The sequence below is a fragment of the Varanus komodoensis genome, unplaced genomic scaffold (assembly GCF_004798865.1).
Source record: "Varanus komodoensis strain SLA01 unplaced genomic scaffold, ASM479886v1 scaffold2, whole genome shotgun sequence".
NCBI classification, from domain to species: domain Eukaryota; kingdom Metazoa; phylum Chordata; class Lepidosauria; order Squamata; family Varanidae; genus Varanus; species Varanus komodoensis.
The window spans coordinates 59563041-59706774 of record NW_025335568.1 but is presented as its reverse complement, the minus strand read 5'-3'; the positions used below and the strand labels follow the sequence as shown (position 1 = coordinate 59706774).

At 41.3% G+C, this 143734-nt stretch overlaps 1 protein-coding gene across 3 annotated transcripts; it reads right to left on the bottom strand.

Annotated features, from left to right (window-relative positions):
- Positions 1 to 75959: 75959 nt before the first annotated feature.
- ANAPC1 (anaphase promoting complex subunit 1) lies at positions 75960 to 140041 on the bottom strand. 3 transcript variants are annotated; one of them, XM_044428903.1, is made up of 48 exons: positions 139910 to 140041; positions 137696 to 137932; positions 136056 to 136217; positions 134703 to 134754; positions 134429 to 134532; positions 134085 to 134167; positions 133238 to 133311; positions 131397 to 131542; positions 128106 to 128326; positions 127497 to 127703; positions 125942 to 126037; positions 124496 to 124586; positions 124322 to 124387; positions 123382 to 123519; positions 121986 to 122126; positions 121226 to 121286; positions 119086 to 119273; positions 115918 to 115992; positions 114893 to 115158; positions 113313 to 113404; positions 111811 to 111959; positions 110409 to 110487; positions 110258 to 110294; positions 109186 to 109256; positions 108340 to 108518; positions 107915 to 108141; positions 105672 to 105790; positions 104779 to 105050; positions 102638 to 102872; positions 99896 to 99987; positions 99561 to 99695; positions 99106 to 99188; positions 98076 to 98154; positions 96036 to 96110; positions 95253 to 95329; positions 93382 to 93472; positions 92104 to 92157; positions 89921 to 90114; positions 88911 to 88997; positions 88053 to 88170; positions 84719 to 84796; positions 83793 to 83860; positions 82650 to 82788; positions 81333 to 81419; positions 79837 to 79932; positions 79253 to 79451; positions 76837 to 76971; positions 75960 to 76398 (listed from the first exon to the last, which is right to left on the bottom strand). In XM_044428903.1, the coding sequence occupies exons 2-48, from the start codon at positions 137906 to 137908 to the stop codon at positions 76283 to 76285; spliced, it is 5847 nt and encodes a 1948-aa protein (XP_044284838.1). In that variant the 5' UTR covers positions 137909 to 137932; positions 139910 to 140041; the 3' UTR covers positions 75960 to 76282. The 3 variants fall into 3 exon arrangements, with proteins under 3 accessions (XP_044284838.1, XP_044284839.1, XP_044284840.1); XM_044428904.1 differs by having other exon boundaries at positions 121986 to 122123; XM_044428905.1 differs by lacking the exons at positions 75960 to 76398; positions 76837 to 76971 and having other exon boundaries at positions 79313 to 79451; positions 81337 to 81419.
- Positions 140042 to 143734: the final 3693 nt, after the last annotated feature.

Here is a 143734-nt window from a genome sequence, read left to right as displayed (position 1 = left end):
TGAATTTGGGGGCCTTTTCTAATGAAACATTTCTATGTAGTTTGGCAATGTGACTGCCTCCATTGTGCCTTGCTTTGCCCTAAACTGGGACAGCCAGAGATCTGGAAAGCTACCTTGTACTGATTCAGACCACTGGTCTATCTTGCCTAGTATTATCAACACTGACTGGCAGCAGCTCTCCAGGGATCCAGGAACAAACTCTCCATGCACTATGGGGGAAGCCAGAGATTGAACCTGCAGTCTTCCGCACGCACAGCAGATGCCCTTTCACTGAACCATGGCCCTTGCCCCCTTGGATAGAACTGTGGAACCCTGTTCTGTGATCATCACAAACACTTACTGCATAGTAACTGTGATGACAGCTGAAGGGGGTAGAATCTACATCCCCACTCCTGTTATATTATTTCAGGCAGTGTTTAAAAAAAACTCCCAAATGATTAAAAGTCTCTTTAATTCTGCAAAAGGTAAATGCTTCCCCACTATAGCATTAAAAAATGTTCATAGCAATTATCACCATTACAGTAATGTTTCCCCATTGCTCTGTACCAATTTCAAGACCTTTTTATGAGGTTTTAATCCTTTTCTTCAAACATTTGTACTTTCTTCCTTTCTAGCCACAGAGAGACCACTGGTCCTCCCCCATTACATTTTTAAAAGAGAAAGTTTTCATGTGCACGGAGATCAACTCCATGGGTGTATGAGTGTCTCTCTTTCTCCACCCCACTTTTGCTTGTTTACACACTACTTGCAAGACCACTGCTAGGATGACTTTAGGTGGAAAGCTGATCCCATAGTGCATAAAATAAAATAATAAAATAAATAGATTGTCTCTGCAAGTCCTTAGCTGATAATAATTTTGTTTTTATTCTGTCTTTATTGAACTTGACATAATGTAGGCAGTTCACATGTAACCAAGCCAGATGGATGTAAAGTCTCTCTCTCTTTCTTTTGCAGGTGCTTTAACAAAGTAGTGCCAAGAAAATCTGGATCAGAAAACTCCAGTCCTTTTCCAAACATTCTAAAGGACTGAAGTATATGTGGCCAAGCTTCATATGGCATATTTGACTGCACTACAAAAAATAAATCCCTCAAAACCACAATCAAAAATCAAACTGTAGCAGAGTTTAAGCAATAAAAATATAGCTAGTAAAATATAAAAAGAAGCAAGGTGAAGAAGCCTACTGATTTCTATGACTCCTTGTTGTTTAAAACAAGCTTTTGGGAAAAGAACTCATCCTTTTTTTCATTGAATTGGTATAAATATTCCTATTAACTTATACATTGAAAACACATTTTATGCCCTTCAAACTTCACTACATCCCTATAACATCCCTCAGATGAAAAATAAGTATATACAGTTTCCATGACGTGTCAGAAGAAACAGTATTATAAATGACATCTTATAGTAAATGTATGTGAAACAGCAGCAGATATCAGCTGCAATGCCTCCACTGCACTGTTTTGTAGAGGAGGAACAGGAGTTTACAAGATGCAGTAAAGGCCCTCTCGTAACACTAAAGGATGTCAAATAAATTTTGTAGCAATATAGCACAGCTATAGGAAAAAGCCTGTCTCATTTGCCCAAAGGAAGAGTGGGGAAAAAAACAACAGCAAAAGAATCCCTACTGTGTATCGATAGAATTATTTTCCTTTAGATCCCCGCAACCCAATGCTGAAGGAAAACTAGCATTTTGCAGAGTACTTCTGGAAGAGCACTGGGTATACCATTTTGGAACACATAGCGGGAATGCCAACACAGTGGAGAAGATTCAGAAGACAACAGAGAAAAGGAGTCCAGATTCAAGATATGAACTACTGTGACTTTGAACCAAAAAGGTTGCACAGATAGAAAAACTTGTCACCATATAAGAGATGACATATTCTTAAAATACTTCATGGTGCTTAATGGATAAAGTGCTACCACACTGTAGCAAGCTCAGGGTAGAGTGATCTGTGCAGAACACTCTTCTTTATAAAACACAGGTGCATCCTGCCATACTTCAATACTGCCTTTACTGCAATAAAGAGTATGAAAGATAAAACAGACTTTGTATATGAACACTTAGATTTTTGAAATAATCACACATTCTCATATCCTGTTTGTACACCACAGCTCTATGTATAGGTTTTGTACATGGTAACATTGTGAAGTAAAGCTCACATACCCTTACCCAGTTTGCAGAACTTTCAGTACCCTGGTTAGCACAAAATGGTAATCTACAATTTATTGCCCTAAATAGGTTTTTTGTTGAGTTCTGTTGTCATCATGTGCCGTCTAGTTGTTTATGGCTTACGGTGACCTTATGTATGAGCAGTCTCCAAAATGTCCTGTCCTTGACAGCTCTGCTTACTCTTTGAAACAAAAGACTGGCGCTTCCTTTATGGAAATGATCCATCCCACAGTTGGTCTCTCTCTTCTTCATCTGCCTTTGACTTTCCTTAGCATTATTGTCTCCTCCAGTGAGTAATTCATGATTAATAACCCACAGTTCCTCATTTGAATGTAACAAAAACCATGATTCAACAACCTCATGGTTTTAAATATGAACCAGGTCCTACTGGGTTACTTGTGGTTAACATAGAAACAGAGCGAGTCAGAAGGGGCCATCTAGTCTGACCCCCAGCTCCAGCTGGCTCCGCTCATGACATGTATACCATGTGTGCATGTCTAGCCTATCCTTGAACACCCTCACCAATGGGGCCTCAACCACCTCCCGTGGAAGCCCATTCCATACCCTTGGGATCCTAACTGTCAGGAAGTACTTCCTGGCATCCAAATTGAACCTTGGTTCCTTGAGCTTGGCTCCACTGGAGCGTGTCCTGCCTTCCTCTGCAGGGGATAACAGGGTTAACAAACTATGGTTTATTGACATGGACATGTTCAAAAATCATAACCCAAAAATTCAACCACCGTGTATCCTGGTAGTATCTCAACCTACTTCCCTCTCATTCCAAAGTGCAACAGTTAGATGGCCAAAATTGGTCATTCAGCTGTTTTGCAGAGTGGGAGAACACAGGGATTCTCCCATCCTGCATAAGATACCTGTAATCCTCCCAGTTTGGAGATTTATGGATACCTCCATAGGACTGTGCCCTAAATTAGAAAACTCCTCAACTGCAGTTCCTCACACACAGTCTGCCAAGTGCTTATTACAAATCCTACGGTTCTGCTGAATGGCGCATCTATGAATACCAGCTCAGTCCACATGTTTTGACTAGTCAGAGACCCAGACTTGTAACCCAAGAATAAATCATGTGCTACAATTTCTCCCCCAACAACACACAGTTCTTCATTCAGACATCACAATTTCACATCACTGAGTTGTTTAACTCAATGGGAGTAGGTGACCAGCTGGAAGCCAGCATGCTTGCCTCTTCCACTTGCTTACAGCTACAAACAAATCCTGGGGAGCTGTGACATGTGAACTGATTGATTGCCTTGGATCAAAACATGCCCATTTGCAGCCCAGAAGGCTCCTTCTCTTTGCAGAAGCAACTTTGATACAGCAGCAACTTCCACTGGTGAGAATTATTCCTCCTACACATGCATGTGCACACACACACACACACACCTGTTTCTGAGACACTCCAGATCTTCTGGAGCAGAGAGCCTGCAAAAGATATATTTTTTAAAAAAATCAGGGTCTTATTATCTTAATGATTCTTCTAGAAATACCCTGTCCCAGCTTTAATATAACTTCTGGAATACATGCCTGAAACACACACACAAAGGACTTTCCAAATGTATTTGCAAGTATATAATACAGGAAATTAACTACAAAATAGAGTAATTTTACCACATGCCAAGATTCAGTAAGTGCATGTCTTACTGTGCATGAGAGTTCAATAAGTGCATGTCTTCAAAGTCAACTCTAAATGAAGAAAAAGAACTGGGATGTGTGCTAGAAAGGAGATCAGGGCATCTGCTACGGCAAGCATACATTTGGGCAGCTGTAAGAATGCAAGATAGGAACCAAAACAGAGAAATTCCTTTGATACATAACACTCAGAGAAAATAAACATAAGCGAATTATTATGCAGAGGCAATTTAGGGGTCCTAACAAGGCACACATTTAAAAAGTTGTCAGAGATACCAGGGGGCGATATTAATTCAGAGGGTCCTTTTTAGATTCTGGTAGTATTTATTGCTGTAAGAAGTATAATGGTCTCATACTTCTTCATATCAATGTGAATTTCTGTGACAGTGTATGTCATGCTCCTGGTGGAGAAAACCACTACTTCTAGGAGCTTGTTGTTGTTATGTGCTGTCAAGTTGTTTCCAGCTTATGGGACCCAGTGGAAGCACTGCAAAATGTCCTGTCCATGACAATTCCATTCAGTTCTTCCAAACTGGAGGCTGTCGCTTCCTTTGTAGAGTCAATTCACCGCAACTTTTCTTTTCTGCACCAGGTGAAGACCTTCCTTTAAAAAAATATATATATTCTAATAGTAAATGCCACTTGACCTTGTTTTGTATTTTTGTCTGTATTTTATTGACATTGTATTTTAATATGTTGGTTTTTATTGTGCTTTATCTTGTGACTGTGAGCTGCCCAGAGGGGCTGTGGCACACAAATGTTTTAAATAAATAAATTTTATCTTCCCTTTTGTCTTCTGCCTTTGCCTTTCCCTAACATGATTGTCTTCTCCAGTCATTCTTGGATTCTCATGATGTGTCCAACATTTGGCTGTCTCAGTTTTTCTAGAGATCCTAGAAACAGGAGATGTCAAGGAGCCAACCATGTCAGGGATCTGGGGGAGCTGGAGCTTTCAGAGGAAATAACTGAAAGTCCATTTCCATAGGAGGAGGGGAGTCTTGCCTCTGAGGTAGAGATTGGGTAACTACCTAGTTCCCTAGAGTATTGTCACCTCAAGAAGCAGGCCTGTAACGCTTCTTTGAGAAGATGTTCTCAGTTCTAAAGCAGACTCTGCTCCTGAACTGTGTATTATATCTGACTGCTTAATTGTACTTTGTCCTTTGTTTGTAGTTTGATAACTTCTGACTTAGCTTGATCCCATAGTGTGCTGTACCATTGGCCTGTTGGGGTGCCTTGCCTTTTGGATTATCCCATCATTTGCTCTAGTGCTAAGTCTGATTCTGGACATAGCACAACAGTGTTTGAAACACGACTACCATGAAATACTAGTTTCCGAAATTATTCTGATTACCTTGCAGTGGTATCAGTTTGTGTGGGGCAGTTCTAACAGTTTGGTATCTACACTAGGGCAGGCTGGCAGTAATGATTTTGTAGATGCAGGAGGGTAACAGCTTCCTCCCATCACTGCTTCTACAATCCTTTTACCTCTGCTCTTTGCTGCTTGCTGCTAGATACACAGGAGATATGCTGAAGAAGAGGAATTGTTTTGACACTCTTTGAAGATTACTATTCATACTGGCTGTTTCTCCCTGCCTCTGGCCTTGGTCTCTGCTCCCTACACACTTCCTTCACACTTTTCCAACATAGGTCAGAACAACATTCTTTAACATCTACATGTCATCTCTTAAGCCTATCTTCTTCCATTAAGTTTTTTCATTCTTTTTAAAGCCAACTAAACTAATGGTCATTAGACACTTCAGGCATGTCCTGGAACTATTTCCATAATCACTGCCCAGGCAAGGCAGCATTTCGGTGCGGCGGGGGTGGGGGGTGGGGAGTGTAATCCTACAATAAACTTACAGCAGTCTGTGGGTTTCTGGAGGATTGTTTCCTCCTCCAAAAATCCAAAGTATTTACATTGGGACAACATAATCCACAGAATAGAGGAACTTCATCAGTAAACCCTCAGCTGTACTGAACAGGAAGCCATCAAAATGAGCTGAATCTGAGAAGGGCAGAGCGGTGTAGTGGTTAAGAGCATGGGACTGGGGCTCAGGAGGCCTGGATTCTAATACCTGCTCAGCCATGAAGTCAAGTGGTGACTTTGGGCCAGTCACAAACTCTCAGCTCAACCTCCCTCACAGAACTGTTGTTGTGAGTATAAGACTGAGAGCAAGAGGAGGAGAATGATGTAAGCTGCTTTGAGCTCTTTGTAAAAAAGGGGGGGGGTGAATATAAATTAATTAAATAAATATTGGCCCGATGTTTGGGCTATGGATGACACAGTCAAACCATTCTGTCTTCAGTTCAAGGGTGAGAATAGCAGCCCAGTAAATCATCTTGCAATTTGTGTGATGCACAGAAACCATAAACAAGTAGGACAGGTTGTTTCCTATTAATATCTTTCTTTGAACGATCTTCATGCTTTCAGGTAACCTACCCACCATTCCCACTTTGGTGTTCGTGTTTATTTCAATGATGAGTTCTGTTCAGTATGCCTGTGATGATGTTGGTAGTGAGCTTGTTATTTTGGTTCCAAGGCCACAGCAGGTTGTCTCAGGGGACTGGGGGATTAGGTGGAAGTCCTCTAAGGACATGCATACTGGAACAATGGAAGAAGGTTCCGACCTAAAAATGCCTCACCTACAGAAGTTTCTAGAAATGAGGTGCAGAGACATGTGTGAACCATGAACAAGAATAAAAAGTTTTTGGTGAAAGTCACAGTACCTTTTAAAAGCCTCAATAGTGCTTTCTAGAACACAGGCAGCTTAGCTGTGTTTTATTAAAGTATCTCCACATTTGAACAAATAAAGAAATACAATCATCTGCTGGGTTCCTTTGACACTGAATATGAAGGCTTTCCCACTGTGGACCAGATACACAGAACCCTACTCAGGCCACACAGAGGAACTACATGAACTACACATAATTAAAACTACGCACGACTTACAGTCATAGTTAATATAGGGACTGGACCTGTTTCTTTTATTCAGAATATAGCATTCTAAGTTAGAAAGCTCAGACTCTGAAGGTGAGTTAGACAAAGAAAGCAGGGGTTGGAATGCATTACTGAAATGTCAAGGTTAATGAGTGAGATTAGTCAAGCAGCTGGTGCAAACTAGACAGCCTCTAGTTCAAGGGAAACACTACAGAACAAGGAGGTTTGTGAGTTCATCAACCCAGTGGTTTGTTGACAAGCCAAAGGAGTGAACCAACTAAGTATTGTCCAGCATTTTCACTGTCAGACACAGAAGCAACATGAACCTTCCTGAAGGTGGAGCCAAACCCTTTTGGAGGAAAATGTAGGAGAGGGATTCAGTTTGGTATCAACTAAAGACATGGGCAAGAGCTAACCTGACCAATCACAGGGTTCACTACTTTTATAGATGCTACTTGTTAGCAGCTTTTTTATTGCAAAATCTTTTCATTCTGTATTGCAAAGCTTTATCAGTTGATCATTCTGTAAGCAAGTCTAGCTCAATAAAGGAATGTATTTTAGTAGCCTTTCTCCTTCATCTGCTGATAAGGGGAGAGGCATGCTCATAACAGTTAAGCGCACTGTTCTCTGATACTAAAGGACTTGTCCAGACATGCCCAACAAGACATGAGAGAACTAGTTTCTTGGTAATTTCAACATATTCACTGTTCTTTTTGAGAAAGAGATATAAGATGACTGGTTTAACCAGATCTGTCATTGAGTCTGTAGTTCTTTACCAGCTGTTATAGCATATCACCAATTATGTAGCTGAGAGTGTGATACCTTTATTTCTCAGAACTTATGAAGCAATACCTGCCCTCCCCAGGGCTTCCCAGAACCTAGCTACATTCTTGTGGGCTGGACAGTTTAAATACTGTCAAGACACTGTACAGTGTTTTAAAGCCAAAAGAAAGACAGGCATATCTTTAGGCAATATAAAGCAGAATCGCACAGAAATTAACTTTATGATGTCAGAAATTACCTTATCAATGAGCAAATATGTGCAGCTCTCAGCACTCAAGCCTATAGCAAACCCTAAACCTGGGGTCTAAGAATGCTGAATAGGACTTTGGTATACACACTGCAACCCACTTTGACTGGAGAGGCCAATTCAGGAAATCATGAGGCCTGAAGGAAGCCTCTTAAGCAAAATGGGCCAGAATAGCTCAGGTGATACTCCCTGGCGCTTACCAAAGCTTCTGATAGAAATCCATCTCCCACTGATGCTCATCTTGGCTGCTAGGAAAAGACACACAGCTGTCCAGCCACCAATGTAGGTAGTGCTGGCTGGCTTTGGAATTACTGGGTACTTCTTCCTACAGTGAATTACCAATCCCTGCATCTGCCTGAAACAGCCACAAAGAATGATATGAGGGACAAAGGAGAAGATCTTCTAAAAGCTTATTTTCCGACAAGCAGGTGTGTGCATGCGTGCACAATGACTCGGATCATAACTGTGAAGATGAGCGAGATTTTTAAAAAAAAATCTCTCTGCACCAAATGCTGATTCCAATATAAATTCCCCTCGCTTCCTGAAGGTTCTGTTAAGCATGGAGGGGAAAACAGAGAGATAATTGTACCTGAATGTTTTCTCCACTAAGCTAATAAAATCTTTGAGAGGATGAGGAATGGTTGCTTTGCATGGGGTAACTGATTATGATTATATTATAATTATACCCTGCCTTTTTCCTGTTGCAAGGAACCCAAGGTAACCTACATGATCCTCTTCATTTTCTCCTCATAACAACCCTGTGAGGTAGGTTGGGCTGAGACTCTGTGACTGGCCCAAAGTCAACCTTTAAAAAATGCCTGCCCTAATTTTTGCAAAAAATGTGAAAAAACAGTTTACATTACCTGTGCATGTAAAAACTGGATATTTATATATTTTACCAGGAAACGATACTGGGATATAGACCTGTATAGATTCTATTTATTTATTTACTTATTTTTATAAAATTTGTATGCCATCCAGTTACTAATGTCTCTGGACAGCTAACAGCATAAATAAATTGACGACCCACCCTGGCTGCACTTAACAAAATACAATAATAAAATTCGATATTAAAACTTATTAAAATATTGATTAAATAAAAAGGTCTGAACCTGGCGCCGAAAAACATATAATGACGGTGCCAGACGGACCTCTCTGGAGAGTGCATTCCATAGATGGGGCGCCACCCTGGAGAAGGCCCTCCTCCGGGTACTCTGTCTCCTAACATCTTTCACAGAGGGTTCCCAGAAGAGGGCTTCTGTTACTGATCTCAGGGCGGGAGGGCAAATAGGGAAAAAGGCATTCCTTTAGGTATCCTGGTCCCAAGCCATTTAGGACTATATTACTTTATAGGTAATAACCAGCACCTTGAATTGAGCCAGGACTTCGATGGGAAGCCAATGGAGCTGATAGAGAACTGGAGTTATATAAGAATAATGCCCAGTCCCCGACAGCATCCTGGCAGCTCTATTTTGAACCATCTGAAGTATCCGGACTGTCTTCAAGGGCAGTCCCACATAAAGCACGTTACAGAAATCCAATCGGGAAATAACCAATGTGTGTTGTACTGTTGTTAAGCAATCCTCCTCTAGGTAGGGACGCAGCTGATGGATTAGCCGAAGCTGAAGGAAAGCACTCCTTGCCACTGCTGTCACTTGAGTTTCCAAGGACAGCTCCAGGTCAAGGAGCACTCCCAAACTGTGGACGCTGTCCTTTAGAGGGAGTGCAACCCCGTCCAGAGCAAGGCCCAAGTCACCTACCCAGGAGCTCGAATCACCCACCAACAGAACCTCCATCTTATCTGGATTGAGCTTCAGTTTATTGGCCCTCATCCAGCCCATTACCTCAGCCAGGCACCAGTTCAGTACAGCCACTGCCTCACCTGAGTTAGTTGAAAAAGAGAGGTAGAGCTGGGTGTCATCAGCATACTGATGACTCTGCAGCCCAAACCTCCTGATGACCTCTCCCACTGGTTTCATGTAGATATTAAATAGCAAGGGGGACAAAATGGAACCCTGCGGTACTCCATGGCAAAGTTGCCATGGTGCAGAGCCAAAGTCCTCCAATTCTGTTGACCTGTATAGTTTCCTGGCAAAAACAAATTTTGATACTTTTCAATTCCATTTGAAAAATGAAGCTTTACCTTTGATGGCTGTCAAAGCTAATTACTTTAATAGATTGTGTAGCTTGTACTTCTGCACGTTCCCAAGATGGTAGAATCTTGAGAACAAGTGCAAAGGGGAGGGCAACCTTAGGACACACGAGTCCAAAAACCAAAACATGAAACATGCCCTTGAAACACTGAATGAATAAGCTGTCACTCCCTTTCTGCAGGCTAAGATCACTTTTATTGCATTTCATAGCATAATTTTGATAGCTGTCAGATGGAAGCTAAAGTGAAAAAACAAACTTACCTGCAACCTATAGGTGTATCTTATCAGCAGGCACCCCCACTGAGCCATCCCCATTCCTTCACCAGTGCAACTATGAATGCTCACAGTTACAAGATTGTGGCTAGTAATTTTTTAAAAATATTTGTGAAAGCTAGGGTGGGCAAAAAGGGGGGGTTGGGAACCATGAGCAGTTCCTCCAAGGAACTGCTGGAGTACTCTGAAGAGCTTGTCAGAAGTTGTCAAACCACAGTCTGAGAGATGGGAAAATAAACAGAGGTTAAGCTTCAAACAAGCCTAATGAGCAACAGCTTACAATCACACCAAGGAATGGGATATCTGTGGGAGGATCGGAGGAGTCAACAACCCATAGTAAGTCAGATTGTCTGTCATGTGCACTGTGGGTTGTCTGCATGTCAACCAACTCACTGGGGTTTATTGCCTGGGTTGCACCAGTATGTTGCACTGGGTTGCAACATACACTGGGTTTTATGCTGTCGTAACATACAAATAAGCCCATCAGTTCCATACATTCCACCATTCTGAAAAGAACTTATGAATTGCCTTTGAGCTTGCAGGGGAAACAAACATCTCCAAACTTAGCTTATGGAGAAATGCCGTCTGATGCGCTTTATGTAGAAAACTCAAGGTAATTATACTGACTTTTTTTGCTTTTTAACATGGTAAAGCAACTGTGCTTTGCTATTTTCAGCTAATTATAGCAGCAAATAAATTCTGTGAATGCTCCAAATATTATATGTGACTGATCACTAACTCCTAGCTCAGCATATCTTTGAAAGTTTTCCAGGATGTGGTACCCCATGATCTTGACACATATCACAGTATTAATAAAGAGCAATCATCAGAGACTTCCAGGAAACTATAAATAGTTGAGGTGTCAGTAACCCTGCAATATCTTCTGCAGTGAATGCAAATAGTTAAAATTCTTTGTAATTTACCTGTTTTCTTTCATGCTTTATTGTATGCAGATTATATTTAACATCCAAAGTTTGTGCATTGTTATCTTAATATGGGCAAGACTGTATTTTAAAAGAAATTCCCTTCATTTCCTAGTAAACTTATCCTAGTAGATCTACTCACTATGATATATATTGTATGTATTTTCATGTGGCCCAGTACTCTAAGGACATCCACTGAAATTAAGGGAAATGGGCACAGTGCATGAACAGCATTCAATCTGAAGAGAAACCTGAGTATGGGTAGCACACTAGCTTCTTATTCATGTTGAGGGTGGTCAGGAGCAGGTTCCATGCACTATTGCTTCATCCTTCCTCTCCTCTTCAGCACAAATGCCCTTTGATATTTTAAACATAGCTTAGGATTACATCTAAATTGTTGTTGCTAGTCACGAAGTCGCGTCCAACCCATCGCGACCCCATGGACAACATTCCTCCGGCCTTCCTGTCCTCCACCATCCTCCAGAGTCCACTTAAGCTTCAGTGACTCCATCCAGCCACCTCATCCTCTGCCATCCCCTTCTCCTTTTGCCTTCAATTGTTCCCAGCATTAGGCTCTTCTCCAGGGAGTCCTTCCTTCTCATTAGGTGGCCAAAGTATTTGAGTTTCATCTTCAGGATCTTACCTCTAAATACATGGTAATTAATTATGGTTATGAAACTCACTTCAAACCCCAGTTAAGGTCATGTCAATACAAGATGTAATATTAAATCGCTATGAATCCCAAAAACTGAAGGGACAGGAATGGGAATTTGCATCAGAAAGGAGGTGAAGGACTTCTCTTCTTGCTCTTTTTCATCTCTTAACTACTTGTTATCGGAATTGCAGGGCTATAGATCACGAAAGAGCAAAGTTCAGCTCTGGCACTGAAGCTATAAAGGAAAGCACTCATTTCCAAAAAATTCAGAATTTGTTGATCCAGCTTTTAAAACAACTAATCGAAAACAAAGTTGCAGTCAACTTTGCCATTTGTATACATCTTTGGTACAGGACAAAAATTATATTCCCTCCAAAAAAACCTTTTCACATCTATTTTTTCATGGATGACCTACACTAAGTAAATAATATATGGTCCTACCCATAAATTAAAGAACTTCTTTGGATGACCTTCTCTATGTCCCCTTTCAAAGAGAGGTTAAATTGGTAGATTGATAGTTTACATTTTTGAAGAAAATAACTTTTATATTGTTGATTTGGGGCTCTATTTGAGCCAAAAAGCAACTCATATATCTACAAATATGTGACATCTACATAAATAAAAATGGGATAATGTGCCAGAATCAAATTGAACAAAAGACCATATGTTGCAAAAGCAGCATATGAATTTAAACATAAACAGAAAGTAAATATAAAGGTCTCATATTTATCGTTTTTCTTGTTTGCTTTTTAAAAGCTGGCCAGTTATAAACACTTTGCTCAGGTAATAGCTTTGGAATCCAAAACTGGTTCAGTTGAGTACTTACCCCACTGGCAGGACAAGTTCTACTAGTATTGTCAAAGTTCAAGAAGAAGGCAAAGCTCTTATGTTGGTGCCAGAACAGGAACCACCCACCCATCTGTTAGAAATACTTAATTCAGTGGCCCTGGCATATTTGCTCAGTTCATAACTTGACTCCTTACAAGCTGCTATATGTTGACACTCATTACCCCCGGTCACTCTGTGTCGTGTAATCTTGCCAGCCTTGTTGATTTACTAATTTTTTTATCTGTTTGACCAGTTTTGAATTGGCAAACAGCTCCTAGACAATACTAAAGCTAGATCCTTAAAGGGTGGTTATTCTTGAACTATGAATACTTTATGATCCTAGATGGAAAAAACTGATATGCCATACTTGTTATTTATGGAAATGACAATAAGGGGAAAGATTCATCCTGAAATACATTTTTAAAACACATTTCAGTAGATTTCCTTAATATAATTCAGTTGAGTGTTGCTTCACTGGCAGGATAAATTATGCATGTGTTGCAAAGGTTCAAGAAAAGGACAGAAATAACAAACTATGGTCAAGACAGGTGCCACCCCATCAGTATTACTCAATATGTCAGCCTGTGTAAAGGCAGGAGAAGGGGGAGGATTGTCATGCTGGTAATAAATTCTTATACAAACCGTAGGGATTGTTTTTAAACTAAGTTAAGACGTCATGAGAAAAAAGTGTGGCTTTAATGCTCAGCAAAACAGAAAATGCCAAGTACTTTGTTTACCTCTGAACTATTCTTCCTCAGTGCAAAGCTGATGTGCTTATATTGAAGGTACACACTTTAAGAGTCAGTAAATATGAATCATGAGAATCTCTGGGAGGAAAAGCGGGGGGGGGGTCAGACATCAGACCTTCTTCCCACTGAACTGTATTATCAGCTGGAATTGAGGGCTCTGATTGCTGCACATTCTTCCACAGTGGTGGTGACAGTGGGTGGAGGGCATCATGGATGCACAAAACTTGCATGTGAGGAAGAAGGCTGGGCTGTGTGTCTTCTTGCTAGCTTGCCATCTGATAAGCAGCTTATAGATAAGCTTTCCTCTGCACAGTCCTCAATATTAGTGGCCTGCATTTCCATGCTTGCCAAGGAGTAGAAGCCCTCATCTGCAGCCAGCACAAAAATTCAGGCTAATAGCCTCTCAGCAGGCTAGTAAAAAGAAATTGGAAAGTATGAAAAAACTGGAAAGCATCCAAGAGATTTAAGATGCTGCAAAAATATTTGTATCCTTTGTTGTTCTTAGTCGCGAAGTCGTGTCCAACCCATCGCGACCCCATGGACAACATTCCTCCAGGCCTTCCTGTCCTCCACCATCCTCCAGAGTCCACTTAAGCTTCAGTGACTCCATCCAGCCACCTCATCCTCTGCCGTCCCCTTCTTCTTTTGCCATCTATTGTTCCCAGCATTAGGCTCTTCTCCAGGGAGTCCTTCCTTCTCATTAGGTGGCCAGAGTATTTGAGTTTCACCTTCAGGATCTGGCCTTCTAAAGAGCAGTCAGGGTTGGTCACTTCTAAGACTGACTGGTTTGATCTCCTTGCAGTCCAAGGGACTTGCAGGAGTCTTCTCTATGGAGGAACATTCAGTTATATGGAAGTATTACATGCAGTCTGCAGTGCCACAGCCCAGAGACAGGTTTACATACTTAATATGAACAGGGTCTCTTAATGGTGAAAGAAAATCCATGTTATATGTGAAGGTTTTGATTTTTGTGAATTTCCAAGATTGTTTTGGCTATTCTGTGGTATAGAAATGCAATACATGCAATGTGTAATCCAATTATACAAAACGTTTTAATATAGTTAGGTACTTTAATTATGACACTCCTAAAGCATCCAGTAACCCAAGTTCTTTGTTTTGGGGATTAAGGCACTAACCCTGACAAGAAACCAATAGTTCAAGGAAAGAGTAAGAAGTGCATTTTAAGATGCCAGGAACAAAGTGGACTTCATTAAGATGCTGTTATGAAAGATAACCTCACTGGACATAACCATTCAAGGACAGAGGGCAATGTAATGATAAACGACTGTTCATGAAGCAGTGGCAATTCTGAGGTTTTTCTACACACACAGATCACCCCATTTCATACCTTTATTATTTTTATATTTAAACTATTCCTTGTGACAGAATAAGGACCAAAGGGTATAAATCAGAGATTATAGCAGCATTTTACTTTCAGGGTATCTCTGGCATTTAGTCAGAGGGCTGGGGAGCTCCTAGCTTGCTCCCTGTTATGCTCCTGCTCTGCTGCTGAGATGAGGCAGAAGGTGGGATTGAAGCTATCAAAGCTATCAAAGAGCAGGGATCAGGTGCAAAAGGTGGCCAACAGGGTTCCGTCAGATCCTATAAAGCTGCTTACTGCCCTGACTCCTTCGACTTACCCATCCATCACAAATCAACTCATATCCATGTCACCAGCCGTGCTCTAGCCTAGGGCTGCTCTAGGTTTTTGAGTCATCTTTAGTGGGCCCCTCCCCCCAGAAAGTCTCCTTTTCCACCACCACCAGCTGCTAGGGCTCCTCGTCCTTTTTTTCATCACTGCTACCATTTGTTAGCTGGACAAATATCCCTGTCCTACTGCATCTCCATTTCACCATGATCATTGCCTGGGCCGGAGCAAGAGGCAGGTGAACAAGTGGGTTTTAAGGGTGATTGAGCCTCTATTCAGTGGGGCCCCCTGCATGTGCTCAATCAGGACTATCTTGTTACCAGCCCTGGTATGAGGTATAGCCATATTAAAATGAAACTTTACATTTTTTGCTGGGTTAGAGCCATTGGCTACAATCCTAAGAATAAATACTATGATTTCTTTTTCTTACCCCTACTTCTTTGTCCTTGAGATACAATTATGGGCCCTGAGTTAAGAAGAAAAGTAAAGGAGGAGACTGCATCAGTATTCTGTAAGGTCCAAAGAGGACCCTCCTATAAAACATTGAAGGAGGAAGGAATCAGCCTCCTTGAAGAAAGGAAGCTGGGAAGGGAGACACTGAAAAGGCAGGCAGGAAGGTACACTTCAGCAGTCAGAGCTTTCTTTACAAGTTTGTTATCATTCTATCCAGTGCTTTTTTTGTAAAAAAAAAAAAAAAGGTGCCGGAACTCACTTGACCGCCGGCAGTAAGCACTCAGCTTACTTACCACACACACCAATCCCAAGCTGGGCAGCGCGGACGCAAAAGCAGCCTGCAGGCACTATGTTAATGATGTTTGCTGCTGACCTGCTATGCCGACAGGCGAGTCAAAATCACTTGTAAAATCCATTGGAAAAAAAGGTGCCGGAATGCTGTTCCGGTGCGTTCTGTGACAAAAAAAAAAGCCCTATCTACTTTCAGTTTCACTGAAGAACTGAGCTAAACAGAAGGAGCTTTTCATTTCCTGCTTTTTTTTCCTAGGTGGTGCTTTGCTATAGTAGAATGGTACAACTTTGCACATAAGTAAATACATTTTCTTTTGCTTTCAGAAATAATACCTCATTTTCCCTGCTCTAGCTACTCCTAGCAAGATGCTGTGGGGGGAAAAAAAGCCAAACTCATGGATCACAAAAGCATTCCAAGAATCCATAAAAGGTTGTAAGAGTGCATCACAAGTGGCTCATGTAGAAAAGCTGTCAGTGATGGATGAAGTGGCTGAAGCTGGGATGGCTATTTGCAACATTGCAAAGGCCCACAATGAGCAACATTGTTGGGGAAGGATAGAAAAGAGGGAGCAAGAGTAAAGGCTGCGTGGTTGGTGTTTTGAAAAGCCAAGAGGCTGACAAGAAGTTTTGAGAAAGGAGATGAGGCAGCAGTTGTGGCTCTGAGTCACACTGAGGTTGTGGTTTGGACCTCTTAAGTTTACAGACCTTGGGCCACACCAGGTATTTTATTTCCTACTATCTATTCTTCAGACAAAGTAATCTGTTCTTCAGCATTAATGCTGAAAATGAGCTAACCCAGCATAAATCCACTGACCTTGTGATTCCAGAGGGAATGTACTACTGATGTCATCCAAGAAATAAAATAATTAAGGCATATTCATTGATGCATGGTGAATTGGGGGATGTTATTTTCTTTGGATAACAAATTGATGTATGCTCAGCCATACGGACACTGAAGGTTTTATGCTCAGCTGCAGAGCTCCAATCCCAGTGCACCTGCAGTACTAGTGGTTTTTGTTTTCTGATCATAATTTCCCACAGTGATAGTATGTCAAAAGCAACAGCCTGTAGAATTTGCGATCTGCATTTCACTTTTCTTATGGGCTCTGTGGGTTTTCTAAGTTATCCAGTAGCTGTAAGTTAAAAAGGCATTTCATCTGGAAAGGATAATTCCAAAACTTTCCATTTGCAGTCAACCTCATATTTTCAAATTCAGCTAAAAATCCACAGTAGTTATCACTCATATATTATAGTGTAACTACTGCTCTTAAAGCTGGTTTGTAAACCATATCCTTAGATCTCAAGGAGGTTCCATGGCTCAGTGGTGGAGCACATGATTTGTATGCCCAACAGGGCTGTCCCAGTTTTTGGAAGGCCCTTCACCACCAAAAGTCTCCATCCCTTAATGATACTAACTTCTTACTGCCATTGGCACCTGCTGCTCTTGCACCTCCCCATCTTTTTCATCATTACTACTATTTGCTTGCTAAACAGGAGGATATCCAGTGAACAAGGATGCAATGGCATCTACTATTGATGTTTATCATCAACACCATTTTCTGGGGCAGAGCAAGAGAGAGATGAACAAGTAGGCTGCATTTGTGAGGAGGAAGAAGAGCAAGATCAGAGAGTTCTTGTCAGTGGATCTTTGCTGCACTGTGGGCTCTTGGCATGTGCCCAGTCATGCTAGCCTCTGATGACAGCCCTGATGCAGAGGGTTCCAGATTCAATCCCTGAAATATCCAGCTTAAAATACCAGCTGAAAACTCTCTTTCTCAGACAGTGGGAGCCACTATCAGTTAAAGCAAACAATATTGGGCTAGATTGGAGCTGCACATTCCACAGCTTGTGGGCCACATGTGGCCTTTGGCAGTTCTAGTGTGGTACATGAAGACAACCAGCCCCCAGCCCCAGGGTTCCGTTGCTGGGCCTAGTAGGGGAAAGCCTGGAGTGTCCTCACCATTGCCAGAATAGAAAGCTCTGTTTGACGGGGGTGTGGCGTGAATGTGAATGAGAAGGTGGCTGTGAATATGCATGTGCTTTTGAAATTGGGAATGAATGCACAAGTGCACATGGGTGTGTGGACCCTGGCATCTCAATGGACTCCTCAGGCCCAAAAAGATTATGCACCCCAAGACTAGATGAATAAATAGTATAAGCTGTTATATTGTGATTTTTTTTTTTTTACTTTTTACTCTAATTTTAATTAGTTTCATTGGGTGGTGGGTTTTTTTAGTGTTTTACTGTAAGTCACCTAGAGAATCCATCTGGATTAGTGGATGGCACAGAAATTCATAAATAAACAAACATGGCAGAGAGCTATGATGCATAACATCACCAACACCATACTTCACTATGAACCTTTCTATACATTCTTTAGGCCTCTGCATAGAACTAAAACAATTTTAAAATTTGCTTTGGCAATCACATAAAAGTTAAGCTGTATTACAGCACAACAGGTTTTGAAAAGTTATTAGTTCATTGTGCCTTGCTTTTAGGGGAGGTAAATGGACATGATCTCCAAATCATGTCTATCTTATGACGCAGGAAAATTGTAGATTGAGAGAATAAAGGGTTAGGGTTCTGGTTACAATTAGGGATATAGTCTGCATGCTGTAAAGCTCTACTTTCTAGAAGCCATTCCTGCCAAAAATGCATGCACTTGACATGCTTGTTCTCCATGGAATCCATAAACAAAAAGTATGCCTGAGATATATCCAGAAAAATAATCCCTTCTCTCTTGCTCTTTTTCCTGTTTGATAGTGGATGCCTAGAGATTTCCCTCCATGCCTGTGTTTTTATAAGTTGCATCAAAGGCACGTGCAGCTTCCCAACCTGCAAACGCTCCTCTATATTCCCCACATATTAAGGAAAGCTGCTCTTCTTATGTATGCCGCTTCTTATGCAGATTCATGCCAGGCAGAAAAACAGACAGAAAATTCCTCCCCTGCTTTTGTACTTGAGTAGTAGGTACCTGAAGCATGGAGTTAAAGCCGCACAGATGGAAGGCTTTCAGTCGGATTAACTCTTATCAACCAAGATCTTGACTCTCTACTCCTTGCCTGTTTGATGAAGACATAGACCATGGGTCCTCAAACTATGGCCCACGGGCCGGATCCAGCCCACCATGCCCATTTATCCGGCCCGCCTCAGAGGTTTTGGACTCGCTGTGCGCGCCTGCCACCACTGCTGCCCACCTCGCCCCAGGTGCACCCAACACCGCCTTGCTGTGTGTGCAGGGAGGCAGCAGCTTGCGCACATGGAGATCGTTTTGGACTTGCTCAGAGAAAACGATCTCCGAGCGAGCAAGCCGCTACCTCGTGCACCCACCCCCACCTTGCCACGCGCCCTCGCTGACCCGCGTCCACCACCAGCACCTTTCAACTGGCCCCCTGTTGAAAAAGTTTGAGGACCCCTGACATAGACAATGCTGTTCAGGGTTTGTCTTAACCCAATCATTGGTTAGGCACTGTAATGAATTATGGGAACAGACTAAATGCTACATAACCAAGTTCAACAATTTGTCCACCTAGCACTATACTGGCAGCACCAACTGGCAGCAGCTCTCCAGGGTTTCAGGCAGAAAATTTTCTCCTACCCAGGACTGGACCTGGGGCCTTCTATTTGCACAGCATGTGCTATGCCACTGAGCCACAGTGCTTCCCTTATTAAAGGGCACCATCAACATGTATGGTGATTTATGCAGTAGAAGAAGTCCAGCTCCTGCTGCAATGAGCTTCCAAATTCACATTTGATAGAGAGGAGGCAACAGAGAAAAGGGTGGGGGATGAAGGCTGCAGGAGTAAAGAAAGAACATGTGTTTATTATAGTAACTTCTTCAAATCAACTTGTAAAATATAGTTCCCATTTCACCCTACTCCAATCTCATAGAGTTCCTACCTCTAAAACCTAAGATGTCCTCTTTGTCTACTAAGTGTCTAGAAACTAAAAGAATAACTATCAGTAGCTTGCTAGTCTAGTTTCAGATGGAGAACAGGGCTAAAGTACAGAGATGAGAATTCCCCAGAATTCCTTCTTTATGTATTAACAACACCTACAGCTATCTTCAATATCAAAGGCAATATTCCTATACATTGTTCATCATGTCCCGGGGAGCTTGGACATAAAGTGCTGTTAGACTCACATCCTGTTTGTGGGATCCTGTAGGTAGCTGGTTTGCCACTGTGTGAATAGAATGCTGAATCAGATGGAACAATGGTCTGACACAGAATGGTTTTTCTTACATTCTTAAGCTCCAGAAGTGCAAGTTGCTAGAAATGTCCTTAATATGGTTTATAATACTACTGCTAATCCATAAGTTAACTGCCTTGTTTTGTGTAACCACTTCATATATTTTAGTTACTTAAAAGGTAACTCTTCCTTGTTTTAGTAAGATGCACTGATTCTCTAAATGATGTATAGTTTCCTAGAAAAAGAAGGAAGCATTGACCTTTTTATATGCCAAGAGCAAGCCCTGGTTAGTGCTGTAAATCTCCAGAGTTCTGTTGACTTCTGTGGAGCTATCCTAAATCACAGCAGCTGCAGGTCTGTCTCCCACTGTGCCATCTGGGGCCATGCTGGCCTTTAAGGTCACCACAAAAAGATTCCTGTTGCCACTTAAACTGGAATACAGAATCTATAAATGTTGATGGCTAAATCTCTGCTGACTTCATGAAGGTTAGGTCTGTTCTGTAAATCTGCATGTGACAACAGCACAGTTGCTAAGAGGCTGGTGAGGCTGTAAGGATTCCCTTCATCTGCCATATTGCCTTTTTCTTCCTTCTCACTCCAAAGATTAAGAAACAGGAAAATGCCCTTTTCATAATTATTTCAATATGCTAGTACATGAAACCTTACACAGTTATTTTGTGGCCAACTTGGCCAGCTTTCAAGGGAAATTGAAAGGTGGGGATTGAGTTTGAAAAATCAAACTGAGCACAGAACCTGTTTGCATTAAAGGCATTAAAGTGAAGTTCCACCTATGTACCCTTGCCATTTGCATGTGAATTTTCTGGGACACTTTCTGCCAACTTTACCCACATAATAAACAGCAGTTTGGTGTGCTTCAGTGGAACTACTTCCCCAATTTCAAAAAAAGATATTTTTTCAAAAAAAGTTCTTTTTCTAGCAGAGGTCATTAGTTTAGCTGCAAAAAATCAACTGGTCATTGTATTATTATGTGGGGGAAATGGCACCTGTTAGATTCTTTCTTCTGTGCAGCTGTTAAAGGTAAAGGAGCCAGAAAATAAACCAGAATTAGCAATGGAAGGTTAATATTCTCAACTTTCAGGGTCATGCTACTTGAATAACATTAGCAAAAAAATCCATTATGAATAATAACTTTTATAAGAATTTTAATAACATTTAAATCAATGGTTTATTTTTTCTGTTAAAATAATCTGGTTTAAAATGCCCTAGTCCTGCACAGAATAAAGCACTACTGAATCTAACTAATAATATTACTTGGGAGTTCCCATGAGGGTTGCCAGTTGACCAAAAAAATTGGACCATGGCTGCTTATGTGATTTTAACTGTAATACGATTTGCACAAAACCACAGATTTAAGGGATTAAATGTATATCCTGCCTTTCTACTAAAAACAGTGTTCAAGGTATCCAACAATGAAATACAATTTTTTAAAAAAATAAGATTAATGCTCATTCAATAAAAACACATCAATGAGAAAGTCAATTTAATTATCACAAGCTTGTCTAAATAAGTATGTTTTTGCCTGACAGTGGAAGGACAGAGATGGAGCTAACCTGGCCTCTTGACATATAAAAAGGCTCCCTCACACAGATGCATTTCTGATAGTGGCAGAACACAGAGAAATAGATGTTCTCGGTGAGATCTTAAAATCTAGAAGGTTTGTATGTGGGAACAGGTGAGGTATCCCACTCCTGAGTCATAGAGGGTTTTATAGGTGATAAAGTGCACTTTGAACTGTGCTTGGAAATGGACTCATAATTGATGAAGCTGTTGGGACAAGTGATTCATGTGCTCCATATAACCAGCCCCCATTAATAGTCTGGTTGCTTAACTTACCCCATGGTTAGCATGGGGTTAGTACTACCTTCATCTGCTAATGCAGGGTTGAGAAATGTGCAGCCCTCTAGAAGTTGCTGGATTGGCTAGAGCCAATTAGAGTAGCAGATCCAAAACATGTGAGGACACATTTTCCCACCATCAAAAGCATTTGATTAGAAGCCTGCCTGTCTAAGTGGAAAACAAAATGTGGGTGTATTGTGGGGGTGAATTTATGGGTGAACAGACATGTCAGCTCTTTGAGGTCAAGCATTGTAAAAGTATGAAATACTAGGGCATATTTATTGTAGTACTTTGTGAACATTTATATGTGTCAAGCAAACACCATGTACACTCAACATGTTAATACACTGTACACTTTCATTTTGCACTTTTACTGCAAATAGCACTTTTGGAGTGCAAAAAGCAACAGATTTTCAGTAAGAAATCAGTACAAGGAGGATCCAAGGGCATACTTCAGATTTGGGTCTCTAACAGCAGCTTTTCTTGAGAAGAAAATGGCCAGCATTAAGCACAGTTAATTTTAAACAGTTTAACAAAACACAATGCTTGACCACTACTTTCCATCTTGTAAAGAAACACATTTGTCTTGGCAACTGAAATTGCTTTAAATATTTCTGCTCTGGTAAAATCTGGTGCCTTTTGGATTTCCTCATTTTAGAGAGTAAACACTACTTCCACCAACCATATTGATGCTGTTTTTGAGGAGAGTGAGAATTGAAAATTAAATTTGTAAATTTAAAGCAGAGAAGGGTCTATTTGCCTGACAAAGAGTTGGTTATCAGCTGATGTGCATAAAAATGGCTAGGGAGATATTCATCCAGACGGACTGGTTTGTTTGTGACTTGAACCAAGTGTTATGCTGTGAAATATGGTATGGCTTCTTGAGTTAACTGTGGCTGTATTCAGATGCTAAGAGGCATCTGTATTTTGTGTTCTAAAAGCTGGGCACTTAAAACTGAGATGTAAAGTTCTGTACCTAATAAACCATACTTTATTTCACTGAGAATGAACATCTTTCTTTGAAGGCTTCCCCACTTTTCATTTTGATACCCATTTTGGTGCATCTATTGCATTTTGTTTAATCAAGTGTTTCCTGTGCTTGATTAATCCTGCACTACCAACCAGAATATAAAACACGGACCTGGACATGACACTCACTCTTTATTGAATAAACCTGAGGTAGTGAACTCAGGGGAATTTCATGAGGTTGGTAGAGAGGGATGATGGTTGGTATCAGTACCTTTTACATCCAAGCATGCACTTTTAGGTTGAGCAAACAAATCCTACAATGTTGTCATTTACTGGTGAAACAGTGAGAATGCCCTCTAGTGGCCAAAAAAAGAAGTCATATGGCATCTGAAAAGACCAACAAATGCAGGGCATAACATTCTTTGTTGTTCTGGCTGCTACAGATTCACACAACTATCCCTCTGGAATTTATTTCTCACAGCCAAAATAAATTATTAAATTATGGTCATGTAAATGGTAAAATTTAAAACACACAAAACTGCCTTAAGAAGTTTGCCTCATATTAGTACCTTGTGAGTGAGCATGTGTTTGGAGAAGATTTCTGGGGCGCAAGCTTATACATGGCTTAGTCTGTACTTCTTTCCTACAACAGCCATGTAAGCTTTGGAGAATAATGTGATCAAGCAGGCTGCCATGGATATGATCCATCTTCATCATCCTCAGAACCTGCACCAATGGGGAAAGAAGCTAGTGGATCCTGGAGATCAAGAGAATGTGCAGTGGGAGATACTGCTAATCAGAATGGGACAGCATGTCCCCCTAAATGAAATAGGGAAATTGTCTAATAAGCTTCTCATTTCTCCATTCTTACCAAATCAAAAATAAAAATCTGTGATTCTCCCAAGCATGCTCCTTTACAGAGTGTGATGTTAAAGGAAATCACCAGTTCCATTTCCTGTTTGGAATGTCAAGTTTTAATTGCCTAAGCTAACAATGACCAAATAATGCAGAATAACCAATATGTTTGTGATCAAGTTTGCTCTGCACATTCTACATGTTTCTGAATTGTGTTGCTTCTTTCTTATTCAACACTGCAAAGACCTCTACTTCCTACTTCACTCCCACAGGTAAAACTTGATTCACACAGCAGTTGTCTCTGCCTTGATCTCTCCAGGCTTATCTCTCTGGCCTTCCCTGCTCATACCTCAGTTCTGTACCCAAAATTCTACTATCAGAATCATTCATCCCACTCTTGCTCAGCTGTGAGACATCATTCCTCAGAACCCTCCACTGGCTTCCCACCTACTTCTGCATTCAACATGATTCCTTTTGTCCAAGGTTCCAGAAACATCGACTGCCTCTAGTAGCCAGAGAACATTTCTGTTCAACATCATCCCTGCCCCTTCTCTGAGGACTTCTTATCCAGTGTCATGCTTAACTTGCAATGTCCTTGGAGTGCCTGCAAAGTCTACTGCAATTTAAAGTGCAAGTGTTTCTTTTCCATTCCAGTTAAGGACCCCCTAATCTTAAATCATCTTTAATTTCCAGTGCATATGGAAATTATGCCCTTTCATCTTCCAACTCTAAAACCCTCAGATAACTTAAGAAACACTAATCTCATAAATGGCTCTATTTGTTCTCTACGCTGCCTAATGTTGGGAATTCACTCCCAGAATACCACTAACTAGGTTCACCTGACACAAGAACCCATCTTGGGCAGCCAGCTGGGATGGGTTGACATATTTTCCAGACCCAGAGCATCTTCTACAGGGTGACTTTTTCTTAAGGCATGAGTCATCCCAAAGCCATGCATGAGCCATGCAAACCCATAGCTTGTTGAAGGGTTGTTGTTCTCTTTGATGTGTTATCACATTATCAGAAGTTGGAAGGCCATGCTGCTTATAGAACCACTTGACAAAAGTGACAAAAAAGTGTTCGCTACTTGCTTTTCACAATCTCACCAGTGTCAAAGCAGCATTTTAGAAGGACTGTCACTTGCTCCTCAGCTTCTAATGCTTCTATTGCCTCAAAAAAGCACAATCGGTGTAGTATTTTTAATTGCTTTTCTGCTAGTCTTTCACAAGTGCACACTTCTGGTGCTCCAATATAAATAAGAAAATGAGACTGTGTGCAACTTATGCACAGTTGCAAAGGACTGGGGGAGAAACAGCAGTAAGAGAAAGGAGGGACATGGTGGAGCAAGTCAGGAACAAAAATGGGGGGGGGCACAAAGGAGCAAGTAAGCCAAAGGGGAAGGGATATTTTGGTGATAGGATCACTTGTGAGAGAATGACAAACAATGATAGCATCAACATCTACAATAAATTATAATAATTATAACCTAAGTTGTCCAATTGTTCTGAAATAATTTTTTTTGAAAGTCAACCTGAAGGCTGTTTTGGCAGAAAGGCAAGATGTACTTTAGAAAACACAGCTAAATAAAATAAATGTAACTGCATTTGCCTAAATACATCCATTGTCACCCTTGCCTCTCTCATCCCACCTCTCCTTAACAAAAGTTGAAATATTAGGAAAGGGAAAAATAGTCAGCCCGCTGGTTTTTCACTGTAGCACATGGCTATTATTTCTAAGTGATATATGTGAAACATACTCATTTCCAATATCAGATCAAATATGCACTTGTGTGAACAATTCCTAACCATGTTTTCTTCATTAATTATGGGAAACTGGATCCTCAATAAGTGACAAAACATTATGACCCTTTTTATCACACCCTAAGTCCACAACTGAAGTCATTAATCTAATAATCAGGCCTGCAAACACTGATGGCTTGTGGAAATGTAATGAAAATCCAGGAGCCATTCAAACAAACATCTGGAAAGGGCATTTGTGAAGCTAATAAAATAAATGTGTTTTAGAATTGATGCCAATAAGCTTTGTCTCCTAGTGGGGTTTTTTCCCTCCTCTCTTTTGTCTTTTCAGTTCCTGCTGAATGTGAGATCTTGGGAAGATGCACTTTCACACTATTAGCAATCTCCAAAGGGACCCTGGCAGCCAATTAGAGAGGCCAGTGGGAGAAAAGGACAAAAGAACCGAATGCAAAAATCAATATCAATATGAACTATCTGTGCCCTCCTGGCCCAAGACTTGCAACCCAGAGACTTACATTTCTTAAGGGATTAGGATACACTTACGAGAAACTCTCCAGTAAAATAAAGATGGGGACCGCTAAGGAAAGCTTTTTGAATTTCAATGAGCAATGTGATCTTTTCACCAGGAAGATTTTCCCTGATTACTTCATTGATACACAACAGACCTAAGAGTTACCATATTTCTCCCATAATGTTTGGTCCTTACTAGGTGGAGAGTGGGAGGAAATGCACAAAAACAAACTCTCACATCCCCTCCCCCTCCCCTTTTCCAGATTTCCTGCCTTATAACAAAAGCTGAAAACAATATACTAAGCTAAAGTTACCCTGCCAATCAGACTGAATGATTGACTTCTGCTATGAACTGTTTACTATGGTCCCTGGTAGATGGCTGGAGGCAGACCAAAGCTCTTCTGGGGGTAAATGAAAAATGCAGGTTGTCGTCTAGAATGAATGCTCTTCAGGTTATTGTTACAAAAAGCCATTCATCATTGACTTACAATACTGCTGATAATTTGTACTTAGCACGAATGAGTCTAGACCCCCTGCATAGTTACTCAACACCTGAAAAGTCAAGAGGTGCATTCAGGTGCACAAGTTAACAACTTCACATTTTAAAAACAGCAAGGGTTGTTGTTCTTTTCCGGACACATACCAAGACAATAGACATGGAAGGCAGTTGCCTTGCTTTCTTAAAAGTGCTTAGCTGATTTAGAACCATTCTCAAGAAGCATTATTTGTTCCAATCCACCAATCACCCATGCTCTCTGGGTAGACTGCAAACAGTTAAAAGATTAAAATAAAACATAATCAGTTCAAAATACAAAATACAATACAAATATAAATATTTCAAAGAATAAAATGCATTACAATGAAAAGAACTAACAGCACCGGGATCACTAAAATAGACATGAACATCGAGATAAAATGCCTGAGAAAAAGGAAAGGTCTTTGCTTGGCACTGGAAAGATAATGCAGATGCCAGGCAAACTTGTCTGTGCAACTCATTCCATAAACTGGCTGCCACAGCTGAGAAGGCCCCTCTCTTGTAGTGCCCTGTCTAGCTTCCTTCAGTGAGATCACCAAGAGGAGGACCTTCAAAGATGACCTTTTGGTTCAATAACTACATATGAGAGAGGATGTTTCTTTATATACTTTGGCCCTAAGTCACTCAGGAGTTTTAAACTCAATACCATCACTTTGAATTAATCTCAGAAATGGACTGGAAGACACTGAAGCTGGCAAAGCACTGATCTTACATGTTCTTATTGGCCAATCCCAGTTAGTAACCTAGCAGCTCTGTTTTTAATTAACTGACGTTTCTGATCCATCTGTGAAGGCAGCTTCCTATACTGTAATGTTTGATTACATTAATCAAACTGGGAGGCTTTCAGAGCATGGCTTACAGTTGCTGGGCTATCTTCATCCATCTGAGCTGAAAGAATGTGCATCTGGCCGCTAAGGTCACAAATGACAATGATGGATCCAGAAGCACCTCTAAGCTGCACACCTGATTTTATAGGGGGTGTACAAACCTTTCCAGGACAGAAGGAACACTATTCAACCAGATGTTGTTGCCTGGATTAGTCTTCAGTCTGTTGACTGTCATTTTGTCCATTCTCCTCCTCACACACCACTTCAACAGATCAACTGTCTAACCTAGATTTGCTGAAACTGAGAGACAAAACTAGGTATAATTGGCATACTAGTGACACCTCTGTCCACAGCCTCAGATCACTTCCCCTAGCAGTTTTTCTGAAGAGGTTAAACAGCATCAATCCAATAAATAGTTGCTAAATAGAATAAGAATAATTCCCCAGCACCACCTTCAGGAAGCAGCCATCCAAGAAAGGAACCACTGCAAATACTGCCCTCAATTCTCAGCCTGGACAGTGCCTGCAGAAGGATACCATGAGAGATCAAGAATCAACAGCTTTCCACTCCTCCTATGTTTCAACATAGGGCAATCAAGGTGATTTATATACCCAGATTGATTCTAAAACCAGACTGAAATGGATATAGAAAATCAATGTCATTCAAAAATGCTTCCCCAAGAAAAGGTTGTTAACAGCTGGTCTATAGCTGTTCTTCATTTCTTGGTGCTGGTTAGGCTTCTGCCAAGAGTAGCCAGATCACCACTTCCTTTAAGGAGGCAAACATCACCTCCTCTCTTCAGGAAGAATTTACAACTTCCCAGACCCAACCACTCATCTCCTCCATATTAGAAGCAATAAGGCAAGATGGGCAAATATGGAGCATACAAATGGTCACATTCATCCAAGCAACATGTCTGCATCTTCATGCCACAGCAACTGAAACTAATTCAACACAGCTGGACTAGACAGGGCTCTGGATATTTCCATTAATGGAATTATGCTATTTGAGAAGTTCAAGTCACACCAAATAACATTTTTATTTTCAAATTGTTGGGCCAATTTATCACAGCAAACTGTCTGGGTATCACCAATATACTTTCAGAGTCAGATTGCTTTAAAAAGGGATCAAGGGGGATCCAGGGAATTACAGGCCAGTTAGCTTAACATCTGTTCTGGGTAAACTGCTTGAAACCTTTATTAAAGATAGAATCAGTAAACACATATTGCTACAAGTCCTGCTGAAAAAGAAACAACATGGCTTTTGCAAGGGGAAGTCTTGTCTCACTATCCAATTGGAGTCCTCTGAGAGTGTCAATAAGCATGTAGACAGGAACAATCCAGTATACATTGTATACTTGGATTTCCAAAAGGCTTTTGGCAAGCTCCTACACCAAAGGCTCCTGAGCAAATTAAGCAGTCATGGAATAAAAGCTGGGGAGGGTGTCCTCTTGTAGATCACTAACTGGTTAAAAGAACAGGAGACCGAGGGTGGGGATAATGGAGAGATGTAGCCTGTGGAGTCCCATGGGGTTCTGCATTAGGATCAATGCTGTTCAATCTATTCATAAATGACCTGGAACTAAGAGTAAGCAGTGAAGCGGCCAGGTTTGCTGATGACACTAAACTATTTAGGGTAATTAAAACCAAAAGGGATTGTGAGGAGCATCATAGGAATCTTTCCAATGAACAAGTAGGGATGAACCATTACTATATTTGATAAGCTATAGAAGAAGATTTACTCCACCATGTGTTGAATTGCCCTACTTACAAGGAAAGAAAGAGCACATATCCAGATCAGTGTCTTGCTAGCACTGTTTCTTAGGTCAAAGGAGCAAATAAGCAAAATATTTAAATCAACAACAGTTAGATACAGAACTTAAAATGTAGCTCTGTAGGACTATGCAGTAGAACACATATGCCATTTTCTTTCTGTTGGGATGATTGTTTTAATTATCAGCTATTATATTCTAATAGCTTGTATCGTGATCATCAGATCATAGCTTGTCATGTGGTCCAAATAAATGTACAAGTACTGCTTTTATTTTGTATTTGATATTTTTATATGGTTCCAATGGCCAAATGTTCACTTATTTCTGTATTAGGCAGTGGTGGTGAGAAGATTCTGTCCTTCAGATACTACTCTAAAACTGTCTGACTGCCTCATGTATAGCAGGATCTGTCAGAAGAAACTTGCTGGAATGCATAATGCTTATTAAAGCCACTTTACAATACTTCCAAAAAACTCTATATTTTGGAGAGTACTTGACAATCTTTATTCTTCTGTTATTTTCATTATGTATAACTTAATAAGCACAGGAGTGTGTATTTTTGTTCTTATTTTAATAAAAAAGTAAAGTTGAAAATGGCCTTGAGAGACTCTTGGATGAACAACAGAAAAACCTCGACAAACCAGAATCACTGTATCTTGCTGTTAGCCACTTCTTCTGGGAGAGTATTTTGCCAAAACTGATTATTCAAACTTCTCGGGGATGGTTAGGCACCTATGAGTGCACAGGCTGGATGTGTGATTTCTAACTTCTTTAAGGACTGGGGTTTGTAGATTTTGCTTGGCCTCAGTAACTAGCCATTATCTGGACTCACTCTCTCTTCTCCATGTCCTCTGGCAGCTGCAGAGAACTCAAGAGAGGGGAGCATTCAGCCTCTGGTTTTGCAAACTCTCAAAAGCAGTGAGAATCTTGATGCTTCCAAGTATCTGTAGATTCATCCTAGTGTGAAGTGAGTGAAAGATTCTTTCTGGCTCCTTCAAGTCACAGAGGATCCCATGGAAAGAGGTATTCTTTCACTTTGTGTTGGCCCCTGCCATATCCTGGTCACCTTCAGCTCTGAGACCAAGTGAAAGGCTCCTTTCTTTCCAGCTCCAAATCATCTGCGCAAACCAAAGCACTTGTGGGAGTGCGTATTTAGCCACTTGGAACAAAGAAGAGATTGCTTCTTCATTCTAGATAACTAAGTCTGGGAGGAAAGGTGTTTCTCATGACAGGGAGCTGTGAATACTACAACATGGCCAGTCATAGTGGCCTGATGACTACAATCCTGATTAAAGGCTGGTTCATTCTAATCAAACAATACCATTTTTTGCTCAACTGTGCCACTTTCAGACTACAAGCTGAGAATTCTATATCCAAAAGCTCCTCTATGAAAAGGAAGATGTACACCCATATCATAGAGAAAAAACATGCATTCAGACCAAATATTAGAGTACACTAGAGCTTCCTATGGCATATATGCCAATTTTGAAAGCAAAGTGATGGTGTGCCTGTTTGGAGCACAGTGAACAATGACTATTCACCACCCAAACAGCACTGTGCTTTACATGTGTAAAGACATGAAGTTTGCCCCTAAGAGGTTCCATGTTTGACAATAATGGCTATAAAAATATGTCCCCTGAAAGTACAAGGCTTCAGTATGGAGTTCCTTCTGTGCAGACAATCACAGAAAGTGCCTTACACAAGCCGGCAGACTCCAGAAGGCAGGCCTCCTTCCCCTACAACTGACCAATCCTATAGGAGAAGTCCCTGTGCAATTAGGAAACCATGGAAACAGCAGGAACATAATTATGGCCTGGAGCCTAACCGGGGCACAGTAATTGTTTGATCTCTTCCCTGTCTTCCACCCCAGGCATCTCATTTGGTGAGGTATGTGTGCTTATTAAGGGGCTATTTGCTTGTGCTGGTGACTTAGCTGGCAACCTTACTGTGTACTGCAGGGTGACTTCCTTTAGCTCCTGTTGCAATTTGGAAAGAACTTAATGCAATGTTAAGCAGATTCCTTCAAGCCTTCAGTGAAACGTCTGCAGAGCCAGTTAAATTTCCTGTTAATCAAACAGATACAGAGCAAACAGCATGCCTGCCCAGTGACAAACTTTGGTAATGTAGTCTGTATCAACACAGGTAAACACGACTGCTACATAAAGCATGCATTTTTAAACAATTCCTTATTCTCTTTTATAACTCAGAAGCAAGAGAATTAGATAATGGACTGAACAATGCAACTGCCTTTGATTGCAGGTTCTGAATGTTCAATGGCTTGCCATTTATGGTGATTTATGAACTTACTACTTTTGAATCTGTGCATAAGAGGACTCAGTTCAGCACCTGGCATCCTTGGGCCATGGCAAGGATTTGTAGCATCTCAGCAGGGCTCACCACTGACACCTAACTTAGTCACCATTAAAAATATTTCCAATAAGAGCATTGGGTGTCTGGGTCTATGGGTGCCATATGAATTGGGTGCTATATTAATTCCTCACAATGTTGTTGACATAGCATAACTCCAGGACACTGTAGGGCATTACAATGAAACAGCCTTGTTAGGAGCTAAAGCTGGGTGGTCATGTGTCCCAATTTAGTAAGAACAATCTTCTTTTTGAAGGCATTCCCTGATTAACGGTTGCAGAACTTCAGGCCCAAGGAGCACAACTTGCCCTCCTGAGGTCTCAATCTGATCTTGTGTTCACCGAATAGTTACTCCTTTCCCTCCAACCACAGACTATTTGGTTGTTTCCTCTGTGTGTGTGTTTTATTCCCTCATTATAAGAGGTTAGAGAAAAGTACCCTAAGAAAGGGAGAACAGGAGGGGCCTTGAAATTTTCATCAGGCAACTGGACTCCATCTATTTTGTGTTTGGCCTCACCATTGGAAGGTAGCCCCCAAAGACTTTTCTGAACTGGAATTTGGCTGATGGGAACGACTTTTCCTTGGGGGCAATACAATAGGGTGCATGCGTGCAGCGGCAGTAGTGTACATGCACCAGCATTAGGAGGTGGGAAGGAGAAGGCTCTTGAAAAATAGACAAACTGCCGGAAACAAAGGAAGCTTCCTTAGATCAGGTTAGACCAACCTGATCCCAACCTCACAGCTGTAAGAGGTTTTTGGACCACAACTCCTAGAATTCCCATCCAGCAGGGCAACTGACTGGGAATTCTGGATGTTGTAGTTCAAATGTGTTTGGAAGGCACAAAGTTGGAGAAGGCTGGGTTAGACTATTTGCCCTTGTAGCCTATCATGCTACTTTGGGTAGCAGCTGTATGGAGAGTTTTCAGAGAATCTCTCTCATCACCGGAGATCTGATCAATTTAGCTAGAGATGCCAGCTACTGAACCTAGGTCCTTTTGTATGCAAAGTATGTGCACTACTGTGGAGCTAAAGTTCCTCCCTGGGGAAAAAATTTATCAGAAGGGTGATAAATTTCCAGTTGTTTCCAACTTGAGCTGAGGAGAGTTTAGCCAACAATAACCAGTCCAGTTGCCCATTCTTCTCCTTGAGTTGCTAAGATGAGGAGGAATTGAGGTATGTTGTCCTTAGAATGTGTAAGGAAGAATGAGGTCTGCTACGTACTTCAAAAATCCATTGGGGTGGATTCCACAAGTCACGGACTCATGCAGGTAAGATCTGGGACTAGCAACTCCATAGTTTACCTTTCAGACAAAGCCAGATGTAGTTTGCTGACATTTCATAGCAATCCCTATTCTACCCAAGTGCACTATGGGGTAAGGGTAAGGTTCACTTGGTTACTTGACCAAGTAACCAAGGTGATCACCTATGCATCACCAAAAATATGGAATGCATCACCAAAAACAAAAGAATAACTAATTTGCATGACCTCATGTATATGTCTAGATGCAAATTTAGACAGAATTACAATAATTTAAATAGAAATGCAATACTTCTTCTCACCATACTGAAAGATTGTGACCAAGTGACCATGCTATCCAGATGCTTACTATTGATGAGCATCTTTAAGACTGTCTTAGGGTACTTTATCTGTCAGAGAGCTACCCTTCTACTTTATAACAAATATACCTGGGAATATGGAAGGGTTTTAGATGAAGATAGGAATCAACATTGAAATACAATGTTTGTATGAAAAAGCTACCCAAACTGAGAAGGTCAATCACCAGGCAGCTACCTAGTCAACAACTGGAACTTCAGCAAGAGTATGAAATTTACCATTAAATTTTGCACCTGCACCACCTAAGTAGCAAACTAAACTATCAGTTAAACAGACCAATGGTTTCTTGTAAGGTTTCCATGTTTCCACATTGCTTCCTGTTATGTGTGAAGCTGGTTACAGTGTTCTTTCATGGTTTCCCCATTCTGGCCAGTGAACTTGGCAGCAAAAGCAACTATGTCCACTCCAGCTACAACTTTCTGTTGCACTGTTCTCCTAGCAACAGTGACTTGCCAGGAGGTGGGTCAACCAAACAGTGCACAAAGTGGCAGAGACTGTGGCAGGGGGGAAGCCAGGCATCAAGGAGCATGCACCACGAGGGAGGAAAAGAACAGCAACTGCAGACCTACTGCGCTACTCTAATAGGTAGGCAGGGGTATTGCAGAGTGGGGCAGGGTGAACAACAGCTGGCGGAAAACATGCCCAGGGGAGCATGTGGGCTAATGGGGGAGAGGCAGCCAATGCAATCAACAGTGGTGCATGTTGAGATTAGTTCTCAGCCATGGGGGCTGACAGAATACATGCAACCCTTCTGCAGGAAGATGGAGGCCTGCTGAGACTACTTGTGAGTAATTACCTAATGAATGTGTGAAAATAGGAAACAAGGTCAGAAAGGTAACTGCACAGTAACTATTTGCATTATGGGTGAACAACCCTGATATGAACATTAAGATCAGCAATAAAAGCATCATCGTAACTGTTAAAACAATATTAAAACCTGGCAAAACAAAAGACCAAGTGATACCAATTTGTATTTGGCAATTATTGTGTATGACATCATTTTACTGATAAATTGTATGGGATTTAGCTTTTGTAAACCTCCTTGAAAGCAACCATTCTGAAGGTGTGGAACATACATTTAATAAGTAATATATTACTATTCTCGGGGCTACTCCCCCAGCAATTATATGACTTTCTTATACCATCAAAAGTAAGAGATTATGGACCTCTCTGCACAAGAACAACCAACCACCTGTTTATAGTTACACACCTAAGTGATCAAAGTGCTTCACATACATACATCATCTTAGGCTTATAGAGACAGTCCTAGCAAAAGTTTTCCAAAGACTATAGCCTGTCTGTCTTTCTGTGACTTTTAAGATATTATAGATACTGCAGCAAAGTTACCGAAAACCACTCACGACCCTGGTGTATTATAAAAAGGAAGAAAGCTGCCTTCTTGGCAAGCTAAGTAACCATGGGTTGGATGAACAGTAGCAGCCCTGTTACAAAATGCTGTTTTGCACCAACACACAAAACACCTGCTTTCTTGTTAAAGTAAAAACAAGCCAATAGTCATAGCAAAACCATGAACGAAAAACCACAAGTGACCAAGCACTTCTGAGTCATCCCCCCACCCAGCCTCCCCTTATACATTGTGACATTCCTCTAAAAAAAACCTCTCAGCCACCTGCAGCCTGCACAAAAACTGCTGATCAGCAAGTCTTTTGTTTGCCTTAAACACCGGCATAATTACATGTCCGTATACTGCCCAGATGGCTGGAGCCTTCTTCGAAAAACATTCACCCATAAGCCCTAATGATTAAGGAAAACTGGCAGGGGCCTTTCCCCCTAGGCAGAATCCTGGAAAAGCTCCCACAAAACCATTTTTTCATTCTTTTTTGAAAGATAAACAGAACATGTGGTCATGACCAACCAGTGTTTTCAGAAAAAGTCAACACTGGGAAGCTCCCTTTCTCTGAAACATGCAAAGCCACTGATTCTCCTTCACGTTTTCCCTGAACATCAAGAACATTTATGTGGACATAAAAGCCAGTCAAAGAGTTTCCAGTGATTCTTTAAACATCCAGTGCCTGCTGGAAACTTTTCATAAAGAAAATCTTGGACTCATCTCAGGCATAACACTTGGCATTCTTGGCATGACACTTTTAGAATTATTCTGTGAGTTCATGCATACATGAGAAGTCAGACTCTAAGTAACTACCCACCGAAATTTTGTAGAGAGGATCTAATCCTGCATTCTCATTAGGTTCTACATATCCATTTTTGCCCATGTAAAGGTTACATGCATACAATTTGAGCATCACTTTCCATCTATGCACAGAGATTACTTTTTACCATGGACATATAGGATCAAGACCTATTGCTACAGCAGTTTTTCAACTGATCCACACATACATAAAAGTGCAGAAACCTTAGCCCTTCTTGTATGCGTGCAAGGTGAAAAGGGAATTGCATATTTACATTATTATTATTTAAGTGGTAGTACTTTTAATTATATTTATTATCCAATATCTGAAACTCTATGAGCAGTTTACCCTGGCAGATAAAATATGATAAAGGAAAAGGTAAAGGTTTCCCCTTGACGTTAAGTCCAGTCATGTCTGACTCTAGGGGGCGGTGCTCATCTCCGTTTCCTAGCCGAGGGAGCCAGCGTTTGTCCACAGATAGTCTCCGTGGTCATGTGGCTGGCATGACAACACCGAGGTGCACAGAATGCTGTTACCTGCCCACCGAAGTGGTACCTTTTTATCTACTTGCATTTTCATGCTTTCGAACAGCAAGGTTGGCAGGAGCTGGGACAGAGCAACGGGAACTCACCCCATTGTGCAGATTCAAACCGGTGACCTTTCAATCAACCAGCCAAGCAGCACAGTGGTTTAAACCACTGTGCCACCTGCAGTCCCTAAAATATGATAACATACCATTAAAATACAGAATATAGACAATATAAAAAATATAACACAAAACTGAAAAGCCAAATTTAAAAAGCTACAATAATTTACACAAATTAATTCACAACATCTGTTAAGCCATTAACAATATAAAACTAGTTAAATGTCCTGTCAGTCTTAACCTGTATTGTATAACTTTTATTACATACTACTGCTGTATCTATGTGCCAACCTGATTACAGTTGCTGTGGGCTTGTTGTTAATGTGGTTGTTTCTTGGTTTTTTTGTTCTATTGCTTTACTGTTTTATGCTGTTTCTGTTTTTTGTTTACATGTTTCTCTGACTTTTGTTAACTGCCCAGATTGCCTTTCAGCTGTTGGGCAGTATAAAACAGAAATAAATAAACAGATATTATAGTTGGTGCCAGGTGGGCCTTAATAGGAAACTTGTTCCATAACTTGGGGGCCACCATTTCCACTGCTCCCCAAATTCAGGGTCTGATGGGCACTTGCCCATGAGCCCCATAGTAATCTGTGTATGTTAACCCTTGGAAAATTGGAAAACTTCCAAAATCAACAGTAGTTGTAGTTGTCGTAGGGGCCCCAGTACACTGCTTTGCCCGGGGCCCATAATGCTGTTAAGATGGCCCTGCTCAAATTCACTACATGCCAAAAGTTAGCATTCAGAAATATACCAAAGGGGGAAACTATATGTTGCACGCTAATATGCAACTGTGCTCTGACATATTTTAAATCAAATCTTTTTGAGAAAAGTGGGATGCAGAGCCCCTGGTATCTCCTTCAGTCCCTCTGGGGTGGAGTATGGCGTCCATCCTTGATTTCAGGGGGAATCCCTGCTGTTATTTTGCACCTAGGGTCTATGCTTATGAATACCCTAGCTACAAGAATTACTGGCGTCCCACCACTGAAAATAATGGCTTGATTTCCAAGTCAAAGAAGCTATGCAAATACAAGATGCAGAATGTTGGTCCCTTGCATGAGTATCTGAAGCAGCATGATACACATGTACTTCCAAGCCCTCATATGTGAGAACCTTTAACTACAGAAGCCAAGGATTGAAGCTCAGACTTGACATATGCAAAGTATGTGTCCTGCCCCTCCCACTTTTGTTTACCCATCTTGGGTAGTTGAAGCAAAGGTGGGCAGATGTTAGACTTCCTGTAGCTATTTCATTTTTCACTAGAAAGCCTGAGGATCACCAATCAGAGCCAGGTAGAATATAGTAGCTCAAGGCAGCAGACATGCAATCGCAAAACAAGGTGCCTCTGAGAACACACTTAGCCCAATAATTGGGTTTTGGTACCAGAAATGGAGTTTGTGCACAAATCCTTTCACAAATCTACTCTTATTTTGTCCCAATCCAATAGCATAATTTAGGAGGGAAAGGAGAGTGTTGTTGTTGCTATTTATGAACATTGAGAACAAGAAACCCTTGCTGATCTACTACAAGTCACTGAGAGTCACCATCATGCATATCTGAATTACAACATGGTAAAATCCTACTGAAGCCCTATGTACTCAACAGACACTGTTGTGGCCCATTTATGAACAATGGAAAAAATGTAAAGAGCTTCCATGGCATTAAGGATTCTGAAAGTAACTCTGCTTTGTTATGTTAATACATGCTTTATTTATGGAGTACTTGTCCTTATCCCTACAAGAAAGATTAATTTCAGGGAGAGAAATGACAGTAAATAATAAGCAGCAGAAGCCCCACCCAAAAAGGACACAGACTGTTACTTGATCTGATGCTGGTGTAGCACAGACTTTCTGGCCCCATCAAAGATGGTCTTCTGCCATGCTATTAAAACCTGCTTTTTCATTAAGCATTTGAAAAGGGCCTGCTGGAATGACAAATTGTGTCTCCTGATGGATTTTGTTCTGGTTTTGTTGTTGCTGTAATTTGATTTATTGTAATGTTTACTTGTTCTCTTAGCTGCCTTGATATTTTAAAGTCAATAAGGTGGATTGTTATTATAATTATTACCACTACTACAGGTGCTTTAGTTTCCTTATAAGACAAAGAACAGGATATAAATTAAATAATTAATAAAATAAAATAAAATAAACACCAGTAAAACTCAGACCGCTTCTCTGCTATGCTTTTCCAGAACTCCTTTTAAGCCCTAATACCAGGAAAAATAGATATCCACTCAATTATACACAGAGGCACTGTGGGTAAGTGAGATTGGAATGGAAGAGGCAGGGAGAAAGTATTCCAGTAATGATCTTAGGATCAAAAGTATCCAGATGCAGAAACATGTAAATACTTCAGCCAGCCCCTCATTTTAACCCTTATCACCACCAACCCCAAAAGAACAGGAATTATTGTACTATTAAGAGATTATCAAACAAGAACAAGGTCAAAAATAACATTGACTTTGGTTTATATTGACAACCTGGATTTACATCTCCTAAAGTGTTGGTGGTGGGGGGCAGAGAAGATTCCAGAATGGCAGCTTTCACAGAATTGTCTGGGCAATATGGCAGTTGCTTAGTGGATTGCACATTCCCAAGGGTGTTCCTTTTGCATGCGCCCTGGGCATTATCTGAACTTTGATGTGACCTTGTTGCTAATTTGGACCACTTGTCTTTCATGCTTCACAGCTGCACAACTCTTTGATGTAGGGACTTGAATTTCTGGTTGAAGATTATCCAAATGACTCAAGTTTGTTCCCTTTTTTCCACTACACAATGGTGGGTAATTAGAGCACCAAAAGATCCAGAGTTGCATTGGAAGAAGACCATCTACATTTTAGTCTGGAAAATAAAAAACTCGTTCTTTCTGTTTGATGCACCTTTTACACAAAACACTGAAATCATCGATTGGGAACAAAACCACTACAATATAGTACCTAATTTTTAACTGTAAATTCTCACATCTATAATTTTAGGAATGTTTTAACACCTCCAGTCCCCGCAGCTTAGGCATAGATGTGTTTCTGCCTGTGCTGGTATCTCAGGTTGGGTCCACCCAATGAATGAACCCTACAGGTATAAGTGGCAAGCTATCCTTTCTGATAGGCAGGTGTCAAGACCTCAAAAGATCCTATGTGCAGAAGGTTAAAATAAACAGAGTACTGTGTATCTCTAGCCAGCTAAATGATGTCCCCACCTGGCTTTTGGATAGGCCAGATGACATGATGGTCACCCTGACATCATTTGGTCACTGGCTGGAGTTCCAGCTGGTGGCTTGGGTGGGCACTAATTGCTATACCTAGTCATTCTCTGTGTGGGGAAAGATCACACACAGCGAAGATACCTTAACTGAGGTAAGCACTTGAGGAATGCTCCAACTGCCCCCTGGGTTTGTGTGGCTTTGTCCATGCCACTTCTTCCCTCATGGGGAAGGATACAATGCTGGTGAAGCCAGGGCTATTTTGCCCACATTGTGTCCTCTTAGAAGCAACACCTCCCAGAACCAGTCATGTCCCCAGCTGCCTGCACCCCTCTTATTTTCCCCAATCTGTGATCAGAAATGAGGGCAAGAATGGCCTTGTGTTTTGCTCACCCAAGCAGCGAACAGGAAATTCCACAGTTATCTTTGATCACAGCTCAGGGATAACAACTTGTCCAGACAGCAGAGCTTGATTTATCCAAGAAGGCTGTATAGGCAGGAAGCGTAGGACTGGGGCTCAGGTAATCTGGGTTCTAGTCCACACTCAGCCATGGAACCAACTGGGTGCTTTGGGCCAGTCACAAATTCTCAGCCCAAGCTTATTCACAGGGTTGTTTTTGTGAGGTTGACTGAGAGTAGTACAAGGAGAATGATGTAAGCTGCTTTCCTTAAAAGAAAAATGGTGGGATATATGTCTAATGAAAAAATGAATACCTGGAGACTAGGCCAGGCAGTTGGGAAAGTTGGAGTCCCAAGGCTCCAGGGTATCAAGGCTGGGTCATGGACCTCTTTCTGGAATGATTTGGGAACTAGAATTGAAGGCAAAAAGCAATCAGGATTGGGGGGAAATGAGAAGGCAGGACTGAAGAATGACAGCAGAAACACAAGGCACACCAGAGCCCAGGTAGAGCCTAGCCCTCAAAGAAAGATCCATTGAAACAGGAAGTCTTTTGTACACTTTCTTGCCCAGGAGCAGCCAATGGCTGACTCAACCCAGAAGAATTTTCACTGAGACATTGCAGTGACATAGTTCACCGCATTGGGGCAGTTACACTGGACAACAAAGCATGGAACTAAGTTGCTGTCCTGTTACTAGCGTCAAATGTTTGAGGCAAGATGTTTTGGCATGAGGGCCCTAAGGGCTAGCATATTTTTCAGACAATCCCAAAAGCTTTGCCATTTTGGTTCCATTTTGCAGCCTCAACCAGTTGCAGCTTTAGCACCACTCTCATTTTGCTAGAAAATAGCCCTTCCTCTTCCTGGTAGCAATGAACAAACAAACCTGCACAAAAGCTATAGCCAAGTAGAGCACTAAAGAACTCACTCTAAAGTGTTAACTGCTGGAATGACAGGGACCATGAGGTGCCAGGCATTGGGAGGGTGGTAACTACATACATGTGAGAGGAGCTCCTACTGCACAAACATTTTAATCCCATTTCATACCTCTATCAAAAAAATAACCCCTAAAAGGGGTATATGTATGAGGGATAGAAAATGGCATCAAAATTTATGTCCCTTGTTGATTTGGCTGTATAGGCAGGAAAAAAATAAGAGACAGAATAGATTAACAATGTCTTTGTGCTGGTAGGATTAGAAGTCCACCATCTAGAAGCATCCATAGACAAGGAGCATTTGGTAAGATCCTGTCTTGCCCTGTGCCCACAAATGCCCAACCTCTATGTTACCTTCCTAAGAATCATCCATTCAGTCAAGGAAGGCCATATGGTTTGTGTGTGCATGTGAAGTTTCAAGTCAGGCAGGAATGTCCAGTACACAGGCCAGATATCTAGATACCGATTCGTTCTAACGAAGTCAGAGAAAGTAGATGCTTCTGCTTGTTGTTTGCCACAAAGATCAGTTCTGTCTGAACTAATTGATAGCCATCTGGAAATCAGCACAGCTAGCTAATTAAGTCAGTGTGCTGTTTCATGGAAAACTCCCCTTTTGGGTTGTTCAGCCGTCTTTTGAAGCCATTGATTCCTCCTTTCTTAAGGGTGAATGCCCTCTGCCTGTGGCTCCTGTTTTTGGGGAGCCCCAGGAACTGCTCAAGAGGAACCTGGCTGCTCCTCTAGAGGAGGGCAGTCATCTGCAGCCACAACACCTGTGCCTGACTGTGGCTGGGACCCACTACACTGGCTTTTTTCATCTGAGGAATCCTCTGTGGGCTCCATGAGAAATGGATGGTACAATATTAGGCCACGAACATTGAGGAAATCTATGTCTACTTATAGGGAGCACCTTAACAATGGACTTAACAATAAAATTTGGCTTAGACATCAGTACTGTAGAGTATGAAATTTCTGTCATTTGAGTTAGTGAAGAGCTTAATAAATAGCATTATTCTCTAATAAGTCAGTGGGTGTTCAATATATGCTTTGAGTAGCCACCATTCAATATGAAAGTATGATAGGTACGTATTATACCTCTGCCTTAAGTATTTTAAACAGGGTGAAAAGGAGCTTTCTTTTTCCTCTCAGCTGTGTGCACACCACAGGATGTTTGCAGGCATAGCATGGGATATTGTTGGTATGCTAGTACCACAATACTTGTGTAAGTGGATATGGAACATGGTAGCAGCAGGTGAAGTAACATGTTAGCATCAGCTGATCCTTGTGTGCTCCCTAGGTGGACGAGCTGACAATACATGGCTGCAGTGTTGTTTCCCATGCTGTAGCTACATGCCATCACCTGTTAATTTTGTTAATGATCTTCGGATTAAGTATACTGTTACTTCTGCTTTTATCGGCATATTTGATATTTGCAGTGAAACAGTTCAGATCCTAGTAAGTCTCTGATGTCTTGGCATTTGGTACAAATAACACAGCTTGTGCTGTTTTGAGACAATAATAGAATAGTAATGAGTCAAGGAACTGGTTAGCAAAATATTCCTGGTATAAATGTACTGAGGTTTATTGAGGCTTTGCAGCAACACTATCCCTTCAAAAATTATAACTTACATGAGCTGTGGCACTAGCCCATCACTACCTGCTAATTCACCAATAGGGTCAAGTTATGCCCAATTGTTTCACCATGCCCAATATTATGCCACAAATTTCCCAAAGAAAACCTACCACTCTCCTACAACTCACAGACTAACAGTTTGCTCGCATTTGCACGCACTGTATTATGATTACTCATGTATGTGTTGATAACTGACTTAAGTATAAAATTATATAATTCTTATTAATTATTTGAGCTAGGGAACCATTTATTTCAAGCTCTGCAACATTAATTTCAAAGTTGATATGAAGATGGTATTCATAGGTAAAAATGTGGATCCCCCTGCCCTTTTTGCTTCTAACATCTTAACAACTGTATTATCAATCCAAATATGCGGCTGAATCTAATGCTATCACCAATTCCCTTACACTCTGCCAATCCCATTACAGAAATGCCCTTCTACAGTCATGATCAAGCACTTGTGGGACAAGCCAAAAAGAATGGAAACATTTATTTCTGGGAGGTGACAAATCAGTGGAGCTTTCTTAAGGGAACTCAAACCTGCTTCCTTCCAAAAACAAGCATTTCCACTTAATTTTCAGACTTCAGCTAGGAAGTGCTCAACTCCCCTTCTGTAAGCAGTGAGTTCTACTTGCGCAAGAGAATTGGTGGAATTGACCGTTTGCAGGAGGGAAGCAGTGGACCAGAAAGGAATCAGTGGAAGCATGAACCCTGTTGAATTCTGCCCTTAGACCAAAGATAAATATTACAGTTAATTTGCTGTACTATTATACACAAGAGGGAAAGCCAATCTTTTGGGCAAAGTTGTAATAATTTGAACGCCCTCTCTTGCCACCAGCACAGAACAAGTAGCCCTGGCAACAAGTGGATCCCAAACCGCAAAGAGGAAAGCACATCACAGAACTGCAAATTTCCCACAGAAAAACTGGTTGGTCTCTGACTACACAAAAGCTTTGGTCAATTTCTTGTTTTTTTCTGATAAACACTGAGTTCAAAAGCTGTCAGGACAATCACATGAAGGATGAAGACTCCCTGTAACAGTAGGTGGAAGTTATGTAAAGAAATTTCCCTGGGAGTCCCTTTCTACAGCGCAGCTCCTCCTGGTTCTTTATTCTATGCTGATCCTGACTGTCAGAGCTCAAGTGACCCTGCAAGTGCCTGCAGAACCAGGAACACCTTTGGTAGGCACCTGCAGGGGGTAGCTGAGAAGCAATTGTGCAGTGCAGCTGGAGACCCTGAAAACCACCATAAAAGGCTTCACTGTACTGCTGCTCTTTGCAATGTGAGCTGTCCTGGTGCCTCCCTCCCTGGTACCTGAATCCTGGCACGTACCCACCCAGCTCTTGCATACATCCTTGTCTCTAGTCTGACCCTGATTCCCAGGTACCTGCACCCATCCTCCTTGACCTCACCTTGCTCCAGAATGTGACTCTGTTTCTGGAACTTGACCTTTGGACTCTGCTCTTGAATTGTGTATCCTTGGACTCTGCTTGCTTGGATCTATCATTTATTTATTTATTTATTTATTAAAACATTTTTATGCTGCCCCATTCGCCGAAGCCTCGGGGCGGCTTACAACATAGTCATCTCACTGGCTTTTGACTCTGGACAATTAAACAAATGCCTCTGGCCCTCTGAACCTGCTGCAGGTCTGCACCCTGCACCTACACCCTGGTCTGACCCTAGGTGCTTCCTGCCCATGCCCTAGATCTTATACCGACAGTGACAAGCTATATATTCTCTGGTAAGAGTTTGCAAGCCCTTATACCTGGCAGAAGCTTTGTAGGAAGGTATCTTTCATTCTCATTGGAAGGCATCTTGAACCTAGCCATACAATTAGGTCAGGTCATCTTGCTTTTGGGTCTGTACTTTTGTACCATCTCATTGGTATAACTTCCAGGAAGCAAGTGCTCTCCCCTTCCTCAGAGCTTGAGCACAAAACCACTCTAATTGAGATTCAGCAAGTTCGTTTTATCTGTTCCAGGTACCCCCAGCTGCTGAATGGGAGGGGGATATTGTACTTCTGCTACTGCAAAGTTGGGGAGAGAAGTGGGAATAATTTTCCCCTTCAGCCAAAGTCTGAATGCGACCTTACCTTCTTCAGTTCTACCCACCTATTCACATTTTTCCCTTTATTTGTATTTGCCAACACAGGCTTTTCAAACCAGTTGGTAGTTAGGACATTAACACACATTTTCAGGCATAATGTATGTGCTTAAAATTGCTGGCTAAGGGTTCCACGTAGACAGCTATGAAATCCACAAACAAAATTCTATTTCCACTTTACTTTTTTCAGCCTCAAGAAGTATACTTCTCTTAAGAAATCTATTTATCTGAAGTGTGGCTGGTTCAGATTATATTGCCTTTGCTTCAGTAATTCTGACTGCTCAGAAATGCCCTGGAAATTTTTGTACATGTTTGTCCTGCTCATAATTCCACTGGATCACAGATGCTGTAGTCTTACAAACCCATATAAATTGTTCTTACACATGCATGCTTCATTATGATGAGTACCGTTTTCTTTGAAAAGGTTAAATCATTGCAAAAATGCAAAAGGGTGACAACAAAGAACCAAACAAGCACCAAAAATATAACGAGAACCAGTTGTATTTTCTGCTGCTGAGCTATGTGCCATCCCAGACCGGGTGGTTTGTGTATGAAAGGTTTCAGTTTTAATCCCTGGTATCTCCACTTAAAAGGTTCAGGTAATGGAAATCCTGTCACCCAAGACACCAAAGAGCGGCTTTTCTACACAAGCCTGTTAATTCACTGTATCTATTTTTGGTTTTGTTGAAGAATTACAATCCCAGTGCTACATGAAGAGCATTTCCTTTCCTACTTTTCTGTTATATAACCTTGAGGTGGCACTGTGGTATAGTAGAATAGCACAAATACACAAGAAGTAATTGTACTTTCTTTCATTTTCACAATTAAATGCTGCATTTTCCTTGCTCTTAAAAAAACCCTCACCAAAAGTGCTGTTTAGAAGTAGAACTGGAGGCTCACAACAGCTTCTTTGGAACCTGTGAACAACCATGAGCAGGGTATGGCAAATACACAAGTAGGCATGAGATGGGCATATACAAGTTGGCATTAGGCATTTTCCTATACTGCCTCTTCATGAAACCATTAAGTAATAAGCAGATTTGTTGGAAGTTCTGGCTACCAAATCTTCTCAATTTAAAAGTGATGAAGCACAACATTTAATCCAAATAATATGGATAAACTTTGTGTTGGAAAGCTCTTCAATACTTACTGATGTACATCAACATGATAGCCATTGTAATCGAGTGATTCAGTTGCTGGACTGAGACTCAGGAGTTTCAGGTTCCAGTTCCCACAGAGCCATGAATTAAACTAGGTGACTCCAGGCCACTCACTGACTCTTAGCCTAACATACCTCACAGGGATGTGAGGATATGCATGTAAAGCTACATAATAAAAATATATGTTCTCCTTAATCATCTAGCTGCTTCTTGCAATGTAATGCAAGGACAACATAAATGGATTTTCCACACCCTTTTGACAGCTGAAAGACTGCCAATACAACACTGATAACACAACAGAATGAGGACTTAACAGTGGTTTCAGCTTTTGAATGGGCGGCCTTTAGAGATAACAAATAAATAAATAGGCAGATATTTGATCTGCCATTGTCGAAGCCTTTGCATAATTATGCTTATGGATAGTAATATATATTGCTTTATAAAAATATAAAGGGGTATATATTTCACACATGACATTGTAATTGATCCATTCAGATTTTGTTTAAGAAAACTAGTATTATATTTGTATGGGGTTTGGGGGGTTTATGAAGTTGACAATAAAACATTAATAGACATTGTTTCGATCCAAATTTCATCTTGGCAGTAAGCCCAGGTGCTTGTTGCTTTTAAACAACAGGTTGCTGTAGCATTCTTTGCTTTATCGAGCCAGCCCAACTCCCTTAAGCACACCCATTACTTTGCCTTTCCTTTCTATATTTGCATAGCAAGAGTATTCCAGAAAAATATTGTTTAACAGAGCAAAGTAAATTATTGGCCTGATTCTTTCTATTATTATGTTTCTAACATGCAGAAGGGCCCAGGTCAGATCTCTGCAGCTCTACTGAAAAGGTTATCAGCACATGATGGGGAAAGGCTATTCCCTGCCAGCAGCCCTAGAAATTCACTGCCAATCCAAGTAGACTAGTCTGGGCCACACGAACTGATAGGCAGCTGCATATATACAATACTTTTCAGATTAAGGATTATATATTACATCGAAGTATTAAAGCTACAAGCAGAGAGTCACTGGTATTGGACAATATAAAGCTTCTACCAATCTTCAAGCAAATGTCAAGTTTATTCCTACATTCCTATTGTATGGATATACGTATCGGTGCCAGCCACATAACAGAATGGGAATTAAACAGCCTACAGACTTTAAAGCATATTATGCTCTTAGCCCACCAAAGTTCAATTTGGGGGTCAGCTGTACTATTGTCACTATCAAGCTTATGCTTTAAAATAAGACAGACACTGGCTATATTTACACATTGCTAGCTTAATGTGAGTAAGTCAGTGTGCTGGCAGATGTTGCTCGATCTTTCCCTGCTTAGCTCCTCTTTCAAGCAGGAACAACTAAACAAACTGTGGATCTGTTGTCAGTCATTGATTCATCATGGTGTGTGAACCAGGAGCTCTGCCTTGTTTCTCCCTAGACAAGCCAGTCATATGCCATGCTTTGTTCTTGACTATTATTCTGGCTTATCAGGAGAGAGACAAGTTCCAAGTTCCCATGTCATAATAAACAAACCACAGATGGAAAGCTTGTGGTTTGTTTAGCCACTCCCATGAGCAGTGTACAATAGCATACTGGCTTGTTCACAATAAACCAGAATAATTCAGAATTCTAGCTTATTGTGATGTGTGAATGCAGCTTCTATGAGGCAATGAGAAAATGACATATCACATCTGTTAAAACATTAATTTTTATTAGAATATACCCTTTTTAGAGTGCTTTAAATCAAAATTAACTCTTGCAGTTATAGTGCATCTCACTAAAAAAAAAGAATAATAAAAAGAACTGCTCCTTGAAAATAACAGGTGGCAAGCCTGTTTAAAACTTGCCTATTTTAATTAAATTAAGCCAAACAAATACATTAGTTTACATACTGAACTGCAATATAGAAATTTGCCTACTTGCAATTGGGGATTAAATTGGTACTTCTGACTGTAGATCAGTGACATCATTTCCTGTGCACATGCAAATCCCCCCCTTTTTTTACCTTAGAGATAGGGGGCAGGTCCATTCCTTCCCTTTCCCTCCCCTCAATTTCAAGTCACTTGGCTATCACAACAATGACAAAAGCCACTGGCTCCAGTAGTTAAAGCTTTCCTCCTTGGGACATAAATTGCCAAGAAGGAGACAGATCTTGCAGCAAAACTCCTGCTGTTGCTTCTGAGAAAATTATTTCCTCTCTCTGTAAACACAGTGGGTTGCCAGCTCCCAGACACACTAGAGATAAGGGCTTACTCTCCAGATAAGCTCTGCCTTATTCAGCCCTTTTTTATTGGACTGCTGTTGGCAGATAAGAATTGCTGGATGGTTATACCAGGCCTGTTGGGAGAGGGAGAGAATATTCTGGACATAGAAGCCAACAGCTCACATTGTAGGCAGAGTAAAGAGATTGGTTTTGGAGTGAGGGGGGAGGATGTCTTTGTTTTTGTAAAGATCAGGTTGCTCTATCCATTCACAGTGGCTGGAGATTAATTTCTGCCTTGGACAGCACAGCAGCCTGTGTGCACCAAGATCCTCCGGAGACGGAGACAAGAAGCAAGATTTAATGAAAATGATTTCCTCACATTGCTTGCAATTAAGTACGGCTGGGCACATTTAATACACTATTCAGCCAAGAAAAGGACCTGAATGAAAAGGATTCTAAATAATACCACTAGATTAAAAACCCTGAAAGAAACCCTTAAGGTGCAATGCTATGCATGTGTCAATAGAAAAAGTCCTACAATTCCCAGCATGCCTCAGCCACCTAAGGCCTCATAGCAGGCTTAGGAATACTGGCATTGTAGGTGGTTCTTCTATTCAAATATGTATAGGATTGTACCCCTGAGCTGTTCAGTAAGGTTATATATGATTTCTACAGCATCATAAAGATACATGCTGTGGTTATACTGCTTACATATTGCAAAGACTACTGCCTCACCCCTAAACAAAGTGATCCATTAAAACAGAGTGGGCTTTTTTTTTAAAGTAAGCATCTATGCTTAGAACCCAGAGAAGGAAGAACCCTTTCAACCCCAGGCTCATTTTGTTTTCTTCTGTTCTGAGTTGAAAAAGGGGAAGAAAGATACAAAAATTGGGTTTATGTCACCTGATAAAATACTGTGACATTTCAAAGATGAATATGCTAAGATTATTACACCATGTATGTTTATGAGAGTTAGAGAACACTTTCTTCTTCAGATGCACAAATAAGTAAACAAGTTGGCTGCTATGTTAGCACCACACCAAGTTTTCCCTGTCCCAATAGATAAGAGAGCTTATATATGTGACACACCCAACCCAGAGATCTGAAGCACCCCACAGAGAGAAAAAGCTTACATCTCCTCCTATCAAAGTTAGGTAAACTCATTTGGCTTCTGTCAATGATGAAGCTCTAACCCAGCCTTCCCCAAACTGGTCACTTCTTGATGCATTCCCAACATTTCCAGCTAACATCAGCCACCTCACCTCAGTGATCAGAAGTGATAGGAACTTTGTCCAAAATGTCTGGAGGGTACTACTCCTACTCATTGACCACAGGCTGAGGATGATGGAATCTCTAGTTCAACTCATCTGAAGAGCACTAGCTCAGGGAAGATTATATTAGATTTTCCATGTAAGGTGGGTATATGCACAGATAAGTGGGATATCAGTGGGACAGAAAGGAGCAGGAGTGAGGAACTTGTGACCCTCCAAATGTTCTTAGACTTCAACTCCCACAGGCTTCACCCAGCTTGGTCAATGGAAAAGAATGCTGACAGTTATACCCTGGCAACACCTGGAAGGCCACAGTTTTCCTAGCCTAGGAACAGAGTCTGCATGTATTAACTGGGGCAGAGACATCTCTTGCAATCCCACATTTTCCACCATGGGCACTGAAAGTACATATGAAAAGTCAAGTCCAGCCAGATGCATGTATATACCCCTTTTCTGTAATTACTGCATCCAGAATTGGGATACTGGAGAAATCCACAATGGACACAAATTAGCTTGTAGTTTTATAAATAGGACACACCAGTCATATGGATTCTGTGAGCTTGTAGAGTTTAAAAAAAACTTTCCATGATTTTACTGTTTTACTTTCTCAAATTTTCAGCAAATTTAGTCATAAAAATGCAAAACAAGTAAAAAATCCCAAACAGACCACTGACTTAAAATGCACATTTTGAGGATGTTTGCAAATATTTAAAAAAGAATTAAAGCATCCCAACTAAATATGGGATCCCAACTAGAGCCAATAATTACCAACATGCTTCTATGTTTCTAACATCCAAACAAGATTTCAGTGAAAAAAGAGCAATACCAATGTCTAGCTAACAAAAGCCAAAATAGTTTAAGAATTAAATTATAGGCATGAGTGTTCCATCTGCCCCATGGCCATTGTATTCAAGTGCACTCTCTCCTTCTCTCTGTGAGCATTCATGAAACAGTTGCATGGTTGACTGATTTTCTCCAGCAAGAGGAGAGTTTCTGCAGGACACTAATCCTTGGAAGGCCTCTGCAGTTATAGGCGGCCTATAAATATGTGCATAAATAAATAATCCTATACAGGCTTGCCTGAGAGTAAGTTCCACTGAATTCAGGGGTTATGTCTGAGGAGACATGTACAGGATTACAGTGTAAGTGTGCTCACAAACTAGCACCACAAGACACCCCCATTTTTGCCCTCTATACATTCCCGTACCAATTGCTGCATGAGCACAATTAGCATCGCGCAGGGGGGAAAAGAGTAACTCTCCAGCAAGGTCACTGTCACTCTGGAAATGAATAGCATTCTTCTAGTCCAGGGTTAACTGAGGCTCAGGAGCCACATGCAGCTCTTTGAGTTGATTTTACAGCTCATCACTTGCTGTTACAGGCACCCACTTGCCTCTCTGCTGCCACCTACCACAGGCGCCCACTAGCCATTCGTCATCTGCCACTGTCACCCCCGGGCACCTGCTTGCAGCTCTCAAACATCTGACATTTACCCTATGTGGTTCTTTCATTGAGCAAGTCTGGCCACCCCTGCTCTAGTTGCAATAACTCTGGCTCAAAACCTGGCTTCTTTGCTTTGCTCTGCCTCTCCTAAAGGTGACTGGTTATTGCCCTGTGCTTTTCCTGTATAAACTTCCACTTCCTGTTTGCAGGCGCAGTGCTGATGCAACAAAGCATTTACCTGGTCAAGTCTTGCCCATTTCTGCTTTGTTTCCCAGCACAACCTTCCTTGGTTCCTCCAGCTTAGTCTCACTACCTGCTTCTCTAACCACTCCACTCTACTTTGCTGGTTGGGAACTGATCTCAGCTTGCAACCCCAGATGATATTATTTTCCTCCCTGCCCACTACCTCCTGTCAGATGTTTTGGCCCACCAACTTTTTGAAAAAGACCAAATCTACAGTCCTTCCTGACAGAACGTGACACTACATGGGACTGCTCTAGAGTGTGAAAGCAGTACTTCCCATTTTAACTGTGACTTTGAGACAACTGTTTGTAGGGAGGCTGACATTTGGAAGTTCCATTTAAAACTACAGACAGAACCTGCTGTCTAAAAAGCCAGTATGGTATAGTGGTTAAGAATGCGCAATGGGGACTCAGAAGATCTGGTTTCTAGTCTCTGTTTAGCCATGAAGCTTACTGGCTGATTCTGGGCCAGTCACAGCCCCTCTGCCTCACCTATCACACAGTGGTTTTGTTGTGAGGACAAAAGGAGAAACTTGTAAGCCACCTTGGGTTCCTTGCTAGAGGAAGAAAAGTGAGATATAAATGCAATGTAGTAATAATAGTGTAGATATAATGAAATGTTTCTGTGAGGCTATCAACCATGTCATAACTAATTAATCAGCTAAAGCAGCAGATATTATCTTTCCCAAAACATCAGTCTGTTCTGGCTTAGCACAATGATTAAGAAAGGGTTAGGTTGCAAAGGCCTACAAAAAGCACCTCTAATGACGGCTACAAAAGTGAGTAAAAACATTTATGGGAGATCATATTGCATTCCTATAAAGTTCTCCTTTTGTTCCAAATACATTTACGTATTAACCATAACATTTTGAAAAGCCAAATACTGATATTTCTAGCATGACTAAAAAGGCCATGATGCCTTAATTTGTAGTCCTAATACTATTCTTTTTAGGCATTTAGATGCTGCCTTATAACCAGGTTCTTTGAACAGCTTCCACAAGAATCAAAGCCGATTTAAAAAACATACAATAAAAGTCAACAATACAACCTATAAAAATAAGTGGCAAGTCATATTTGACAAAAACAGCTCTTTTCCATTCCTCACGTCTTTCCTCTAAGATTTTGTAATTGTCTTAATACCAGAAATCTGATTGGCCCAGTGGAAGCCTGTCTGTGATTAAATATTTACAGAAAGGCGCTATCAGGATTACTCACCAGTTGCGCCACTTCTGTTTACATGAGTCATGGAGGTTCGACTGCAAAGCTCTTAAATTAGAGCCCCTGAGGAGTTGTATGTGTGTGTGTTTTTTTACTTGTCCTTAGAAGACCTTTTGATAACTGTTCTGTGGTTCTGATCAGAAGTGGCAGCTGCTCTTTGGCCTGTGTGTTTACAGACATACCAGGCACTGGTGTGTGCATGTTTTAATGTGATTCTGGTTTGGACTTTAAAAATACGTGTCTTCCTCATGCAAGGAAAACAAAAACAAAAGAAAAGCATCAAAACCTGATGACCAGCCATACCAGCCATAGTGGTGTGTCCCTTGCGCCATCTACTGATTAAAACTGCAACAGCTATGTTTTTGGAGTTATATTAGTATTGCCATCAGGCGGCTTGTGGCCCTGAGCTGTTATCTTTACATATAACATGGAAACATTATGAACTGCCACAAAGATGATTATTATTTAACTAAGAACCATTTGGAGGGTTGCACATTTTAATTAATTTATAACTCACTCTCTACCAAAGCAGCTAGAAATAAGATAGGAATTAAAAGAAATCTTACTTAAATTGGTCATTTACTTGTACTATTTCTATAGTTTTAACTGTTAAGAAAAATCCCCAAGTAGTGTCCTAATAAATACCAAAATCATACTTAAAATCACATTTAAAGTATAATTTTAAAAACAATACAATTACAACAACAATATTAATAACATACGAAGCAGTTCAGGAGCATTAAACTGGAACAACATGGTTACTTCAGCCACAGCCCAGAGAAATCCTGAGTGAACAGGTGCATTTTCAGGAGGAATTTAAAGGAGGTCATATATTCTTCCTCTCAAACTGCATGAGAGCATTTCTTCTATGGGGGGTGGGCTGCCACTGAGCAAGTGCTGCAATAATGGTTCGTTGGGTATATACAAGGAAGCACAGTCTGCTAAGTATCCTGGCCCTAAATTGTTTACAACTTGTATAACAATAACATCCCCTTCATGGATCACTGCCTTGCAGTGGCGAAGGGGCTTTTGTAGCACAATGAAGCTATGAGCTATGCCGTGCAGGGGCACCCAAGACGGATAGGTCATAGCAGACAGCTTTGACAAAAGGTGATCCTGGAGAAGGAAATGGAAAACCACTCTAGTATCCTTGCAATGAAAACTCCATGGACAGTGTCAACGGGCAAAGAGATATGATGCTGGAAGATGAGCCTCTCAGGTTGGAAGGAGTCCAATGTGCTACTGGGGAAGAGCAGAGGACAAGTACTAGTAGTGCCAGAAAGAATGAAGCAACTGGGTCAAAGTCAAAAGGACACAAAGAACATTACAGCATAGGAACCCGGAATGTAAGATCTATGACTCAAGGTAAGCTGGACATGGTCAAACATGAGAGGACAAGATTGAACACTGACATATCGGGAACCAGTGAACTAAAATGGACAGGAATGGATGAATTTAATTCAGATGACCATCATGTATAATACTGCAAGCAAGAATTCCTCAGAAGAAATGGAGTAGCCTCCATAGTCAGTAAAACAGTAGGAAAAGCAGTACTGGGATACAATCTTCAAAATGACAGAATGATCTCAGTTCGAATCCAAGGCAAACCATTCAACATCACAGTAGTCCAAGTCTATGCCCCAAACACTGGTGCTGAATAGGCTGAGGTTGACTGGTTCTATGAAGGCCTACAACACCTTCTAGAATTAACACCAAAAAATGATGCCCTTAGCATCATGGGGGATTGGAATGCTAAAGTAGGAAGCCAAAAGATAACTGGAATAACATGCAAGTTTGCCCTTGGAGTATGAAGTGCAGCAGGACACAGGCTGGTAGAATTTTGTCAAGAGGATATGATGGTCATAGCAAACACTCTTTTCCAGCCACCCAAAAGATGACTCTATACATGGACATCACCAGACAGTCAACACAGAAATCAGATTGACTATGTGCTCTGCAGCCAAAGATGGAGAAGCTCTATTCAGTCAGTAAAAACAAGACCAGGAGCTGACTGTGGCTCAGATCATGAGCTTCTTGTTGCAAAGTTTAGGCTTAAATTGAAGAAAGTAGGGAAAAGCACTAGGCCACTCAGGTATGACCTAAATCATATTCCTGATGAATATACAGTAGAGGTGACAAATAGATTTAAGGAATTAGATCTGATAGACAGAGTGCCTGAAGAACTATGGACGGAAGTTCACAACATTGTACAAGAGGTTGCATCTAAAACCATCTCAAAGAAAAAGAAATGCAAGAAAGCAAAATGGCTGTTTGAGGAAGTTTTACAAATAGCTGAGGAAAGAAGTGAAGTGAGGAGAAAGGGAAAGATGCACCCAATTGAATGCAGAATTCCAGAGAATAGATAAGAAGAGATAAGAATGCCTTCTTAAATGAACAGTTTAAAGAAACAGAAGAAAACAATAGAATAGGGAGGACCAGATATCTCTTCAAGAAAACTGGAGATATGAAGGGAACATTTCAGGAAAAGATGGGCATGATAAAGGACCAAAATGGCAGGGACCTAACAGAGGCAGAGGAGATTAAGAAGAGGTGGCAAGATTACAAAGAGGAACTATACAAGAAAGAGCTTAATGTCCCTGATAAGCACAGTGGAGTGGTCACTGACCTCCAGCCAGACATCCTGGAATGTGAAGTCAAATGGGCCTTAGGAAGTCTGAACAACAACAAAGCTAGTGGAGGGGACAGTATTCCAGCTGAGCTATTCAAAATCCTAAACGATGATGTGGTAAAAGTGCTACACTTAATATACCAGCAAATTTGGAAAACTCAGCAGTGGCCACAGGATTGGAAAAGGTCAGTTTACCTTCCAATTCCAAAGAAGGGCAATGCCAAAGAATGTTAGAACTACCACACCATTGCATTCATTTCACATGCTAGCAAAGATACGCTCAAAATCCTACAAGTTAGGCTCCAGCAGTATGCGGACCAAGAACAACCAGAAATACAGGGTTTTGAAGAGGCAAAGGAACTTGGCATCAAATTGCCAACATACACTGGATCATGGAGAAAGCTAGGAAGTTTCAGAAAAGCATCTACTTTTGCTTCATTGACTATGTCAAAGCCTTTGATTGTGTGGATCACAACAAACTGTGTCAAGTCCTTAAAGAGATAGGAATACCAGACCATCTTATTTGTCTCTTGAGAAACCTGTATGCGGGTCAAGAAGCAACAGTGAGAACTGGACACAGAACTACTGATTGGTTCAAAATTGTGAAAGGAGTACGGCAAGGCTGTATTCTGTCGCCGTGCCTATTTAAGTTATATGCAGAGCACATCATACGAAAGATAGGACTAGACGAATCACAAGTTGGAATTAAGATTGCCGGGAGAAATATCAACAACCACAGATATGCAGATGACACCACTCTAATGGCAGAAAGTGAAGAATAACTAAAGCCATCCTGAGATGCCAAGCATAGAGGACAGCATATAAAAGTTTTAAATAAATAAATAAAGAGCCTCTTGATGTGGGTGAAAGAGGAGAGCACAAAAGTTGGCTTGAAACTCAACATTAAGAAAACTAAGATCATGGCATCTGGTCCTCTCACTTCCTAGCAAATAGATGGGGAAGAAATGGAGGTAGTGACACATTTTATTTTTCTGGGCTCCAAGATCACCACAGATCGTAACTGCAGCCAAGAAATTAAAAGACACTTGTTCCTGGGCAGGAAAGCTATGGCAAATCTAGACAGCGTACTAAAAAGCAGAGACATCACCCTGCTGGCAAAAGTGGACTCCGGGGGATGGTGGAGGACAGGTAGGCCTGGAGGAATGTTATCCATGGGGGTTCCTATGGGTCGGGTGCGACTTCGCGACTAACAACAACAACAACTAGTTATTGACTAATCAAACACAGATACCTGTGCAACCCCATTCAATCCCATTCCTAGACTAAGGGACTAAAAAATAAGTTTCTTGTTCCTTTTTTCACTACAAATAATATTAAACAATGGTTTCTAGGAGGAGTTTTCTGACAATTTGACTTCAGTGGGAAATCATGGTCTTTCACTGAGTGCATGAATTATAACAAATCTTAGGCTTGCAGGCTTGCCTTTTTCTGACCTCCCTGGCACACCCTTCAATATGCATCCACTTGTGGTTTCAAACTAGCCACAATTTCCCATACCTGGACAACTGTGACTTGTTTAAACTTCAGTTGGTTTTCAAGCCAAAATCATAAACTATAGTTTGATTCTGGCTTGACTGAACTAACAACTTCAAACAAAATACAGTCCCCCAAATTTGAACATAATGACCTGGTTCACATGATCAAAATAGGCCATGATGATACTTTTAAATTTTGGTGTGTGCAGGGCACAGTCTCAATAATTACCACTGGGACATGGCTTGTCATGTTGCCCAAGTCTGAACAGCATGACTGTTGGAAGGGGAAAGAACCCTTCAATAGCTCTATGATGGCCCATGGGTGGCTTAGTTTTATTGCGCAAACTAGCCTAAAGAAAAACTATGATTTTGTTTAAAAGTTAAAGCTAGTGATTGCAATCTCTGCCATGTATATTAAAAAGAAGGTAGTTGGGAATTCACAAACCCAAAACTTGTTATAGTTTATGCACATACCAAGAAACCATGTGGTTTCTATTACATCTGGACTGGCCCTAACAAAAGTTTCTCTTGTGCTCCTTGTGCTTGTGTGTAAACATTTATTTATTCAAATTGAGTCTGAAGAGTTAGATACTAAACAAAGGGGATTAAAAACAAAAACGTTTTTAAAAACCACTTAGATTAGTGTAAAAGTTAAACAAAATCAGACAAATACTAAATGATCTAAAAACCCTGAGCGAATAAAACAGTTTACCTCTGATGCTGAAAAATGACATCAATTGAAGCACTAGGCAAGCTTCTTTGCAAATTGCTTTTCAGTTCTAGGTGCCTAACTCAACAGGACCTGTCCCTAGCCCAAGACAGGCCTCCAAAGAAAAGCTTAACACTTCATCAGATGCATAACTGAGAATCCAGTCCTTAATATTATCAAAGTTAATTTTATCTTTGTGTGTGTGTAATTTTTAAAAACTTTTGTGAACTGCCCTGACTACAGCATTGGCTATTGGGAGCTATAAAAATGAAATAAACGAAAACATTCATGTTAGGCTGAAGAGAAAGTAATTTTTCAGAGACATCATTTCAAACATATTACTTTCACCACACTGTCGCCTCTAGTCAAAATGTTTTTGATATGGTACAAACCTTAGGGAAAGTTTACCAAAGATCTACTGAAAAGACCTGTATTTCAAACTGCCTTTGAAAAAAAAGTATCTGTCTCACTCTTAGGTGCTTAGTAAAGTTGCTGTAAAGTTGTACATTTCAGCCAGCATAAACTACTTATTCACATAATACATACAGAAAAGGGAGCTTGGACTTCCTGCTTAGACAAGTAGAAATACTAAGGCATGGTGGTTTTTTTCATCATTAGTCCCCCTTTGCTTTCTCCAGCAGATGGCACTGCTGCCAAAGAGACCAAAAAACTGCTGAAAAACACAAGGGGAATCTATCTGAAAAAGATACTACATATGACATCTCATCTTGAAACAATTTAAAGGGTTTTTTAAAGTATAGACTTACAGATGTGGTGCTAACCTTATATCACAATCGATATATTAAGTATAAAAATTTTTACAAGAACAATAATGATAATATATCTATAGGAAGCAATAATCTGTGCCATGTAATATTATTGGTACTTCTAGCTCAGAACGGTCTGCTCCAGCCTTCCCCACCCATGACCAATACCTTTGCTTTGCAGGCTTTTTCACATCACCTGCTTCCTGTTTAATTGGTATCAAACTTGGAGTGAACCTAGAACCTTCAGCAAGCAAAGCAAACTCTCTACCATTGAGTTTAGGTCCTCCCATGAAACTGAAACTCATAACTCAGGTGCATAGAGCCATCATTGCCCAGTAACTGGCAGTGGCTCTAACTAGGATAGAGAACAGGCCAAACATACCCTGCAAAAGGCCCTACCTGGCTTGCAGAGCTTTCTGTCCCAAGCACCTCTCCAGACCCTGTTCCTGCTTTTGTGAAAGAAGAATCCCCATTGTTATCCTCAGTCACTGATCAGAGATAACATTGAGCATTTTCCTTGCATGTGTTGCATAAAGGGGGCACCTGGCTTGACCAGCACCTGGAGTAGCGAGACAGCAAGCAAGGAGGTGGCACCTGGCTGCTTCTCCAGGCAATATGGTCCAGCTGGGAAGGCAACAGATAATATAGTTGCAGGAAGCAAGACTGACCCCTATTGGCCTGGGAGAGCTGCAAATCCAATCCCCAGAAAGCTTTACCACCACTGTTCAATGTAGTCCTTGGCTAGGAAGCTGTGACCCTAAGAGATCATATCTTATCAGGCCATTTCACTGGCATGGACAACCCTCTTAAATAATTCACTCCAAAAGCATGAATAGGAAGCCACAGGGCCAATGATACTGTGCATGCCGGCAATACTGAGCAGTGAGCACAGAACCTGAGTTATGCATAAAGTTCCCAACTTGAGGACAGGAATTCTGGTTGGCCTCATGCTATGAAATTGCTCCCTTCAAACTCAGCCAATTTATGCCTTGGCTCAGAAGTACTGCCAGGGTACAGAAACATCAAGCAGGTGAAGCAGGCCTAGTGCCCTTCAGCTGCCCACTCAGGGGCCCCTTCACACAGCTGAAATTGAATACCTGAAGGAATTCAACCTTCCTGGAAAAGATATTAAAGCAGAGACCTCAATTCAGATACCTTTGAAGCTCATTCCACTAATATTTCAGTTGCTTCAGATAACATTCAGGATTGGCCAAGATTTTCATTCCTGCAGCTACTTTGAACTCCAAGGAAAAATGCTGGCATGAATGTTTTGAAACAAAGGAATAAAGCAAAAATTGAACTGATGACCTTCTGCTCACTGTAACAGCTTCCCCTGGTGCTCCAGATATACTGGACCCCAACTCCCATAATTCCTGATCACTGGCTATACAAATGGGAGCAAATGCAAGCTTATCCAAGACATCTGGAGCATTCCAGGCTGGACAAGTCTGTCCACCAAGTAATAATAAACATTTCAGTAACTGACCAGTTACCTTCCTTTAACAGTGTCCTGCATCTGTCACCCACTGTGACAGACTAGCACTAATTTATCTTGAGGCCAGTCCTACTTGATGCATATAAATTTAGGGACTTCTAAAAGACAATCTAAATATTATACTCTAGCTCTGTGTAATGTTAACCTGTCAGTTGACTCTCTTGTTCAGCAGGGTTTATAATTTTGTGCAAAGAATTTGCAAGGGAGCAGGGAATAAATACTGTACACATTTTCCCCTGGAACCTATCACCAGATGATCTACAATTGTGAGTTAAACACATGTTTGAAACTGTGTGTATGCACTTCTATCTTTTAGTGGGAAATATGGCTGCTGGGTGAAGGATTGAGCATCCCCTCCAGCTGTTTCCCTGCTGAGAATGAGTCATCTGGAAGGGAGAAGCAACTCGGTAAAGTTCTACATTCTTGGAACTGCCCCCTCCCCAGAACCCCTGCATCGGATGCCACATCTTCATAAAACTGTTTGCACCAGTAGAAGACTGCATTTCAGCTTACTGAAGAAGGTCCTTTGTTAAAGCTCAGTTTATTTTACAAGTTGGCCTTATTCATTCAGAAGCAAGCACCATTGGGTCCAGTGAAGCCAGGGTGAATAAATATCAGATACTGCAGGGGACTGTAGGTGGCGCAGTGGTTTAAACCGCTATGCTGCTAGGCTGGTTGATCAAAAAGTCACCGGTTCGAATCTGCACAACGGAGTGAGTTCCTGTTGCTCCGTCCCAGCTCCTGCCAACCTTGCAGTTCGAAAGCATGCAAATGCAAGTAGATAAAAAAGGTACCACTGCGGTGGGCAGGTAACAGCGTTCCATGCACTTCGGTGTTTAGTCATGCCGGCCACATGACCACGGAGACTGTGGATAAACGCTGGCTCCCTCGGCTAGGAAACGGAGAGGAGCACCGCCCCCTAGAGTCAGGCATGACTGGACGTAACATCAAGAGGAAACCTTTACCTTTACCTATATAAATTGATTAAAAAATAAAATGCTTTTTAAAGAAAAATCTTTCTAAAGATAGTTTCCTATTTAAGATATATTATAGTCCAAAGGTTAATTATCATGACATAAGGATGAGTTTTTAATTATGTAGCATGATAAATGAGGCTACATATTCATGCAGTGTTTAATATTTTTGGTAAATGAATTCCATTAATCCATTCACAATGTCATGTTCTTCCAGAAGTTTCTGTAAGATTGCACTATTTTTCTATCTAGAAGGTATTTTCATAGATGCTTGGTTTTATGGTGTTAAATTGTGAATATGTGTCTGCAGAGATCACGTGCCTCTTCTTCACAGGAAAATTGTTATAAAAGAAACATACAGAGCTGAGAAAAAGACCCTGATCCCATTATTCCTTTGCAAATCTATGTACACAGAATCATCCTCTTACCTCTTAAGTGCTAAGTTTCAAAAAGATCAATGAATAGAAGAAGATAGTTGGGAGTGGAATAGATCTGCACAAGAAACTAAGTGTGAGGAGTGAGGGGCAAGCAGTAAAAATGAAAGTGAACCCTTTTGAGCAGAATACAGTGGTACCTTGGCTCACGAACTTAATCCGTTCCACGACTATGGTCGTGATCCAAACACCCAAGTCCAATTTCCCCATAAGATTCAATGTAAATAAGGTTAATCTGTTCTGGCCCCTCCGAATGTGGTTGTGAGCCAATTTTTGGTCGCAAGCCAAGTCAAATTTTCCCATAAGGTTCAATGTAAATAAGGTTAATCCGTTCTGTAACTATTTTTTTTAATCAGAAAAAAAATGAAACAAAGTACAAAGAACCACAAAATACAAAGAACAACAAAGTAACAAAGTACTGTACAGTACAGTGGAGAACACTAACCTAGGTGGAGGGAGATTATTGTTTTGAGGGAGAGTCCCCCTCTGTAAGGACATTGGGGAGATCTCTTTCAGGGGTTTCCTCTCTTTGTCTCTTACCTGCAGGGTCAATTTTGGTGAAAAATCTGTCTATAGTACTTGTTTTTTCCTGCGCTGCATAACCCTCCAGAAATGAGAGACCACGTTATTGTTCATCAGATTCAACACTCTGTTCATTACATTTATGTTGGGGTGGTGCTTCTCAAAGAGACCCTGGCATGGGTGCACTCCTGCAGGAAAGACAGGTGCAATCTCGGCCATCTCTCCTCCCACCCCACCCCACCCCCCCGCAACCAGCACGATCGTGGCCATCTCCTCACCCCCTGAAGTGGTCACGGGTGTGCTCCTACAGGAGAGGCGGGCACAGCACAGCCGTGGTCACGCATGTGTTCCCTGCATGAATGTGACTGCGATTGTGGCCATCTCCCCACTTGGGGAGGTGAGGAGATGGATGTGATCTTGGTCGCCACCCAAAGCGGAGTTCATGACCCAAGTCAAAATTTTCATGAAATTTTTGTTCGTGACTCAAGCCATTCGTGAGCCAAGGTACCACTGTACTTCACAAGTCTTCGGATTTTTGTGTATAGCCTGAGGCTTATCATATTATTCTTCTCCCAAGAAAACCTGTAATGGTAGCAGGCCGTAAGAGAGACCCAGTTTGGGAATATTTTAGTGAAGTTCCTCTGCCTATGGATAAGGGAACCATGCATGCAATATAGAAAACCATGATTTAATTCTAGTCTTACTGACTAGTGATTTAAATTGTGATTTAAATCAAATGCACCCTGAGTGAAGAGTACTTCCAGATGGTTATGTTTGGGATTTTGCAGTCTTCACACCCACACACACTAAAGTGCCATCGGTTTCCTTTCAGGAAAACTAGCCATTCTGAGCCAGTTCCAGATTTTTGAGACAAGACACCCTCCATAGGCCCTTTCCCTCACTAAATCTAACTTCTCACCACTATTGTCACCAGTTGCCCATTTTCTTTCTCATCAGTGCTTAGCACTTGCTTGGCTGGGTGGGGGGGCGGGGGGGGGGGAGAGTGAGTGAGTGAGTCAGTCAGTCAGTGGACAAGTAGGCAGGAGCAACTGCTCTTCTTCCTCTTCACCACCGCCACTGCCTGAGCCAGGGTAAAAGCCACATGAACAAGCTGGTTGCAGTGTTGAAAAAGAGATGCAAATCCTGGGAAGGGGTCTTGTCAGTAGGCCCTGGCTGCAGTATGAACTGTAGACTTGTGCTCAGCCATGCCTACCCTTGATGCTGGCCCCATATTCATTCTTCCTCCATTTTTGCAATAAAAGTCTTCGAGTGAAAATTAAAAATCGACTTCATACTAACTCAGATCTGTTTAGAAGGGGAAAAACAATAAAAATGTATGAAGTAAAAGTAATGTTACCATGTTCTTCAGTCCACATAAGGTTGCATAATATAGACTTTATCAGCTTTAGGTCATTTCTGCATTAATACATTAATATAATAGTGTTGAACAATCATGGTATGACTGCACTTCACAGCTGGCTAGTAGAAACTCATGTTTGGTTACCAAGCACAGTCATCATTTGTGAATCTCTGCCTAACAAGTGACTCTTAAACTTCTTGATACTGATGGTAGGAAAGTACTAAATGCTTAAAAAAAAACCTGCAGCCAAGTTCATAAATGAGCAACAGAAGTTATGAAAGAGCACAAGATTAACACGGTATTGTGGTTCATTATTAGGTCAGTTGCTATTTGACTTGTTAAGGCAGAAATTACACTGCTAAGACAATTATGCAGTTCAGTGATTATCTGATCTTCAAGGATGCTTTTTTATTTTGCATTGTCATCTACTAGGATCTAAAGCCATCATAAGCAACAATATTTACAAGTGGTTAAAGGATCTAATGGCTTTTTCTTTCTCCTGAAATTCACTCTCAACTGTTATGTGATGTTCTAATAGACTTGATGGTCTTTCAAAACATATGGGAAATTCCTTCTAAATGTAAAGGTTTTCCTGCAGCAAAAGCAAAGTAAACCAAGTTCATATTATAACACACCTCACCAAACCTGATGCCCTTCAGATATATTGAACTATAAATCCCACCATCCCCAGCTAATATGGTTGATGGCCATGCTGGCTAGAGTTCAACAAATCTGGAAGGCATTGCATTGGAGAAGTCTACCATGGGGACAACCAAACCCACAGAACTACCCTCCCACCTCTTTCCTAACATACATGTACACAAACAGCAGACCGGGATGAGAAACAAACTAGATGTGATGCTACTTTCATATAAACAATTAAGACACAGTCTAAAATTTTACACAGCTACCACAGAATGGGGAAACTAGGACCAGGACTATGGGGTATGAAGGTAAGCTTTCGCTGCACCAATTCAATGCAGACCTAATAAAAATCCACCCTAAAGCTTTGGACCCATCAGCAAAGCTTCCATTGGCTAATAGGGGTTGTGAACTGAGGAGTTCACTGTGGGATGCTCTCCACTAAGACCTCTGCTTGGCTTCCTCCTCATTGCCTGCTGTATGCTAAGACACCTCCCCTGTAAGGCTTTTGTTATTAATTCTTTTGCTGTTCTGTTGTTGATGTTTTAATTTTCTTTTATGTATTTATATAATACATTCATGAATCATCTCTCTGCTTAGTAGGTGCCAGCGGAGCTAACCAGATATGGCTCGTGGGATTCTTCAATCCACCTTTCAGGTTCTATCCTAGGTCCTTCCCTGCTTCCCAGTAGTCAGATTAGGAAAAGCAGCCTTTCCTGCTGAGAACTCAACAAAAGGGAAAAAAGGAAAAAGAAAAAGTCTAAACCAGGCATGTCCAAAGTTCGGCCTGGGGGCCAATTGCGGCCCGTTTTCAAATTTCGAGCGGCCCGCAGCCTCTTCTCCCCGCCGGCTCAGCCTGTCACTCATCCCCGCCGGCCGGCGTTTTTCCCTTCACCGCACAGTGGTTCACGCAGCTGTCCCCTGCTGCCTCCTGCTCCTTCAAGGCTGGTGTTATATTTCACCAGAAGATGGCAGTAGACCTGAGTCAGCACTCTCGCCGCGTGACCCTTGTGACCCAAGGCTTGAGTGCCCATTTCTAAAAGGGCACGTTGAGAGCGAGGGCCGCTGCTTCCAGGACAAGTGGAAATTGGAGTATTTTTTCACTGAAATACGAAACAACTGTGTCTGCCTAATTTGCCAAGAGACTGTGGCTGTTTTCAAGGAATTCAATATCAAGAGGCACTACCAGGCGAAACATGCTAAGTACAACAAGCTAACTGGGAACGAACACGGTGAAAAATTGAAGGAACTGGAAGCTGCTTTAACGGCACAGCAGCACTTTTTCACAAGAGCCCGTGAGTCAAATGAAAATGCCACAAAGGCGAGCTATGAGGTGGCAACGCTGATTGCCAAGCACTGCAAACCTTTTACTGAGGGTGAATGTATTAAAGTCTGCGTGATGAAAATGGTGGAGAAAATTTGTCCTGAGAAGAAGCAAGGGTTTGCCAATGTTTGCCTGGCTCGTAACACTGTGGTACGTCTCATCTGCTATTAAGAGACAGTTAGAGGCAAAAGGAGTGGAGTTTGACTTTTTTTCGTTAGCCTGCGACAAAAGCACGGATGCATCTGACACCGCTGAGTTATTGATTTTTTTGAGAGGAGTGGACAATAACATAAACTTGAGTGAAGAGCTACTTGACCTCCAGAGCCTTAAGGACCAAACAAGAGGAACAGATTTATTTGTTTCTGTTTGTTCCGCTGTAGATGACATGAAACTACGGTGGAATAAAGTCACTGGGATTATTAGGGATGGTGCACCTGCCATGGCTGGCGAGTGAAGTGCATTATCAACCCTAGTCTGTAACAAAGGAGGCAAAGCTATAAAACTCCACTGTATTATTCACCAACAAGTTCTCTGTGCCAAACATCTGAAATATGATCATGTTATGAAACCGGTGATGAAGGCTATTAATTATATTCACTCCAAAGCCCTGTGCCACCACCAGTTTCAACAGTTTCTACTCGACATCCAAGCTGAATATGGAAATGTTGTGTATCACAACGAGGTAAGATGGCTCAGTCAGGGGTCTGCACTTCTACTCTCTTAGGAGGGAGGAAATCGGACAATTCTTGGCAAAAAAGGGAAAACCGATGCCAGAGCTATCTGAGCCTGTGTGGCTGGCTGATTTTGGATTTTTAGTTGACATAACACGACATCTGAACTTGCTGAACACAAGCCTTCAGGGGCAAAATGCAGTGGTAAGCCAACTGCATTCACATATCAAAGCCTTTGGGACCAAGCTACTACTTTTCCAAAGGCACCTGTCACAAACGCAGCCTAATACCACACATTTCCCATCGCTGCAGGAAATAATGACCAGTTTTCCACAGAACAATATGAGTGCGCAAATAAGGAGGTATGAAGCAGACATCTTATCTCTGGCTGAGGAGTTTCAACAGCGCTTTCGGGATTTTGCAGCTATTGAAAAGGAGATCACGCTTTTTTCATCTCCTTTCTCTGTGGACCCTGATGACGCTCCAGACCACCTGCAGCTGGAGCTCATTGAGCTGCACTGTGACGCCGAGTGTTGCAGTCGGCACCAACAGCTCCCTCTTGTCAACTTTTACCGCCAGCTGGATAAAGACAGGTTCCAAGAGATCTGAACATTTGCTAAGAAAATGCTGAGCTTGTTTGGTTTGACATACTTGTGCGAGAAGACATTCTCAGTTATGAACATTAACAAGAACTGTGTGAGGATGAGACTAAGTGACTTTCACTTGCGTGACATCTTGCACATCAAACCCACTGTTTTTGAGCCAGACCTGGCCTATATAATGCAGTCGAGATCTCAGTATCACCCTTCACATTAGTGCAGTTAATTTATTTGTTTAGTCTTTCATAAAATAGTTCATTTGCATTTAATGTTAATGGTTCAAAGAATGTCAGGCTGAATGGTTGGCCCCTACACATTTTCACCTCACCAAATCTGGCCCTCCTTGCAAAAAGTTTGGACACCCCTGGGCTAAACTATATCCAGGTGCTGAGTTTTTGATCTTGCAGAGCTGGGATCTCCAGCATGGTGCTCCTAGGAACCAATATGCTCACAGACACCTCTCTTGGCATCCAACAGGCACCCTGCTTCTCCTAATATTATTTTTATTTGTAATTTTATTTGCTATTTTGTAGTAAAATAGACATGAATAAAATTTAATTAAAGCACTGAAATAACTAGGAGGCTGGCATGCTGCAAAGTGAAGTACTACCCTCCAGTGCCATCTTTATTTGAGATCAAAATAATGACTTTGTGCTTCGGAGTTCAGAGCCCACCTCTGCCTTGTACCTTGCAGAGCTTGGGATGCAGCAAATGCTCTACTCCAGTCCCACTTTGACTTGTTCCAACAGTAGAATAGGTAGGAAATGGCATTCATTTTGAAAGTGCTGTTTCTCAAATTTAAATACCACAACAACAGTATTCACTATTTTGAAGACAAGCACATTAGAAAGAAATTACTTCTGATAAGGTTTGCAATAATCTGTGACAGTCATCTGTGGAACATGGCTGTAAAAGGGGACTGGACAAATTCACGAAGGAGGCAGCAATCAGTAGCTTCTAGCCCCAATAGAAATATATCACCTTGAGTATTAGGGGGTGGATACACCTACAAATATCAGTTTCAGGGAAATATAGGTGGGAGGATGCTGAAGCAGATATGTCCTGCTTGTGTGTTTCTAGTTAACAGCTGGTACCAGCTGTGTGAACAGAATGCTGTACTGGACTATCCTTGGTTTGATCCTGCATGGCTCTTTTCATGTTTTTAACTCCCCACTAACATGTTTTACCTTAAGTGGGCTCCAAGTGTGTGTTCAGAAACAAATTTCTTCCAATACTTCATCAGGTTAGCAGCAAACCTATAGGAATCAGTTGTAGAGAGTTAATAAATAAGGCCTCTTAATGCCAGATGCACCACGTTTCCCAGAGCTGGAGTACATATATAAAATAATTTTGTGGCCATATGTCTATGGAACTTGAACTCATTGGCTATGGTCAGATACAATGACAGTGTTTGGCAACAGTTTGTGAGTTAATTAATGTAATAATAATTAACCCGTGAAATGTAAAAATGTGTGCCAGGTGTGGGCCACTTCCAGTTTACTGCAACAAATATGCACACAGCAGTCATAGGCTGTTTCTGTGACAGCTGAACACAGACATTTTGGTTTGTTCATGGGTTAAACTCATGACAAGCCATGGGTTAATTTGGGTTTGTTCAGCCCACAAATAGCCCCAAGTGGGTTTGGACATCACAGAAACAACTCAGAAATGCTATTTTCTAGTTTAAAAAATATGTGCTTATAAAGTAAAGGTGATGGTCTTTCAAAACATATAGGACCCCCCCCCCCCACACACACACACAAATATAGAGATAGTCCTGCAGCAAAAGTGAAGCAAACCAGGATCAAATGACATTTTTAGACACACCTCTAGCGTGTCTTTAACCATTCTGTTCAAAAAGGGAAGCTTAACCTAACTTAATCCTCATTTCAATGGGTGTCCTAAGTGAATTCTAGCACTGGATGTAACCCACAGAAGGCAAAGCCTGTGAAATAGGGAATATAAATTTCTTCACTAAAGCCTTTTTGGAACTGAGAGCTCACTGAGAGTGAAGTGGGTGGGAAAAGAGGGAGGCCGTGTATTTGGCAGCCACAGGAGCCCAGATTGGTGGGGTTTACGTACTGTAGGTGCGCTTCAAAATGAGTGCTGTCTTTTTTGAAGTAACTAGCAGCCAATGGATAGCACAGAGTACCACTGAAATGTGAAGCTAGTTCTTATTTTATGGTCTGTTTTGCAAACAGTAGTTGGGATCCAGATGCTTAGGCAGGAATGTGAATCCATCAAGTTAAGTTAAGTTAAGTTAAGTTTTGTAAGCGAGCACCCTGGTGCCCTACCCAGTCTACTAAGTAGAAGTAACAAATATATGCTCAGAAGAAATGAATATGCAACCAATTTGACAGATGGATTGGCATTAGGGGTGTCATTTTTCCCCCTGGCAGTGATTCACTAGCCACCTCATAGAGAGAAATCCAACAGATGCAGGTTTTCCCACCATAGAGGCACATCCATGAATTAAGATTTATCTGTTGACAGAGGCTCCATTTAGATAGCAAGTCATGAAAACAAAATGGCAGCCTTACATATTTTATTTGTATGTTATGTTATTTGTTCCTCCCTCAGCACTTCTCAATTCCATCCCAGACTACTTCCTCTTATTCATTTAATGTAGAAGATAAGTACATTCTAGGCCAGCACAGCATTGGTTGCCCCTCATGTACCTTGTACATCCCTATTAATACTAAAATATTCACGAGTAGGAGAAAGATGGAGTGCTCTGTGACAAAACACTGAGGGGGAATGTGGAGCAAGGCTGTTTACCCTTATGAAAGGAAAATTAAACCAATGACAGCTTCTCTGGCCACTGTAAAGGGGAGAAAATGTTTTCTAAAGTATAGGAGCTCTCTTAGGGTCAGGCTGGCATCTACAGTGCCAATTTTTTTCACCTTCCCCTTGCTCCTGTGCCTTTTAACAATGGCTTAACCAGCAGTGGCTAGCAGAGGTTGATTTCCTTGCCTTCAAAAGCTTTATCTGCTGATTTCTGTAAACTAAGCACTTGCTAAAGGCACAAGAACAGGCCCAGCCATTTATTTTTGATCTGATGGCGACACCAAGTTTAAAAGTTGATTTAAAAACAAACAACACACCATGCATGTTAGCACCATGTAAACTGCCAGGGCAGCCTGAGGCCTTCATCACTGCTCCTGCTTGCTAGTAAGGGAGCAATAGCGCTTCTGTACAGACTGAAATGAGGAAGGATGCCAGAGGAAGCAGAGGTTTTGAGTATACGCTCATACTGGGAGGGGGAGAACCCAAATCTTGCTCTCTTTTCTCCTTTTTACCTTATATGGATGCCTGTCCTCTTCCTTTGATCAGGTGAGCTGTGGAAGTTTTTGTCATGACAGAAGGGCAGGCCTGTAACTAGGCCTGAAGGTCATGTGAAGGTCATGCCTCCTGCAATGAGGTATCTCCTTCATCACACGTTTGCACCCAGTAGCAGATGGCAACAGCTTGGAACAGATTTGGAAGCAGTCACTTGTGTAAATAAAATCCCTATCAGCAGCAGCAATAGCACACATCCCTCCTGTGTGAATGGCGTGTGAAGCCGCAACCAGGAATAGACATTTTCGGTTCCAATACTGTTTCAGCGCTCAGAGTATTCATGAATTTGAGATTGCATCAAGGCTAAAACTAGCCTACATATTCAACATAGCATAATTTCCTAACATCGTTCAGTCCACTCACTGAGGGCCAAAACAGACCATACTTTATATCTGTAACTAGCAATTTTAAAAAAATCTAGAGTAAGCACAAGGGAGCACCAGCCTGGATCAAAACCCTACCATGGTAGGTATGTGGGCATTTAAGATCCACGTTGGGGCCCTGCACCAACTGTATAAACAAAAAAAAGTGGAAACAGTTTTGGCTCCTTGATCTCAGAGAATGGGGAGTTCATGGACTTAACTGCATGAAAGAACTATGTATTTTTTCCTTCTGGGATTTTGACCTGCCCCATGTTGGGCCTCCACTTTCCTACTACTATATCCAAGATTTAAAACTATGTTTAATGCCTTGATCCTTATGAGTTGTTACAAGACATTCTGGGGCTGTCTACAACAGTCTCCTCAGTTGAGCAGTTTTAAATCAGCTTGGCCAGCTTTTTGACTGACAAATTTAACAATCTTTCTTTCTTTCTTATTTATTTATTTAGAATTTCTGTATGCTGTCCCATTTGCATGAGCCTCGGGCCGGCTTACATGCAATAAATAAACAGAATACAAATAGTGCAAATAAAATCCCGATTCACCCTGGAAATCCTGATTCACCCTGGATATTACATTATATTTATATCCCACCTTTTTTCCTCTTGCAAAAACCCTAAGGTAGCTGTTATAGTCCTCTTCCTCTCAACAACTCTGTGATGTAGGTTAGACTGAGAATTGGTGGGTGCACCAAAGTCATATATGAACTTCATGGTAGGGACTAAAACCAGATCTCCTGAGTCCCACTCCAACACTTTAACCACTATACCACACTGTCTATCTTATCACCCTAAATGTAGAAGCTTGCTGACAGTTCAACAGCAAGCATCATGGAAAATATTGGTTTATAACTAAAATTCAGTGAAACTCTCCACTTCAATTAGTGGCAGTGTGTATGGAGATGGTGGTAGCTCACCTCCAAGTTCCCATTCATTGTAGCAATTTGCTTTTAGGTCTGATATACTTAACAGCCCCTTTTACCAGTAGAATAAACACTCAAATATGACTGAGCTGAAGGTACGGATTGTAAATGCTGACAGCTCCTTAAAGCAATAACACACCTATGACTGCACAACTCACAGAAACAAAAAACACTGATGCAATGAAAGGTTTATACCTTACCCTCTAATTTCTATCCTTCCCTTTCTATCCTTACCAACAAAGTTCATTGTGGGAGGAGTAGGCAAACAGTACTTCTGAAAACTTGCACTTTAGGTTTGTGGTACTATAAGTGTATTCGGTAAAGCACCAGTGTGTTTCAACCAGCCAACCAAGGATTGTATCCAATGGTGTTACTCCATCTAGAGGAAGGGAATTGCCAGGGGAACAAATAGCACAAGCAGATTTCTTATGGTCCATTGCATAAGCAGTGTTGTGTGACGATTCATTCTAGCCTCATGAGTTATCACTTTAATCTTACATTTATTTTCCAGCTTATGTCATTTCTACTGAAATTTTCTACTTAAAACTACAAGAGTGGGCAGTAGGGGTGATTTCCAAATCTAGAACAAGCCATGGATTGCAAGGTTTGGAAAGCACCCCCACCAACCCATCTCATCAGATTTGACCAACATGGTAACCTGTGCATGGTGCTGGTAATTATGAAAATAAGCTGGTTTATGACCAGCATGGGAGGGTCAGCGGGAAAAAGCCACCTTGGTTTCTTGTCCTTTCCTTATTGTACAAACATGAGGATAAAGTCCTCTCCAGACCTTGAGGATCCAGTCATCCAACTCATTTATAATGGAAAATCAGCATGGCAGAGTGGGTAGTCATGGGCTGAGGGAAAGTTTTGTGTAAATCACTGTCCTTCACTCTAGCCAACTTCCTGCAGTTCCTGTGAAGAAAAATGTGCTACCCTGAGCTCCTACTAAGAAAGGAAGGATGCAAATATACTAGTTAAATAAAACTTAGGACTTATAAAATGGCCTTATACTGACTCGGTCTGTGTGTCTTTCCCATTTGCTTAGATGATTTCAAATATATTTTGAAATTAACCAAAACAAAAAACCTGAGGCATGCCATTCTTTAAAACTCCGAAGAGCAGATTTACACCCTACTTTCTTCTATAACCATTGCTTTGCTTTTCTCCCTTGCCACTCTCCACTTCCATCAGATAAAAGAAAGACTTCAAGAAAAGCCCTGCATATAACTGTATGGAGCCCAAACAACTTTGCTAAACCCTGCCACAGAAAAGTTAACACAGAACACTCAATCCTTAAAGGCAGCCTAAGGAAAAAAATAGATAAATAGAAAAAATGTACTTGGTTTTTAGCAGCTCAAGTTTTGCGATGAATGTTTTGCCAATGAACATGCTTTGCAAAAGAGAGTCAGCCTCCCTCCTAGTGGGAGTGTCAATATGTAAGCTGTTACTTCCTCCCACTCTCCCCATTTACTCAGAATCTTACTCCCCCACAGCTTGTGATCCGCTGTTAGGAGTCCCTGGGTTGTGGTAGTAGATGTTCAGTTTTTAACCATACACGCAATCTGAAATATGGCTGCGATGTTTGTTGTTCATTAGAAAGCAGCATGCCCTTATGCCAAACCTTCAGGTGGGATTCCAAGTGCAAACCTAACGGAAATATTAATCCATAGCATAGCACGTAGTTACTAGCTCTCATAATTAGTTAATATAATTAAGTCAGTGTGCCACAATTCCATCCTAGTCAAATAACGAGTAACTAGCAAAGCAGGCAGACAGACAAGGAAAGGGCCGTTTCAGATCCTATTTTTTCAAAGCCAAGAATATTTGAAGAATTCAGAATTCGTTTCTCTCAACACTGAGTAATTTACAAAGTCTCCACCCATCAGGTATTAGGGGGATGGACTTTTCTATCAGACACCTTTTATCTCCCCTCCCCATTAAGCACCGAACAGGTTACAGAGCGGGTCTGTGAGATCCTTACTGATTTTACAGGCAGGGGTATTTGCCCCGCAGTGTATCAAATGGGACTTTCGGAGCTTCACGTCAAATATTATTACGAAAGTATCAATGAGAGTGAGCTGGGTCAACACTTGCGCCTAAAGGACGCGGCCAGCTGTTGTGTCCCCTAAGCGAAGTTTTTAAAGGGGATCTTTAGAGAGCGGGGGTTACACCTTACCAACATAACTTCAGGCCACCGGGTTTCTCATCTGTAATCAGCACCCCGAAATTAGTTGTCAGCCATTCATCCCTCTTCAGATTAGCCTAAAAAATTGCAACGCGCTCTGCACAAGCGCCTCCGCCAACTCCGCCTCCACGTGTGTAGCGGGAAGTGCAAAACTCGTATTTGTAACGGGCGCCAGAAATGAAACTCGTTCTCTGCCCAGATCATTGGTCCGGGTCACGTTACCGGCTGATTTCAAATTCTGTGACAGCGTTTTTTTTTTTTTTTAAGGGAAACAGGAAGTTTCTCTCTTTGATCTATGACATGCCGGGGCACACGCCTTTTCACTCAATAGCTTTCCTCCAGCCCCGCCTGTATGCCCCCGCGCCCGCCGCCCTTAATAACCGGTTGCAAAAGGTGCCAGAGACCCCATCCACACAACTTTGTCGCTTTTCGGATCCCTTGACTGCCTCTCATTCATTGCAAACCACTAAAACTTAACTCGTTTGCTTCTGCCCACTTGAAGGTTTCATGTTCACACAGCAAGAACAGTAAGCAACGAACCTGGGGGCGGTGTTCTGGTAATATAGCCAGCAATATTTGGGGGAAGGAAGTTGGGTGTTTGGGGCAGGAAGTTTCCTCTTAAGCCTGAAACTAATGCATTCCTTCACTCTTAGCAAGAAACCCATATTCCTTAATTGTGCTGTCAAGGTTTGTGGAGGGGTCCCCCGCTCCGTTTTACTCCCCCTTCCAAATTCATCGAATACTGTCAGTTTAAAACTCTCAGACACGATAAGCTTGCAACAGTTGCGTGTAAGGCGAAAAGTCCATACCTTAGATGGGCAGCAAGTTTTGCTAGCAAGTTGAAAAGACATCATTGGTTAAAAAAAAAAACAAAACTCGCTAGCTTGCTTGCTAAGGCTACATTCTGTCCAAGCTTATCTGTCAATAAATGTCACTGCACTCACTTTAGACTTTTAGCAGATCTACTTTCACAGTGGCCAGAAATTACTCTCTCATTTGACTATTATATGCCTATTTTTAAAGCACCTATAATCAGTGTGGCTTGTTCTTTCAATTCTTGCCTTGTTAGCTCCGTTTGCTCTCCATTTATACTCTATGGTTTGCAATCAGTAAACAGAGGTTTATTTTTGGTCTCACATTCCATCTAGAATGTGCAGTGAGTTTCTTTAGGTGCCATAGCTTAAAAGACCACATCACAGGCACTTAAAAGGTCTTATTCATGAAATAAGATTTCCAGTTCTTTTTCTGAAATCCCCAATTTAAAGAACTTCAGGCAGCAGGGCTGGCATAACACTTCTGCCTGAGACCATGGAAAACCTCTACCGTAAAGATGAGGAACCTTTGGACTTCCAGATGTTGTACTGCAACTCCCATCAGCCCTAGCCAGCATAACCAATAGGCAGGGCTGATAATAGCTGCAGTCCAGTATCATCTGAAGGATCATAGCCCTCCTCCAAAAGTTGAGAATAGAAAATGTGCTAGGCAGAACAATATTCTGATGAATTATAAATAAGGCAATTTTATAGGTTCATAGTAATCCAAGCACATTAGTTTTCTGGCCATTTTTGCATCACCCAGAAACGGGAAATATGCAACAAAATGTATCAAACATGCAGGTGTTGATTATAGGCTTAGAAATGACTTAGAAATGCACATAGAAATGACTCACTGAAATAGAAATCTCACACCGTAAGTGGGAAAAACTGTGATCAGCTAACCCATGTGCTGCTTTGGCTTGTGTCCATGTTGATGGATAACCACTGCTTTTCCATTTTTTAAATATCTTTTATCTTTAAACCAGACTTGGACATCCTGAATTTGGACTGTCCTTTGTAAAGGCTACCATGGAGCAACAGTAGTTATCTTTCCAAAAGTCTGGATAGTGGATTTAATTTGTGGGGAGGGGGAAATAAGCAAGTTTTAATTTAAACCTGCTTTAGGCAACTTAACAGAACCAGGGTAGAGAGTGAAAAGTTCTTGAGATGTTGAAGGACCACATGCCAGGTCAAAAAGTAGCTGATATTGGTTTCTCTTAGATTAGGGTCATGCAGAGGCCCTGTGCTCAGTCCCTTAATATATTCTAAAAGTAACTGAAACTCTTCAGGGAAAATGACTAAAAAATAATTGTGCTGCAGCACCATTAAGTTCACAAATAGTATGCAATTACAAGGCTCTAGCCAAATGCAGTTCCTGGATTAATAAATACTTAGATATACTGAGCAGTATACAACAGGGTTGTTCCACTAATGCAAATTATATCACATTAAAGTACTTTAATATAATACAAGTAATAGCTTTGCATGGCAGATTTTCCAGGGAGACCCACCACACAAGCTAATGCTATTGGCATTACACTAGGTGTTTTTTAGTCTAGCACAATATAATTTGCACTGTTATTCAAAATGTTATAATTTGAGTAACATTTCCTCTAGTGATATGACAGGCTTATTAGGATTACATACTCTAAGAGGACTAAAATTCCTCTTTAAAAAGCAGCACTTCCATGTAACCTTTTATTCCTTTGGGGGCATGGATTCATTTTTGCAACTTTCAATACCACCGTACTTCCTGAGGTTTTGTCCCTAAATCACAATACAGACAGACCCAGGTTACAAATCAGTTCCATTCCTGAGAAAACAGAAATTTGTCTCTTAGTTAAATCTGTATGCAAGTCGGATCGTGTATAGTTGGCCCTCCACATTCATGGGGTTTAGGGGTGCAGGACCCCCATGAAAATAAAACAACCCACAAATATCTCTACCCCCACATCTCACCAGTGCTTCCCTTTTTGCAGCAGGGAAATTCCTGAGAAATTTCCCTCTCTGGATGGGTGGGGCAGGACAGCATGCTTTTGAGGCCTCCCTCTCTACCCTTTCACTTCCTCTTTATGTTGATACTTTGGAATCCTTCCCTCTTTTCCCTTAAATTAAACCTTGCTGCTTTCCCGGCACCCTAAACAAGCACAACCTTCAACAATGCTCAGTTCACTGAGGGCAAAGAAGCAACAAATAAACTAACTAGGGCAGCCACCATGTCCAATTCCCCCTCCCCTCCCATATTATGCCCCATGGAACAATATTATGCTGTGTGTAGACTCAAGTCACAATTCTGCCTATTATTTTATGTGCTGGCAGCAGTGGATTTCCAGGGTCCCAAGCAGGGAGAGGGCTTTCTTACACCTGCTCCCTGTTCCTTTCAAGTGGGAATAACAGGAATGTAACCTGGAACTTTCTGTGTGTCTTCCTCTGACCTATGTAGGGGAAACACATGTGCTTAACATCAGGGCACAGGAAAAGTTATAGCTTTCATTTTAAAAAAATGTAAACCACTTTAAGGCGGCTTTCTCTTTAGAGGCAGTATCAAAATGTTTAAAGTAAATAGTAAATATAAAAGGAATGACCATGGCACATGATGGCAGTTTTCAGTGCTAGCCCTGCACTTCTTGTAATGTCATGTTGTAAGCCGCCCCGAGGTTTCGGCAAGGGGCGGCATAGAAATGTTATAATAGTAATAATAATAATAATAATAATAATAATAATAATAATAATGAGGAGAAAGGCATCAATGAGAACACACTGCAGTTCCAGGGGCTCATTTCAGAGAATGAGCAAATTCTTTCTCTTCATTATCCCAAAGTAGCATCTCTATCATTCTCCTACCTATACTGAAGAAGTATAGGTGATATAAGAAGCATAGGATGCTGCATGTTTTGCTTGTTTTGAGCAATTTGAAACATATATGCAAATCAGGCTTCACAGAAGCAGCTAAGCTTGGCTTTGCGTCTTTTTGCCCTCAGAGGTTTCATCCATTCCGTCTGCCGTCTGCATAGCTTTGATACAATTAGAAATGATTAATCAACTGCCTGGTCCAGTGACGCTGGGTGGAAAAAAGGCTGACAAATTACTTCCAGATGGTTTATTTGCTAAATATATTATCAAGGTGTTTTGCAGCAGTGTTGCTGGGGTGTGTTCATTTTTTGTTTCTTAAACAAACTTTGTTTACAAAAAAGTAAATGCATTACTTTGCACAGGCATATCAATCATCCAACAATATATAAATTTCTGTTTATCACTCTCAAAACGTAAAAGGGGAATGAAAAATGTATTCAAAGTGTGAACTTGAAAGTGAAGCCGACCTCATTTATGTGTCTTTCGTTTAATGTCAAATACTGCATCAGTACCGGCATTTGGTCATGTGGTTATGTTAAATTCATGTTATTGCTTTCACGAAACCATTGACTGTGGATTTCCCAGTAGCAAAGGAGCAAGTCTTAGTAGTCCACGGACTGGCATTTTCAATGGCTTGAATTTCAGAAGCAGTTCTGAGAAGCTTGCACTACCTAGGAGAATAAAGCAGGGAAAGTAATCACATCTGCAGATAAAATGCACATATCAAAATTATGAATTTTGGAAGTAGAAAGGTGGCCTCACCCACTTTAGAAATTTGGCTCTCCTGTACCATATATAAACTACATACTAACCAAGAGCCACATTTTATCTGCATTGCCAATAACTAATTCTATCTCTTATAACATAAGGTAATACCACAAGAGCCTATCAGTTATTCTATTCACAGATAAAGTAACACAGCACTTCGTTTTGTTTTTTCAGCTTTTTTGTTGAAAGATGGAAAAACTTGCATCTTAATGGTTTGATAGTATAAAACAACTTCCAGGGTTCCTAAATGCTTGGGGCAAGATGGGTCAACTGTTCAAAGCTACATGGTTTTACCAAGTTGGCTGGTTTATTTTAAATAAAGAAATGAATTATAATTTTACCTTCCAGGCCTCCAGCTACAAGTTGTCCCAGAGTTGGGACTGAATGGTATACAAGGAAGCAGGCCAACATACTTAGCTGAGAGTCATCAGTAGGCTGTCCACTTAAATAGGAGTGCAAGCAGACATCACCACCAGCTACAACACACAATGAGAGCGGATCAGATTAGATTTAGTCATCAAATGATGTACGGCGGGGGGGGGGGTTGCTTCTGTTTCCAGTTCCAGCAAAACGGCTGTGACTTTTTCCAGGATACGCCATTCCATGCCCTCTAGTTTAACCCTTCTCATTCTGTCAGCATTTTGTCATCACTGAAGGTACTCATGTCTCAAGGGGCTGTCTTTTTGCTGCCCGCTCTCTATTTGTCTTTACAATTGCACCTCACTTTCAAATTCAAGGATTTTCAGGATGAAACAAAACCACCTGTGGATATACTGAATACAATGATGAAATATAGATGCGGAACAGAGACAAGCAAAGGAACACTCATACTTTTATCTGTGGACATATCGGTTTCCTGCTCTGACATCTCTTTCAGGGGGCAGGGGGGAGGGCAAAGCTGCTTCAGTAAGGCAAACCCTTTCATTCTTGCAGCAAAAAAGCCCTTTTGCATGGAATGGTGGGGAAAGGCAGCTTCAAAGCAATTATTGCTGGTGATCTTCCTAACAAGCTGAAGATGCCTGACAGCATCACTACCTCACTGGCTTTAGGACACTGAGATAGTTCACTACACTACCTGCTGAACTTTAGCAACCTCCTCACCATTCCTTCAGTTGTTGTTAGTTGCAAAGTCGTGTCTGACCCATCGTGACCCCATGGACAACATTCCTCCAGGCCTTCCTGTCCTCCATCTCCCAGAGTCCACTTAAACTTCAGTGACTCCATCTAGCCACCTCATTCTCTGCCATCCCCATCTTCTTTTGCCGTCTATTGTTCCCAGCATTAGGCTCTTCTCCAGTGAGTCCTTCCTTCTCATTAGGTGGCCAAAGTATTTGAGTTTCATTTTCGGTATCTGGCCTTCTAAAGAGCAGTCAGGGTTGGTCACTTCTAAGACTGACTGGTTTGATTGCCTTGCAGTCCAAGGGATTCACAGGAGTCTCCTCCAGCACCAAAATTCAAAGGCCTCAATTCTTTGGTGCTCAGCCTTCCTTATGGTCCAACTTTCACAGCCATACATTGCAACTGGGAAAACCATAGCCTTGACTATACACACTTTTGTTGGCAGGGTGATGTCTCTGCTTTTTGTATGCTGTCTAGATTTGCCATAGCTTTCCTCCCTAGGAGCAAGTGTCTTTTAATTTCTTGGCTGCGGCCCCTGTCTGTGATGATCTTGGAGCACAGGAAAATAAAATGTGTCACTACCTCCATTTCTTCCCCATCTATTTGCCAGGAAGTGAGAGGACCAGATGCCATGATCTTAGTTTTCTTAATGTTGAGTTTCAAGCCAACTTTTGCACTCTCCTCCTTCACCTGCATCAAGAGGCTCTTTAGTTCCTCTTCACTTTCTGCCATTAGAGTGGTATCAACTGCATGTCTGAGGTTGTTGATATTTCTCCCAGCAATCTTAATTCCAACTGGTGAATCATCTAGCCCTGGTTTTCTCATGTGCTCTGCATATAAGTTAAATAGGCAGGGAAACAGTATACAGCCTTGCCAAACAACTTTCTCAATTTTGAACCAATCAGTGGTTCCATGTCCAGTTCTCACTGTTGCTTCTTGAATTCCTTCAGTATGGTCCATCAAATGCAGATGCTCACCTACCAGGCAGTCTTTTCAGCATCCTGCAAAGAATCTTTTGACTTCTGAGGCTTCTAATTTTTAAGCTGTGATTTTTTGTGTGTACCTGGATTTTGTTTGTTTTATGCCCTCTTTTTCCTTTGCTTTTCCTGTTGTAATATATCTTAGGATATATTGATATGAGGTGCTCAAAGAATATTTAAACTGAAGGTAGTAGTGGAAGGAATAAATACTGTCAAAAGCTGACAGAAGCAGTTTTTAAAGAAAAAGAACTACTTCAAATCATAGTGTGAACAGAGTAGCTGTTTTACTTTGCAACCAAATTAAATGGGAAAAGGAGTTCATGCTCTTGACTTAGTAGTGAATCAGTGAAGCAGAAAAGGGAAACTAAAATTATCAAGGGACTGCTGCAACTGACAAGAGAACTGACGTGGTATAGTGCTTAGACCCTGAAACCACCATGTCTTCTTGTGTTGTCTGAACCCAACAGTAGCACTTGCTGGAGGACCCAAGCAAGAGGCTGCTAATGCACTGACACACCACTAGTGGGTTTCTCATAGGCTTCCAGATGACTACTAGGGGAACAGAATACTGGACTAGTTTGGTCTTCAGTCTGATCCAGCATAATACCTGTCAGGGTGCAGAACTTGATAGATTCATCAAACAAGTAGTGACTTTTACCTTGTAGCCACTGGTCCAGTGTATTATCAATAGAACACTTCATCACAGGTAAAAACTCTGAGTTCATGAAGAGCCCCAGGTGTGGATTTTTCCTCATTCTCTCCTGGTGACTTCTGGAATTAAAAAATTCTAGAACCAACTTTATTTGCCACAAGTCAAATGTCTCCGACATTTCTCTTTTTTCTAATCTTCTTACAGCCTAGTAGAAAAGGAAACAGAATAAATTAACAGTGTAGGGAAAAAACTACATTTCTCCTACATAGCTTTGGTGATTCGATTCTTCTGTGATGAGTCATTCATACAAACATATCCATAGCTTGAAATCAAGATCAAACAATAGGAAATATACTAATGAACCACAGAAGGAATATACAGAAACCAGGTGACAGTTCCCTATACAAAGGGATTGCATAAATACACTCCTTCAAAGCAGAATATGAAACATGTTGATGTTTTTTCATTGTTAGAAATGCACTGAGGAATTGCTTCTGCTTTTTAATTTTTTAAAAAATGGAGCAGGGAAATAAACCATCGTGTGCACAAGCAAACTTGGTGGTAGTGAAGAACTTCACAGCATCCTTTACCTGGTCAATTGCAATATAAGCCGGCAGCATCTCTGGATTCTCCTGCGTCACACATTCATACAGGATAGATGAGAAAAGATCAAACACTTCCTGTTTCTGGGAAGGGAAAAAAGAGGCAATTCAACCAGGGCAGACCATGCATGGCATCTACTGGTGACTGTTGTTACTTGCCTGATAACCTCACCAAACTCTGTCATGGTCAATATTTTCAGCTAGGAGGTGTATCTCTCTGCTCAAACTTTCCTTTCTTTGTTAAAAAAATAATTCTATACAAATACAAAATACCTTTGGTGAGAAACCATTCCAATCGGAGGTGCTACTTTAATTTCTCCCAGGGCCAGAAGAGGGTACACCCCAAACTGAAGTAGCCAGGGCAGTATTCTCTCTCTCTTGTCCCCCTTTACTTTCATTTCCCTTCTCTCCTTGCAATCTCTATCTGCCTGAAATGAAGCAGTCCATGGAGAAAAATCCAATCTCATCCTACATCACCAAATCACAGTGGAAATGCAACAGATGAGGATTGTGGCCACAAAGAAAGGCAATGAAAAGTCAGATCAGGCACATGGGTTGGATAGGTCCCCACTGCTGTTTTCAGGTCTTCCTGATGCCTTAGAACAGTTTAAGATGACCTTCCCAATTCACCTATGCATAAGGAAATTTTGAATTTCATTCTAAAATAGCATCTTATATTATTACATCCTTAATTGTGAAGCTGTATCATGGGCAAGCCAGAATATATGTCTCTGGATGGTCAGTAGCTTTAAATATAACTTGCACAACCACAAGAACCTCAATAAATGCCTAACCAGAGCTGCTCTGAATCAGACCAAAGGCCTATCTAGTCCAGCATTCTGTTTCCCACAGTTGTAAAAAGATACCTCTGGGAAGGCCACAAGGAATGCATGAAGACAACAGCCCTCTCTCCACTCTTCCCTAACACCTAATATTCACTGACATGCTGCCTACGAAATTGGACAGGGCAGAGTACATATTTATTTATTATTTATTTAAAATTTCTTATATACTGTCTGATTATTATAAAATCTCAAGACAATTTACAAAAAAAAAAGGATTCAGTGGAATTCAGGAATGCCAGGAATGTTATCCATCAGCAGAGATTTGGCAAAATATAAATTGGGGTGCTCCAACACGCAGCCCGAGGCCTTGTTCTTCAGCCCTCTTGTCACTTGGAGCCTGCCGTTCCTCTCCTGTCTGGATCCCAGCGATGGCATGGACATAGTTATGGCAAGCTCTTGCAAGGACACCAGCCCATAAGAGCTTGCATTTACAGCTGAATATTTTTACAAAGAAATATTTTAATACATATTGAACTGTCCTCTAAACTTGCGTTTATCTCCTTGCTTTGATGATGCACAGTTTGTACTCTAAAGCATCAAACCATTTGAAAATATGTATCATGAAAATCATCATCATTACTAAGGCACAACCCTACCGCCACCCCACTTCCCCAGCTCAGTGTACACCCAACAACGTACTTGCCCCATATTTGTAGCTGGTTTGCAAAAGTAGTCAGCAAATGAGAGCAGCGCAGGATCTGATGTGAAAGCTGAAATAGCTTCTGGCTGAAATTAAAGTGACATTTTAAATTATTTCCTTTTCTGTTGTGCTTTATGGGAAACTGCCATTTACACAAAACTTCCTCACTGCAACCTGTCACTTTGCTGACAAAGGGCATGAACTTCTTGGCCAAAAAAAATCCATGGAAAAAGTTATTATCTTGGAACAAAAGGATCTGCCCTGACTTTGATTTATTGATTTTATTTAATGGGCTTTAAAACTACCTTTTGGGATAAGTGATCTGTCTGGTGTGATTTAAAAGATTCAGTAAAGGACTACACAAAGCAACATTAAAATATTAACTTATCATACAATCACAAGGAAGAACAACAGCATATGAATCAATACAGCGGGTAAAACAAGAAGTTAAAAAGAACAGCAGATAAAACAGTTATAGCATCACAAAAACCACCTAAACAATTACTGGAATAAAATTGTCTTTAGAAGCCAACTTAAGCCCAAGAAATGAATTTAAGTGTGGAGGCTATTCCAGAGTTGTGAGGTCATTTATTGTTAGGCATTTATTTATTAGATTTTAGCCCACCCCACTAGCCACATGGCTCCCTGGGCTGGTTACCACAGAAGAGTTGTATGCGGCTAAAACAATACTTGCTACTTTAACACAGCCAACATAGCAAAACTATATAATCTGAATCCTTCTAGAATGAAGGAAACCATTTAAATTTCCTCAAAAGCGGTTAAAAGCTGCACAGGTTATTCACATGTATGTATGATGCCATAGTGGCCAACACTGAGGAGTCTGGAATCTTCCCAGTGAAATCTGTAACCAAATGACTGCTGCAGCCTGATGCTCTTTACCCAAACCTTGTTCAGGAAGACTTTTTCTGCCTCCAGCATTCAGCCAATGTAGTACTTTGTCAGTTCTTGACCAGTTTAGGATTTCAAGCCATGATTTTCTGTCCCCACACCCCCAGACACACAAATGCAAAGCAACTTTTGCCAGTATCTTCTCTGAATTCCCTTTTGAGCATTCCATCAAAATGTGCTTTAATTTTTGAATGGCAACTGGGATTTCCAGCCCTCTAGCAAATATCCACAAATCAATTCAAAGTGCTTTGAATCAATTCAAAGTGCAAATGCAAACACTTTCAAGCCTGCCAAAATGTCTGTAAGATACCCAAACTCATTGTTTCAACTACTAGCACTGAAGAATGACTGGAAGGCAGCAAATGTGCACGTTCTGCTTCTTAACACGACAATGGCACAGAAGCTACCTTGAATGCCCTGGCATCTGCATTGCGATGAGTGACCGTCTGTGCTAGCAGGCTTCGCCAACCCATTGGATCTTCCTTGTATGAAAGTTGCCCAGCTCTCAACTTTACATACAGAACGCCATCTTTTGAAAGAATTGATCTGAGAAACGGGGGGGGGGGGGTAAAATGGATGCAATTATTCAAATGCTTCTTCAGTTTAATAAGTTATATAAATGGTCATCTATTCTGCTATTACACCAGGGACACTTTATAGCATTGCACTAAGTATTATACATTTCCCCTAGGTTTTCTTCCCAGGTTTGCTTATATGAAGCACCATTTGTTTTTCAGTTTTATTTACCTGGTACATTTATACCCAGCCTTTCTTCTATCGTGGTTCTCAAGGAACTGGCCACAGGGGCTCGAGGTATTCTCCCATCCAGACACTGACCAAACCCAGCCCTACTTAGCTTCAGCAAAGTGGCTACATTGCATGCCCTTTAGAAGATGCAAGAATGTGTGACAAGACTCTATAGATAAATAAGCCAAAAGAGAAGTGAGAGCAATGGGGATGGCCAAGGAATACAGCCCATAACTGAAGATAATGGAGTGATCCCCAAAGTATTTTAGGAAGAGGATTCAGATTTTATCGAGCAGTTCTAGGAGATTTTTTTCTTAGCAAATTATTAACTATTTGGAGGACAAGAACACTATTTTGATGGGTTAACTGGCTATCTGCCTTATTGCTTCCATTCCTTTGAGTCATTTGATTTTACTATTCCCATACACCACCCCACTGATATATTGGCATGCATGAAAGGCAAATAAAGGGAGTTTGTAGTCCTGTTTCTTGCTTCTCTTGCATTAACCTTGCTCCAGAGATTGTGCTGAATTCTTTTGTCTGCTCTGATATTCAGAATGGAATCCAAGCATGTTCCACACATCAGAGAGAACTGTTAAGTTAGGTGGACAGGACTGTTGGTTTAAAAAAAAAAAGTTAAAAGCTCCATACTTGATTCAGCACCACCGAGTAGACAAAACTTTGCAAACAAGATTTGGTAAAAACCGCAGGGACACCTCAGATTTGGATTCTGGTGTGTCTGCAGAGAGCTGTAATTGTAGAGCACTGTGAAAGCAGGCAAAACCTTCAGCATGACTACTCACTTTAGGTGGTTAGTGCCTTTGCTTAAATCAATCAGCAGTTCCCAGTATCGTGGGCCTTTCACTCTGATCTAGAAATATAAAAATAGTTCAGCTATACAAAAAAAATGATATATATTGGTTAGGAGCCAAAGAACCACAGATGGTGCTACTCCTAAGTCCTCTCCCCCCCACCCCCCACAGGCTCCTGCAAAGCACCCCCCCACACACACACACACAGAGTCAGGGGATCTCTAGAACCATGACACACAAAAAAGGTGCGGGGATGGAGCCCAGCCACTTAACATAGCAGAAATCTGTTATCACAGCTCACTTAAAAATTTAACTGGTGTTCTATATATAGAAAAATGCTTTTCTCTTTTATTTAGCTATTTCTATACCAATGCAGCTTGAGACAAATTACTAGCACAATATATCTGCAGAAGAGGAACTAACCGAACACTGAAAATATTAAAACTGTAACTGCTTTCCCATCCCCGCTCCATTAACTCTGTGGCCTTTGTGCATTAATATACAATCTTGGTCATGCCTCTAGGTTGCAGCAAGATATACTAAACAGAACATAGGGCCTATTAAGCTGGCAATGAAGTCATTTCCCATCTGTCCAGCCTCAGCATGGCTACAACCTGAGGTTAGAATGGCTTGCAGTGAAATAATGGATGTGCAAATGTAAAAGAAGTATAAAAGATAATTAACAAGCAGTAATTTCAAAGCTGTCTATTTGGAACTTTAAAAATATTTTAATTGTGTTGATTCAAATTAGTTACCATTTGCAACAAAGAGGCTTCAGTCTCAGGAGCAAAGCGAGGGACAGACAGTGCTTTGTGCTACTCATTAATTCACGAGATGCTTCTTCAGCCCTGAAGCATAGTATTTTGTGCCAGGCTACCTGGCTTATTTGCATCCCATGAAGTCGGACTGCTGCATACCTGCTTCAGCAAGTGAAGTTCTGGGAGGAGGGTGGGTGCCATTAATTCTTCTGTTGTCTCTTCATACCACTGAGTTCCCTTTGTAAAAACAAAACACTTTAGGCAAAAAATATTCTGATGTGTAATGACAGAAAGTGTGCTATAACTCAATTAACACGGGATTGGTTCCTGGATCCGGGAGGTCATCAACGCCTCTTTGAAGGACGGCCGGGTGCCTGCCCCTCTAAAGGAGGCGGTGGTCAGGCCGGTCCTAAAGAAGGTGTCCCTGGATCCAGAGATGGCTGTCAATTACAGTGGTCAACATCCTGTTTTTGGGCAAGGTGCTGGAGCGGGTGGTGGCGGGACAACTCCAAGCTCTCTTGGATGAGACTGATTATCTAATCCCATTTCAGTCTGGCTTCAGACCCGGGTATGGTATTGAATCTGCCTTGGTTGCCCTGTATGATGACCTGTGCAGGGAGAGAGACAGGGGGAGTGCGTCCCTGCTGGTTCTCCTGGACCTCTCAGCAGCTTTCGATACCATCGACCATGGTATCCTTCTGGATAGGCTAAGGTGGCTGGGAGTAGGAGGCACTGCTTGGCAGTGGTGGTTGGCTGGGGGACTTTACCTCTGCGCCATGGCAGTTATGCCATGGAGTTCTGCAGGGGTCTATTCTGTCCCCCTTGCTCTTCAACATCTACATGAAACCGCTGGGAGAGGTCATCAGGAGGTGTGGGCTGCGGAATCATCAGTGCACTGATAATACCCAGCTCTACCTCTTGTTTTCCACCAATCCAGGTGAGGCAGTGGCTGTTCTGAACCGGTGTCTGGCCGAGGTAATGGCCTGGATGAGGGCCAATAAACTGAAGCTCAATCCAGACAAGATGGAGGTCCTGCTGGTAGGTGGCTTGAACTCCTGGGTAGGTGACTTGGATCTTGTCCTGAATGGGGTTGCACTCCCTCAAAAGGACAGGGTCCGCAGCTTGGGAGTGCTCCTCAACCCGGAGCTGACTTTGGAAGCTCAAGTGTCGACGGTGACGAGGAGCGCTTTCCATCAGCTTCGGCTGATCCATCAGCTGCGTCCCTACCTGGAGGACGACTGCCTAGCGACAGTGACACATGCACTGGTTACTTCCCGGTTGGATTTCTGTAATGCGCTCTATGTGGGGCTGCCCTTGAAGACAGTCCGGATACTTCAGATGGTGCAAAATAAAGCAGCCAGGTTGCTGACGAAGACTGGGCGTTATTCTCATATAAGCCCAGTCCTCTACCAGCTTCACTGGCTTCCCATCGAAGTCTGGGCTCAATTCAAGGTGTTGGTAATTACTTATAAAGCCCTTAACGGCTTGGGACCCAGATACTTGAAGGAACGCCTGCAGCCATATTTGCCCTCCCGGCCCTTGAGATCGGCAACAGGGGCTCTCCTCCGGGAGCCTTCCGTAAGAGCTATCAGGAAGCAAAGTACCCGGAGGAGGGTCTTCTCTTGGTGGTGCCCCATCTGTGGAATGCGCTCCCCAGAGAGGTCCACCTGGCACCGTTATTGTTTTTCAGCACCAGGCCAAGACCTTTTTATTCAAACAGTATTTTAATAATCTTTAATATTTATAGTTTTAATTATGCAGCCAGTGTGTTTCCAAGTTTTAACTGCAATTTGTAATTCTACTTGTTTTATTTATTTGTGTTGTGAGCCGTCCTGAGGCTGTGTAGCAGTGGGGATGGCATATAAAAACTTTAAATAAACAAACAAACAAACAAACAAACTCAGACCTATTTTCTTAATTGAAGTCTTCTGCTTCATGGCAACTCTGTTTGCATTGTAGTAAAGGAAGGCTGAGCACCAAAGAATTGAGGCCTTTGAATTGTGGTGCTGGAGGAGACTCCTGTGAGTCCCTTGGACCGCAAGGCGATCAACCCGGTCAGTCCTAGAGGAGATCAACCCTGACTGCTCTTTAGAAGGCCAGATACTGAAGATGAAACTCAAATACTTTGGCCACCTAATGAGAAGGAAGGACTCCCTGGAGAAGAGCCTAATGCTGGGAACAATAGATGGCAAAAGAAGAAGGGGACGGCAGAGGATGAAGTGGCTGGATGGAGTCACTGAGGCAGTTGGTGTGAGCTTGGGTGGACTCCGGGGGATGGTGGAAGGCCTGGAGGAGTGTTGTCCATGGGGTCACGATGGGTCGGACACAACTTCACGACTAACAACAACAACAACCATCCACCATCATCCCCAGCCAGAATTCTAATTACTGCTTTCCACATTAAGACAAACAGCATAGTAAGTTCATCTTATTCTATGTAATTTGGGAATATACCTGTTAAGATCAACCTTGCCCAACCTGGTACCTTTCAGATGTGTTGGACCACAGCTCTCATCACCCTCAGCCTGCAAACCAATGGTAATGCTGGCTATGGGTAATTGGCGTGGTATTCCAACATATCTGGAGGGCAGCAAGCCAAGAAAGGCTAAATCTGACACTGAATAAACCAAAATAACTCAGGTGAATGAAGGTTCCCTGTTTAGAACTGCTCTCAACATGGGAAGCTGCTGGGACTGCACTTTCTTCACATTGTAGCACACCTGCAGGCCTTGCTTCTTGTACGCTACAGAATATGCTCCATATGCTCCAATTCATATACTCTGCTGGGGCTGAAACAGGGAAGCAGTGGCACAAGATTAGACTGAGAACCTGCAAGGTACTCAGTATCATGAAGTACTCACTACCACCTGCAAGGTACTCATCCTGGGAGCAATGTGCTGATAGAATGGTATATAAAAATCTTTAATAAATAAGTTAATAAATAATATCCAAGCTGGGAGGCAGGTTGGCAGCAATAAGCTTCTAAATCCTTCCAATTCCTGTCCTCTCCTCATGATGGATGCTCCCTGTTCCACTTGCTTGCGCATAATTGTTGACGAGTAGATAATATTGCTCTGAAACATTGCTGCTGTTATGTGCCGTCCACCTGTCTTTAATTCATGGTCACCCTAGGAATGAAAGCCCTCCAGAATGTCTTATCCATCAGGATGCTAGGCACTGTAGGACTTTCTTGTGTCTAAACTTGAATGTAATTGTACCCTTAATATATTTTTGAGTGTGCAAAGTTCTCTTCACATTTTCTCTCCATAGAGGGAACATGAAATCCTTTTTTCAAACTCTGAGGAGATTTGATTTCCTAACTCCAAAGAACAAGCATAATTTACCAGGTCTCTCCATTCCAGCAATACCACACAATAAGGTATTGGCTTAGTAGCGGAGGACAATTTAGGAGAAGATTGTCTCCCCACTCTGAAATGTCCTTTCCTGACCCCATTTTTTTGTAAATGCCTGCTGCCCCACAGAATCTACCTACCTTGTAGGTAACCTCAAGTAGTGCATAGCAAGGGGTGTCTGTATCCACATCCACCGGGACAAGGAGCCTGGGCTCTGCTGCCAGCACATAAAGATGCCGCAAGGCCTGAAGGTGATACCTGCATGGAAAGAGAACGGAAGATACCCTGTCTTCTGAGATCCACCAAAGAGGGCTTGCTTAAAGATTCTTCCTCTTAAAGGAGGCTTGGAGGGATATGAGGTACAGCCTTTTCAGGGTTGGAGCTCATTCTGCAGAATTATGACCCTTGTTAGCCTAAGCATTTCTGTTCAGGAGAGTTTTCAGAGGGTTACAAACATCTTCTAAATAGTAATTCTGCAGTTTATTTAAAATGACACAATTTAGAATTAGTTCCAGGACTGGGGCTGGGAATAGGAAAGGACTTGTCCTCCCTGATGTCAGCCTCTTCTCTTATATGTTGCTAGACACAAAGGGAGGAAATTTGTTCCATTCCCTTACATTGGACAGATTTGACAAAAGTCTTGAAAATTTTATTAAGGCTTTTAGGATTTTAGGGGGTAGGTTTCCACAGATGGCACAAGTTAAGTATTGAACTTAATCATGCTGTTAATGAATGTCTCTGGCCCCCAAAGGTTCAATGGGACTACGCCAAAAACACAGGATTTTGAAGACCTGAATTCAAGTCAGTCCCTTTTGTGATATGCATTTCATTGTGCAAAGACACATTTGTGAAATCTACCTAAATCATATGCCAAGGCTGCACAGAAGTCAGCCTGACCAGTGCACTGAAACAGAGCACCCTTGGTACAGAACATCCAGTTCTCCAGACCAAACTATTTTTGGCATTTTTCTTTTAACTATCTGTTGGTTAAGTCTTACCTATTGTCAGTGCTGTGAACTGGGAAATGAGGGTAGAGTGCACAGAGAAGAGCAGCAATTGAAGAATTAGAAGTGCTCAGTGAGTACCTACAAAGAAAAAAGCTTTTTTCAGGCAATAAAGAGCATGGAATTACTGTTCTTATCCCTGCAGAGCAGAGATCAAAGCTAGATCAAGCAATCTGGTGCCCTTCAGATGTTCTGGAAAATTATTTAATGCCCCACAAGCATTGGTTAGGGATGATGGAGTTATAATACAGAATATCTGTGGGGCCCCAGGCTATCTACCCTTGAATGTTATGGATTTTCAGGGTCATAATTAAGGATGCTTGTAATCTTCACTTCCAAATTCCACACGAAGGAAATACCATCAAGGAAAAGCTGCAAGGAGCTGCTTGGCCTAATACTGTGTGTTGTAACGGGGAACAGTTTCTTCAGAAAGGTCTTTCACAGGTCTGTTACCCAATATGCTTTTAACCGGAGTTGCCAGGGACTAAACCCAGGACTTCTGCATACTAACAGTGTGTGTTCAGCCCCTCTCAGCTGGCTTGTGTTAACACATCATGTGCACGAAGGAATATTGAACCATTTGTTTTGCATCCTACAACCAGGCTTTTAAAAAAGGAATTTGAAATTACTAGAGCAGGAAACCATGCAACTGTCTAAAGCAGTAAAGCTCCACTTTCTAACTACTGCAATTTCTATTCACTCATTCAAGCTTTTGTCCAAGTGCTGTTCGTGCATTTTGCTAGGCCACATCCTAAGGACAGGACAGCTGGTTTCTTAAAAATAAATGAGTTAGAGACTGAAGTCCTTGTAAGACTGACAGTTACCCCAAATACCAGTTTCTGTACTTGCACAGAAATTTTGTGGACATGAAAAACACACACATCTTTGTTTGCAGCCATAATGAATACAAAGGCATTGTTCTTTTAACAGTTGCTAATGTTTGCTACCTAGCTGGTTATATGCATGCTGACATTAAAGGAGTTATCTTTGAAACAATGCATTACCTTCCTCCTCCCAAAAAGAGGAGTCCAAGAGCCATATGATGTGCCATATGGAATCCATAGTTCATCTCCCCACCAGTCTTCTTGTGCATGAAACGACAGAGCTGGAGGACCTTCAAGTTTCCAGATCCTGCCATCACCATTGCAAGGGAGAGCAACACGACACTCAGACAGGTTTCCAAGTTATAGTGACCAGCCTTAATATACACAGAGGAGAGAACTTGTCAGTTTCACATGCAATCATTTTAGTTAAGCTCCTAAGGCAGGTCAGGCATACAGTGCCAAATTTAGGAAAAAGCCTTACTGAAAAAAGTTCATCCTTCAGCATTGCCCTTGCAACTCTATCAGGACTTATTTTCAGGTAAGGGATATTGAACTTCAGGCCTATGGGCCAGATCCAGCTTGACTGGCAGCCCATTGCAGTCCTCCAGGGTTCCCCAGAGGCTCAACCTCTTTATCCTGGGCTCATCCTTTCCCCTAATAGCCAATTAGGGGCTTGTCAGCTTTTCAATGGCGTTCCCATTTTAAAGGTTGAAATCCCTCTCATAATGCCTAGTTCCACTTAAAGCTCTTAAGTGACAATATGATGGTATTTTGATTTTGCCTCCACTCCATTTTGCCTTTAACCAGACACAGTACAATTCCTGAGAACTTCTCTGGGACTGAAAGAGGCTCAATATCCCAGTACTGCCTTTTAAAAAATTTAGTTTCAGCAATGCACCGTACTATGTAAGGCCTACCAGCTTCATTCCCAAATTCTTTGTCCCAATGAATTTAGCATAACTAAACTGATTGAAGTTAGATCAGGATGTATTGATGGATCTGAGTGATATGCAGTAGACAAGCAAGAGTTTCCCAGTTGCTTAAGGATGGTAATGTTGTTTTTGCTGTTTATACTTTTCATGGTTTCCCAATTAATTAAAAAGGCATCACCACCACCGAAAAGAAGAAAGCTGGTGGGAAAACCAGGAAAGGATTCTGAGCTCAGTTCTGGTACTGAAAAAGAATGATTCCATATTCACTCTATATCTGCCTTCCACAAACCACTATTTTGCTCTCAGCTGCGGACCTTGGCATTCTTGTTTGAAGTCTGCCAAGCCAGGAAATCCCATTACAAGAACACTTTCCTTGCAACTTGATAGAAGTTACTACCCTAAAGATTAAGTACAGCACTATGATATCAAGCAGCCCATTTCTCTGTGGATGCTTTCCCTGGTTTGACCTACCCAAAAGTTACCTGAGATTTTCCAGATGCAATATAAACATTTATCATTTTTTTCATCCAAGGCAGTTTCAAATGAGTAATAACCAATGTAACTGAGTCAGCTTTTGAAATCCATACTTTTAGGGGATGATTCAATTCTTCATGGTTTTATTCTTCTGCCCCTCCCATACCCTGTACTGAGAATATGGAAATTTCCTACCACAAACCTCTCTCCTCCATCAGCCTCCCTCCCACTGGTGGAAACCTACAATCACCTGAGTTCCGTGTAGGTTTACTGCAGCATCCTGAATTGCACCCTGTGCATTTTAATTGCACATGTATTAAAATAGCCATGACCCATCCTGTGCATAAGTCAAAGAGCAATTTAGAGAGTTACTACCAAGGTCACCCACTGGCTGAAAAAGGGTTTGAGTCTAGGTCTCCTTAGTCGCAATGTAACAGTTTAACACAGCCTTCCCCAATCTGGTGCCTTCCAGAAGTCTTGGACTGCAACTCCCATCATTCTGACTTACCAGGTTCAATGGGACTTAGTTCCAGATAACTATATGTAACAAAGGTGTTGAACCTCAGTCCCTCAGGCCAAATCCCAGATGGCCACACCCTCTTCTCCAGGAACGATGGGTATTACAACCAACACCTAGAGGCCCTGAGGTTCCCAGACATGAATCCTGGCCATGTGCACAACCGACTATCCTTGGAAGAAGCATCCTCTAAATCTATAAGTCATTGTTCTAAAAGCAGAGGGAAACTTGTGTCTACCAATACAGCAGCAGGGCACCCAAGGCCTTTCCCATAGTTGCGGGGTCGGTTCAGTATGAGCACCCACTGCTGCCCTCTGGTTGCTGGTTTGCCTGACAGAAAGGTAGGGCACTGCGGGGCCCAGTACACTCCAACAACTTGCAGCCAGAACATGATCATAAAGTCTTGAGTTTCACTTCTACTAAGAAAAAGAAAAACTTACGATGGAAGCTGTAGCTGAGGACAAACACTTCATGAAATCTTTTGCAAATGCGAACTAAAAAGAGGAATTCAGAACAGGTGCAAATTAAAAAGCAAAAGCCAACTCTAAAAAGAATGGCAGAATACGAACAAGCTTCCCCAACCTGGTGCCCCCCAGACACTTCAAACTACAACCCCCATTGATCCCAGGCAGCATGGCCAACAACTGGGGGGGAGTGCTCTAGGGTCCCAAATCATGCAAATCACCCACTTTGCTATTATCCCATCCAGAAGGAAGCACAATGCATCCTTCCTTTATAGGATCAGCTAGAAGATCCCAGAAGACAAGCTGGCCCTAAGACAAGAACCACTAAGGGTATGCCCACAAACTTGGAGGCTTACGGCCACCCTATGCAGAGTGAGAGGAATGGGGCAGGTGATCTTTGCTTCCCTGATCTGCCACCCTGCATATTTCAATACATGGGTTGTTTTGCCTATCTAACCAGCGCACTGAGAAGAGGAAAAGGAGGAGGCTAGAGAAGACTCCCTCACCCCACTCTTTGAGGTCACTTTTCTGATCTTGGGCAACAGCTTCTGATCCTTTCCATATCAGCTGAAAGGAAGAGGGGGCTGAAGCTTTGATTCCCAGCTCCAAGGGTCAGAACACTGTCTCTGACCTTAGATCTGAGAATCCAAAATATCTTATGGACTCTCAGCCACTGTCTAGAGAATGATAGTGTCCTAGATCTATATAAACCCAATAAAAGGAGCAAGGCCACCTCCATTATAGCCCAGGTTTCATGATACTCACTTCACCCCACCCCCTATACATGCATCCATGCGCACACACAGTTTGTCTGGCATTTTATTAAGCTGGCTTTTATGTTTATTGTATATTTATACAATCTGAACAGAAACCAGGGTATTTTATTGTATGTTATAGTTTTGTTAGATTTTGGTGCTATTGCTTGGCTTTAAAATGATGGTATGATACCTAGACTTTAGTTTAGAGGTGTCTAAAATTATAAATAATAAAATAAATTCCAGAGTGTTAGACATGTTAGTCTGTGGCAGCAAAAACAACACAGTCTTGTGGTACCAGGTCCTAGCCAGGAGAAAACATCCTTTCCATATCTTTTAGACTTTAGCTGCAGGTAGTTTTTATAGGTACTGCTGCAACCCTGAACCTCACATTAAAAATGCAAGGAACCTGGGTCTGTTAGGGATCATAAAGAAGTGCCTCTAACCTGCAAGTTTCCTACAGACCATGAAAATATGCACCAGCTACCAATCCACTTACCAGACAATTAAAGGCAGCCAGATTTTCTGAACCAGCAAATCGAAAACCCAAAGACAAACAGGCCCCAGCAATGATGTATACGTGAGCCTGCCTGGAAAAAAAATGACATGAAAGGGATGAAACGTTTTATCAGAACATCACAGGAATGGCTCACACTCCCTCTCCAATTAAAGGCCATCATGCAATGGCCTGAGCGCCTTCTGCCTCCATTGCCCAAAAAACCCTAGAGGAGAACAACAGAGAAATGGATTAACCCATCACAGAAATGCCCTCAAACAGCCTAGCATATGAGACTATACAAAAGGTCTATCTTTATACAATAAATCCAGGATTTTCAGACACAGGTTCCTGCCCCCCCCACCCCCGCAGGATCAAGAGAAAAACTATGAGAAAGATTCCAATAAGAAAAGGTAAATGCACAAAGCTGTCTCTTCTGTCCATCACGTCTGTATGTCCATTGCATCCATGATAATACAATACATGCAAAGGCTCTAAAACAGAGCAAGGGAAACTTCTTGCTATCAGTGGCCACATTTCCTTGAAGGTAATCAGTTCCAGGGGAGCACAAGTCAGCACAAGTAGGGCCAGCCTTTCTCTCTCCCTCTCTCCCTCTCTCTTTCAATCATCTTCTCTTCTTTCCCCACCCAGCAGACTGCTGGAGGCAGGGGGACAGACTGTGCAGGTCAGACGTCGAGGATGCTTCCTTGCAAATGGCTTCTGAATTTTGGCAGAGGGCTGTAGATCGCCCACACCCATCCACTGGGAGTTTGGACCTTACATGTCTTGCAAGGCTTGCAACGAAGACCGAAAATCCCCCCTTCATTATACAGTGCATAATCCACCAGGTACTTCTGTTGTGCAAGCCTCATTGAACTGACTAGAAATAGCACAAGACAATAGTAGTCTTAGAGCAGCTCTCCTCAACCATCTGCCCTCCAGCTGTTTCAGACTTCAGCTCTCATCAGCCCCAGCCACCATAGCAAATGGTCAGGAGATTTGCCTGGGAGGAGTAGTTCAAAACATTTGAAGGACAGCAGGTTGCTGAAGCCTCTTTTGGGGATTCACCTAAATGCACTCCTGAGTTTTTATCAAGATAAATGTCTTCTCTGTTAGGCATCTTTTAAATGTGACAGCAGCATCATGCAAAGTCCTTTTCTACAGGTTTAGCTCATAAATTCGCCTGTATTGGTTAAAGGGCTGCAAACCTGAGGGTGGGGCCAAGCACACAGGTCTTTAACATTCAACTGGCAGCCCCTTCTAGCAGCCAGGCAGCAATTCCATGTCAAGGCCCCAGACATCAGCCCTGTTCATGTGACTGCAGCCTCTCAACATTATAGGCATGCCATGGCTCCACCAAGCTAGTCTAGAGGCCAGGGTTCAATAGGAGTGTTTTAGACTGAGATTTTAAGGGGAAATTTTTCTGCTTCGTATATTTTATTTTCAAGATGTTATTGTTATACAGTTGGTTTGAAGACAAGACTGAAGCCTACATCTTCAGAACTAAATGGATGGAAAGAGGACCAGATTAGTCATAAATACTGAACACATCACTTATTCCATGTGCCCTTTTCCTATTCCAAGAACAAAGCAAACAGTAGAAAATACCTGCAAATATTCATTTCTATGGACATCTGCTCTACATCACACTTGCAATATTAGAGGCATTCCACTGTGTCTCCTCTCCACATCATCAATGCCCTGGTTTTGGGAAGGGGCTCTTCTTACATAGCACAGGCCTTCTGGCATTATCCTCACAGTATAAGGAGGAGTCATACTGAGCAGCTCCCACAACACAAAAGTAAGCTGAATAAGGTTCTACAATGCTCATAAGAACTACAGCAAGCAGGCCCCAGTCTCATTCAATTACTTACGCCAGTGTCTCCAAATTCAGGTCTTCCGATGAAGGCATTTCAGTCGCATGAAGGGATACACTGTTCTCTCTAACAATCTGAAAGGAACGCGACAGATGCAACAGACCATTATCAGTTCTCCAAAGCTTTCTGCAGTTCATGAAAGTGAGCTTCCTTTTCTTAAAGTTCTATGATACGTTATACTTCTAACATTCTTAGATTAGTGCACTTCAGTGTTTAAATCAAAACAAGCAATGAGGCTCTAAGTTTGGATGTTTCAACTTTGCTGAAAATGAAAGAACCATGGTAACAAAATATTATTCCATAACCAATATATTCTGCAATAATTTGATGTATTGAGAGCATGCTGATGAGGAGATACTGACTAATGTCTGGATGCCTCCATTTAGATAAGCGGTTTTCAATTTATGCCCAAGGAAACCCGGAGGTGTCTTGGGTGCTTATCAGAAATTCTGCAATGCTCTCAACTTATTAATTAGAGTTCAGGAAACATCTGCAACAGACCATGCTCCTCAAGGCCAGGAATAGCAGAAAAACTTAGCTGAATGATAAATTCATCTGCCATTACCAAACTTCACCTGAAGACATGCATGGGCAACCTCAAGGCCCAACACAGCCATCTTTTAATCCACAAGCCCTAGTCCTCCGAAACCTCTTCAGTGGATGGAGTTCAGCAGCAGACGATCAAGCAGTTAAGATTATACAGTAGGGACTACCTGAAGACAGAAAAATCCCAAAACTACTGATGTGGTGTAACAGAGTGATTCAATTTGTCCTACTCACTTGTGGCACATTACTGTCAATCCACTTCGAACTGGGTAATATATCATCCCACAAGATCAAGCACCGAGCAAGTGTCTGCAAACAAACAAAGAGAGACAAATGGTAATAAACTTAAGAGCACAGCAACAGTTTTAAGAATTCTGAAGAAATCACGATGAAAAAGCCAAAGAAGTTCTAGACACAGAAAGTTAAATTCAGAGCTGAGAAGCACCCTGAACAAAACAAGAGGATCCCCCTTTCAATATATGCAATGTGAATGTTCTGCTTGGCAAACCTGTCACTGTTAATTAGCTGATCTGAGCTATTTACATTCTTATGTGGAATCAGATACTAGCTTTCATAGCCAAATCATGACACATTTTTCTTAAAAAGCTTTACTAGAACAAGCTTACCACATTTCCTTTTTTCTTGCCTTCGGGAATACTATCTAAGAGTGAGCTCACATGACACAGGGACCCACCCTATGAATAAGCTCTACAATGTGGGGTATTAGTGGAACTGCCCTTGGTGCACCTAACAGACAATTAGGCTCACTGCGAGTTGTCCCTGTGCCTCCTTCCCACTTGGTGCTCCCTTGAACCCCCACACAGAACCCGTCCTGTCTCCTGTCCCTCCTGCAACTGAGACCCTTTTTGTAGTTGCTGAGGCGCTCCCTTTTCTTCCTCAACAGACCATTTTTTTCTCAGAATAGCCCCTCCAATGTGCCCCTTTTTGGAGGGGCTGTCTGTGGCTGCCACTTTGGAAATCACAAAAAGAGTTCTTTGGAAAAAAGCAAACAAAAAAGAGGTCATAATCAACATGGAGAAGTCCAAGACAATAATGGTCACTCCAAAATGCTATATAAATATTTGTGGGGCAGCAGTAACTGGTTGTAGCCTGGGTAAGCTTGGGAAAAGCAGCAAAGAATTTTTACTCCTGTCACTGAGTGGTTTACTTGCATCTTCCTTGGACCCACAATGGAATTGGTGTGCCACATTCAGACAACGTGTCCACCCACTGTGAGCCCAGGATCATGCCATGGGATGTCATGGTGCCTTGTTTCCCGAAAACTAGGCACCCTCTGCAAAGCAGTGCAGGTTCACACAATGCAGCTATCCACTGTGGCAAGATACTGTGTATAAGCATGATGGCTAGAATTCCCCAAAAATGTCTTTAGGTCTTACAGTGTGTAAGCAAATGATCAGCATTTCTAGGTGTACTGGGAGGGAAGCTTGTAAAGTGTAGGGTTATACAACAGGATTTGCTGCACTTCTGTCACCGCTAGCATAAACCAGAAACATGCCCTAAACCAGCCTTCCCTCAACTTGGTACCCTCCCAGCGCTGGACTACAACTTCTAGAAGTTTCCCAAAACATGGCTGGGTTAAGGGAAGTCTGCTCTAAACCATTAAAGTTTAACTTCCCCATGGCCTGACTGAAATATTACTTTCATAGCATGGGAGAACAGTGCCATATCATTTCAGTAGTATTTATAAAGAAATGGGTGCAATGTTATAACTGGAATCAACCACAGTACTGCCAGCAAAGGGTAGTAGAATCAATCTGCAGAAGTAACATTTATACTAAGGCTGTAGATTTGGAATCTGATTACCCAAGGTTATCATTCTAATGAGTTTCTGTGCACTCTCTTCAGTTAGGTTTAGTTTATTGGGCTGAAGTTCACAGACAATTTCTCACATGGAAAGCAATATACTGTACTGATCTGAGGGCTATCTGAATGTTGACTGTCAAGGGATGACCATTCATGTGTGTTTTCTGATGCCTACTGAATGTCTACTGACCACCACAGGCCTCACACATACAAACTCTGTATTAGGCAAAGTAAACAGAGATGGAATGAGCTCCATGTGATGAAAAGCTAGCATTATAGGCAAAAAACAAACAGCAAGAACAGAAACATGACTGCGAGTATTCAAACTGAGATACTCCAAGTTATTTCACAGGTTTTATTGTAATGCACATGCTATTACAGTAATAAAAATAACTCTATTTTGAACAGCTTGCATTGAAACAAGAGACCAAAACCAAAGTATTAACATACCCTTAATAAAAGAAATTCTGGTTTCACAAAATCCAACAAATACATTGTGTCTGGGGCTCGAAGCCAATCAGCAATCGACCTGACAAAGAATAAAAAGAGCCACAAATTGAAATGGCTTGCTAAGGGAAACACAAAGACATGCTTCAGCAGAGCATAACTTGAAAGGCTGAATTTGCTTGCTATTTTACTGACTTCCTCTCTAATCTCCAAAGCCCAATGCTCTAAGGCCTCAATGCTCACACATTTCAGTAAGACTTGCTCAGACTGAACTGGAAAGATTCCCTTAAATTTACTAAGCAGTAACTGCTTTTATCAAGTTCCAGAGAGTGCCTGTGTTCTGGGATGGATGGAAGCAGCCCCAAGAATCAGGTGTAATGCTAGCATTTTATGAAAAGAAACAGAGGGGATTTCCTAGTGTGAAAAGAAAGGGGGTGGACACCCAAGTTCAACATGGTTAAGAGATCAGGAACCATTTCATCTGCAGCAGACCGTGCTCTAGAAGAGAATAACTGGTTGAATGAGCCAGCAATGGCAGCTTTATTTCCAATCAAAAGCATAAAGCAAGATTATACAGTGGATTAGAAATTCAGACTGATGACATATTCTTTTGGCAGTTCTGTTAAAGTGGGTTTTGTTTATTTGTTTATTATATTTATATCCTGATTTTTTCTTGCAGGGAACCCAAAGTGGCCTACATAACCTCCCTCCTCTCCATTTTATCCTCACAACAGCTCTGCAAGGCAGGCTAAACAAAGAGCGTGTGGCTGGCCCAAAGTCACCCAGTGAGCTTCATAGCCTAGTAGGAACTAGAACCAGGACCTTCCAATCCCCAGCCCAACATCTAGCCACTGTGCCACATGCGGTCCCATTCCACATGGCTCCTATGATAATCCGGAGCATTTTGGCATCCTTCTCCTAGTATGCAACAGCTACTGGTGCTGTAGGGAAGGCAAGCTCAGCAACAATTTCCAGGTCTGCGATGTTAAATGCTATACACCTCATTCATGAACACAAATCTAAAAACTCTTACCTGTTGTTAGTTTTCAGATAGATCATTGCTAGTGCCAGAGTTGCCCCTGGGCAGGTGACATCCACATTTATGGTATCTCCTTCCTGTCAAGATAAAGAGTGCATTTATCACAGAGTCCAGCAATAGCTGGATACAGAGTTTCTACAGAGCAGCATTGCATTGGATGGCAAATGGACAGGCTTAGGGAATGTTTCAGACATGCCTGGGGGAGCCCTGCCTCTGAAACAACACAGGTTTGAGCCTCACTAGGAACCCAGATGGGATATATCCTGAGTACTCCGTTAAGGAAGAACTTTTCTTGCCAAAGCTCAGTGACTGGGCTGTAGCTATGAAATAAAGCATGTTTACTGCACGAGGAACACCCTCAGCATCTTCAGGTAAAGTTGGCAAAAACTCCTGCCTGGCAAGGTAAAGAGCAAGTTGCCAGGTTTGTTTTGTTTTTAAAGCACTATAACCTTTATTTGGTAGCTTGGAGACTTGTGTTTTTCTCGGTGCATTCCAGCTTGAAAACGCCGATGGCCACCAACCATATACTGGTAAAGCTGCTCGGGCACATTGAGGTCTGACATGCCAATCAAGCTGCTGCCATGCTAAGGAAAGAACCAACAAGAAAAGATTAAATAGATCAGTCATATCCACCATCAGCTGTGATTACAGCCAGACAGACATGCTTGCAGCCCTGGGGCTTCACACAAGCAATGTATTCAGCAAACAGAGGGCTGCTGCTTTTGAGGGGAAATCTTGGAATTTGGAACCACACAAGTGTTGATGAAACAAGAGAAGCCCTTACCCCAAGGCACACCATGCCCAAAGCTAAACCGGCAGCAAGTGAATAGGACTCTCTGTCAGTGCAGTACTCCATCTCAGGTCCTGGGGGGCGTCCTTAATTCAAAACAACCAAGAAAACCAAGGGTAAGTTGACTGAAAACATCAAGCAAGCATTCATTTAGTTCTTTCTCAACTACAAATTCAAGACTGAAGTACAATTTACGATCACAGCGCCCTCCAGATGTGTTGTACAATTCCCATGACATTCAAGCTGGCTGCATGTGATGTCAGTTTAACACATCTGGAGAGAACCAAGTTGTGTAACTATACTGCTTTGTTCAACAGTGTTATCAGAGACACATTAAGGGCCAATTCACAGAACATCAGGAACTATTTCTGCCTATGATAATTTTTTAAAGATCTGTGTTTCAAGTCATACAGCAGTCTGTATCTTTTCCTGCAATTTACAACCACTGCACCATAAAATTCATATGGACATTTGCCTGGTGAACAAATTCAATGTATGTCCCTTCCCTTCCCGCCCCGTCCCTTTTGTGTGTGGGGGTTACACAATATTGCAAATAGACTGGCTTGAAAAAATAAACAATTCTAAAGATTTTTAAAGGAAAACATTGGAAACAGGCATTATTTGGTGCTTTACTTTTAAGACATAAGCAAAGCATTTGCCTTCTTTATTGACTTCTCTCTGAAATAGAAAATAAAATGAAGGAAGTATACAGCATGCCTCAGTTTTGTGCAAACAGCTACTCTAAGCAACTAGTCTAAAAGTCTTGGAGAGAGATCATTACATATTGAATTTAAAATCCAGACCAAATGATCTTGATTTGGTCAGCTCCAAGACTTTTAACGGACATCACTATCCATGGCTTATGGTAAACAGATTGATATAGCCCAGGGCAGGGCAAACCAAGGCTTGAGCGCTGCATGCAGCTCTTTTATTTTATGGCTCACGAACTGCTGCCTGTGGGCACCAACTTGCTGCTCACTGCCCTCAGCCACTGCATCCAGGCACCCGCCTGAGGCTCTCAAACATTTGACATTTACCATACTTGGCTCTTCCACTGAGCCAAGTCTGGCCACCCCTGATAGAGCCTACAGCACATGCTGTGATCTACAAAATGCGTAAACCAGAATATTTAGCTATGACGTCAATCCTATACACAATTATTTGGGAGTAAACCCCATTGAAAATAGTAGAACTTATTTTCAAGTAAGCATATACAAGACCATGCATATGCCATGAAAGCTGATTTAAATTCCTCGAAGTCCATGGAATTAAATTGTTACATCTAAAATAATTCAGTCTAAATGGCTTGTGAACCAAGCTATAAGAACTTCCCAACACAGTGCAATTAGGACAATTTTAAAAGTGGGAGGAAAACAGATGCTGCCTGTAAAAAGGGAGATAATTCTGATTCATTGTCTTTTGGATATTACTGGGATACTATATACTTGGACATCAGCACATATATAGCAGGCTCTACCATTAGAACCACACAGGCGATTCTAACTAGGTTGACAGGCTTATCCCTGGTGCTTTAAAACATTGGTGCATGCAGTAGGCCTGGGAACTTAGGAAGTTGCCTTTTACTAAATCAGGCCCTTGGTCCATCTACCCAAATACTGTCATTGACTAGTTGTGGCTCTCCAGGTTTCCAGGCAGGAATTCGGGATTGAATCTGGCGTACATGAAAATCATGTGCTCCATCACTGAGACACAGCTACTCTGTGGCTACACATTTCAAGAGTTGATCATTCCAGAGTGCAAGACATGGAATAATGGACTTAAGCTAAAAGAAACCAGATTTAGACTAGGCACCAGGAAGAATTTCCTGTCTGTCAGAGCAGGATGACAATGAAACCTATTACCTGGGGAAGTTCTGGGCTCTCCCTCACTGAAGACACTCAAAAAAATGTCTGGACAATCATCTGAATGGGACGGTGTGACTTGGTGCCCTGCAACAGCAGGGGGTGGGACCCAATGGCCTTCTGGCCCCTTCCAACTCTAATATTCTATGGTTCTACACCTCAGCAAGCAACAACAAGAGAGGTGACATGCTGGGGGCAAGAAAAGAAAAAGGAAAGGAGTAGGGGAAGGACTGGTATACATCTTTTCACAAGCTTGAAGAAAGCCTGAGATGAGGTAAAGAGAAGGCAAAAATCACAGAGCATGTGTTAGAAAGAGGGCTGGCCCAGTGAAAAACTGGCCTGTGTGGCTCCCAACACAAGGAAGCTGCTGGACAGTGGTGTGGGCAGGAGGAAAGAAAAAAATCATCAGGATGGTGGAGGCAAGAGGAGAAAGGAAGGTGAGTGGGAAAGGCAGAAAAAAGTGTCAGGAGCAAGGGAGAGGGGAGCCAGAAAAGTGGAGGATGTGGAGATGGAAAAAGCAGCTGTGAGGGATGGCAAAAGAAAAGGAAGCACCTGCGACGGAGGGGACCCTAACCCTACCTTCTTGTGTCAGGCCACTGGTCCATTCTGTAAGGCCTACTCTGACTGGCAGTTATTCCGGCTCTCTGGGGTTTCAGATCAAGGTTGGGGTCCAGTTCATTGTCCAGGGGACTGGACTTGGATCATTCTGCAGGCAAAGTGTGAATTCTACCATCACTATGGTCCTTATACAAGAGGACTCTTGGCTTCTGAAACTTGGCCACTTTAACAAAAAGTATCCATTAAATTAGTCACATTATAAGAAGCATAGAGATGTGGTCTCAACAGAATCCCTCTGTTTGATTTTGTTTTTTACCTATTTCTGACAGCAGAACCTCAGCGGTGTGCCTATGAGCCGTCCCCTGGTACACCAGGCCTATCCCTATTACAGCTGCCACTTGCACATTGTGAGGAACGTCCAGCTCGGTGGACGTTGGCGGAAGCAGGGCAGGTATGTGGATGCTGAGCAGCCGAGTGATAGACATATCCATTGTGCCCAGCTTGGCAGCGGAAACCCCAAGCAGCAGCCCGATGCTTGTCATCTCGTGGCCCTGCCATTAGAAACCAAAAAAGTGAGCAGCAGTATTTCCCCATGCAAGAAAACAGTTTTTTAAACACACATTCTCAAGAAACGTCCTGAATTTTAAAGTTTGAATGGGTCATGTTCTATTTTTTCATTGAAAAAATAATAATTAACATATATTTGGGCTGCAACCCCCAACAGACAAGTTAAAGACACAGTTCCATGCTAGTTTTCAAGGTGCTGCTTTTAACCTATAAAGCCCTACACAGATTTGGGCTGTAATACCTGAAAGAAAGGCTCTTCCAGCCACAATTGAGTCAGATGCTATGACCAAATTCTGACTGATACTTCCAAGGAGGCTTGCTGACAACAAGGAGGATGGCCTTCTCTGTGGTAGCCCTCAAATTATGGAATGATCTCCCCAGTGAGGCTGACGTGGCACCAATTGAATGAACCTATCTTAGCTACTGAAATGTGGTTGTAAAATTTCAATGAAGTGTTATGATATTCTTACCATTATGTATATTTCATATTGAATTTTATTAATTGTTGTATATTGAGTGGTATAGAAATAAAATGAATAATATAATGTGAGTTTAGACAGAAAAATGGCCTACAACTCCCAGCATAGATGGATGGGAGATGCTAGGAGCGTTAGGCATTTTTCTGTCTAAACTTGTATACGATTGTGCCCTGAATCAGTTGAAGCACTTCATTACCCAGCAAGGGCAAAGTTAAATTGCTAGGCCTGAGAGTTAAGGAACAGCTGCTTATTTCTGGTACCTGCAGAAAATATTAAAGATGGCCTTTTAGCTTCTAACAACAAGTGGCAGTTTTATGCATTAAATTATACTTTATCTTGCACATCTTCCTAAGGTGTTGAAATTTTGGCACTATGCACATTCATTGTTGCATTTATTAAACAAAAGATTTATTTATTTATTTATTTATGGATTTATATCCTGCCTTTTTCCTACAAAGGGCTCAAGGCAGCTTACATCATTCTCCTCCATCTTTGCCCCACAACAACAACCCTGTGAGGTAGGTTGGGCTGAGAGTCTGTGACTGGCCCAAAGTCACCCAGTTGGCTCCATGGCTGTGCGGGGACTTGAACCCGGATCGTCTGAGTCCCAGTCCCACGCTCTTAACCACTACACCACACTGGCTCTTAAATATACTGCTCAGGTATTGTTACAATCTCCCGAGCAGATAAAAAATAAATGCAAAAAATCACTTTAAGCTGTACTATGCCCATATATCTGAAACTTCAAACCAGGTTCAGGTCCTAAACTATGTTTAGAAGAAATGATGGCTTGGCATGAAGTCTGACTTGAGTCTCAAACTGCGGTTATAAAGAGCTACTGCAGCACATCATACATTTATCATTGAAAATTCGGAATAGATGCTGTTTTTCAGTGCAACATACATCAAAATCTAAAGCCTCAGTTATCTTCAGTGAACAAAAGCTGTCTGCATGGCAGCCTCTGCATAACAAGTTATCCAGTGCTAACATGAACAGTGTTTGCCTGCTGGAGCTTCTCAATTACTTGACTTCCTGTGCCAACTGAAGGGCCACAGATAGGTAAGAAATTCTCCACAGTTCAGATCTATATAACAAATGGTTCTAGTTGTCACTAATCAAGTTTGTACATCACAGTGGGGTAATAAAACATGATGGTTTATTTTCCATCCCCAGATGTGCTGGTCATGAGCTGCTTAATTAATATAACTATCCTTGTCAGACATGGATTGTTGTGAAGTCCAAACCTGGCACAGGATGGTAACAGAGTGGCTTATTTTTCATCCATGATTGGGTAAACTTAATCACTGTTTTAGCTCAGGCAGTGGTTGAATAGTCAAAGTACCTTCTTCTGCTGACAGAAAAGGTAATGCATACACTGCCTGCCCCAAGGCTCTTTGGACTATGTGCTCACCTTTGTCAAATAGTCATGGATGTTGAGGGTTGCAAGCTTGGTGAGATGACCATTCAAACCCAGGGCCATAAGAAAGCCTGCGTACTCATTGGCTAGTTCTGCATTTTTGGGTTTGTTGTAGACAATCCATGCTGAGTCTATTTGGGAAGCTGGTGCTATCTTCAGTCCAGCAGCCACACCATTATGAAAGTTGGCCCAACAAGCCATGTTAGGGGGCACATCTATATTTCCACTGTTGAGATCCACAGTAGTATTCCTAGGAGGAGCTCGGCCTGCAAAAAAGGGTAAATCAACCAGTTAAATGGAGCCAAACCAGAAATGTAAGTACAGTGCGCTTTGCTTCTGCAGTTTTCTTGTTAGTGGGAGCTCCACAACTCCAGGCTTCCAAGGCTCCACTTCTGAATGTACTCCCCCTCCTAACAAGATGCTACCAACAGGATTTTGAGAAGAGGCTCAGCTGTGTGATGCAAAGAACAGTGTTACTGTAAAACAGTGTCTTACACATCACATTAATGTCTATTTTTTACATTGCTTAAGGGTACCCTATTTTTCTACCAAAACTGGCATTCAAGGCAAAATCAGCTACAAATCATCTAGAGCTGGAGTGGGCAAACTGTGGGTCTTGAGCCAAATGCTGCTCTCAGCCTAATTTCATGTAGTTGTTGGTGTGCTTTCAAAAGCCTTACTCAGTGTAGGCTTGAAGCCTACATGTCCTTCAGAGCATTCCTAAGTTTTTCCTTCCTTCAGGTTCCTCAGTACTCTATCTCATACTTCAGTGGTACTACTCTAGAGTAGGCAGTTACAAGTCTTCATTCAGCAGTGAACATGAGCAAGGACGCTGGCTTGCATTTCAAGGTAAAGCAGTTTATCATACTAAATATTACTGAACACACCTGTCAGGTTCAGCTTGGGAATAGGCAGGGGTTCTGTTGGAACTGGATGGTAAGAGAACAAGGTAAACATTCCTCTTCCCAAGGGCAGCGCCATAGTCCGCTGACACAACTGCAGAAGCCTGTGGAAATCAGTAATGGAAACCATGTTGGCAACAGCAGTTCATGTACACACCCCAAGAACAGAAAAGCTTTTTGTAACAACTGCTTAAAAACATAAATGCTATCCATATGGGCTGGATTTGGATGATCATGAGAAAAAGAAGCCACAGTGACTTCCAGGTGCATACCACATAATTTGCCTAATTATCCTAATGGGTGTAGCTTGCTGTGTTATCTGAACTCAGTGATACATGTGGCAGGGGGTGTGGTTTCAAAACCACGCCAGAACCCTACAACAAGTTGGGCACAATTCAGCAAGTCTGGACAAAATGGCAAGCCATGTCCCATGAAGGTAATAAGGCACACTGCACTGTACTCTCCAAGCATACATATGGGCAGAGAAAAAGAAGCCACCATGGTCTCCTTTCCTCATGAACATTTGAACCTGGCTGTTATGCTGTGTGATTCTTAATACTGGTTGATAGAATGTAGTAAGACTGTAGTAAGATGCAAGCCCACCCCACCAATTCTCCACAATATTCTACCAACACATAGGACAGTTCAAAAGTCCAACATATGAAGCACTTAGGAAACCTAGGAATCTGTGGGCCTTTTGACACTTCACCACCTAATATGATCGTGTGATTTTATACAAAGTCACCATGCAACAAAAGGTGAGCAGCATGGGGACTATTGCAGTGCAGTTTCTTCTCATGCCAGCTGGCTAATGCAACTTGGCAGAGCTGGTGGGATGTCATGGCTTCTCCCCAAGATTAGGGCTGTCCACGTTTTCCAGATAATACACCCTGGTATAAGGAGGAACTGCAGCATGGATTATTCCCTAGAGTTTCTCACACTGCCCAAGCGGCACATTAAACCTGCACAGCAAGCTTAGTGTGAGAAATGGCTCTTGGATTCTAGGATGCAGCACCTAGGTTGGTCCAGCAGGATGTAAGCTTTTTCTTAACTCCTCTTCCCCTGCTAATATTTTAATCGGCTCAAGAAGAAAGAGTCACAAGAGGTACCTCCCTACCTCTCTTTCCTGCTACGGAAGCAGCATCATCTGTGTAAAGAGGCTTCCCCTTTGCACTATTAAGCTGATTGTAATAAGGATCAATGGATCAACTCTGTTTTCTTCCAGTCTAGGATCTTTTCTTTGTGGGCTTCAGCAAAGGCTATAGGTGCAACCTGATCCCTGTTTCTTCTCCCACCCTTTCTTTTAGAGGTGCTGGAACCCAGACAACAAGTGAGCCTCTCCATACAATTAATCCATATTCTTTATGTCTTAGTTGTCTTAAGAGAATTAAGGTACAATCCTTACGGTACAGAGAATCAACTTACAACTCCAAATATACCCCAGCCAACATACATGTTTAGACAGAGAAAAGGCTTAAAACTCCCACTATGCCATGGCTGTAGGCCTTTTCTCCATCTATACAAGCATAACATTGCATCATTATACAATTATTTACTTTGCCAATGGCAGCCCTGAATGAATAGGTCAATGGAAAACTCAATATATCAGCAGACAGGGCTATAATTGTGCTGAATCTGTGATGTCAAATCTTAACCTCTACAACAGAAGTACCTTTGCAAATAAAAACAACAAATGAGTTTTGTGGCACTTTCAAGTCTAAGAAATTCCTTCTGGACTAAGCTTTCATGGACTACAGTCCACTTCAACAGATGCACAGAGTATTTTATGCAGACTTTCTAATGCATGTGTCACACATATGAAGGGGGAAATTGTAAAGAGATGCAAATTAAAGTAAAATACAAAGTAATGAGAATGCCAATTGCATTATTAATGGCAGTCATTCACCATGCAGTTATTGTTGATAACAAATATGCTGCACTAGATAAAAAGCAGCTAACATGAGCAGTGGGCTATAGTCCATGAAAGCTTAGGCCGGAATATATTTGTTTGCCTTAAAAGTGCTACAAGATTCTTTGTTGTTTCTGCTGCAATAGTCTAACAAGGTTACCTTCTGGAAATCTTTTCAAGTGAGGTACATTTTTCTGAGCTTCTTTATTGTCAGGCTGAAAGGGCTGCTGGGGAGGTTCCTACAGGCAAATACCTGAGGATTACTGTCCTGTCACACAGGATATTCTGAACAAGCTGCTTAGGAATGTCAAAAATTTACCGGTTTTCTTTCTCTTCTATATATTCGTGGTCACTGACTTCTGGCATCTGAACTACACTGACGCGGACCGGGTGGGCACTCTGCAAAAGCCTGCGCACCTCCTGCACTCTCAGGTCTTCGCTCCATATTAGCGACATCACCTCTTGGTTCATATCATTCATCCCATCATCCTCCTCCTCTGACTCTGCAGTCGAGGGCATATCGGACGAGAGTACCTGGGTGTCAGACTTTTGGAGAGAGAAAGAAATGGCTTTTTTGGCGAGCTGCTCATTCAAACCTTTGTGTTTGCCCTTCCTTCCACATAAAAGCACCTTCTGTTAAACTGGGAATATTACTCAATCTTAATTTAAATCATAAAAAGTTACTTGCATGCCTAAAATCTATGAAAGGAAGATCTTTCCTGCCTTGGAAGTTTTGATACTTACAGCTTTATATTTTGGCAAATTTCCCTCGCATGCCTGTTTGGAAAGATCTTGCCGGCCTATCAGAAGACAAACAGCTTCTGGCCAGTCAGAGGCAGGTTGCTGTCGGCAGTGATATATTGCATCTCTGATAGGAAGAGCGACTCCAAATGGCAAAGACTCCAAGTCTCTTAGGGTGAAACCTAATGTTTTTGGAGAAAAGAAGGCTAAGAATCCTTTTATCTGCTCACTTGGTATAAATCCATCTAAAGCTCTAATGAAGTCATTCGTGCTTCAAGGCAAAAGAGCAGAGAAGTGAATGTTACAGCAGAATCTCCAGGCAGGCGACAGTCTGTAAGTGAGCTGAAAATGATCTGAGAAAAGCACGCTTCCCAGGGTGTGAACACATATTCTTGCCCCCCACACCCCTGGGTTCCCTTTGGTCATATAGGTTTTGCAGATTTTTGAAACCCTAGAAAAACTGTTTGGCCAGAGATAACACCGTGGGAAGTGATGTTGTGGTTATATATCCAAGCAGTAATCTCACCTTCAAACTGCCTTCACCTTGCTGAAAGAACAACCCTCTGGCTTTACACATTGACAAAAGGCATTTCCAGCCTTCATGATTACAGACCAGGGTGGGGCATGTGAAGCCTTCCAGAGCTAGTTGGACTGCAACTCCCATCAGTCCCAGTCAACATGCACAATGATCAGGGACGACAGGAGTTGAAATCTAACAACCTGTGGAGGACAACAAGCTTTCTACCCTTCTTCAGGAAAACCTCTAAAAATGCATGCAAAACTCAAACTGGCTGATTTGTTTTTGTGCATGCAACACCCATTCCTAGAAAAAATTAAATACTTCCTTACCTACATTTGTCATCCAGACAACTAGCTTTTCAGCTAGACTGGAAGCAGATGAGTCATGCCTAAAACTGCACCTAAACAACAACAGGGAAACAGGTCAAAGCAATGCACACATAAGTGCCAAAACTCTTCCAGCCCAAGACCCAAATTCAACATCAGAGAAGCTCTCACTGGCCAATTATGAAGGATGGGAGGAGCCAAAGGAAAAGGGCTGGGACCAAAATACAAGCACTCTTTAGCTTAAAGACCTTACTGTCAGTAATAGGCTTAAGAGAGTCACTTCAGCTTATTATTTATTGCTATATTCTGCCTAATAACTGAAAATCTCTGGGTGGATTACATTTTACAGAATGTACAATGCAGTAAAACATTTTCCAAAATTGAAACATTTAAAAAACATTGGAAGAGACATGCACAAAAGATGCAAAACCACCAAATTCAGGCACTCATCTCTCCCTCTTTCTACCTCAGCCTTATAAAGTCTCACTTACTTTTTTGCATGTTGCAACTCTGTGCTAGGGCAAATCAGGAAACAGACCAGGAGAAAGAAAAGGAAGAGGCAAGAAATGGGGGAACCACCTCAAGGATCACAGGAGCCTTTGGAAGAAGAGGCCATCATGAGACAAAGGTGGACTGGCACACAAATTGAGAGAGTGCATTACAGCAGAAGTAGGAAGAAAGTAGATCTCCAAATATTTTGGACTTCAACTTCCAGCACTCCTGATCACTAGCCAAGCTTGCAGAGGCTTCTGGGAATTGAAGTCTAAATAATATGGAGTTCTACCTGCTGCTCACCTCTGCCTTAAGAATCCCTCGGGGCATGGATCCCCAGCCTGATGCCCTCCTGATGTTTATCCTGCAACTTCCAGCATTCCTGACCATTGGCTATGCTGGACGGGAATGTTGGGAGATGAAGGCACCAGGCTGGAAATGATGAGATCTGAAGAGCACCAGGACGAGGAAGGCTGTTGTAGGGAGCATCTGCATGCTGCTGAGGAAGAACTGAGCAACAAAATGGCTTGAGCAACAAAACAGTTTCCAAATGCAGCTTTATACTATCTGCAAATTAACATACCGAGATTCTTCCTGTTCATTTTGTTGCTTCTGCTGCCCTAAAAGGGAAGAAACAGAGAGTGATAAATGCACAGCTCCTACTTTCACTTGAGCTAACAAGAAATGGGCAAGGACACCTCTTGGGTGTCTGAAAAACCTCAATATTTTATTACCTGAAGTTATCTTGGACAAGTAGTTGGATGCTTCATTTGAAACAGCTCTTTCATCACCAAGTATGTACAGCACAACACTCTGCTCAAGAGAAAGCAATTCTGCATTAGGGTCTACTTACAAAATTCTGGCTGATATGAAGAAAGGAGGACACTTGAAAGGCATTCACTGAATTTACATGAGTGTGTGTTCAGAAAGAATATATGCCAAGGATTGGGGCCAAATTCCTCCGATGCTGCCTTTGGGCCAGTGCTGTCCATATGCAGCAGCTGTCTGAAGTTGCAGGCAAAGATCTCTTCCAGTCCTGCTACCTCACAGCCTTTTAGTGGGAGATGCCAGGGGTGGGAACAGGGACATAAAGCATATGCTGGTGAGCCACGCATGATCCATATATCACATGTATCATAATATAAAACTTAAAAAGTACTCTGCGCTCTTTGGCTTTCTACAGAACAGAACAGAGCAGAACAGAACAGTTGAAGGGGCTTCTAAGGCCATCAAGTCCAACTCCCTGCTCTGCTTCTACATGCAGTCATCTATCCAGCTGCAAGCTTGCACCTTTCCAGCTTAGCAAAGGTGACTTGACATGCTATGCAGGCAGGTCATATACTGAAATTAATCAAGACAAAAAATATTTTCCCATTTAGAAATTATTGCAATACTCAGCGTTTCTCTCTCAGAGAGAATAAAAGTAAAAAGATAGCCACAAGCACAACAAGGGTTCCTAAAAACAAAATAAAGGTTTGCCTGAATGCAGCCTTAGGAATAAGTCAAACAGTCAAGGGAGCAGAACTGTGTGCTTTTCTTTAGAACCTATTCTTTAGAACACTGAGATTACCCAAAACACTTTGGTGTTTAAGGCAAAAAATACAGGTAAAATATCCATATTCATACACTTGTTGTTGATGATGAAGAAATGACTGAAGGAAATGATTCACAATTTGCTTCGATTTGTTACATACAGCCAGCAGCCCACAAATTTCCCACTGAAGCAGGCTGGCTTTGCCTCTGAAGCAGGCTAACCATACAAGCGTGGCTAAAAGTACAACCAGCCACACCCATATGCCTGAAGTCATAATTTGCCCATTAAAACATTTGTATTAATGTGCAGTATGGCTATGATTCCATACCCAAATAGCAATGAGCAGTTTAGTTCCACTGGATTCCTTTTTATCTGTTCTCAGATTAAATTTAATTATGTTAAATTTCCATTACGCATCCTGCAGCTCCAAACATCTCTGACTCTCTTATTTCAGAGGCACCAGAGACATTCAGATGATGGGACTCTCAGGGAAATTTGGAATCGGGGACAGTCCACAGGCTTGCTTCATCCACCCATTTGCTAAGTGATGTAGAAACTTGTTTGCAGAACTGCGCTGCTTCTGCAGGGTTGCAGTTACTTACCAGTACTACTAGCTTGCTCCTTTCACAGATTCCAGGCAAGTAAGGGTAGGGGGACACCCTCTCGCCCTTCAGACAGGAACTCAACCACTGAAAGATGCTTGGAGGCTCAGCCAAAAAAAATGGAGGGTGATGCATGTAATCTGTTTGGGCTGAATCATACAAAAATATGATCAACAGAAGCCACAGAAACCTAGTTCAAAAATAACCCACCTTTAAAATATGAAAGCTGCTCTACCACTTTTCATATCAGAGAACGAACAAACAGGGTTTGGCTAATATGGGGCCTTCTTACACCCAAGCAATGTTCTGGTATTCTTACATACAACTAACTTCGGCCACCCCCGTTTCTTTGAACACATGAAGAAACTCAAGTACGAATTGGGTAGTTTAGGGATAGTGAACAGAAACTTCCATGACAGCACTTGCTGCTGTTTCTATGGAAATTTGTGAGATATACTCATGTACCACTGGTTCACATATTGCATGGATGGCTGGGTAAGGTGGTAACCCACCCATAATTTATAATAAATGTTCATATTGACCAAGGTGACTAGATAGTTTATTATGAAAGTTCATGAAGGCAGAGTTGTCTGCCGTATTTTTGAAGTAAGCAGAATTGTGTGCCTTAAAAAAAATAAACTCCTTGACGCTATTTCCCAAAAGGTACGTGTGCAAAACAGGTTCTGAGGCCAGCAGCAAAGAGCAAACATTACTTTCAGCAAATAAATAACTGTGTGTCAGGAATCAGTGTAAGGAAAGGCAATAGGTCAGGGTGACACAAACTTTGTAGCAGGATAGAAGAAACAGAGAACAGAGCAGGAGGCTTTGCTTTGGCCTGCATGCTTGCAACCTCAATGCCTGAGATAAGTAAAATATTTATTTTATTGCAAAATGTTACTGTTTATGGCAAGGTTTGTTTAGAAAAACAATGCAGAGTGAATAACTTGGAAAATTACTGTGTGCTTAAGTAAGCTTTTATCTTACGCTTTGTGACATGTAGACATTTTTGGCAGACTGTCAAATGGATACAGCATCTTGAGATCCGCCCTCTTGCGCAATGTCACACATGTGTGTATCTCTCTGTAAAGTTGTTCTAATAAGATCACTTTTCTTTAACTTTCAGCACATCTGTTTGTTTAACCATGTTTGTTTAATTAGTCACACAACTGCAACAAACATAGCACACCATGGCAGAAATAAAATGCACAGTGATTAGTGCCTCTCATAAAATTAGGCTGCTGTATTCAATAAGGAGTCATAATGACATGAATCATTAATTATTTCTTTTCCAAGTTTGCCATGGTTTAATCAATTTTGCCAGAATGCAGTGTACTGCACAAAAAAGCTCATGAAGGAAGCTAAAAAGATCTAGGATCATACTACAGCAGTAACAGTATGGTCAGAACCTGACAAAATGGTTTCCAATACATTTATTGATGTGATTAATATAGTAAATAAATTATCATCTTCCAAAGAATGCAAACTATTCTCCTGAAACTTACCTGGATCAATCATGCATGCTTGCCTGGAAGTTTTTACAAGCACTGGAAAGTCTCTGAAGTAATAATCAAGATAAGCTTCCAGTTTTAAGTCCCTGCAAAGGGAAATAACAAGCAAGCTGCACAATGTATAAGATGCACAAGGTCACATATTCCTTAAGGGGAAGAGAATGGGGACGGGTCAATTTTCAGAAATCTAGCTCAAATAGCCACAAAAAAGCTCTGCTGCATCAACATAAAAATTATTCAGCCCACTGGCACAGACATGCCTATGCCCAAAGACAAGAGAGGGCATGTCCAAGACGTTTGGGCAGCTGCAGCAGAGAAGCTGAATGATGGTTCTATGGATGGGGAGGTAAAAATAATAAGCTAAATAAAGGCCAATTTGCTACCACTTCCAAGTGCTGCAAAACATGGTGCCCTGTCTTCACTTTGCCAAGCTGCAGGATCCAAAGAGGCTTGTATGTGGAGAACAGGCCGCAGCACTGGAGACTGAAAATAAACCATATCCTTCTTTGCCATTAGCCTGCAGCAGTTTCAAATCTTTGTGTGAGTAATCCAATTTATCACACATACATAAGGCCTGGAAAGTACTGCAAGCTAATGCAGGAGAAAGAAAAGATACGATTTTACTTCAGTCTACGTCTTTCCTGACTTTGCTCAATCTATTTTGGCAGCAATATATAAAATGATATGAATATTCCTGAATTGCTGAGAGACTGTGTAGTGCTAGTTACCCTTCTGGATGGTTGATGACCCTCTGGAGTAGATTTTACAGGTGTGCAGGAGCTTCACAGAGGAAGCTCCATGGTGCAAGCAAAAATCTGCTCATGCAGTGTTGGAGTTCACCCACTGCATTTTTGCACAACCACATGGTCTTGGTATTTATTTTCTGAGTGCTGCCGTGTGTGTGCACCAACAGGGGGCGAGAGATTTCATGGCAGCTTAACTGTCACCTCCTGTGCTTTCCCCAGCACAAGCCAACAGGGCAGGAGGGCTGCATTATTGACTCCCATGGCTTCCCCCTCCATTTCCTTTACACTATCCTTCCCCAACCTGACCCCCTCTAGCTTCCTTGATTGCTACTCCAGTGACTCATTGTCACCTATCGCAGTTACATTCCATCACATCTGGAAGGTTAAAAGCTGGGAAAGGCAGCTTTATATTTTCCTTGGAATGGAACCCATGTCTTCTCACATTCCAGGGCTGGACCAGGGGAATGGGATAGCTCTGGCTCTGGTGATTCTCCATCTGCCCCTGGAACCCCACACACCTGCTTTTGACTTTCTACCAACAGAATACAAACAGAGGAGGAACAATGTTGACAGACTTTCCCCCCATCACTGTGAAGAGGGAAATCTGCAAATTACTATAGCCTTTGGGACACCATCAAAACCTACAGGAAACTAAAAACCCTGTACAAACCAGTTCCCTCTTCCCTCTTGATCATAAGTAACACTGGCTGCTCACCTATTCATTCTCCTTGTCAAAATGAACAACAAAATTTTGATCAGATTTAAAGTTTGACTCCTTACTCTCTTAACCACAGCTAAAGAACACGACTGCTTTCATTGAGGATATACCTTGCCAGCTGAACCAGCAGAACAACAAGGGAACGGATTCCTTCACCCATCAAGCAATTCAGCTTGAGTTCCTCATAGATTAAGTGAAGCACACAGAAGATAGTTGGGATGTGGGGAAAGAGAAGAGTGGTGGAATCCAAGCAGTGGTTGTGAGAAAGGTTGTCCTTGGGAAATTTTGCTTCCAGAGGATCCAACCGTAGAGCCTTGGCCAATGGGTGAGATTCAACATTTTTATGATAGTCAGAGTTTAGCAGGTATTCCCAGTCCTAGTAAAGCAAAAAGAATTAATTTAAATCCCACTGATTTCCACAGGGATACTATAACTATGAGTAAATCTGGATCTATCCACGTCTTTTTCAGTGACACAGTTCACACATCGAGCTGTCAAGTTCTAAATCGTTCTAGCCATTCTGAAAGACCTTGGCTAATGAACAGGATATGAAAACCTAAATAAGTAAATAAATCCCAGATCTGACTCCAGTCTACAAGAACTTTTACCATAATACATTTGTTAGTCCTTAAAATGCTAGCAGACTCCTTGCTGTTTTTGCTGCGACAGATTAACATAGCTAGCTCTTTTGCAGTGAGCCACCAATCATCAATCAGTAAGTTGTCAAGTGACCTGCATGCACATGCTACATCCACAGCGTCATGTCATGACAGACAGGAACATTCTCTAAGTTATAAACCACTTGAAAAGTAGTTCAAAGCCTTCTGAATATAGCATCGGACAAACCTGAAGGAATAACACCACTCAGATAAGAGGAATGATCAGCTCTCTAACCTGTCAAGAATTACCAACTACTTATGTATTTATTATATTCTACTTCTAGACTTCTAAAGGAACCCAAGCAGCTAACATGATCCCCCTCTCCCTGTGACCAGCCCAAAATCACCCAGTGAACTTAATGGCTGAATGGAGACTAGAACCTGGAACTCCTGAGTCCCAGTCCAGCGCCCAAATTACTATGGTACACAAGCACAATACATTCATTACATGTATTAATGAATATATTTTTCCTTACTTCATCTGATCCTGTTTCTGATGGCCGGGCTTTCTTGGGAGCAATGACTGGAGAAAGAGATCCTTCAAAATCAAGCTAAAATAAACATATAAGTATGTTATCATGCAGGTTCCTGAATTTAATTTTAAAATAAATACAGAACTGATTGTATCAGGAGAAGCAAAGATGGTATGTAATTCTTTCTTTTTGAGTATCACATGGAGAAAGTAAGATTCAAGCCATTTCGTAAGCCTGATCTCCACTACTTTCAATTTAAAATCAATGCTGTTGATTTAAATGGGTTGATTTTAAAGTGAAAGTCGTAGAATTCTTTTTTTCTTATAAAAAAGCTGACGAACCTAGATTTAACCCCCATAATGTCAATAGAACTTTGGATGTGGTCTTAAATCCACTTGTGTGGGGACGGGACTTCAGTGGCTCAGGACTAGCCAATCTGAGATGTGCAGCTGAGAATCAAGGTTCTACTATCAATGAATTGTAGAGTGCAGCCTGAACAGTGGTGCAGAGAGATAATTTTAGGTGCTGGACCCAATGATCTTATAGGACTCCCCTTTGATTGCTTCTCTTGAGAAATAAAGCTGGCATTTCTTTTCTTCCACAATGGCCACTTCAGGTTTACAAATGCTTCTACATTCTTGATGTATTAAAACTGTCAATTCCAATTAAAAATACTCCAAGCATGTATGGCTTTGCATTTCAATTCTCCTAAATCATGGCACCATCATGGTTTCAGGAACATGATGGAGTTTGCTTCTGTCCTTCTGATTCTCTCATCATTTGCCACTCTCTGACTAGCCATTTAAGAGCCCCACCCCCACGCCCAGGCTATGGAGCCCTGGACTTTGGCCCCAAGTCCCATTCTTCACTGTATTACTGGCTTTCATGAGAATGCATGTAAGAAAGGCAAATATATAATTATATATGCAGAGAAAGCCTGTGTTGACCAAATGGTCCAAGTCCTGATTGGTTGGTGTGTGTGCGTGTGAAAGAAATCCATTCTTTTAAAGGATTTATTCTTGAGAATAACTAGCTAACAACAAATTGTTCCAGATGTATACCTGAGCAATCCTTGGTTGGCCCTTTTATACACAGATCATTACAGGGTTACATGTAACACAATTAACCCTTTTCAATAGGTTACAGAAACAAAAACTTACAATGGCATGCTCTTTCCCACTTGCATACCAAAGATGTTCCAAAGGAGTGGGGAGGAGGGGGTGCTATTACATAGAAGAGGAGGATGGGATGAGCTGATGAATTGCCCTTTGTCTGAGCTGCTGTTATCAGTCAAGTGCCAATTTAGCTTTCTCTGGAATGGTGCCTGGTTAGCATCAGCTACTTTTCAAGGATGCACACATGCTGATTTCTAAAAAAGAGGGCTTTTCTCAGCCCTGGTTATGTGTCAGTGATTACATGATTTAACCAATTATACCTACTGATTTGTACATCACTTGTTTGTTAATTGTTCTCATACATCATGTGTTGGTATAAACCAAATTTGATGTTCATATTTAGTGCAGTAAAAGAAGAATACTGCTGTAAACTTATTCTAAAGATCTGCTTTTGTAAGAAGCCACCAGAATATTCAGTTTACGGAAAGCCAACCAGTGGCTTGCAGACTAGTTATAGCTCTCATCAATGCATCTAATTTAGTCAAGTTTTGGTTTTTTAAAAATCACCTAGTTGCACTCAAGAGGAAAACAATATAAAGTTGTAACAGAGAGCTTACAAATTCATGCTACTTTGGGGTATTTCGTATTTAGCATATAAATATTTAAATGGCTTCAGCCATTCCTGCTTGAGTTTGTTAATATCACATCAAGAAAAGTCACTGATACCAACAAAGACCACACTATTCATTGCAAAAACATCTTCCATATTGCTATTGTAAAATTCATGCACAGTAAAGGAATAACCTGTGAAATGCATGTCTGGCTAAACAAAAGGAATTGTGAAGCTCAGGGCTGTAAGACAGTGTGTGTTGGATCCAATATTGATCATCTGCTAGAGGTACAGAAACCACTAGCAGAATGGATTTTCCCCTTGCAGCCCTCACCCCTGCACTCACTAAATCTGCTTTCCAGAGTATATTTGGGACTCTGAAACATAGCAAGTCAGAAGGGGTTTCTTGGACCATCTAGTCTGACCCCCTGCACAAGCTGGCTCCGCTCATATAGTGAACAACATGTGGGTGTTCGATCTTTCCGTGGATGCCCTCATTGATGGGGCCTCCACCACCTCCCATGGAAGTCCATTCCATATCCCAGGGATCCTTCCTGTCAGTAAGTACTTCCTGACATTCAACCTGAAACCCATTAGTTTTGTCCCAATGGATCATGTCCTTCTGTCCACCACAGGGGAGAACAAGTCACAACCCTTCACTGTGTGATACTCCTTCACATACCTGTGAGTCACTGTAAGATTCCCTTGGAGTCTTCTCTTCCCCAAGCTGAAAGGTCCCAGTTCCTTCAATCTCATTTCATATGGCGTCACCTCAATTCATCTTACCATCTTTGTGACCCCGTGCTAAACTGATTCCAACCTTGCTATGCTCCTCTTGTAAAGTGAAGACCAGAAATGGTCACAGTACTCCCGTAGTGGGTGTACACGTGAGAGGAATGGCAGAGGGGAAAGGATGGGCATGTCCTGTTGCACTAGCCGAAGTCCACTCAGGCATGTTGGATCCTACTTTCTATGTATAACTCAAGTAATTTTAACCCAGGACGAGCCACAGCACCTGTGGGGTTGTTCTGTCATATAAAATGGGTCATGCAAGGGGCTGACAATTCCTGCATAACCCTAAAACGAGCCACTGGTTATACAAAGGCTGTTTAACCCTTGCACAACCCAAACTCACCTGATTCATACAACATGAGACCCCCCAAAACAAGGGCTACACATTCAAAATCGTGGCCACACATGCTCCACAGCCTTAGTTTGTGTCATGAAAGCAGCTGCTGTGCAAGTTAAGAAAAAAAAACTGAGCTTTTTGGGGAGAGAGGAGCAGGACAATATCTTGATAATCTTCATTACTAGCAAGCAGGACTTGGCCACCACAGAGGAGATGTTTGGATCAATTTTCAGAACTTGCAGGGAATCACTCTTTCTCAACTCATGCCTTAACACAAACTGGTGGCTAGAAAGTAATGATGGTGCTAAGTCACTTACATTGCGCGTCCAGGCCACTCTGTCTGTGTTGTAACCCATCATATTCATCAGGCAGGTAACAAATAAGTTCCACTCTGAGTAGTAACTTGGTCCTCCCGGGGCATTGTAAGCATTATACCATCGGACAAGCATTTGCACAGCAACCTCCTTGGGCAGGATGCATTTAATGCCTTGCAAACATCTTTTGACTGCTCAGGGTGAGGAAGAAAAAATGGTTAGCTTCTCTTTTGTGTCATTGAGCCATTCAGTCAATTTCTCTGATCTGAAATGCATTCGATGTCCATTTGCCTAGGGGTGGTACAAATGCAATGATATTGCTTTATTAACTAAAATACAGATCAGACTGTGGAATTCTGTACTTTTTCCAGCAAGAATGGCACAGCATAGCTTAACTGCAAGTAAGAGTTTCATCACCAATGTTGAATGTATGAATAAATAAATAAATAAATAAATAATGAATGAATGAATGAATGAATGAATAAATAAATAAATGACGTTAAGCCCTAAATAGTTTGGAACCCGAAAGCACCTCCTTTTTACAAATCTGCTCAAGCAAATCTGCTTAATCTGTGGCCTTGCTACTGAGCCTCCTGCTGTCGGAAGTACAGTAGAGGGCACAATGGACATGGCCTTCTTTGTTGTGCCACCAAAAAATAGAGATACATTCTCAAAGGAAGTCCAGAGGCTCATTGTTGCTTGCTTTTTGTTGAATACTTAAAACACCTCTTTTTCAATGGACATTTTTACATATTGCTTTTTAAATGTGACTGCCAATGCATTCAAATGTAATCATGGATGACTGAACTGCTTCATATTCATTTTAAATTATATTTGTGATATTGCTTTATTTGTTATAAGTTATTTTTAACATTACTGCTTGCTGCCTTTATAACTCAGCTTACAAACTTTGTTAAGCAGGGGCTACACAATTTTAGAAAGGGACAAGAAAAACACAACTTTCTGAAGTACAGTTGTTAGCATTAACTATAGTAACTTAAAACAAATACATATGTTTCACATTATCAAAATCTGTATGTAATGCTATTTATGTTCATAGTTAATAGTCTAACATTTCTGTTATTATAGTCTAAAAGTTCTGTTATTATAGCACATTAGAAACAATTCAGACAGTATGGTAAAACTAATTTAGTAAAAATTAATTAAATGCTTACAAGAGAAACTGGTTTGTTTAAATGTTACCATAGGTGCAGATGTAATCTTTAACTGAAGTTCAGGAAGAGAATGGAAATTTGTGCCAGCAATAGGAAGGGGATGTTTAAAAAGCAGACACAGTCTGCTCTTGAAGGGAAGTTCAAGAAATTCCTTCTTTTCCTTATGTTTGCATCACCTCTACTGGTAATTGTCACCTGACACACCATTAAGACACAGCCCAGATCTTATTTTTTTTAAAGGCTGCAGCTTTTAAATTCTGCAATTTTGTTGATTCTTACTCAGCATTAGCTGTAGCACTGACTGAAACCTATATTTTAGTGAGCATGTCTATGTTAAAGGAATAAGGTAACAGTTCTAAGTCCATATACTTGTAAGTAGCAGGCTGATCCTATACCATGTTTCTCACAGCTAGAGCCACTGAAGTCAGTGGACCTTGGCACATGGTAACTCCATATAAGGTAATGCTGTAAATCTAATTAAAATCAATGGAGTTACTTCACAGTAAATATGGTTAGGATCAGACTTGCAAATTTCAAAAAAAAAGTTTGAGGAAGCAAAATGTCTGAGAAATACCACTTCTCAAGTCAATGAGACTGTTGGGAGAAAAGGCATGTTATGAAAAGAACCCCCCGTAAGGGGGGGGGGGTGGCTTTTGAACATCTCTGGGCTCTACTTCTGCTTCACCCAGTGTGAGCATGTGAAAAGGTCTATGACTGAGTAATGCTTCCTTAAAGAATTTCATTTCTCTCTTAACTTATGTCCACTATGTGAAAACGGAAGGTGTTAATATTTCCAGGCTGCACCGTAGTGATAGCAGCACATATAGACAACATCACATTTGCACTGCCCTGGGAGTCAGGAAGGTGAGGACAAGAGAACAGAGTTATGTGTACACTAGTCCACAGCCTGTGTTTTGTTGGATTCCATATACACATTCAAGCAAGAAAGTAAGGATGTGGTATCTTACCTAATTCTGAAGTTGCAATTTCAGGAATGGTAATTCTAACCATTGTGGCATTGCTGAGTTCCTAGAAGAAAAAGAGATACATCATCTCAGAGGAAGCCATTCATCTTCTACTGCACATAACATTACACTAACTGAACTGATCTGTTACATATTCAAGGTATGCTCTGTTAGAAAGCCACTGATGATGAAAAGCATTGCATCCTTCCTAAAGTGGTCTTAAGAAAAAATGAATTTCACAGTAAAATTATTGCATTCACATTCTGCCTTTCAATCATTTAAAGCAGCCAGCACTCAAGTTAGATTTAAATTAAACAAAATACAACAGATTTGTTAAAAATAGTTCATTGGCAGTGATAAATGCACAGTTTGTCTCATTGTATTTCATTATCTATTTTAACTGAAAACAATAATAATGAAAGGTCTAGAAAGCTGACATCTCCTGCTTCTGCCAATTCTAGAAGTCTTGCTTGTTGCTACAAAGGCTTCCAACATTTTCTGCAATTGCTGAAAATGGCAGAATCCTTACTGGTAACATTTAGAAAAGAAACAAGAAATTTCTTTCAGATTACATTACAGGTTTCTAGTTAGATTTAGGACTGCTGAGGGAAACAAACCTGCAAAATCCACTTCCTAGATCATCAAAAGCTTGCCCACCATTCTGCACACGTTTCATTGGTCCTAATAAAGGTACTGCCTGATAGAGGATTCTGGCTATTTTTGCCTATAGACCAGCTTGACTTTGCCTTAATTGATCACTTACCAAAGTCACTCTGTTCTGCACAGGATCTCTCACTGAATGAACAAAAGTTGAAAGCTGTTGAAAAGTGCAATCATCAATATAAGAGGAGTCTTGAAGTTTGGAAGAATCCCTCAGCTCTGGAACAGGGGACAACACTCCCTGCTAAAAAGAGAGAAAAATGTTATGATCTTTTAGCACTAAAAATCAAAACAGTTGGAAGGGACTTTAGATCATTCTAGTCCTAACCCTTGCTCAATGCAGCTATCACATCCCTGACTGGTGACTGTCTAGCCTCCACTTACATATCTCTAGGGAAGAATCCTCTGCTAACAGTTATTACCATTAGAAAACCTGCTTCTTTGCATTTTCTATCCACTGGTTCTGGTCCTACCATGTGGAACAAGAGAACAAGTCTATTACACTTCTGCAAGAATACCTTTCAAATATTTGAAGGATATAATCTCTCCTACTAATCTTCTCTTCTCCAAACGAAGTCATACTAAGTATTTTCTAGATCCTTCTTCACAGGACTAGTTTTCAAGACCTCTCACCATCCTGAGCACCCTTCAAAGCATAAATAGTGGAATAGCTAATTTATCTTATTTTACTGTAGTCTGAAATAATGTTGAAAGCCATCCAGAGATGACAGTAATGGACAGCATACAATTTTTAAATAAATAAATAAAATATTAAATTCCCACAAAGCATAAATATAAAATTCCAATAAAAAGTTTTTGAAAAAAAAGCTGATAAAAAGTGCATTAAAATTTACATCCTTAAGAGTGCAATTCCAAAAGGTCTGAGAGAATGAATTTGTCTCCTACTTGCTGCTAAAAAGAGACCATCAAGGTAACAGGCAAGCCTTTCTGGGGAGAAGATTCCACAACTGAGGAAATCCTCTTTTGGGTTGCCATGCCCGTTATGTCACTTGATGGGCACACCTGGGACAGGGCCTCTGAAGAGGATTTCAGATATGAAGGAGATCTTTTCAGGACCATGATGGTCTGTAAAGGTCAAAGCTGGCACTCTGACTTGAGGCTCCAAAGGGGTATCTATGCAGTTGGTGGTATCTAAGCAAAATGCCAAAAAACAAAGCTGCTATTAAAATCCTTAGCTGCATCTTTCAACTGGTAGTAGTCATGGTCCTCATCTCACACCACAAACCTCTGAACACAAATATCCATTCTGTGTCCACCAAGTACCGGAAAAGCACACGAGATGGCAAGAGGAACTCTGAATTACCAACCAAAGCAAAAACGGTGCTGGCAAACCCAGTGGACACCAAGGAAATTGGAAGCAGATAAGGCAGAACTCCAGAACCACTCTGAGTTGACAATGAAGGATCTATAATCTTCACATATAGACAATATGAAACACAAGCCTTCTTGGGCAATTTTTTAAAAGGACCATCCCTTACCTCATCTAAGGGTCCAAGGTGCTTATTCAAAGGTTTGGAAGGAGTGCTAATACTTTCCAAAGGAGTGCTTGGCCGAGGCATCTGGGATGACATGGTCAGTGATGGAGCTGGCAAGCCAGGTATGAAAACCTTTCCTACCTTGTAACCGGGAAAGAACAGAAAAGCTATGCCAAGTTTCAAAAGCGCTAATGTTTAATACATCCTTAAAAATAAAGACAAACTCAAGCAATGAAACTGGAATATTAGAACAAGTTGCATGCTTAATAAAAGACCAATAAATGGACTGCTCAAAGATACTCAAGAAGCATTAGCTAGATTATTTCAAAAGTTGCCTTAGACCAAGTCAGGCTATTTGTCTATGTATGGCAGTATTGTCCACACCAGCCCTTGCCATGTTAGCTGGGAGTTGTAGTCCAAGTCATCTAGAGTACATGATATTGGAGAAGGCTAATATAAAAATTATATTCTGACTGACAATTTTCTCAGATTTTTCCTCACCAGCTACCAGGACCCAATTTTTGAAAACTAGCAATGACTGGGTTGAACCTGAGGTCTTCCACATGGGGAGCATGTGCTTTATCACCAAGCTATGCTCCTGCCTCACTTGGATTCCTACATGCCTATTAACTTTAAAAAGAACACGAAGTAAGAAGCCACATACGATGCTTGATTCAGATATTTTCATTTCATACAATTCATTTCATGATTCAGATACATTGTGATATTTTTTCCACTTTTATTTTCCTTTTACTTGCTTGTTTGTTGTAGTTACTGTTGTGTTGCAAATAAAAAGATTATACGCCCCAAAAAAAACATTAGAGAGGAAAACCATAGAACTATATACCAATGTGGAAAAGTGCAGGCATTTTGAAGATTAATCTACAGATTGGATGCACAAGAAAATACAAAGACTATTAGTTGGAACAAATTTTGTACATACCCGCACAACTCCAGTGTACAGGACTAAGTTTCCATTGGCTTCCAGAACCAGCATTGTATCAACACTCTGCAAACAGACCATCCCCCAAAAGAAAAGGTGCATTAATCAACTGCTACTTGACTACATGCTATCAAGTACTCCTGTGTGCTCTTCATTTAACACTCTCATACTTACTTCCACTGGAGCCGCATCCTTTGCCTGTATGTTGGTAACAGAGCCAAAGATCAACTGTGACATGTCATTACTCTGCTGAAACCTGACACAGCTAAAAGGCAAGAAAGAAAGGGAAAAAACGAGAGTGAAGTTTTTGAAAAGGAAACTACCCATGTTTCAAGGAGGCATGGCCTAACAGTAATGGGGATTTCAATTTCTCTGGTACCTGTTGGTAGACAAATTGTGCCAAACATGGCCACTTGCAAGAAATTCCTAACTTGTCTCCTTGACAATTTTCTCTTACAGAAACTGCAGGAAGGAATTAGAAGTTTGGCTGTCCTGGACTTGATTCTAACCAACAAGGATGAATGAACTAGAAGATTAAGTAGCAGTTACAGGAATTTCGGGGGAAAGTGACCATGCCATATTTGAATTCTTGATTGAAAAGGAAACACAGGCAAAGTGTAGCCAAATGCATACCCTGGATTTTAGAAAAGCTAGTTTTAATAAACTATGAGTTCTGAAGCAACTCAGAAAGAAATGGTTCAGATGTTTAGTGAGGATGGCAAAATGATAACAGGTGACAACAAAAATCATAGAGTCATAGAATAATAGAGTTGGAAGGGGTCAGAAGGTCATCAGGTCCAACGCCTTGCTCAGTGCAAGACTCCAAGTTAAACCATCCCTCTCAGATGGCTGTCCAAGCAGATATGTTCAATTTCTACTTTGGTACAGTCATCTCCCAAACAAAGGTGAAGGGGAAGAATTGCAGCTTAAGGTGGTTAAGTAAATGGAGAAGGAACACCTAATTTCTTTGAACAAGTTCAAACACGGAAGGCCTGTTGATTTGCAGCCTAGAGTAATAAAGGAACTGGCAGAAGGACTCTCAGAACCACAGACTATTATCTTTGAGAAATCATAGAAGACAGGGAAAGTGCCAGATGACCGGAGGAAAGCTAATCCTTTCCCTGTCTTCAAATAGGAAAAATGCAAGAACTGAGAACTAGAAACCAGTAGGTCTGACATCAATCCGTGGGAAAATTTTGGAGCAGATTACAAAGTAGCCCATCTGCAATCAGTTTGAAAACACTGCAGTGATGACTAGAAGCAAACATGGATTTCTTATGTTGAGTTCCAAGAGAGCCATTTGGTATTGGGCAGTACTGAAATGAAATGAATAAATAAAAGACTTGCCAAGAATAAATCCTGCCAAACTAATCCAATCTCATCTTTTGATCAGTTATAGACTGTGAGAATGCTGAGGAAATAATACCTCTTGACTTCAGCAAATCTTCCAAAACGCATTTCAACAAATTTCCAGGGCTGTGTTAAGAGCTTCCCATTGTGCTAGTGGTGAGTCTTGCTGGCACAGGGACAGCACTGGATACTGTCCACAGTCCCCTTTCATTGCAATTCCAATATTCTACATGACAGTCCAGGAAGTTTCACAGATGAAAACACACTTACCGCAACTGGAGCTGGGACTCTACTAGGTAGCACAGGAACTTTTGCCCACAAAGGTCAGTCGTAATAAATACTTTGGAGGCTTGAGAGTTCTTCTCCCTATCAATATTCAAACCAACATCCACACAACAATAAAATTTGACTATTCAAATAAAAAGCCTAAAAAAATAGTCTGCCTACTTTTGTTATTAAATTGAATATTATTTTATACTTTCTTGATAGGGCAATCCTATGTGCACTTGACTGGAAGTAACCCCCAAAACTGTCTGAGGGTTCCTCTAAGCAGACATTCATAGGTCTCAAAATATACTATATCTAGCTTAGGAAATCTCAAAATGCACTTACATTAACATCTGAGCTATAATCCAATTTATTTTGGTATAAGTCATTTAACTAGCAAAATAGTGAACTTAAGATTATGTCAACTGCCAAACCTAAATGAAAGTTACATGGACTGACCTTATTTTAGGTCTGTGATTTTTCTACTTATTATTTGTTATTATGCTGTCTGTATAACTTACTATTTCTTTGTAAATCTGTCTGTTATTTACAGGGGTGGGCAAGTTGTGATCCTCCAGATGTTTTGGCCTACAACTCCCATCAACTCTAGCTAGCGTAGCCAACTGGAATCATGAGAGTAGTAGGCCAAGTGCATGGAGGACCACAAGTTGCACACTCCCTCATTATAAGTTACGAAATAGATCGTTTAATATAACATGTCAATAGTAATGTCTATTATTTTTCTTGTAAGCAGCTTACATAAAATACACATAGGCATACAATGCCACATTCAGGTTTCTCAGCAATGCAGAATTTTAAAATTTGCAAGGAGCAAACCTGTGCATTAATACATAGAGCTCCTATGAACAGGAATAGCTAAGCAGGTCAGGGAGTCCCATAGAATCATAGAATAGTAGAATTGGAAGGGGCCAACAAAGCAACTGGGGCCAAGCCCTGCTCATTGCAGGACTCCCTATCATGATTAGTGTGGCATCAAACTAGAAACACTGGCTTGACTTTATTGAAACAACTTCCAACTGTTAATGTTTATCTGTTTATTATTATCAACACTGAAAAACAAAACCACTACTAAAATATTCCTGATAGAAACACAAGGTCAATACACAGTGCATATCAGCTAGATATACAAGGGGCGGCATAGAAATGCTATAATAATAATAATAATAATAATAAAAAAATAATAATAATAACTACAACATGAAGCTCCTGCTTTGTTCTTCCCATGCAAACAAATCAGGCAGAGATAGCCTAGCATGATGGTTGAACCTGGAATTAGGATTTATTCCACCCAAGCAAGCCAGGATTGCAAGCTGCTTGCACATGCACAGGAAAAGCAAAGCTATGACAACAGTCCATGAACAGCCTTGTAAAGCCCCCACACACATCATGGCTGAATAAACCAGGATCCCTGGCTTATCATTGTACGTGTCTGTGGTCAGTACCTTATTCCCTTCACTAAAATCCTTAAATAAGTAAGTTTGAGAATTAGGTAAAGCCTTTATTTAAAAACTTCATGAATAAATAGATTCTCCCAAACCTTGTGGTAGTGAAGGCCTCTGTCCACAGATGGTCTATGCAAAGCTCTGGAACAATGAGTTCTGTTTCAGGGGCAAGGAAGGAGTCAGTAGCACTGTTAGGAGAATGGCAGGCACTGTGCCTCCTTGGAGATTGTGCATGACTGGAGAAGTTGAATCTCTGCACGCCTGAGAAAGAATGCACCCCCAAGGCTGGGGAATGAGACCGGCTGTAAACAAAGAAAGATGTTTTTTCCAGAAATGGGTTTCATGTACATCAACCCTTTTTACAGGCAGGCCAAGATCTAGTTTCTTTGCTTTGGGAACACCACACATACAATTAATAAAAAGTCATAAAATAAAATAGAAACAATGGTCTCCATATAAAACACACATGGATAAACACACTTAGGGGAAGGCTAGCATTAAAAAAGGAAATAAAATAAAGCACCATAGGTAAGTACAGGATGTAGAAATAACAGTACAAAATAACTCGGAATGTAACATTTTTCAAGACCTTCCAGGAACTCACAAGGAGAAGCTGAGACTCTAAGAGAATACTGAGGGCAGGAATCTCTACAGAAGCAGCACCCAGAAACCCCAAATCACAGTCACGTGGCCTATCATCCCACCTGAGAGCTGCCATGTTGGATATGGAAGGTGAGCGGGAATGGATGCTGGGAGATGAGGCCGACCTGCTTTGACTATGGATAGAAGAATAGTTCTGAAAGGGAGAAACTACAGGTGAATCTCCCTTAGACAAATTCCGAAGGTGGACAGTGAAAGAACTGCTAGGGGCTCCATGCTGGAGAGTTCCCACTTGCTCCGAGAACTTTAAGACAGCATTCTGCTCCTGCAGAGAAGTAAAAATAAAAATTAAACAATCCCACGTAATTCAAAGCAGCACACGAATCATGTGGCTTTTACAGACATGTCAAGATGCAGATCTAAGACTAAAATTTGAGCTGCTTCCATGTCCACAACCGTGAGAGGCCAAAATACATGCAGTATAAAACAGCTCCAGCACCAGCTCTCCCAGACTTTCTCCTTACTTCAGAACCCAGTACTGGGGAGGGAGCTGTGCACTGGACTGGATGAAAGAAGCACTAATTATATAAGATCTATCAGTGTGGCAGGTGCATTGCAGAGTCCAAGAGGACAGGTGCCTGCTCCCAAGAGCTCCCCACCTAAGCCTCAACATGGGGGAAACAGAGGAAGGCAAGGGGAGAGTGGCAAACCTGAATGGGGAGGCAGCATGTGGTTGTGTCAGGTGCACGTGCTTCGGGTTGGCACAACAGGTGAGGTTCACACTGGCGTGGAGGAATTTTGCCCTTGCAGTAGTGCACAAGTCCTATCATCCCTAACTTCTGGCCAAAGTGACTGAGGGAGTTGGATTCCAGTGACGTCTGGAAGGCCACTAGTTCTCCACTCTGGGTCCCAGCCTTGTCACTCTGTGCTGTTTTCCCAGGGATGATCCCTATCCCTTAAGCGACTGTTACTCAAGGGGCTGGAAGAGGGGAGATGAAAAGAAGACATATTTCCCCCTTATCCCTCACAGTGAGCTTAGTAGCAGCTTTGGAAGGAGGACCAATAACATTTTGATTGGGGAACTACCATGGAGTGAACAGGTTTAACCAATTGTCACTCTAACATCTTGAAGTAGGATCCACCTACAAGATTACTCAGCAGTGAATTATCCATCTGACAATTAATTAATTAACATATATTTATAGGCTGCCTATAATTGCCGAGGTCTTCCAGGGCAGCTTACAATGTAAAACATACCAACAATAAAAACACATTAAAAACCAATTACTGCACTGCTGAGCCCCAAGTCCCCCTCGTCAATGGAAGAAACAAGACTGTCACATCCACTGTTCACTGCTTATGTTACTATTGTGTGCTTTATTTTTAACATTTCATTGAGAGAGAGAGCGCATGCAGTATGCCTTTTAACAAGATTTAAGCAGAAATGTTGGACTACAGCCCTATTATGCCATGGTGCTTGGGAATGATCAGATTTGTTACCTAACAAATCTGGAGAGTAGCAGGCTAGGGAAGGAAAAAGAGGGAGGAAGCAACCTCATCTGTTAAGAGAGACCATGCAAGAGGGATGGTGTACCACCGGCCTTGCGAAAGAAAATAGGTCCCTGGAAATTATTTTTAAGAAGGCTCACATTGTGCAATCCACCAGGTAGCTCACCTATCTAACTGGTAGGTCACAATCCAGACTGAGAAACACCAGTTTAACCCCCAATCCAGCTCAGACACCCCACTGAAGCTCCTCTGAAGACAAGAAAAAGACACTGGGACACTGATCAGAGAGCTTTCCTGCTGCATTTAGTCTGGCTCTAAGAAAGGCCTTAAGCATCCATCTTTGCTACTGTGCTTATATGGTTAACAAGTTAGGAGTTGCCTGGAAAATAGCAACATCCTTTCACCAAGAAGGTGACTACTCCACATGACTAGGAGTTAGCTAGAAAAATGCAGAATCTACAGGGTGTCCCAAAAAAATTGACATCATTCATAGTCTAATATCATAGTCAATAATGTCGATTTTTTTGGGACACCCCATATTACAAGACATGGAACATACAAGTAAAGACACACACCCACAGATTATTTCAGAAAGGGTAGCAAAAAGATTCACAGGAGTATATTTTTCAAAGTATGACATAATATGCAAGCTGCTATGCAAGCAATTGTGTTTTTGAGATGAGTCTTTAATAAAAAAAAGAACTGTTTGTTGGATTTTCATTATATTGCGTTGTATTTGATTTTTATAATTTGCACCGTGACTTTATCTAAGTAATCCTGTTATATATTTTCTTGTTGCATCCAATTAGAGAGCTCTATGGGGATAATAATGCAGAATATAAGCTAAATAAATAAATTTGTGGTTTGAGCACAACCTAGAAGCAGGCTCTTGCTCCCTTCAACATTTTGCTCCAATTAATTTGAAGTGGATGGCAGTTGAAACATGCCCCCTGCTTGGAAGGGCAGCAAGTTTCTCTGTAGAACCGCTACGCATCCAATTTCAGTTTCAGCAGCCACTACTGGACTATAACACAGGTTAAATGTTGAACCCGACTATATTTATTTAGATCCCTATTACCAGTGGTTCTTTTTTTTAAATACGTTTTATTCTTAGCAGACCTAACAAAAAAGAAACTTAAAAAGTCATCAATCACCAAAAACATCAGACTACTGGGTCAGCCCCCCACATTTTTTCTTTTTATGTTAAACTATAAACATATTTAGATCTATGCATAGTCCCGTTTCTCTAGCCAAGAATAAAAAGAGTCCCCTATGACCAGTGGTTCTCAAAGCATCTTACCATAACTTTATCAAGTGCTTCTTTAAACCCATTTAAGACAGTTATCTTCAAAATTGATTCATATCAATAAGATATATACTTAAAAAGCAATTACCAAAACAGTATCAGATTATTAAAAGAGCAACTGCATATTCACTTAAAACAGAAACAAGTCAATTCAGCAGCTTCCTTAAATTTTAAAAGTGAATTTTACTAGGAACACATAAAGAACAAGTTATAGCACTTTAAACAGGTATCTTGCTTTGCTCCCTTGTGCCCCTTAAGCATGGGGAAGGCATTTGAAAAACAAAAAGGCACTAGAGAAAAGGCACTGTCTCTGTCAGGGATCCAAAGGTGGTGACATCATTAGCCAGGCCAACAATGAAAGCTGGCTGATCATGTCAGCACCTCAACTGGGAGGATCTTGTAGCTGTTCTTGAAATGGGAACCTAAAGCCCTTCCTGATCCAACATTCAAGTTTCAGAGACATTAGCAAATTAAATTTTTATTCATACAGTGGGCAAATCTAAGAGCAACCTCAGAAGATGTGATCAACAGATGATCGTGTTTTTAACATTACCATTTGTGCTTATCTTTGGATTCTTACCTCTGCTTTTACTCTTCGAAGTGCCCAGATGGTATGTAAGCTCTGAACAGCATCATACGTCATTAAAATGGAAGGTTCCGCATTGAGGAAAACAATTCTCATGGAGTAATCAGCAACATACTGTACTCGGGCAGAGCCAAACAAACCTAGAGAAATCATCAGGACAGCTTCCTAAGAAAAATGCTGTGCTATGATCACGATTCAAAAAGAAAGGCACCCATATCTTATTTTCCCAGTGCGATATACAGAGGCTTGTATTCCTGACATGGTGACCAGACCAATGGAAGTCACTGAGAATTTTGATTTATTTACTATACTGCCTAATAACTGAAGCTGATGCAATAAATTCACCATTCATGGACAAGGAAGCACTGGTTATTTGTTATTTATTGGATCAATTTATATCCTGGTTTTTCCTTATAACAAACTCAAACTGACTCACATAATACTCCTCCTGCTCTCAACCTTATCCCCACAACAACCTTGTGAGATAGGTTGGACTGAGAGTCTGTGACTGACCCAAACACCCAGTTGACTCCATGGCCAAGTGCGGACTAGAACCTGGATCGTCTGAGTCCCAGTCCTGCACTCTTAACCACTACACCACACTGGTTGAGGTCAGTTATGCCCAAAGGGTACAAATCTACCCACCAATAAATTAAGAGCAACAATCTTTAAAACAATCGGTTTGGAGAACTGCAAGTTTTGGTCTTAATTGTAATTAAGCAGTTGTAATTAAGCAGAAGCATTTTCATCTTACCACATTATGTCTCATTTTTAACATTTTAAAATCTTAAGAGACACAGAAAATTCAAATTGTATTGTATTAATTGTACACTTATGGTTTGAATTTATATGTCGGTAGAAGATTGACTGTATTGTATGATTTCAGATTCTGACTCCCCGAATATATATGCATGTCAAGACATTTAGAAATAGGACATTTTATAAATAAAACCAATGTGTCTTTGTTCCTGTACCCCAGGAATTCCCCACCCACCCCACAAACACACACACTGCCTGCTATGGAGTGTAACCCTTCTTTTCATTCTATAAACACAAATGCACCAGAAGCCAAGCTTCTTCAGCAAACTGATTTCTCATAATTCTTCCCTAACCTGTGACCTGTTTGAGGTTTTCAGCACCCATCATCCCTGACTATGCTGGCTTGTGGGAGCTGCAGTTCAAAATATATGGCTATGTTTGGTCTTCCAGTTCTTTATATCACTGGTCTTATTTTTTTTTTACTTGTAGTAAACATCGACTATTCCATTTAAATCAGATTTTCAATCAATGAATCACCACTTTGCTGTCTTCAACCCATTGCATTATAGGAGGCAAGCAATTATCCTTTCAGTGTTGGAATATCAGTCAATGCTTTCAGCATTTAAACAGGTAACGTACAGATGCCATCTGCAAATGAATACTGATTTGGATCGAGTATTTGGTCCACTTTTGTTGAAGTTTATATATATTTCTTAGAAACCTTTATAGTCCTATACATCTGTGCATGCATTTCATATACGTGTATTGAATCAGACAGATTCAAATCTGTGCATATATTTCTTGTCTGCTTGTTCACTTTCCTTTTTTGAAATTTTACAATGATAAATACATGGCATCTAGCTATCCAGAAACAACAATTACAATCAATCACATATCTTCAAATCCAAGATGATTAAATTCACTTCCAAAGCCATTTACTAGTCAATTCATTCTCCAAAATTGTGTATTTCCAGATGCCACCAAAGCAGAGACTGCCCAACATTTGTGAGGTATCTCTGGACACTGATTGATTTCCATTCCCACTTTGTTTTTATGTATTATAGTATATCATTTACCTCCAGACTTACAAACCATTGGTGTTATTTCATCCAAAGGGTGAAGCATGCTGAACATGGTGGGCAAAGGCTCTCTGAAAAGAATGGAGACAAAATAAATTATGCACCACAGTAAGTGATGGTATAAACATCTCAAGATGCAATACAATGAATGTTTAGACAGGGAAAAGACCTACATCTTCCAGCACGTGGCATTATGGGAGCTGCAGGACAAATTTTTGTCTGAACATGCAATGGACTGCAGCCTTAGTCAGTGAAGGTCACTTTTCAAATGCCTCATAAAGTTTCATATAACAGTGGCTTGATATTCTCAGTCTTCTAAACTATGGTTTGAAAGGCAGAAGCACATGATAAATGAACATCACCTAGAAGAATGCTTATTAATATGCTTGAAATACACTGCTGCATTCAAGGATCTTGATGGCTACTAGTCATGTTGAATATATACTACCCCAAGTATCTGGATACCAGCTGCTGGAATATAGCAGGCAGTGCAATTGCACTCCTGTCCCACAGAAAGCGTTCTGTCCAATAGAACTCTGGACAACATAGGCCTTTGGTCTGATGCAGCATTGCATGCAGGTATAATGCCCAAGTCAGGGTTGCTTTGAAGGGACATTTAATATAGCTCAAGTTTTGAGAATAACAATAAATAACACTGGGTGGAGTGGTTTCAACCTGATTTTTGAAACATTGTAATTTTCTTTTACTCACTAGGGCTCCTATAAAATTATCCTGCCAAAACCATTCAAAGAAACAAAAGTAAAAAGCCAAAGAATTGTCATTTTTACTGAAAAGTATCTTTACTCAACTATCATACAAACAATCATCATTCATGCTCCTTTACCTGGCTGGACTTAGAGGCATTTCATGCGAGGAACTACTACGTTCAAACAACAAGCCATATTTTGTTGGCCAGACATTTGCTACCTATAAAACAAACAGACAAAAAAAATTATAACTGCTATTTTTTAAAATTTTGAACGAAGGGACAGTAATGTGTTGTTTTAGCTATTTGAACACAGGACATTTCTGCTTTATTGTCCATTTCCTTGCTATTATAAATCAGGTGGGAAAGCAATATACTGCCACACCTAGATTTCCAAATAGAGCCAATGAGAAGAATAAAACATCCCGTAGGAAAAGATTACTTTAATTTATTCAAATTTATTTTTTTAAGCATACACTTACCTGAAAGGGCAAGGAAGCAATGTAATCCTTTCCTTCAATACTGTGAATATTTATGCAAGAGCTCTGTAATATGCAGATACACTTTTCGACTATTTCATTGTTATCTGAAAGTGAAAAACAAAATGCAGCATTTTAATGTTTTTGCATTCAGCTATTGTACACATAGAACCAACCTATATTTTGAGCATTTGGTTTTGGAAGCAGTAGCATTTGAAATGGACAGTGCCTTTCAGATCCCAAACCCCATGTAAAATTACATACAAATTAAACTTGCCTTCCACTTTGTCAGACTTATCCTGGGGTATAGAGAAATCACACCATAATGCCTGAAATAAAAATAGTAAAAGATGAAAGACAGGACTTGGGTTTTTTTACATATTTTGAAAAATATTTTCCTTACATCTACAACCCAACTGAGTGAATGGAAGACTGAGCTTCTTGGGATAGAGAAATATACACATTAGCAACATCTCATAGATTTCCAAAATTCAGAAGCAAGCACAGATCCTTATGTAGTAAAAATGGGACCACCCATATAGAAATGAGAAGTATAAGCAGCCCTGGGAGAACCCCAAGATTTGATAAAGTATCACAAAAAATCCTCTAGAAAAAAATTGATCAGGCAGACCCAAAGACGGTCAAATGAGGATGAGTGGACACAGAATGCTAACAGACTCTTGGGTGTGGTAAAGAATGGAAAACTTGCAGGAGTGAGGAATGTAATGCTTTGCTACAGGTCCCACTTGTACACTGGCTAATTAAAACACTGTGATGTTAGGAGTAGTATGTTAAACGAAATTCTCCATTTAAAGTGACATTCCTCTTAAACCAAATGCATTGCTGGGAATGCCAGGTACAAGCCATTTAAGTTTAAATGGCTTGAAATTCATTTTGTTTGCTTGGAGACTAGCAATTGGCTGTAAAAAGTGAGGGGTGTTTCATGAGCCATTAAAGGTAAGTTTTACTTAATTTATTGAACCATCTTTCAGGACTACAGTCTTCCCAAAGTGTCTCACAACATAAACTACAAGTCTAGATTAGTAACAAACTCATAAAACCTTATGTTAATTTCAAAACCAACTTAAAAATGTCATTTTAAGCATGAGGGGTCATTGTTTATGATAAGTCATGATATGTTAAGTACTCAAATTGTTGCATGGGAAAGGGGAGCAACTGTTCAAAAGGAAAGAAGACAAAAATTCCATTGGATTAGCATTTACTTATGGATTTAAACCATCTCACAAAGCCCTTTCTTCAGACATCAGGGTAGTTTAGTATAAGGTTCCTTGTTTGAGTCTAAGCAGATGTCTGGATCCTGGCTACTAGCTGTTGCATGATTTTATTCTTTCAGGAGATACTGCCCCACTGTGAGAACTGACATTTCTGCCACTTAGAATAGTATAATACGGCTTTCCATAACTGTGAGCCATGATAACTAATCTTTCTTTCAGACTAACAAACAGTGGAGACAAACCAAGAGTAAAGGCATTCTCTGGAACGTTTTAATTCCTAAGTAGCTGGTTGGTGGTCAGAGCCTCAGATCTCCACAGGACTTTTCCCTGCATAAATGTGTCGGCAACTGTGGCCAAGACTGTGACTAAACAAGCACTTTTATCAATTTTCAGACCTGCAGAACTGGGCTGTCGACAGTAAACGCTTTATAAACAGCAGAAGCTTGACTTTTACTCCCTCTGCTCCAAATGACCATATTGCTGGCCACATACAATTCTTCATCATATTGTACTTCTTCCCCAACATCACTGATGCCCTTCCTTAACTGCCAAGTTTCCTGAAAAAAGCAGGAGAGGAGGGTAAATAAGAAAACATTATGTTAGAAATATTAATGCAAACTTCATCAATCTATCTACAGGCAACCAGAAAATGGCCTTAGGATACAAAAATTATCATGGTCTGTACTTAAAGACTACTTGGCCTTGTGGAATCTGGTCTGAGCTTCCTGAAGAGCAGAATACATCTCCTTGCTTTTGAAGTTAAACACAGAATTTTAGAAATGTATACAGTAGCACACAGTTTAAAAAGCCATGAACACTCTATTCGGCAAATTATTTTTTTTAATTGGTCTACTGGCAGTAATCTATATACATGAAAGGCCAAGAATTATGTACATCAACACAGAGAGACATTAAAGAGAATGGACAGTATTTGATTGTGCCAAACTCTGTATGGGCAACAGAATCCTGCAGATCTCTAACTCCATTCAACCAAAGCAGTAGATTGGTTTGCTTTCTAATCCCATTCTAACAATGCATTTCTGCGTATTAATTTGACAAGAAACCAAAGGCAGTACTGAACCTCCAGAACTATATTCAAAATGAGATAAAAAAAAAGTATTCCAAGAACATGCATCAGAAATACACAGGGTAGGAAACAATGCATCACAGTGCACTTTCTAACCACACAAATCCTAAGAAAATGCTAGTTTAAGAGAAATTAGTGTGGAAAGCCCATGATTAATATGCTACTCTTTCTACCAATAAATAAAAAATAAACAAGTTATTTTATGAAGCCCCTAACCCAGTATCCAATCTCCAACAGTTCTATTTGAGGGAAATTTTAATAGCACAAGATGGCAAAAGATTATTCATTCTATTGCTATTGACTCCTCAGCTCTAGATGTTTAATATTTTAGCAACCTAGTACATTAAGGGTGCACTGCCTTAGGTGCCTAGCATATAGCTGCTGATAGTTCTAATTTTCAAGAATTTTGCTTAGCTCTTCCTTGAATTCTGTTATTGCGGCACTGTCCATTCTTTTCCTTAACTTGTACATAAAAGCCAGCCCCAATCTTACAACCAGTACAGGCAAGAAAGAGATCAGAAATGTGTTCATAGGACACTAGAAACAATCCCAAGGGTAGCAAACGTTACCAATGAAACCAGCCAAGAAGTATGCATAACTGGTGCTGCATGTTTGTAGGGTTAGGCTGTAAACCTTGCAACATCTGTGATGTTTCTTCGGTGTGCTCAATGCAGCCACTATTCCATCAACAATACTGCACTGAATTGACATTACTAATTATTAATTCACATTGTTAATATCCTTATTGGATTTCCATAAACTTCATATCAATAGAGTATCAATAGAGTATCACATATTACTATGATTTAGTTTTAAAAGCCATAATAGTTCCATCCCTCATCTTGAACTCTTCTTTATCCCTTTTTGTCTCTTTCTGATGGTTTTGGTACATTATATGCATAGGTATGCTTTCTAAAACTTAAATGTTGCCTTAGAAGGCACTTGTACCTTGTGCTTTTCATGGATAGTAACTTCCTGAAGGGATCCCACCAAACCAGCTGCTCCATCCGATGACCAAAGTTCCGAGGCTGGCTGCAGCTGTCGAAGTTGCAGGTTCAGCGCATTAGGATGGTGCTTGCAGTGGTCACGGCCAAAAGGGACAAACTCCTGCAAATCCCCTGCTGCAATCATTGTTGCCCTCTCTTCATAGATGTTCGACATGAGTTCTAAATATCAACATTATTTCTGAAGCAAAAGAAAAATACAAGTTGAAATTATTTACAGGTAGAAGACTTTTCACAACAAACCCAATAATTTAATTTTAATCCTTCTGAATGAGGCTACCCTGAATTAGCACAATGTCTCTTAATTTTGTTTCTAGTATCACATGAACATATTTCTGATCCCTTCTGTTTTTTTCCCTGTACCAATGCTAAATGTGGGGCTGGCTCAGCACTCTCACAAACAGGCCAACGTCATCCAGTAACTTTGTAGGTAGAAAGGATTTTATGACTTTCCACATGCAAAACTGTATTCCATAGAAACTATCATCCTGAAAATGTGCCAGCTGTTATGCCTAACTGGGTACTCATGTTTGTAATGAAATTACACTGATCTACAGCGAATGCTATAGAAAAAAAATATTTATTTATTTATTTATTTGGAGTTTTTATATGCTGTCCCATCGCTTAACGCCTCGGGACAGCTTACATAAATAAACATAAGCAGACAACATAGTGCCCAATACGAATACAAAAAATATAAATTACACAAATTAAAAACCCTGATTCATTCTGGCTGGAAATTAAAACCTATGGATAATATTAAATGTTGTTAAAATATTGTTTAAATAAAAAGGTCTTAGCCTGGCGCCATCATTATTTGTTTTTCGGCGACAGGCATACCTCTCTGGGGAGCACATTCCATAGATGGGGCGCCACTGCAGAGAAAGCCCTCCTTTGGGTACTTTGCCTCCTGATGTCTTTCACGGAGGGCTCCCAGAGGAGCGCCTCTGCTGCTGATCTCAAGGGGCAGGAGGGAAAATATGGAAGCAGGCGTTCCTTCAAGTATCCAGGTCCCAAGCCATTAAGGGCTTTGTAGGTGATAACCAGCATCCTGAATTGAGTTCGGACTTCGATGGGAAGCCAGTGAAGCCGGTAGAGGACTGGAGTTATGTGAGAATAACGCCCAGTCCCTGTCAGCAACCTGGCTGCTCTGTTTTGCACCATCTGAAGTATCCGGACTGTGTTCAAGGGCAGCCCCACGTAGAGCGCGTTACAGAAATCCAGTCAGGAAGTAACCAATGCATTACTGTCACTAGGCAATCGTCCTCCAGGTAGGGACGCAGCTGATGGATCAGCCGAAGCTGAAGGAAAGCACTCCTCGCCACTGCAATCACTTGAGCTTCCAAGGACAGCTCCGGGTTGAGGAGCACTCCCATACAGTTAGCAGAATGATTTAGGTACCAAGCCCAATGACACACAGCTCTAAGTATGCACCCTTTCGATATATGATGGATGGGCGGCGAAGAATATGTGCTGATACCTATTCTGTGATGCTTATGCAAAAAAGAAGTTGTGCAACCTCATATTTTGGAGGGTTTTCATTCATAAGGTTTCCCTAAGTCAGATATGACTTGATGGCACATAACATCACATCAATTAGCATATTTAGGTTACCTTTTTTACAGTATTTAACATTCACAATAATTACATAATTGTAGTAATACTCCCCACGCACATACTTTCCAATGCATGCTTTGGTGTTTCTTTCTTTTTTTTTTACTACATTTTCCCTCCAAAATTTATTTTTAAACCAAAGAGTAATCACTTGTCTCTTTTCCCACTTTTGTATATATCCCTTTAAGAGAGCCGAACAATCCCCAACTCCTGCATTTTAAAGGGAGGAACATATGGGCAATTCGCATTCTCCTCTACTTGCGTGACACCTGTGAACACACCGAAGCCGAGTATGGCAACTACTATTCCAGATTAAGAATATAAGAAAAGCCTTGCTGGATCAGGCCGACGGTCCACCTACTCCAGTCTTCTGGGGCCAACTGAATAGATGGATGGGGAGTAAGGGGCAAACAGATGAGCTTGGCGACTACAGCGTGGGAACGAGCGATGCTATGGCGGGCGGGCGGGCAGGTGTGGGTGGAGGAAAATAAGGCGGGAAGAGCAGCGCGATGCAAGAACCGCAAAGACAAAGGGATTAACGGACCTGAGTGACACAGGAAAGGACGATCGGCTGCAGGCCTGGGCTCCAGCGGCTCCTCCCTGTGTCCCTCTCTAGATGGCAATTGCAGTTGTAGCAGCAGCGCGGGATCCCTCAGATTCTCAGACGGGCGCCGCCATATTGGGAATCCCATCACCGCCCGCGACAGCCAGGGGGTGGGGCTGGTGACGCCACAGCTGCGGGGAGGGAATGTGGCTGAAGCACTGGCGTCTGGGCTGCAGGGCTGTTGCGATCGTATAGTCCAACTGTTCTGTCGTCGCTATGGCAACTGGGAACGGACCATGGAGTAGAACCCCGGCCCGGTGGTCTTGGTGACGTTACCATATCAACGAGAGGAGCTGCAGACACCTACTTTTTTCTATGCCTTCTGTCCGTAGAATTGTTTTTTGTTTTTATCCATTAGCAATATTTGCATTCGGATTCTGATTGAAGCAAATCCCGAAGCGGTTTACAAAAGAATCGATACCAACAGAACCAACCAAGTAGAAAAGACGGCGTGCGCGCGCAGAAATCAATATTTTACAGCATATTATGAGATTTTTAGTCACGCCTTGACTTTTCTTGTGGCTTAAAATTGTTTTCAGATATATGTGTGCTGCATTCTTGTATGTATTTAGTTTTTCTAATGTATTTTAAAAAAATAATCCTGTGGACGGCTGGGAGAGCTCTAACTATAGGGCGGTGTAAAAATACAATCAATTAAATGAGGTTGGTACAAGACAAAGGTAGGTGGGTAGGTCATGGCTGGCTGAAAGATAACCGATCTGAAAGACACAGCTGGGTGACTCCACTGTTAGGACCAAATGAATGGCCACAGAAGTTGTGCAGCTTTTGAGTTCTGGAGAACTTTTTGTCAGGCTAGAATTTCATCTCTCTGAACTTGGTGCCACCAGACATTTTGGAGTAAGCCGACCCAGCCAGCACAGCCAAAATTCACAAATGTCTGGAGGGAGACATGTGTTCTGGAGAAAGTTGGATGATGCAATATGAAAAGGCGGGGATAGAGTTGTTATGTGCCATTAAGTGTCTCTGACATAGGATGTCCCTGGCAGGGATTCCAAACCCAACTGGCCTAAAGGTTCATTTGACTAACTGGGAGAGACAACAAACCATCTGCAAAATTAAAAACAAAAACAAAAGCTTATTATAGAAGCGTGAGCACAACAATACAGAACAGCCTGCTCTTCCTTCATAGGATATTCATCAGCTATTAGCAATCCAAATATTTTCATACCCTTAAGCGCAAACTCCATTGGTCATGTTAACTATCCCCATCCGTACACTGATCCCACTTTCCGTGCATTGTTAGCTAGAGAAAGTTGGCCACATTCCACACTTAACAGTGGACAGTTAAGCAGAAAGTTAGATGCCAACAATTGTCTTCTCATTGCATGTTGTTTCTCACACTTCTCAGAACATTATCAAAACTACTAATGCTGTTTCAGTTAAAAGTATCTGTTACAGTAGTGTTACAGTCATACACACAAAATTTTGAATTTCTGTATGTTCTTTGGGTGGAAGTCTCAGCAATCAGAGGATTCAGAGTTTCCCCAGCATGATTGTCTTCTCCAGTGAGTCTTGCCTTCCCATGATGGCACGTATGACAACCTCAGTTTTGTCATTGTTTCTAAGGAAAACTCTGGCTTAATTTAATCTAGGACCTACCTGCTTGTCTTTCTACCAGACTAGGATATTCATAAAGCTCTCGTCAAATGAATCAATTTTCTTCCTGCCAGCTTTCTTCGCTGTCTAGTTTTCGCACCTATTCATAGTGTTTGGGGATACAGTGGTGTGAATGATCTTGGCCTTGGTCTCCAGTGAAACATCATTACATTGGATCATCTTTCCTAGTTCTTTAATTGCTGCCTTTCCAAGTCTCAATCTTCTTCAAATTTACTGGAGAAGTTAAGAGTTCCCTTATTCCCCCATTCCATGTCTGTAGTGCTACTAAGTCTGAAGAAGTATCCTGAAGAATTATTACAAATTCTTCATAAGCCACAGTGGGTTGCAGCGTGTGCCAGGCGGCTTTGGTACATTCAAGCTAAAGCTGTGTCTAGCTGTGCCATCCAAACGCAGGAGGGATGGGCTACACTATCCTCATATAACCCTAAAATGAGTCATGGATTCAGAGGACATGACAAGTTGCAGTCATGTCTTGAATATTCAGAATGGGTTCCTATATATGCCATGGCCCATGGTTAGCTGATTGTTCAAACTGACCCAGTTGTTTCCTTCTTTATCAATGTCCCTTCATAGCTGAGGTTAACACTGCATGTAGCTGGCAGTGCTTGTTACATTTATATGCTGACTTTTCTTCAAGGACCTCAAGACATTCATAATCCTCCTCCATCTCTCTATTTCTCCTGACAATAACCATGTGAGGCAATTTAAGCTGAGAGCCACCTGGTGAGCTTCATGGCCAAGTATGAATCAAAGCCCGGGTCTTCCAGACCTCAGCTCAATACTCTTAAGTTGGTTCTGGTTCATGAACACTTTGCAACAGAGAACTCCTAGCAGTCCCAGTCAGAAGGCATCACACAGGTCTTCCATCTTTACCTCATTTTTTTTTAATTGGAAAAGGAGATGAAAAAGCATCAAGTGTTACAAGATGAAGAAGACAACATCTGAATCTGTGGTAAAATCCAATAAGCAAGACATGATTGCACGATAAAAAAACCCCATCTAAAAGTGCCCCATGTACTATACTGATAACAGTACAATAAATCTATTAGTCTTCAAAGTAGCACAACAAATGTCCAAATTTCTCCATGGATGTGATGCTATGATTAACAACAAGTTTGCTTCTGGTTCCAGAGGTTCCTGGAGCCTCCTATACTCATCTTCATTCCTCTAACAAGCTTTGCTAGAGTGTTGATGTCGCTGCCTTTCAGAAAACGAGTGACTCATTGAGGCTCTTTTGCTACATTAATATATATGCTGCATGGCTTTTCTCCATACCCAACCTTAGTTCAAGGGTGCAACCAGACTGGCATGTCACATGGAGGTGTAGATGTCATTCTCTTCTATTCATAACTCTTCCCTATTTTCCCATGATGACTTCCATCTTTCTTCCCACAGAAAATTCATTAAGGAAAATAAGATGAAATAGTTGTATAACATCTTTCAACTGGTAGTGCCAGGCACCATCCATCTGGAAAGCACATATGTGGAACTTCCCCAAAGCTGCCAATATATCATCTCCATGTAGGTACTATTTTGGATACATAAGGATCCACACTCACTGCTGAATAAGACTTTTTATAACCTGGTACATGTGTGGTGGTATTGTTACAGCAAGAGAATGCTGCTCCCACCCACTTGCCATTCCTACTTTAGATCTGCTTTCTCAAAACAACCCAGGAATACCCTATTCTTTGATCGTTTGACTCAACATCAAAATCCAGAACTCTAAATTGCCAAGGGACAAACAATCCGGAGTTTTAATGTAACAGCAAATCATGGTGATGACTTGTTATCCATCACCAACCAGAGTGCTGGGCTCTATCAAATGAGCCCAAAATGGGACTGGTTTGAGAAAGCAGGTTCAAAGTGGAAGCAGCAAGCAGGCAGGAAGCAACAGATTCATTTGCAGCAGTGTGGCTCCAGAAACCCTTTGTTTAACAGTGCATGGATTGTCATCAAATGCAAACCAGAACTTATGTGTCTGGAGTCTGACTATTCTCCTCAGGATCCAACCTCTGGTTGAAGAGTACAAAGCCTCAAAGGGGCAGTATTCCGCCTCCCCTGAGCTTGTAGATCAAAATGTGGGAATTCATTGCTGGGTCATGCTGTACTCACGTACCACACGAA

What these genes read in the sequence shown, in the direction of transcription:
- ANAPC1 (XM_044428903.1), bottom strand. Translation starts at nt 137,908, where the DNA reads ATGTCGAACATCTATGAAGAGAGGGCAACAATGATTGCAGCAGGGGAT. An exon ending in TGTCTGGATGACAAATGTAG is followed by an intron (nt 108,519 to 109,185) that starts GTAAGGAAGTAT and finishes CAAAAACATTAG; the next exon opens with GTTTCACCCTAAGAGACTTG. An exon ending in TATCTGAAAACTAACAACAG is followed by an intron (nt 98,155 to 99,105) that starts GTAAGAGTTTTT and finishes ATTCTTTGTCAG; the next exon opens with GTCGATTGCTGATTGGCTTC.